The 107,701-nt window shown below is 41.2% G+C and overlaps 9 protein-coding genes across 12 annotated transcripts; 5 read left to right on the top strand and 4 right to left on the bottom strand.

The window, feature by feature from the left end:
- The first annotated feature begins 11,616 nt into the window (after positions 1 to 11,616).
- Positions 11,617 to 14,247, top strand: LOC128760386 (elastase-1-like). Its single transcript, XM_053867782.1, has 8 exons — positions 11,617 to 11,701; positions 11,795 to 11,892; positions 12,242 to 12,342; positions 12,765 to 12,890; positions 13,127 to 13,263; positions 13,339 to 13,481; positions 13,902 to 14,051; positions 14,146 to 14,247. The coding sequence occupies exons 1-8, from the start codon at positions 11,662 to 11,664 to the stop codon at positions 14,155 to 14,157; spliced, it is 807 nt and encodes a 268-aa protein (XP_053723757.1). The 5' UTR covers positions 11,617 to 11,661; the 3' UTR covers positions 14,158 to 14,247.
- Positions 14,248 to 21,038: 6,791 nt separating this feature from the next.
- LOC128760376 (elastase-1-like) lies at positions 21,039 to 24,012 on the top strand. Its single transcript, XM_053867764.1, has 8 exons — positions 21,039 to 21,139; positions 21,211 to 21,314; positions 22,032 to 22,132; positions 22,223 to 22,348; positions 22,981 to 23,117; positions 23,190 to 23,332; positions 23,687 to 23,836; positions 23,923 to 24,012. The coding sequence occupies exons 1-8, from the start codon at positions 21,100 to 21,102 to the stop codon at positions 23,932 to 23,934; spliced, it is 813 nt and encodes a 270-aa protein (XP_053723739.1). The 5' UTR covers positions 21,039 to 21,099; the 3' UTR covers positions 23,935 to 24,012.
- A 750-nt stretch (positions 24,013 to 24,762) lies between these two features.
- On the bottom strand, positions 24,763 to 35,105 carry gls2b (glutaminase 2b (liver, mitochondrial)). The gene is made up of 18 exons (XM_053868189.1): positions 34,960 to 35,105; positions 34,035 to 34,134; positions 33,840 to 33,961; positions 31,972 to 32,101; positions 31,827 to 31,906; positions 31,462 to 31,625; positions 31,051 to 31,109; positions 30,073 to 30,105; positions 29,595 to 29,653; positions 29,406 to 29,472; positions 28,657 to 28,746; positions 28,449 to 28,625; positions 28,238 to 28,369; positions 27,745 to 27,837; positions 27,143 to 27,204; positions 26,982 to 27,058; positions 25,709 to 25,772; positions 24,763 to 24,919 (listed from the first exon to the last, which is right to left on the bottom strand). The coding sequence occupies exons 1-18, from the start codon at positions 35,103 to 35,105 to the stop codon at positions 24,763 to 24,765; spliced, it is 1,812 nt and encodes a 603-aa protein (XP_053724164.1).
- Positions 35,106 to 36,405: 1,300 nt separating this feature from the next.
- rdh5 (retinol dehydrogenase 5 (11-cis/9-cis)) lies at positions 36,406 to 44,142 on the bottom strand. 2 transcript variants are annotated; one of them, XM_053869114.1, is made up of 6 exons: positions 43,780 to 44,142; positions 42,896 to 42,951; positions 42,497 to 42,819; positions 41,754 to 42,012; positions 41,471 to 41,634; positions 36,406 to 36,947 (listed from the first exon to the last, which is right to left on the bottom strand). In XM_053869114.1, exons 2-6 carry the CDS (start codon positions 42,925 to 42,927, stop codon positions 36,727 to 36,729), a joined length of 999 nt encoding a protein of 332 aa, XP_053725089.1. In that variant the 5' UTR covers positions 42,928 to 42,951; positions 43,780 to 44,142; the 3' UTR covers positions 36,406 to 36,726. The 2 variants fall into 2 exon arrangements, with proteins under 2 accessions (XP_053725089.1, XP_053725088.1); XM_053869113.1 differs by lacking the exon at positions 43,780 to 44,142 and adding an exon at positions 43,024 to 43,063.
- A 250-nt stretch (positions 44,143 to 44,392) lies between these two features.
- On the bottom strand, positions 44,393 to 46,876 carry bloc1s1 (biogenesis of lysosomal organelles complex-1, subunit 1). Its single transcript, XM_053868185.1, has 4 exons — positions 46,692 to 46,876; positions 46,444 to 46,516; positions 46,066 to 46,198; positions 44,393 to 44,846 (listed from the first exon to the last, which is right to left on the bottom strand). The coding sequence occupies exons 1-4, from the start codon at positions 46,750 to 46,752 to the stop codon at positions 44,736 to 44,738; spliced, it is 378 nt and encodes a 125-aa protein (XP_053724160.1). The 5' UTR covers positions 46,753 to 46,876; the 3' UTR covers positions 44,393 to 44,735.
- A 135-nt stretch (positions 46,877 to 47,011) lies between these two features.
- On the top strand, positions 47,012 to 61,040 carry itcha (itchy E3 ubiquitin protein ligase a). The gene is made up of 24 exons (XM_053868184.1): positions 47,012 to 47,145; positions 48,793 to 48,872; positions 49,103 to 49,244; positions 49,378 to 49,502; positions 50,083 to 50,214; positions 50,496 to 50,541; positions 50,712 to 50,887; positions 50,980 to 51,208; positions 51,290 to 51,385; positions 52,215 to 52,389; positions 52,476 to 52,545; positions 52,689 to 52,773; positions 53,178 to 53,306; positions 53,414 to 53,486; positions 53,584 to 53,655; positions 53,749 to 53,837; positions 53,984 to 54,143; positions 54,231 to 54,364; positions 55,172 to 55,312; positions 55,385 to 55,505; positions 55,579 to 55,683; positions 56,517 to 56,613; positions 56,690 to 56,762; positions 58,522 to 61,040. Exons 2-24 carry the CDS (start codon positions 48,848 to 48,850, stop codon positions 58,619 to 58,621), a joined length of 2,595 nt encoding a protein of 864 aa, XP_053724159.1. The 5' UTR covers positions 47,012 to 47,145; positions 48,793 to 48,847; the 3' UTR covers positions 58,622 to 61,040.
- A 502-nt stretch (positions 61,041 to 61,542) lies between these two features.
- pxmp4 (peroxisomal membrane protein 4) lies at positions 61,543 to 64,802 on the top strand. Its single transcript, XM_053868368.1, has 4 exons — positions 61,543 to 61,708; positions 61,840 to 61,902; positions 61,976 to 62,174; positions 62,532 to 64,802. Exons 1-4 carry the CDS (start codon positions 61,596 to 61,598, stop codon positions 62,799 to 62,801), a joined length of 645 nt encoding a protein of 214 aa, XP_053724343.1. The 5' UTR covers positions 61,543 to 61,595; the 3' UTR covers positions 62,802 to 64,802.
- Positions 64,803 to 66,276: 1,474 nt separating this feature from the next.
- On the top strand, positions 66,277 to 71,358 carry tgm5l (transglutaminase 5, like). Of its 2 annotated transcripts, none has more exons than XM_053868463.1 (14): positions 66,277 to 66,291; positions 66,384 to 66,566; positions 67,012 to 67,245; positions 68,525 to 68,643; positions 68,708 to 68,836; positions 68,952 to 69,129; positions 69,387 to 69,522; positions 69,691 to 69,794; positions 69,866 to 70,105; positions 70,177 to 70,260; positions 70,335 to 70,544; positions 70,608 to 70,765; positions 70,837 to 70,973; positions 71,052 to 71,358. In XM_053868463.1, the coding sequence occupies exons 1-14, from the start codon at positions 66,285 to 66,287 to the stop codon at positions 71,203 to 71,205; spliced, it is 2,073 nt and encodes a 690-aa protein (XP_053724438.1). In that variant the 5' UTR covers positions 66,277 to 66,284; the 3' UTR covers positions 71,206 to 71,358. The 2 variants fall into 2 exon arrangements, with proteins under 2 accessions (XP_053724438.1, XP_053724436.1); XM_053868461.1 differs by having other exon boundaries at positions 70,332 to 70,544.
- Positions 71,359 to 72,098: 740 nt separating this feature from the next.
- eya2 (EYA transcriptional coactivator and phosphatase 2) lies at positions 72,099 to 95,584 on the bottom strand. Of its 2 annotated transcripts, none has more exons than XM_053868937.1 (16): positions 95,077 to 95,584; positions 86,375 to 86,428; positions 86,182 to 86,220; positions 85,819 to 85,945; positions 84,673 to 84,789; positions 81,290 to 81,366; positions 81,018 to 81,201; positions 80,402 to 80,535; positions 80,178 to 80,261; positions 76,907 to 76,996; positions 75,440 to 75,498; positions 74,352 to 74,512; positions 74,149 to 74,263; positions 73,955 to 74,076; positions 73,789 to 73,889; positions 72,099 to 73,046 (listed from the first exon to the last, which is right to left on the bottom strand). In XM_053868937.1, exons 4-16 carry the CDS (start codon positions 85,919 to 85,921, stop codon positions 72,966 to 72,968), a joined length of 1,428 nt encoding a protein of 475 aa, XP_053724912.1. In that variant the 5' UTR covers positions 85,922 to 85,945; positions 86,182 to 86,220; positions 86,375 to 86,428; positions 95,077 to 95,584; the 3' UTR covers positions 72,099 to 72,965. The 2 variants fall into 2 exon arrangements, with proteins under 2 accessions (XP_053724912.1, XP_053724911.1); XM_053868936.1 differs by having other exon boundaries at positions 85,819 to 85,940; positions 95,077 to 95,583.
- Positions 95,585 to 107,701: the final 12,117 nt, after the last annotated feature.

Below are 107,701 nucleotides of genomic sequence, written 5' to 3'. Positions count from 1 at the left end.
AGCAACGCGAGTGCCAGAGTTTTGCACTGCTTATACTAATCCTGGTTTTGATTTTCCAAACACCTGAGGAAGGAGGCTCTTAGATTGATCAGTTCCAAAATCCTTCATCCATTTTCTTCCTTTTTTCCCTGTACTTCAGGATCGCAGGGTGTTGGAGTCGATCCCAGACTCATGAGGCAGATGACGGGGGGTGGAGGGGGCTGGGACAGGTTGCCAGTCTGTCGGTGAGCACAGAGACCGACAACCCGTCTCGCACAGACATTTAGATTGAAAGCTGCCAGTCCACATGACTCTGTATCTCGAGGAGCAACCAGCAGAAACACATGCTGGCACAGAGAGAACATAAGGAGGGTTACCTCAACCTGGAAACCTCTTGTAGTGAGGATTTAACATTCACCTTGGACAAAACTGTCCAATGAAACGGTGACATTTGACTTCCATATCAAAAATTTTGATAGGCCCTTGTGTAAGATTTTATGTTCACCTTTTTTACTTTTGGCAATAAGGAAAATAAGTAAAAATGGCTTTCATAATAATTCAATAAGATTTTCAAGATGAAATTATGGTGGTGATTTGGGCTACCATCCAGGTCATCGAGGTTTTGTTGCTGTGTTGAGAGCGAGCTGTGTTGCTTTCTTCTCTGCTCCTGCTGTGTGTGTTGTGCAAGCAAGGTCCAGAACAGAACGCTGGCACCTGCTGTATCACGCTATATAATCCCAATAAATGTCGGGAAATGATGTTACCATCATCTCTCTACTCTCCATTGTGACCTCTAGTTAATTAAAAGGAAAATAAATAAATAAAAGAATTAGCCTTAAAAGAAAACTAATTGCGACGCCCTCATTCCATTATCACCTTGTTAAATATGCAGATACATGCAGCAGCGCGTCCCGTCTCTCTCCAAGAACTTATCATCCCCTATATGACGTTCTTCTGCGCTTCATTCAGACAGAAAAGTACTGAGCTGGGAAGATAGTGACTCAGCTGCTCGGCCACCTCCTCCGTAGTAGGACATGAAAATAATTAGTTTTCATTGAAGACATAATTGAAAATTAAATTGCTGGCAATTATATTTTTTACAGCAGTCGGTGCACTTCGCTTATTATAACACCCATTGCCAACAATTTAAATTTAAAATGCAGGATTAGGTGCAGGATTGTGTTCAGACAATTCAATTGAGACACGCTTTAATGAGAGTAAACAATGGACTTGGGAATAAGTTATTTACTTTTTGTTTTTCCTGTCGCAGTTCTCCACGCATTTGTTTGTCGACCATGGAAACAACATGGTAAGAGAGAATAAAATTCATTTATGAGGTATTTTTCTCAATATTTGTCACATTTTAAGCCAGTTAAAATTTCACTTGAATGAGGGTTGGGAGAGTTTGGGCATTAATATTTTTCAATATTAAATCAATGTTTTTCAATACGTCCACTGTGGGTGCGCACTAGGGACCTGTCCTGAGTGTCTTATTTAAAATGTACATACTTTGCTTTCAGAATCCCCATAAGGAACCTTTCTGTTTCACAGCCTAATGCCCCCAACACAAAAGAGTTACACTCGCCTTTATGTTGCACAGCGCCATACTGAGACAAGACCGGTCAGTATGCAGCTGCACATAAGAACCTCATCCAACCTGCACCAGCGCACGGGCGAGGCAATCCAGGACCTCATCCCTCGCCATGCACTCCTGCATGAATTTCACTGACCTCTACTACTGAGTCACTGTCACAGTTACACCAAACAAGATATTCTTACTCAACAGGGAAACATGCCGGCACAATCGAGGGCATGATGGGAGAATCAGCATTCAAGTTTTTAGGTTTGTTTTCATTTTCATTTACTGCATCTTGTTTTGACACAGCGAACATCTTGATGGCACTGTGTTCTGGCCCAGTCTGGTGGTGGGGTGAGAACAAGACTTGATCTCCTGTCGCTCAGGCTAATGTCTCCCTGTCTTCTCCCTCAACATGGCCTTGGATCTGACTCTGGCAGGGGAGCGTCCACACTTGCGCATCCTGGTGTCCTTTTCTATATCTGTGTGAGGGCAAATGGAAAAATAAACTGTCCCATAGTGAATTGTGAATCAAATAGTGAACTCGAAAACTGACATTTTAAATTAAATTCACCCCCATCAATTCACAAATATTCACAAATGGGTTTGGTTTTATTTAGTAGTTGTATTTCATATTTGATTTTCTTTTCAATCGTGAATTTGTAATACTTTCCATTTCACTTGGATTCCCTGAATTTTGATTTTTTTTTTTTTTTTACTGCTCTATCAGAATCAACTTAATTGCCAATGTCAGTGAGGATCCCACCAACTAGGAAAGTGCTTTGGTACATTGTGCAACAATTAAGAAAATAAATAAATGAATAATAAAATATGAAATAATAAATGAATAAAAATAACAGTAGGAGTAACTAATAAATAAATAAACCACAAACAACAAGGGCTGTTCACGGCTTCATCAGACTGACAGTCGAGGGGGAAAAGCTGATCATGTGACAGGAGGTTCTGGTCTGGATTGACCTTAAGAGAGTTCATGACCAGGGTGGTCATGGTCCTAGAGACATACAGGTCAGAAAGAAGTGGCAGTCTATTCTAATTAGATTTTTTTTTTTAAGTTGATTTACTTTTAAAAGTTGAGATTAACAATTTGAAAAAGTAAAAATATTGAATATTTTCTTTTTTTTAATACATATATTTCCAAATTAGTAAGTTTTATAAGAATTGTTTTATTTTTAACACTTACATTTCAACATGAATATTTCTAAACTTTTTTCATGTTCTATAATTATGACATTTCATTGGTAAAATTATTTCAATAGTTAGAATAATAGTAGTAGAATAGTTTTTTTTATAACCCAAAGAGTTATATATACAGTAGAAAAGGGCATATTCCAATTATTGAAAATTGAAGTCTTATACAAATATACTGACGCAATATAATGTCAATGAAAAAGTGACTCCGGAATCAATCTAAACTATGTTCGATGCAATAGAGTAGAATGTGGCGGTTGAGGTTCAGAAGTCAGATATTTGCTTTATGTTTCTATTCTCCGATCGACTTGCTAACAATTTACAACCACAAAAGCAGGAAGACACCCGCCTGCAGTGGTCAGTAACAAGCAAAATTAGTCGCAGGAAGGAAATGGGTTGGTGTGTTGACGGCCCACCAGAGAGCATTGGTCAGTCCGTACAGTATCATGCATTAAGCATCGGCTTTTTAAACGACGTGTTTCACTGTGTTAAAAGGTTTGACTGAACCACTGAGACCAACTTCAACTAAAGAGAGAGAGCGATCTGATGGCTCATGCTCATGATGTAACTGAATACATCACCAAGCAGTGAGGACCAGAATAACAGCCTACGTCCATTTTGCTTTTATGCGAAAGAATAAAGAAAATGCCTTTAAAAAATACATCAAGTTTGAATATTATCACATTCATGTGAATTTAACTCATCTAGATATACAGTAGTTGGTGAAGCTCTAATAGTGCTCAGACCAGCGAAACCCCTGAGACTGCTTTTCCTCACTCTCTGTTCTTCCAAACGGCGGTGATAAAAATAATTGATGGGCAGAGAGCACAATGGATGTGCAAATAACAACTAGTGTCTGAGACGTTCCGTCAGAGTCCCATCTGTCGGGGGGACACATCTTTCATGTCCATTCATCAGAGTAATCATGTCGCGGAAACACATTTGAATGTTGCATTGGGTGTTTTCATACTTGGAGAAAGTAAAATGAAGGAAAACATCACAACATCCAGAACCAAATAACGCCGAGCTCATCTTAACTCTAGTAATTTATACTGGAATTCAGGGCGACTACAAATATTAGGAGGATATGATTATATCGTTTAATCATATTCTCCTCATATCCTTATATCTAGAGTTTAGAATTAAAGAATATATATATATATATATATATATATATATATATTGACACACAAGTTTTACACACTTTTGTCGCTGGTCTGAAGCCGATCAATTCAGTTCAAGTTCAAGTTATTGGTGTTATTAGAAGGCAGCTCGATGAGTTTTGAAATGGAATGTGTTATTCCATTCAAGAGGCTTGTTTGGAAACACATTTGAATGTTGAATTGGGTGTTTTCATACTTGGAGAAAGTAGAATGAAGGAAAGCATCAGAACACCCAGAACCAAATAACGCCGAGGTCATCTTAACTTTAGTAATTTATACCGGAATTCAGGGCAACTACAAATGTTAGTAGGATATGATTATATCCTCTTTTGATTATTAAAAAAATAATGTTGCCGATCTATTACAAGAGTTTAGAATTAAAGACAATGGAATTAAACTGAAATTATATATATATATATATATATATATATATATATATATATATATATATATATATATATATATATATATATATATATATATATATATATATATATATATATATATATATATATTACATTCACATACATTCATTGGCACCGGCAACTTTCAAGTTGAACACAGTTTTGTCACTGTTTTGAAGGCGATCGATTCAGTTCAAGTTCAAGTTATTGGAGTTATTAGAAGGCAGAGTTTTGAAGTGACGTGTTATTCCATTGAAGAGGCTTGTGTGCCAAAGTCCCAGGAGGCCCACTTGTTTAACATGAGTGATGCTCTCCCTGGTAAACTTGGCTAATTGACACATAGTTACAGTCCACCCCACAGTCACCAAATCCGCCGGTTCTGTTCCCACGGGGAGTCATTACGCTGACAGCCAGTGACAGGTATAAATGCTTAGAGCAATTAACACAGAGGCGCACAAGCTGCTGCTCTGGTCTGCACTTGTTTTTTAATTAGAGAGTGTTAGAGGACAGTGTGTGCCTGTCTCATATTCACTGGCCGAGATGTTACACAAGAACGAGTGAGTTTCTTCAGAACATGCATCCCTTATCGAGGAGTTAATGAGCTTTACTGTTAGATGTGGTTTTAACTAATAAAGTTCCCCTGGGATCAGACAGTTTAAGGTTATACTTCATTTGATCCTGTAATACTGAATCAGTACTTCATTGTTTCTTCTTCATCTCCTTCTTTCTCTTTCAGCATCTCCCTCCAGCGGATCATCTTCCTCCATCTCACCCTGTCCTCTGCTTCCTCTTCTCTCAAACCTACAAACCTTATGTCCTCCTTCACCACCTCCATAAATCTCCTCTTTGGCGTTCCTCTCCACCTTCTGCCTGGCAGTTCCAACCTCAACATCTTCCTACCAATGTACTGGCTATGTCTCCTCTGTACATGTCCAAACCATCTCCATCTAGCCTCTCTGACTTTGTCTCCTAAACACCTGACATGTGCTGTCCCTCTGATCTACTGCTTCCTGATCCTATCCATCCTGCTCACTCCCAGAGAGAACCTCAGCATCTTCATCTCTGCTACCTCCAGCTCTGCCTCCTGTCTCTTCCTCAGTGCCACTGTTTTCAAACCATACAACATTGCCCGACTAACTAAATTGCCAAGACAGAGATTAAATGGGATTTATTAATCTATAAAATACATTGAAGTAAGCCTTCTCTTTTGTGTAAAAGTACCGTGAAGTGTGAAGGAGTTAGCTTAACTAGAACCCACAGTCAGGGCCGCGAAGCCCTGCATCAGCTGAGTATGCGCTTCAGAAGGCGGAGACAGAAGAGTGAAGCAGCCAAAGGTGAAAGTAGCAGCAGTGGAGATGGATGACCACTACTCCGCGGAATCAATCAGGCACTTGTAGCCACGGAAGATCATCTTTCTCTAAGCCGCCATCGAGCAGCACATTACTGCGCTGTCCCTTCCCCCCGTGGAGCCCAACACCCACCTCTGTAGGGCAGCATGTGTGGCTTTATAGAGAAGGAGGGGAAGGAGGAACAATGGTGGAAGAAAGATGAGGGCGAAAGTTCAGTGACAAAACGCAGAAGTGAGATGATGCTGCTGCTGCTGCTGCTGCTGGGGCAAAATAGGAGGATGTATTGATTGTTTTCTCTGTTGTGTAATTCCAATTAAAGGTTGCAAACAGCCCAGTGGATCAGTTTCACTCCTGTCACCCGTCGGGATGCCTGGCAGTATTGATGCATCTGCGCACACATATCCAGGCCCAGCAGGGAGCGTGCTGTTCTTTGTCAGAGTCAACGTTAGTGTGGGAGTGCGGAGCTCAAACTCATCTGTATTTACATGAGGAATTTCATCTCTTTATGGAAAAGGGGCGTTTGAAACCAGGCAAGAAAAGAGAGTTTTGTGTCAGCGCTGCCATGTATTTTCATTCCAGGTGCAGGAAGTGGAGGCTGCAGTCTCAGTCACGTGTCAAGAGGCCAAGTTGTTTTATCTGGCCTGTGAAACGGTTGGCACAATGATCCGTTCCATACAGATTTATCTGTAGGTTGATCGCACGGCATATGAAGAGCCAATTGCTTAAGTTGAGCTAGCAAAAAAAAGAATGCCAACATTCACATACCGTGCGTGGAAACTTCCAAATAAACAGAAAGAAAACATGTAGAGGGAACTGAATTTGGTGACTGATACTCCCTAATCCGTATTTCCATTTAAAGGAGTACTCATTTAAATACATTTGGAATGCCTACATGGGTCTGTCCTGGAGTCTCAGAACCAAGAAGACATCCAGAATAAATATCCAACAGAGTCCCAATGTGGCCCGAGGAGGCCCCACATCATGACTACACTTACAGCAGACCGTGAGTATAGTCATGAAGTCCCTTTACGTCCATCACAAGTGGACTTCTGGAGCCATCTCCATCACATCCTCCAGAACCATGATCATCCCTGCAGATCTTGTTCCTGGATTTCAGCCAGGATTTCCCCTCGATCATCCCTGCCTCTGTTCCAGACTGTCCCAGCTCACTGGATCAATGCAAGTGGATCAGCCGCTTCCTGACCAACAGGAGCCAGCAGGTCAGACAGGAACAGTTCACCTCAGACACACCGGCAGCCCTCAGGGATGTGTCCACTCTCCACTCTCCCGCTACACCTCCACTGCTCTTCTGACGTTTGCTGATGACACCACCATCATTCAGGGTGGTGATGGGTGCAAGCGGAGCAGCCAAAACAATCTTGACCTGAACATACTTCAGATTAGATTGCCTTTGTTATATAAGTAAATATAGTATATAGTAATGCTAATTTGTTATTGTAGATAAGTATCTCTCATGTTGCATTCCTTATTTTCATGTGACTAGAGGTGTACTTCTCAAATCGTTGGGGAACCCCCTGGGTGAGGCGCATTTGACCTCAGAACATACTTTTTTGCTGTACTAGAATAAGGAGTAATTGCACATCCACTCATGATTTTTTTTTTTTTTTCAGGCAAATCAAGATGAGCTGTATGCCATTCTTTTTTTATTTTCTTTAATGTTAACAAGGATACAATGTTACACAGAGGTGTACTTTTATACACAAATGATACTACAAGTAACATCTAACTTATACGGAGCCCTGGAAGTGACATGTATGGTTTATTTTTTTTGGATGTGGCATGCATGACTTTATATTTTTTTTGCCCGAGGTAGCAGTTATCTCGAGATAATTTTTATCTCAAGATACAATGGTAACGGTCAACGTTGTCAGTCACAGTCTGCAAGTCTGTGCGCTTTTAACACTCTGATCAAGAGCCTTCTACTCAAAATAATACCATATGTGGCTAAGCTATATATAGCGTATTACGTGTCCCTGGAAGCGACATGCATGACTTCATTTTTTTATCCCGAGATAAAACTTATCTCGAGATACAAATTATTTCGAGATAACTGTTATCTCGGGAGAAAAAAAATAAAGTCATGCATGCCACGTGGTATTATTTTGAGTAGAAGGCACTTGATCAGAGTGTTAAAAGTGCACAGACTTTGCTGTCTGCAATATTCTGACTTGCCGACACCGAATGACAACGTTGACGAACAGTTACTAAGCCATGGGAGACATAGTGGTTACAGGAAGTCATCGTTTCTTGAGATAAAAATTATCTCCAGATATGAATTATCACAAGATATCTCGGGCTAAAAAAAACAAAGTCATGCACTTCACATCCAAAAAAATAAACACATGCATGTCACTTCCAGGGCTCCGTAAACTTACAACCACGGCCAGTTTATTTTTATTTTTTTTAATTAAATGCCTGGCACCGCAGCACGTAGCAACCCGACAACGCGTACGACAGTTACGGCAGCACAGTATCCCAGCAACTCACTCTCACACAGCCATCTACCACTACAGTAGTAACTATAACCCTCGCGTCCGCTATTTTGAATGGCATTCCACTTACGTCCAATCTGTCTTACGACCGGTTGGTCGGAACCGATCCCAGTCGTAAGTCAGATGTCACTTGTATTTACGCATGCAAAACGTTTACTCCTCCCTCCTTGAGAAGCACTGGACTTGAGAGACAACAAATCTGCAACCACAGAAATCCATGCATGTGTTGAAACTTGGCTTCACAGGTTTGATTCTGATCCTGATTTTCACATCTTAATTCATAGCCTCAAATGCCAACCTCAATTTTGCCCTCATTAAACACTGAACGCACTTTGGAAACAGCATCAACAGCATAAGTTCATGGGTCCTCAAGCATGGCAAACAATCCACATCTACTCCATGATAACCCTTGTTGTCTTCCTACCCCAGAGCCAAGCAGGGCATCTCAGCATTCTTTATTTATTTTCATTTCACAACCTCAATCTCCTCCATGAGAGTGAGACATTTTTATGGGAACCAAATCGACAGTTCATTAACGAAGGGAAGCGATATCGAGAGCAAACATCTTTAATTAACACAGCCACAGCTTTTCCTGTCTTTGATCTCTCGCTCTCTTGTCTTGGTGGGAGAAAAGAAAAAAGGGGTTTGGAGGAGTGCATGAGAACATGGTGGAATCAGGATGTCGTGCGGCAGCAGGACCTTCTTCTGCGCAAGTGCGTCATGGGGCCAGCTCAAGTCCAGCTATCACTCTAAGAGCCTGATAGTCCCAAATCTATGCTGTTTTAATGACTTTCTGTCCGACTAAAGGCAGCTTTAGACAAGATTTGATTGTCCACTAACCAATGGTTTAGATGATTCGAGGACTAGTGTCGATATAGCAGAGAAAAAATATTCAAGTCAGTTCTCACACTTTTTTCTGCAACAGAAATTGTTTTCTTTTTCCTTCTCTCTTCTACTGCAGCCCCGCATTAAAACAAAAACATGCCTTTCATACACATCTGAATCACAATGCGTTTAAATTCAAAGCGAGTAGTGAGTCTTTAGCATCACCTAGCGTTCAAAACTTACACTGATTCGACTCGCATCGATTTTGAGAAATACTACTGCTGTTACTGTATAATAATAATAATAACAACAACAACAATAATAATGATACTACTACTACTAATAATAATGCCCTGATTTTGTATACCTATTGAAATACAAATGTAACAGGTTAAACACCTATTTTTTTCATTATTGACAGACAATTAATGGTCGATTGTCCTGCAGCACAAATAAAACATCAATCCATCTACTTGGAAATTAAATGGTGACCATAAATTCTTGTCATTTCTCTCAAGTCATTTTTCATGGAAAGAGCATTTTGCATCTACTTGTAGCGTTTGACAATGCCTTATTTGTGAAACTGTGACCAAAGCACACTGAGCATCAAAGCCAGGTCAGCATCACTCGAGGTGACAGAAGTGGTGGGCAGCTCTTAAACGCAGCACATGAAACACCCCTGTGGCAGTTTTGATGAAAGCACTCTGTGGATCAAACTCTTGCTCTCGGTCTGGGTCATCCGTGGATGCCCTGCAGGAGAGCGTTTACCACCACAGTTGAGCACTTGAGTAATTCACTCCACTCGTCTCCCAGCAGTATCTTGCTATCTTTTTAATTCCTGTCCTGGGCTTGGCAAAATCCCTCTGCTGTGTCGCTGACCACAGTGCTGTCATGGACGTCTTGGCCGTGGCTGAGTGACCATGTTGCAAGGCTGTTTACTGGGGGCCACTTGATCCACTCTGTTAGGCAGGGACAGAAAACACTTCTATAAGAATCACATTTATTTGAATTATTTCTCATCTTCATTTTTATTTATATTTATTTATTTTCTTTTTCAGTTTGTAGAGTCACAGTAATGCAAAATGGTGTTGAAGACAGTTCATCTGACACAAGTCACTTGTATCCACTTGAAAAGAGGACAAATATAAACTCTAAAAAAATCTCATATTCACTTTCTATGTCCGTCATCCCTTACTTATAGTGAAAGTAGCAGACTGTAATCTTTCTGTGTGCGACTCTTCAAACATGAAATGTAATATATTCTCAATGACTGCAAACACCATGAAAAGAAGCGATATAAAGTATTAAAAGCGAGAGACGGCAGATGAGTAGTGCTGTTTTTTCTGAATCAAACGCTGTAGATCTCTGCCCTCTCAGAGGCAGGAGTCATCCTAAGAAAACATTTTCCTATGTTTACCTCATAATTCATTTAAATGAGCCTGGATGCTCGCCAAACTTGCATTCCCTTACATCAGACAATTCACGAGACATTTGAGTGCTAAGGGGACAGATTTTGCATAAATAGGACAGACCGTATCCAAGTTCAAAGGAATGGTGCGCATGTCTCCACCGCCCCAGCAGTGGCTGGTCCGTTTCCCTCCGACAAATCAACACACACACGGAGTTGAACACCAGACCCCACAAAAGCTGGGTTCACATTGTGGACTGAGAAACTGAACCAAACATACTTGTGTCAAGTGAATGCAAGTCACAGATTCCTCTCATCAAGATCAAATGATTTTTTTCTTTCTTTTTTTCAGGATTTTGTTTTGTACAGCAGGAAATTGTTCCAATTTGGCTGCTGGAATTCTTGGCTTGATCACTGTGTTTTTCAAACAAATTCTATTTTTCTTCAGTCTATCTCTATATACATATATAATGACTTCAGCCTATTCATAATTTATAGCGTATTTATCTATCTATATACTGTTTATATCTCTCTATATATACTGTATATATAGATATATATACTGTTGCACTGTTATCATAGTATCACACTTTTATCAGTAGAATTCATTAATATTAAAAACATTACTGCAAATACATTTTATGTCTTGTTTGTTTAGCTTTATGTTCCTCAGTTTTAAAAAACTATTGTTGTTAAAATATTGCTGTTTTTCACTGAGAAACATTTTCTCTCAATAATCGGATTTTTCCACTGCATTTGCAACATTTACTTTACTTATTATTATATATTGCAACAGCCTGTCAGAACAGGCCCGAATTTCACACCATGTAAGAGGAAAGTTAAGCGCGATGCAGGGACTAACTGATGGAAAAAGGGGTCATGTGGACCAACCCGATACTGAAGTACCCACATGGTCTGCTCCTCTGGTAATGTTGATCTCTCACGCTTACTGGAACTTCATCACAAATGTGTTTGCCAGAGATACACAATATTCAGTGACTTTCAATCAGACACATATTGAAAACGCTTCCCGTCAATTGAGTAATGCTTTATGTCATTTCATATTCTGAATCCATTTCCTGCCGTAACCATCTGGCAGTTGGCGATAACAGTGTGGGAAGCACAACAGGTGAGCAAGGAAGTGCAGTTTTCCACATGCACTGAAGGTTACACCGAGGTATAAAAGGAAAGAAAAGGAGTGCTTGGTCGTTGCAGAGACGTGACAGACTGCAGACATGCTGAGGTTTTTGTTGTTGACAACTCTGGCAGCCTTGGGTGAGAAAAACACAAAACTCTTACCGTGTTTCAGAAAAACATTTGCACTCCTTTCTTCTGTGACTGTTAAAGCAATTTCGTTTTTTCCCGCAGCGCTGGCTGAGGAGCAGCCTGAGCCCAGGTATCTGGAGGACAGTCCTGAAAGGGTTGTTGGAGGTGAGGTGGCTTCACCAAACTCCTGGCCCTGGCAGGTAAAATGCTGAAGCATTTATGGGATTAAAAAGTGCATCAATGATGAACAGACAAGAATGTTGTCCAAGGACCCCCGTATAATAATCCGGCTTATCAAAGAAATAAATTCCACCATCAGCGCCAGATGCCAGAGGCATCATTTATAGTTCAGTCTTCACTGATTTCAACTCAAACAAATGAAAATCGAACCCTTTCATACTTGTTCAAATTCTTCTGAGTTAAGTCCAAAAACATGAGAGTTATTGGTCCAGCAGACGGTTCCCATGTGGCTCATGGTTCCTATTTGAGCATGACTTATTTCATTATTAGTCATACAATTCTAACCGAAGCTCTCATTTTGCCCGACAGATTTCTCTTCAGTACAGATCAGGCAGCAACTACTACCACACCTGTGGAGGAACTCTGATCGAGAAGGGCTGGGTGATGACTGCTGCCCACTGCGTGGACAGGTACGAAGGTTACTTCAGACAAGCTTGGTCGAAAACCACTTATCATCTGTGCTGCTTCATTTCAAAATAATTGAGTTGTGAAATTATTATATTTCATAACTAAATAGAATAATTTCAATAGAATTATATTGTCCTGCTTCTATTAATTTTGTGGAGAGAGAGCTCAAGGGAGGCGAAGAGGAGAGTGCAAACAGGGTCGACCAGGTCTCAATATTTCAATCAACTTTCCAAACTTACTGACTGAACACATTTACAATGATCTCATGTGAATGTGCTCAAAGTGCTCTTATGATCAAAGAGAAACAACTTAATAATTTAGGTCACTTTTGGTGACAAAAACATAAATAAAATACACTTCTTTCTTCTGTTACTAACATGGTAAGTTGTTGATATGAAGTTGCTTTTATGCTAAAATATTGCAGCTCAAGGACCTGGCGTGTAGTTTTGGGCGAACACGCTCTGAACAGCAACAGCGGCCGCGAGCAGATCAAGTCCGTCAGCAAGGTTTACATCCACCCTGGATGGGATTCCAGCAGCGTCGCTAAAGGGTGAGAATAGCACTGATGCTGATGTCACGATGAGGTTTCATGAAACAATGTGAGCATTTTCAGATCGCTCACGGTTTCAAAATAAAGTGAGATTTAATGGAAAAAAAAACATTATGATGTGGGGAGTGCCATCTAGTGGCCACTGAAAATGAAGACACAGTTTCATGAAACCACATCAGCCGGCCACTACTACAGTATGTAGCCTATTGTCGCAAAATTCACCTGTAACTCTCCAGTTACGACATTGCCCTGCTGCGTCTGTCCTCTGACGCCACCCTGAACTCCTACGTCCAGCTGGGCTCCCTGCCTCCGTCTGGCCAGATCCTGCCTCACAACAACTTTTGCTACATCACCGGATGGGGTCGCACCTCCAGTGAGTTGGCACCACGCTGTCTGTGAATGTACAGTGTCTGCCAGGTCAAACATGAGTTCACTCCTCGACATGTAGCCGGCGGCAGCCTCTCCCAGCAGCTGAAACAGGCCTACCTTCCTGTGGTGGACCACAAGACCTGCACCAGCTCTGGCTGGTGGGGCAGCACCGTCAAGACCACCATGGTGTGTGCAGGTGGCGCTGCTGAGGCTGGTTGCAACGTAAGTGATTTAATACAACTTTCTGATGTATGTGAAATGCTCTTTTATACCACTCTTAAACAACAAAAGAACTATTCATTTGAATGAATCACTAGCCACTTTTCAAGAGTGAAAACCGAAGAAGTGTGTGTGATCTGCGTGCAGACTCTGAAGGCTTCACACCCCAGACAGAAATCCATTCTACTCATCACAAGAGAAAGTAATGAATGCATACATTAGAGTCTTTGGCCCTGGATTTGAGAGTGTCTCATCCTTTTCCTTAGATGACTTTCCATTTGCCAGCTGAGTCATCCAATGATTAGATGTCACCTAAAAAAAACACACAGAAGTCATTTGTGAGATTTAATCTGCCAATAAGGGAACTGTTCAATATTCATCAGTGAATAATTGCAACCCTGTGTTTTCCTTGATTCCTCTCAGGGCGACTCCGGCGGCCCTCTCAACTGCTTGGTGAATGGAAAGTACACAGTGCACGGCATCGCCAGCTTCGTCTCAGGCTTCGGCTGCAACGCTCGACAGAAGCCCACCGTCTTCACCCGCGTGTCTGCCTACATCAGCTGGATGGACTCGGTCAGTATGAGTCACGGAACTGAGCTTCCTACTGCATGATGCCAGTGTAGGTGATTGGTTGTTTCAATACTAAACCCGTCCTTCCCTTCGCTAGATCATGTCCTAAGGAGAAGATGGCATCTCATCACATCTCCATGAGACCAACTACAGCGCTAGCATCTGGCTTCATCTCAACACAATAAATGGGTCAAACCTTTGTCTGAAGCCCTGTTTTTTTAAATTAATACATTAGAACATTGTTCTATTGTCCACAAGAGGACTTTCCTGTCGGCTGATCTGTGTGGTGTCGATTTAAACAAGCTCTTCATCTTCGGTATCAGCCAGGATACTGGCAGCAAGTGTTCTAACTAGCCCAGAAAAAGTATGAGCCTGTCTTTCTTCCTAAAACAAGCACAGTGGCAGGAGAAAACAACTTTTCAGATGCCGTTCACATTTGACACAAAAACTGTTTGCCTGACAAATCTTAGGATAAACTACCATAACTAAATTCTTGACCATTTCTAATAGTGTCTGCATCATGGTCAACAAATCAAAGACAATATGCACAAAATGGTGCAAAAAATATATAAGTAAATAAAAGTAATATCTAGTAAAATGCAACGGGTGATCACAATGTTATTTCCACCACTGCAGATTAAATTAAAAAAAAAAAAAAAGATCTGAATCAACATAAGCACCAAATAGGAAGAGGTGTACACACTTAACATAAGAAAATCAGATCCACAAACTAACATATAGTTCTCTGACCAGGAATCGAATCCCAGCTATGGCAGTGAGAGCGCTGAGTCCTAAGTAAATTCTAACCTGGTTATAAATGATCTGGATCAGTGCCATAGTTGAATAATCTGTTCTGAATTCTAACAATGAGGGTTTGTTGTTCTCCGGGTTCGATTCCTGAGCCAGGTAAAATTAAGTTTTAGTTCTTCATCCCCGCCACCAAGGAGATTGTGTTTTCCACTGCGTTGGTTTGTCTGTTTATTTGTCTTTGTTAAAAAAAAAAAAAAAAAGTTATGGACGGATATTGGATGAAGTGGGACAACCAACAAATCATTCTGCAGAGGAAAATTCAGGGTTTCACATTTTTTGAAACTGTGGAGGAGCTTCACCCAAAATAAACAAATAAATAATCACAAAACGGAATGCAGCCAATAAAGAAGCGACAAAGAAAATAGGGATGCTCCAATGAGGGTTTTTGCTGCCGATCACCGATACTGATCAGCCAGAGTGAGAATCACCACCGATCACTGATACTGGTCACATGGATTGACAATGAATTTGTAATGAAAATGATGAGACCTTCTCTGTGCATGTGAAAACATGAAGCATTAAATCATTTTAATTCCAACACGTTTTAATATACCTCTTCAAGAAGGCAAAAAAAAAAAAAAAACGTGCAGAATGCAGCAACTATTCTGTCAAAAGGACAAGTGAAAAACATTTAATTTGATGTGAGACATCACAGTTTGGTGAGTCTGCAGAGACTTCGTCTATGTCGGTGAAATATAGCGGGACTCTGAGACAGAGAGCTCTGCATCTATCAAAGTTTCCACTCTGGACGTAAGTTTCAGATTCAGGTGGCTGACAAACGCTGCACCTGACTCCAAAACAGCGACGGATCCGGTCATTTCCGTTTCTGTCTCCGTATGAACGACACCTGCACACCATGCACTGTGAAACAGATTAGCATTCCGAATGTCATGCTAGGAACAGCGGGTGTTAACAGACTGCTACTGAGGAACCAGCGGTCTCACTTTCATGAGCCTGGAAAACTCTGTGCTCCGTCAATTGCTGGAGCTTTAAATGGCATATTTAATTTGAACTCAGTTGAATCAAATCAGCCGATCACGATTGGTGAGCGATCGATCGGTGCATCCCTAAAAGAGGAAGATGGAAAAGTTTTGAATTTGTGACATTAAAAATGCTAGTTTTTGTTCACGAAAAGCAAATCTTTCTCCAGTCAGCAGTGGTGCATCTCTTCGTACGTGTATGTCCTGAGATCGCAACTTGAGATCTGCAAGCAACAGGCTTCAGTCATTATGAGGTTTCTTCCAGGATTTTTCTGTTGATTTCCCTCATGTTCAATTTCACCACCATGACGTGTTTTCTGCTTGTTTTGATGTTTCAATACCACTTTGTTTAAATACGTCTGACCTCGTGAGAGATCATCTTGAAAAAGAGCTGTGGCAGCACGTCGCGTGCGTAGCGGAGATCCTAAAATTAGAGCGATGCAGCTGAGTAAAGCTGCATGTACTCACCAATGGAAAAGTGAGTCATGTGGACCAACTCGCCACACTGACTGGAACTTTATCACAAATGTGTTTCCCACAGATACAGTGACTTTCAATCATACACAGATTGAAAACACTTCCAGTCAATATACTAATGTGGGCCATGGCTGCTTTATGTCATTTCATATTCTGAATCCCTTTCCTGCCGTAACCATATGGTGGTCTGCGATAAGAACGTGGGAAGTACGACAGATGAGCATGGCAGTCAGGGATGTGCAGTTTTCCACATGCGTTGAAGGGTGAACAGAGATATAAAAGGACAGAAAGTGCTTGGTCATTGCCGAAACGTAACAGACTGCAGACATGCTAGGGTTTTTGCTGTTGTCAACTCTTGAGTGAGAGGACCGCGGAAGGGGTTTCGGACTGAAGCACAAAATCCTTCTTAATCACATTTGCACTTCTGTCAGCTGTGACTGATTTAAAAACAAAAAATGGTTTGTTTTTCCCGCAGTGCTGCCTGAGGAGCAAGCGAGCCTGTCAGGTGTGCCGTGAGAAATGATCCAGTTTCACCTCATTTGTCCGGAGATAGATGTGAGCGATATGACATGACATTAAGTCATGAACAATTAGAATGTGAGAACAATCTACCAATGTGAGGAGATCACATGGATTCGCTGACATTCTTTCTATCCACTGTACTGTAGAGCTACAGTGTGTTGATGCACTGATCCATCTGTCAAAGCAGTGCTGCTGTGGTGAAGAAGCCGCTCACATGCGCAACTTCCAGCTGTTTTTAAACCTGATGCCCCTCTAACTTGACCACACACTTTCACCACAGAACAATGGAGGGAAGGATCCTGGTCAGACCCGCGACGCCAAAGACTGTCTGCACCGCGAAGCTAACAGAGCTAACGTATAAAGTGACACCTCACTTGATACTCATAGACTGCCAAAATTTGGTTTGTGGTTTAAAAGTTGGCAAAAAACTAAATGCACGACAAAATAATAAGTGTGCTCCAAAATGTGAAGAGAGAAAGAATCATTGTTTTTATGAAGAAGTTCATGCAAAGAATGCTAAGGATTTGTCTGGGAATTGAAAACTACAATAAAACCATGCAAAAGAGAAGCACTAAAATCGAAAAAGTTACTTAAAGTAAGTAAATAAATAAATAAATATTGATATATTTTGCCATATTGCCCGCCCCTTTCTGGACACATTTGAAACAAATACCTTTTCTTGTTTTGTTTCTGCAAATAGCATGGCAAAATAAAAACCGAGTCACCGTGTTTTTCACAGTTGAATAGGGATTTTCTATAGGACTTTAAGCACAAGTGCACTTTGCCCAAGGTTCCTTTTGTGGTGTGCCTCTGGATTTTTTTAATGAACCGAGGGTTCCATGGCTTGAAAAAGGTTGAAAAACACTGAGGCAAAGGATGGGAAAGATTTGTCTGGAAACTTTCCAAACTAGAATAAAATAGTGCGAAAGAGACTGTGATAAAATGGAAAAGTTATTTTAAATAAATAAATCATGATATATATTTTGCCTTATTGCCCACCCCTTTCTAGAGACATTTTAAACAAACACATTTTCTGCCATTTGTTTCTGTAAATTGCTTGCCAAAACAGCCCAGTATCAGTAAAAGGGCTAAGCACAATTGTGTGTTGGTCAAGGTTCCTTCGGTAGTGAGCCTCTGGATTTTTCCAACGAAGAGTGCCGTGGCTTAAGAAGGGTTGATAAACACTCTCGATCATAAACACATAAAGTTGTCATGTCAACACCACTCCGTGAGAATACCAACTACAGCACTGGCATCTGGTTTCACCACAACACAGTAAATTGTGTCGAAGCTTTGTCTGAAGTTTTATTTTAGAAATTTATGATGAAATTAATAGATATGAAATATTTAATACAAGTAACATGGCATTCGTCTTACGTCCAATATGACTTACGACCGGTTGGTCGGAACCAATCCGTCGTAAATTGGATGTTACTTGCACTGACCCTCTACCCTTCCTGTCGCCTTGCCTTGCTTTACGTAGATGACGTAAAACAGCAGGCGCCAGTGTTTGACCCAGTTACAATGACCAACGGTTGTGCATCGACTGAAAATCGTATTCAATTTTTGTTTTTGTATACACAGAATGGAAACACGATTTCTTCTTTTGTCTTTTTTTCTTTTGTCTCAGTTGAATTCGGGTCAGGGACCCTTTAGTGTTACCCTTTCACACACTCTTCCCCCACATTCTGTTTATAAACATCAAGACCCAAAGGCTTTCACCACAAAGTCCCATGTGTGAGCCACAAGGTGGAGGTTCAAAATATAATTTGTTGAATTAGATGTATATTTAATGTGCATGTTATCTGTTCAGCCCACAACTGGACTGACAGACAGTCTGGGCTTATACATTCTTCCAGCCCCCACAGCACAAATCAGAGAGCAGCACACACCTGAACCCTCACCCCATACCCCCGGCGAAACCCAATGATCACTCAGAGAAGAAATTCTGAATGCACAGCTAATAACCACAACACAATTCTTCCAGCACTCGTTCCGTCTTCAAAGTGATACAAAGATTAAAAATACATTTCTGCAGCTCATAAACCTCAGGTAAGATATGCTCTCATTCTCTCCCACTTTTCTATTATTCACAGCAGATGGAGTTAACGCACTGTGAGTCTTGTTTAAATGATAATTTTGGAAAAGTTTCTTTGGAAACTTCCTGAGTTATTCCAGCGAGATGGAATCACATGAATTGAAGAGACAGGCTGCGATGTTAATGAGAAAAATAAATATTGAGGTTAATATTCAGGCGGAGACGCTCACTCTCTATCGCACGCAGCATCTCTAAACCTAGCAGAGGAAGCAGTTGCTCCACAATGAGCTGTTTGGTGACACCATCGAACAGACTCACCTTGTTACTGTCATCGCAACTGCTGGTGGAAGAAAGCTGTTCGTGTCAGGAGGGATGCAGCTGGAGGACTGACACCACCGCTGAAGCTGAAAATGAATAGTTGCGACTCTTAATTCACAAACTAGGTTAGCAATGGGAGAAAATAATAAATAAATAGGTTCAATAGTGTGCCTGCATCTGGAGTTCTATTACAAAGACTTCCACAATAAAATTCACACATTTACTCACACACAAAAAAATCATATTTCATTCTTCATATTTACTTAGTTGTTTATCGCCAGACAAAATTCCCATCTTAATACAATCTGTATTGGCATTTAAGAAAAGTACTACTGTACCAGGACAGTTGACCAGGAAGTGAGGCGAGACAATCAGCTGCCCACGAATTAGTAACTCAAGCTCACCTGGGCAGCGACCACTGCTGTTGCACACTGGAAGAATTTGAATTGAATTCTATCAGATGAGAGATTCGTAAATATGATATGAATTTTCTCTTTGTCGAACAGCAATATCATTGTGATCAATGAATATTGCATTTATTTACAAAACTTGGTGAGAATGAGAAGTAGTTCTTTTTCTTTTATTTAGGAGAATGTGTGCGCCCAAGGCGACATGGCCCCTGCCTCTCAACACACGTTCAAAAAGAGGGTCAGTCTGCAGGGGGCGGGTCTAAAGTTCATTATGAGTCAACATGGCGGATCGGAAAGGCACAATTGCAGATTGAAAATCGCTGAAGCTTCATCTTCATCGCCCCAAATTTGTGGAACTTGGCCTTACATGTAAATCTGTTGCTTTTGCCACGTAGATGGTGTTTGTTGTGACCGTAAAGTATGGTACAGATTTCCCCTTTAACCTCTAAAGGTGAGCACAAGTGGAAAATCTTTATAAACTTTGTAATATCATATTTGAAGGTTTTCTGATGCAGCCATCCCTGGACTGTCGACAGTGTGCTCCTGAACACTACTGTAGTCGAGCTGCTCTGAAGAGGTGGAATACTTAGAAGGACTCAAGAACGAGATTGTTTCGTTCTACACCGGCGTAGAACGCTGCCGCTCGCTTTATTGACAGTCCTCTCCAGAGCGCCACATTTCTGTTCCACCTTCAAAATAAAACAGAGCCACACCGTAGTAACACAAAGGAATATCAAATATAACTTCTTACACTACTGCCACCTGCTTTCCAACTGAGTGGTTGATACGTTTTAACACAAATTATACAGGAAAAATACATACAGAACGATAAGTTTTGTAGTTTTCTGAGGTATTTTCATTCTTTATTCATTTTTTTTAATTTCTTCTTTGGATCAAAACTATACAATCAAATTAAAACATAACACAATGGAATTGTGAGTTTGTTTATTCGAAGAATTTACGTAAGGTTTTTTTTTCTGAATGTGTTTCTTTCTATGCAAATGTATTCAAACTGGGTTTTATGCAATGTGTTTACTTTCCCTCCAGCTCTTCATCAATCATTGACCTATGTGGCATTCATGAGATTAAAAACATTGAGGCAAAATAATCCATGCAAATAGAAGCATTACACATCCAACTGGCTGAGAAATTGCCCAGAAGTGGGACATATACTGTACATGCACAGACAGATGGTTCAGACCTATAGTTGCTTTGTATTTATTTAGTTAGTGGCTCTTCCTGACTCACATAGACAGCTTCTGAAGCAACATTTCAACTTATCTGTTTACATTGGACAGTCTGTGAAGTCCACACCATTTACAGCAACACCATACAGATGGAAAAGCTGAGTAAGCTGCTCTGTGAATTCTGCTGCGATAACTGTGTGATGGACGCAGGTGGACGTCTGCTGGCCTTCTCACTCGGGCTTATCACTGTCTGACTATAAAAGAGCTGCAGGTGTTCAGGTCCAGCGCGGAGCGTTTGAGACAGCCGACATGTTCAGGTTCCTTGTGTTCACGATCCTCGCAGCCGTGGGTAAGGCCCGTCTGCTTCTCCTGCCTGGTGGTTTTTATGGTGTCTGACTTGTGTGGTTCTGTTGGGCTCAGTGCTGGCCGAGCTGGAGCCTCAGCCCAGGTACCTGGAGGAGGATGAGGCTGAGGAGAGAGTTGTCGGAGGAGAGGTGGCTAGAGCCAACTCTTGGCCCTGGCAGGTAGAGTCCTCCTATCACTCACTATCAGTAATGAAAATTATTAAAGTTTCTGGATCATGCAAATCATTTCTGTTGCTCATGTTAGTTTACTGGAAAATTAGGAGTAGTGGGAAACAAAAGGGATGTTTACTGAAAAGAAATATACATAAACACACTCGTATACCTTTTTAGATAAGGAAAAAACTTCAAAGTAGAATCCAATATTACCTTAAATTCAATGAAGTGATTTCAGAATAATGAGATAAAAATAAAATTAAAATTAAAATACTGAAAATATTGAATTAAAATTTAAAATAATTTTATGAAACAGTAAATGAAAGCCTCAGTAATTAAAATGGATAACTAATAAGATTTGCTTTTGAAATCATTATGACAATAATAGAACAGAAATTAACAACTGATGATATACACAAATTACATTTTATTTCCTTTCCCCCCTTTTAAAAAAATATGACTATTGAATGTAAAAAAAAATTCAATTTTTATCTTTTTTATAGAAATATGATGCGTGAAAGTAGGATATGACAGTAAACATAAGAGTAAGACATGTAAAGCAATGAGCAGGAATGAGAGGCAATAACGCAAAAAATGTACACACATAATTTGACAATAAACAACTTAAATTTAGCAAAGTTGAAAAGCATAATCAGTGCATTGTATTTATTTCTAAAGTCATTTATGCAATTCAGTTGAAATCATTTGCTTCCAAAATTCCAGATCTCACTTCAGTACAGATCAGGCAGCAGCTACTACCACACCTGTGGAGGGTCTCTGGTCAAGAGAGGATGGGTCATGACTGCTGCTCACTGTGTGGACAGGTGCGAGTTGGCATCCACCTAGATTTATTTCTGGCTGAAGTAAACAGCCTTGCTCTCAGGCATTGACTGGATCGAATCCTGCGTCCACAGCTCCAGGACTTGGCGTGTTGTTCTCGGAGATCACAACATCAACAGCAACGAGGGCAAAGAGCAGTACATGAGCGTCAGCCGCGTCTACATCCACCCCAACTGGAACTCCAACAATGTTGCTGGAGGGTGAGTGTTTTTGGTTTTTGAAACGCCCACACGCTCAAAACCGTAGTGACAATCAATGTATTTTTTGTTATTATATTGGAAAAAATTATTTATTACAGTATTTATGCGGATACGTTTGGGCAGTGTTATGACGGGGAGGTATGAGGCTACCATGTAGAGTTACTCCCAGCAGATGGAGTCAATTTTACGACTGAGCATCTTAAAAACACCACCACACGACGGCTGTTGAAAAAAGTTAACAATACAGCAACAAATTTTCACTGCTTTTTTCACTGGACAAGTTTGTGAGAGGGCTACCGATTAAACAACTCAACAAGAAAGCCGACCCAAGCAAAGACAATATGGTGAAAAAATGGTGACTTATATCACACCTGTGATAATGACTGAGGACAGTATGTACTGTTTCACAAAATGCTGGCCACTGACATATGAAGCCTCTCCAAAAGGGGAGAACCATTGTAAGAGGGAAGGACAAAACTGAGATTTTTTTTCTATTTAATATGTGAAATCTTTATTATATTCTAACATTTTCCTCTCTTTACTCATGAAAAATCAATGAGAAAAGGGAGGCCACCATTAGTTGTGTAAATCATCCATTTTTCCACACATTGACGGAATGATCTGGCCTTCAGCTGGGACATTGCTCTCCTGCGTCTGTCTTCTGAGGCCACCCTCAACAACTACGTCCAGCTGGCTGCTCTGCCCCCTGCCAACCAGGTCCTGCCCCACAAGAACCCCTGCTACATCACCGGATGGGGACGCACCCAGAGTCAGTTTACTATCACCCTGTAAACCAACAACCAGTGAAGAGTCTTCCTGAGGTTTTTCTCTCGACCCACAGCCGGAGGTCAGCTGTCCGCCCAGCTGAAGCAGGCTTCCCTTCCTCTTGTTGACCACAAGACCTGCACCAGCTACGGATGGTGGGGCAGCACTGTCAAGAGCTCCATGGTCTGCGCTGGGGGATACAGCGAGTCTGGTTGCCAGGTGAGTTCAGGACTTATCACAAGCATCAAGTAAAAGTAAATATTGAATAGCATGAAATATGAATAAGTTACTGAGTTACTTTTATAATAGAATAAAAAAAAGCAAGTGCTATAAGCACTGAAAAGGGATCAAATCAAAATGGTATAAAAATGTAAGTATTCAATAACATTAATGCACAACATAACAAATATAGCAAAAAGTGAATAGCTTCCAGCAAAATCGCTCTTTCTGCTCAGCAACTCTATTTTGGGAGAGATACTTGCTCAATTGTGACTGGGACTCTTGAGTTGAGTGTGAAAACAAGGTCACTTTTTCTGAAAAGCTTGTGACATGGCTAATATTTCCTCACTCCAGGGCGACTCTGGTGGCCCCCTGAACTGCAGCGTCGGCGGCCGCTGGGTCGTCCATGGCGTGACCAGCTTCGTGTCCTCCTCCGGATGCAACGCCTACCAGAAGCCAACTGTCTTCACCCGCGTGTCCGCTTACATCAGCTGGATGAACGGGGTCAGAACTCAGCATTGTTTGTCTTTAAGTTCATCTTGTTTATCCCATCACTCTAATTTCAATTTTATTTCTCTTTTATTTCACAGATCATGGGTTAGAAAACAGAGCTAAACCACATGAAGACAATGACACTCACAGGAGTTGTAGTTCATCCAACAGAATAAAGTGTCATAAAACACGCTCTTGCTGTGTGCCTTTTTAAGACTGCTGTCTTTGTATATTCAGAGGAAGAACATAAAACTACCATAGTTATGAGGTGGATCTGACATTTGATTTAACTTTGACTGAAGATGTGAATAAATTAAAATTAACTACATTTATACACACATTTCTTGGCATGTAAGGGTCAGTAGTAAAATACATATTAATGATTAATAGAAGTAGCGCATTGATATTTTTTGTTTTACTTAATTATTTATTTTGTGGCACAACATTAGTATTGTTCACTCCATAACCAAAACAGCTAATCAGTCCCAGAGAAATGAGGAGAACATGATGGAAATGATAGCGTTTTATTTCAGTAAAAACTTGTGGAGAAATATACCCAAGATCTTTAAAAAAATAATAATAAAAATAATAATAAGCAACTTAAACAAAAAAATCACAGCAGACAAAGTACAATTCATAAATCATTAATATTTAGTTGTTGTTTTTTTTAAGCCATAAAGTTTCACAGGGAACTTTTATTTGTACAACAAAAATATTTCTATTATATTATATACTTCAATTCTCTGAAATTATCTGCATCTGTATTCTGTAGAAAGCTCCTTGCAGTTCTCAGTCCTTTACTAGAGGTCAAAGGTGAAATCTCACCCTGGTTATAAACACATTCAACATCAGAGAAAAGGTCATTTTCCTTTACAGATATTGCCTTAAAATGACTCCAGCTCTGGAGCATGGTTCTTATTTTGGATGATGATGATGGATTACACCATGCCCTCGATGGTATCCAGCTTGACTGGTGCTTCTGCAGTCTTGCACTCTCCGTCCTGCTTCTTGAAGAGCTGCTGGTAGTCTTTCAGGACCCTCACCACCTCATCGTGTCCAAACTGCATCGCGTCGTCCACTGGGAGATTCCCCCACCTGTTTGGTGATTTCAGTGAAATACGTTTTCCTTAAAACCACTATACCCAGACTTTCAGTCACATCCCTTTCGCATTATATTTCATTAAATTTTAACATGCCATTGCACTCTGCTACATTAGCTTTCTTCATATACATCAAATCATCCCCACTAAATTCTGGCACTATTTTTTAAATATAATTGAATACATGTCACTTGCACATATTGTTCCTTTTCTTTCACTGCTCATTGTTTTTTTCCTATGAAATATAGAAGACTTTTTAATCATTTAATCTGTAGTAATGTGTTTAGGCTTTATCTTTTTAACCTTTAACCTTTGATTTATTATTCTTCTTGATAAAAAGTTGATTTGTGGTCACTTCAAACTGTATTCCCATATATTTCGTGTATTTTCCAAATATGAAATAACGATATAATATTTTTCTACATGTTGTATTGTCTTTCTATTGTTGTATGTAAGCTCAATAGAATTTTTGAAAATTTACCTGGTTCTTTTACTTCAGGCTTATTACACAACAACAACAACAAAAATAATAATAATAATAATAATAATAACAATAATAATAATAATAATAAAATATTGATTTTATGTTTTTTTTTACTTTATCTATACATGTTTTGGCATTTCATTTACGATGTCTTTTTTCCTCAATCCATTTATCATCTATTATAATCTGCCATACTGTCGAGAAAATAAATACTCTGAAACACTATTTAAAAAATCTGTTGAAAACTGCAGCATTCATAAAGAAAACACCGTTGCTGCTGACCGAAGCGATGAATCTCACCTGTCCGCCATGAACGGATCAACTTTACAGGACTCCGTAAGAAAATTCACCACAGCGATGTGACCTGAGAACAACAATTTATGATGTCATTTCAGTGAGAGGTCAGCTCTATGAATGCGATTCTATTCACAACCAAATAGCCGGAGACGAATATATGAAGCACATCAACTAAATATGCTGATGAATTGCTGCTTCATGAGATTTTGGGGCGAGAGGCGCATTATGAATTAGCACCAGTCCTTTTTATCTTATGAATTAGATAGACAGATAGACAAATACTTTATTAATCTCTGAAGAGAAATTCCCATTTCCAGCAGCATGACAGGTGGAAACATAAGAGCAAGTAAAAAACAATGTGCGTGCATGTGTGTCTATGGGGTGAGTGTGTAGTGAGTCCAGAGTGTATTTGTCCATTTTAACGTCCTCCCCGAAAGATGTTGAAGAGCCGAATGGCGCGAGGGAGGAACGTTCTCCTCAGTCTGTCTGTGGAGCAGGACAATGACAGCAGTCTGTCACTGAAACTGCTCCTCTGTCTGGAGATGGTGTTGTGCAGAGGATGACTAGGATTGTCGATGATGGACAGAAGCCTGTTCAATGTCCGTCATCTCTGCCACTGATGTTAGGCTGTCCAGCTCTGTGCCAACAACAGAGCCTGCCTTCCTCACCAGTTTGTCCAGGCGTGCAGCATCCTTCTTCTTCAAGCTGCTCCCCCAACACACTACTGCATACATGAGGGCGCTCGCCACCACAGACTGGTAGAACATCTGTAGCAGCTTCTTGCAGATGTTGAAGAACGCCATGTACAATCACAGAGCAGACGAAGAACTTACTAATAAAAACATGATGAAAATAAATGGCTATAGTATGTGGCTCCTTCACGATCTGAATCATCTTTTCCATCTTTGATCTCAACCCCTTTTTTTATGAGGAATTCATCCTGTTCATGTGGAATGTTGTGCAGTGAAGGTTCCTCCAGCATGCTAGACCTCATTACTTTGAGCAAGTTTGACATGGAAATGAGGCAAAATAGCCAGAGGAAAACTCACTGGAACCAGTTCAAAGGGACTAATGCAATTAAAGAGCATTAATGCTTCACAACAATTAGTGAAACAGCGCTTGATTGCTGGCCTGATTGCATGGGAAGATTGGGCAGGAAATAAAACTCAGTATATTGCCGATATGCAAATGAGACAGACGCTCCGTCCTCGCTGCTTCCCGTCTGGCTGAGACGATGTTGGGAGTGAGGCGATGTTGGAAGAGGCGTGTGACGCACCTTCTGCTGCAGCAACATGCAGAGCTGTTCGAGAGTCGTAGTCTTGAAGGTCCATGTCCATGGAAGACAGCGCGAACCTGAGTGTGTTTGACAGCAGGACAGGACACGTCTTCAGTTCCATAACCCATAGCACGAAGCCACCAAACAACACTATAAAGTACCTTCTCAGGGCCGACACATCTCCACTGTAAGCAGCAAACATCAGGTTGAAAACGGATTTATTCTGAAAAATGAGAACATTTATTCACATAAAAATGGAAATGTAAAGCCATGAATGTAATATTAATGTGACAACAATGCTATCGACTTTAAAATGTGGGATAAATCATGAGAGTGATTGGATACCTGAATTACACTTGCTGATTTCTATCACAGATAACAACGAGAAGAGTGACTTCAGTCGAATGACATGACTGAACATATAAGGCTGCTGCAGTATATTGACTGTCTAATCAAAATAAACAGCAGACTTTATTCAAATCCATCTTCTTTGATGATTACATTATTGCTTGAAAGCTGTGTTCATTCATACACTCGGAATAATTCATGTAAACATGCCCAGTTCATGAAGTAGCTATAAATAACCTCAGTTGAATCCCTTCATCTGGCGTGCGACTTTCTCAGCCGACAGGCAGCGCAATGGTGACACCTACTGGCGGTGCTTCATTTCGCTCTAAGGCAAGGCTGTCAAACTCAACACGAGTCCAGCCTCCATTTGAATTTTATTTTAACAGTGATGACAGAGTTAAAGACAACAACTAACCCTGTCATCGCCGGTCTGCCTGCGGGGGTCCTGCTTTTTCACAAAGTGCCTGAGGTTGTCGTAGTTGTGGAAGTTGAAGAGAGAGACAAGCTCCTGGGAATGAAAATGAGACGCAGATTCAAAAAGAAGAAAAAAGTTATTCGTAAGTTATAGAGTGTCTGTCTGCTACTATACGGCTGCCACCTGCTGCACCTATTACAGATGCTATTAAAAAAAAAGGTTGAGGATGACAGTTGAGGGTTTATTGAAATGCTGACTAACCTTCAAATGATCAGCATTTTGTTATTTTTGTTTTAGTCATTTAACATTTAACATCTTAATCTATTTTACACTACATTTATCCATTCATTTGCCTCAAATTTTTGATATTTGTTTTAGTTATTCAGACAGGAACTTAAACATCAATTACGGTTTCAGTAAATTAATAATAATAATAATAATAAACGGAACATTCAAAACGTCCTGTTCACAAACATAATCAATAAATACTCGCCTGACAAAAGTGAATTCCTCGAACACTGTTTCCAACTCGGTCCAATGGAGGAGACCAACACATGACTCCCATCACGTTGGGGATCACCAGAAGAATCGCACCTGACACTCCAGATTTGGCAGGCAACCCTACCTAATAGATGAGCGGATTCATTTTTTTTAGCAGAATTTAAATAACCAATTCGAAGTCACCATTTCCAGCATTCACTCACGTGAAAAGCCATCTGCCCAGAGAAGTCGTACATTCCACAGGAGTGCATGAGACTGAGAGTGTTCCTGACGGCCTCTGCTGTCAGCACCCGCTCGCCTGTGATGGGACAAATCCCGCCATTTGCCAGAGTGGCAGCCAGAATACTTCCTGATTCACAGGTCACTTCTATGGAGCAAAGCTGAGAGAGCAACGACACATTCAAATATAACCAGTGGTTCCTCATGGGAACTAGCGTGGAGAATCTGAACCTGGAAGTAGAAGTCGAGGGCGTCGATCATGTCTGCCCCTGGAGGAAAACACTGGCGGATGACAAAGTAGACATGAGTCTAAAGTGATAGAAGTTCAAACTGTAGGTTCAAATAAAGTTATCTGATGTGTCAAAAATAACTTTTGCACTCATTATTCCTTTTTGTTTTTCCACATTTATCCTGCTACAGAGAACAGATGTTTTCGTGGTTGTAAATGGGTGATTCTTTATTGCAGTTATCTTTTATTTGTCTAAACGTGTGAGATGAAAACAAGAGACTGATGATTCATTATTGTTTGTGATGTGTATTCCCATGTGGAAAATAAATGAGAACCAAAGTGGCCATTTGTGTCAGGAGGCAGCTTTGTTGTGCACAACATATTGGAAAATTGTGTAAATTACTCATGATATTTCCAACTATTATAAAGTGGGAAATGTGTGAGAAGCATTTTGGGTTGTTAAACTTTGGCGAACACAGGCAAAAAAAAGCCTGCTTTCAATGTGGATATTAGCAAACAGTCATATGTTTAAAACGTAGCCAGCACTGAATTTAGACACGTCAGGTAAAACACTTACCCTAACAAATCTTCATCCCATCAGTATAAATGTAACCATCGTTGCAATTGACAAACATTGAAACAATATTTTTTTGTCTTTTTCAGCAAGAAAATAGAATGAAATTCCACTTCTCAGCAGGAAAACAGCACTGACCTTCTTCTCCTTCATGTAGTATCCGATGGCAAAATTCCTGTCGCCTGTTTCTTTTTCAGACTGAAACCTGAGACAAAAGAGCAGAAGACGTCAATAGCAAACCATAAATTATGCACCAACAAATCTGGGCAGGCAGCTTCAACTCATCAGGATGGAATATCACCAGTTAATCACGCGACGACGGCTTACGTGGCATTGCTGAATCCGACATATTTGTGACCAGCCATCTTTTTCACAAATTCCATCACCTGTGGAGAATAAGAGCTCAAGTTAGTTTAGCAAAATGTGAGCAACAGTAGCTGCTTTTGTTATGAGGCATTTCATAAGCAGAATATTATTGTGTATATCCTGAAGCTAAACATCAGAATTCCTGATAGCGCCACATGAGAAGCTAAACTGTAACAGAAAAAAAGCAGTCACTATCATATAAATATTTTATATAAAATCCAAACTTATGAATAAATAAACAAGTGAAATTGCAATATCATGTAACTCTTAACTTAAAATACATCACTAAAGTACAATATTAAATGGAGCAACGGTGTTCAGTATGTGTTCATCCAATGTATTACACTGTAATACCTATTTCAGCCCCATTCATATGAGTGTATTTGCTTGACATAATCATATGAAGTGTGAGCTGCTTTGACGTAGGTTGACTACTCACATAGTCGAACTTCTCTGCCTTATTCGAGCGTGGCTGAAAACAAGGCAATAAAGTGGTTAATGAGTGATCAGAGCAGCCATGATCTTTACAAACCTGCGAAAAACAATTGCATAACCAGACATGTACGGCTCGTTCCACTGTTCAGATCAACTATCTCTGATCATAAGCTTCAAAGTAGATCTGGAGCGAGAGATACGTGTGAGTAGGCTGACTATTGTTTAACAAATCAACCTATTAAATCAAGTGTTCAAATGTTATACTTCAATATGACTAAAGAAAGCAGTAAAAGATTTACTAAAATTAAAAAATATATATAAAATAAAAAAGTAGGTATCATCTGAGTTCTTTAATTTATTGTGCTTTCATTGTTTGATTTAAATTAGATTTTTCAATAAAAATTGAAATACCTTCTAATATGGGAAAAGAAATGTAAGTTCTTGCGGTAATAGTGGCCGTGAAGTTGTAATACTTAACATTATATAAAAACTTAAAAAGATACTTAAAAATATATCAAATTTAAATATCTACAATAGTATTGATATTGGACAACATATTTTCTTGTAAAAAGAGATTCAACAAAAACTGGCTATTAACATTTTAAAATTTAAATAAAACATTTAAATGTAGTTTGACATATGATATAGCACAAATATTTTTTCAAATTAATGCCTCATACATTTACCATGAGAAACAAAATAGATACAAACAGCATGCCTTCTTTTTTGCATATTTTTTTTTTACTGCAACTACATGCTTAAGAAAATAACTTTTGGTAAATATATTTATACTTCCATCTGTCTATTTATATTTTTGATCAAATTATTTGAAATTAACATTTAAGACATTGAAAGAAATCTAAATTTAAAACTATTAATCTAAAAAGTTGATATTTCTAAAAACTTCTGAAACATAAAAAAAAAAACTCACTATGACAAGACTTCTGAGGCATGTGCCTATTTTTGAGCTGCTAAAGTTTACCTTGATAAGAGAACTGATGACGATGGCCCCAGCATTTACCATAGGGTTGTGAGGTTTATCTAGGAGAAAGAAAAACACGATAACAGTGTCAACTATGATCGACGTCAACAAATCGGTCACCTGAATTCTGAGGCGAAACGCAGACGCCGGAGGAGATAGAAAAAAAAGGAATGCTTCAAAGAAATACAGAAAACCAGGACTTGGAATTCAGGTGAAAAACATTCCAGAAGTGACAGTCTTATATCTGAAAAATACCAGAAATGATGATGATTTCATGAAGGAATGGTGAAGTGAACTGGAGCCAGATCTTATCAGCCCTCCAGCATGAGCCTCCCTGCTGCTCTAAACCCGGAGAGCTGATTGCAGAGTGATTTTCACAATGCAGCAGAACCCCGGCGAGGCCTTTCACACCTTCATCATCCAGAGACAGCATGTTGAACTTGAGTCCGCTGGGCTCCATTCCGACATATCTGTGGACCTGCTCTGTTCCCATCTCATGGACGGCGATGGCATATTGAAGGGGCTTCACGCACGACTGCAGGCAGAAGGGCAGCTTGGTGTCACCAACCGAGTGTCTGAGGAGACAACACTAGAGTCACTTATGATGCCTTCACTTCCGCCTTCCATAGTGCACTGCAACAGTTGTAGCTTGTCAGCATCTTCACCCTGAGAGTAGAAGGATGGTGTGTCTTTGCCTTAAAATATTTCTGGTTTGCCAATTTTCTCTGTTCAAGTCAGAAGTTCTTGACAAAATAATAAATGTGTTCTGTGCTCACCTTTGGCCGTCCACGGTGCACAAAGACACCCCCCACAGCTCCGGACTGAACTTGGCAAGCTGAGGAATGTAGTCCGCCACCTGATGCGGTGACAAGGTTACACAGGAAAACATTGCGTGACCAATAATCAGATGATCACGATTACCTTTCCTTCACTCTGCTTTTGCACTTTGCCGTAAATTGCATTGATTTCTTGAGCAAAGGCATCAAATTCCGGGATGATGAATTTCTTCCTGAAAGCTTGAATCAGCAGGACGATATTACCACCTACAAATCTGTCAGCAAAAAAAAAAAAATGTCAACAAAAAAACGACCTGCTGAGCGATGATGGGACGGAGCATAAAAATTCCCAGGCTCATTATCAGTGAAATGAATAGCGAGGCAGGCAGTGGGAGGTCAGACAGGTGGCGCAACAGCCAGAGACACTCAGGCCCACAAGTCACAGAAAACAAATCCTTCATTAAAACGGATTGTTGTTGGAAGGTCAGACTAAAAATACCTCCACCCGCCACGATGGGACCACTTCATGTGATTTGTGCTGCAGCTTTGCAGGGAGAGGGTCATCGGTTCAAATCCAGGTTGGGGCAACTCTTCCGTTGTTTCCCCCTCACAGCCAGTCCATGCACTCAGTGATCAGCGTGGGAGTGGTTGTGTCCCCATATGTCCCCTTGCAATGGACTGGTAACCTGTCCAAGGTGTGACTGGGCCCAAAACGCTGGGACAGTCCGCGACTTCCTGTGGCACTATAATGGGGCTAATGGTGTTTCTGTCGAGCAGCCTCATGAGCAGCTACCTGTAACAGCCAGAAGACGCTGAAGTACCCGACCTGGAGATCCTCTTGGGGTCCCAAAGGGGGCCCATAAAGGTACAGTACCAATCAGGCTTTTAGCTAGGAGGGTGTCTGGTTCGATATTTGTTTTTAAAAAGAAGTTATTTTTGCACATAAAGATGTTTACAGCTTGTTTTTTCACAAAGCAAGTCGTAAAGTCAGTCATTGACATGTCATGTCTGGAGGGGAATGGGCTGGGGTGGACCTCCTGTTTCAAAATCCTAGCTGAAAGTCTGGTACCAATACCTGCAGCACACCGACCAGTACCACTGACTGGACAGGAGAGAGTGGACGTAAAGACGTGACAGCAGCTATTGTTGTTAGTCAGCATAACTCAAAACAACAAAAATAAATCTTTTCTGTAGGGACAAATGAGGAAGTGCAAAAATGCTCATTTTAGTTTAACTAGATCGAGTCATGTATGTCGTGTGCTTTTTCTTCAGATCCATAAGAATATGTGCAGGAAGTGACTGAATTAAAAAGAATAAATACATTTTCATTCCCCTTTTGCTCTGATTCTCTTCAACCCTTCCCCCCCAGCACCCAAGACACCAACTCTTCATCCCCTCTTGGCACCCAGCCTCCTCATTTATTCCTCATTTTATTTCAAATCCTTTCAGATGCATCCTCCCAGACAAGTTGGCCTTGCATTCAGCTCAAGGCCGACTTGGATCTGAATTTTTAGGGTACATTAGGGAGCACCTTTGCAAAACATTGCCGCTAAGGAACAGTCTCTTGACTACAACCTTGATAAACTTAAGCAATAAAAAATAGCTGAATTCATTATTAGAAAAGGAAAATATTTTCATGAAATGGAAGGCTCTACATTCAAACCCTGCACTCATACACAAGTGCTGTTTCCATGGTAACTGCCAACACCTACACAGCATGGATACAAAAATATATACGTTATATTTCCTTACCAACATAATAACTCGCGATATTCTTGACATTGTAGCACGGTACAGTCTCACAATTCCAGAAATTCCTGAATATTTTAGAAGAAAAATAATCATTCACAAAGCCTCAGAGGTATCTGCCTCCTTATCAGGCATCACCTCAGAGCCATTAGTGTCATGAGCTCATTCTTAATAATGATTGTGGTCTGACACTATTTTCTGTTTTTTTTTTTATAAAATGCGGGCTGCTATAAATGAAGCTCATTATGCCATCATGTCCATCACCTGTGGAAAAGGTCACGGTCCATCATCACCTCTCCCACAGAGTCTTTCCCCGCCAGGCGGAGCTTCTCCATGGAGTCCCTGAGACGAGGGTCCGACGGGCGAAGGCCAGTCTTCTTCAACGACTAGTGCCAAACAAGACTTTACAAGTCCGATACAACACATTTTAGATTAAATTGGCTCTCAATGTGGTCTTACCGCGATGAAGTAGGACATGGGAATTTGTTCTTTTCCGTCTGTGATGGTGTAGAAAAGCATGTCTTCCACTCCAGAACTGGGAGACTTGGAATAGGTGTTCCTGGTGAGGTGAAAAGTCAAACATGTCTTCTTCAATTGGTGAATAATAAATGCACTTCCAATGATGACACACAGAAGTGAGCTAAGCTAAAAGGTGAAGTTCAAGATACATTCCAACCTATGACCACAAGCTTTGGATAGTGACCGAACAAACACGTTGGAGATACAATGGGGCTGCATTACAGTTCTATTGGGCTGACAGATAGACTGGCAGTATCTATTCTGGCTGACTCCCTCTTAGAGATAAGGTGAGGTGCTCAGTCATCCAGGAGAGATTCAGAGCAGAACTGCAGCCCAAACACATTAAGAATAAGCAGATACGGAGGACGAGAGTCTGGGGCAGACCCAGAACATGTTGGAGAGACTTTGGGTTCCTCAGTGTTCAACCAGTGTTCTTGTCTGGTGTGAGGGACGTCTGGACGTCAGCCCCCATGACACAACCTCCGACAAGAGGTGGGGAACAACACACCAGTATGAGATCAATTTTGAATTCGACTTCTGTGACAATACTTAGTCCTTTTTACTTTGGAGACAATTCTTACAGCTATAGATTGTTCAAAACGCACTCTTTTTGAACTGTGAATTTCATTTATTTCCAAAGCTTTCCATTAGCTGGACACACTGAAAAACAGGTTCTGCTGATAATAATCACTTCACCTCATCTAAATGACCACGTTAAAAAAGAGAGCTTTATTTCGGAAGTTTTATTACAATTTAAGGTGAAAATGAGTGATTATAGTGCGTCATTATTGCCCTCTCAGACAACTGTGTCGCTTCACAACAAACCTCCATCACCAACAGTTCATAGTGCTCCTGACAAACTTACATGATGTGAAAGTTGCTGTGGGACGCTGAGGTTGATCTCGCACGTGCAGTCTGGATGAAAGGGAACTTCTTCTTCTTCACATTTTCCTTGTGTTTGACCAGCAGCTGGACGCAGTTAGCGAGCCGCAGTGCCTTTACGCAGTGCATCTTGGAGAACAGTAGAGCCGTCTGTGACAGTGGAGCGCAGCAGGTGACGGCTGTCTGTCGTCCAGCCCACCGACGGAGTGATCCCCGACACGCGCGAAACTTCTGTCGCCTTCATGGAACGTCGGACGTTTTCAAAGTCTTTGTCGAGTCAATATTTGTAATAGTAATACTCGGAAGTAATAGTGCTTTCAGTAGTAGTAATAACTGTGTCAGTTATTGAAGAAACTCCAATTAATTTTGTACAAATAATGGCTTTGAGTTTATTAAGCGTATTCATCGGAAGTATTGCAGACCTCCTCCAAGCAGCTCATGTCCATCTATATTGTTATTTTCTGCTATTCATTCCCCACATTCATTTAGCTCGATGATCTAATTCTCCATTGGTTCCAAAATTTTATCCACAAGTCCCCCAAATTCTAGGCACCTGTTTGATTATCAGCACTTCCTCCGACTTTCTTTGAACTCCAGTCAAAACCTTTCAAGTTATTTTGCGAACAAACATCTCGAATAATGCTAATGCTTTAATTATTAGTCATAGAAGTGGAGGTACTTTTCAGCAACACACTGCAACCATACTTGGCAGCAATGAGCAGAGAAAAATAAACTCCACCCAGGAGTATCTTTTGACTCCAAAAAAGATCACGGTAATAAACCTTCAGATATGGTTGCCCTAAAACAGCGTAATCTCAATTTTTCCGAGGGTCACCTGAAAGCAGCAATCCTTATCCAGAAGGTGTCCCGCCTCCTTGTGGTGCGGAGGTTTTGATTGACAATCGCAGCAGCCAATGACGCATTATTTTGGAAACCACTCACGCGTTGGGACACGGACGCGCGGGTTATTATTAGAGTGTTGTCAGCAGGCACCATCATATTTTAAACAAAATAGGGATTTGAGAGATTATCGCTTTTGGAATGCTTTGGTCTTTGAACATGACGTATGGTTCTGCGGTTAAAACAGGTCACTTGTAATGAGTTCTGCCGACAGTTTCAGGCGAGGTGTCTCTACTCAGAGGTATCTTCATCTTCATGTATTCTGTCGCGCAGTTTGTTATTATTTGTCAATTGTGTTGGAGATGGAGCGAAGTGATGGAAAGCGACTCCTGTGGTAAATACCGTGCAACAGGGCCATCTATTGGACGATGACGTTTACTGTCAAGTTTCAAATATATTCATATTGATCAGGGTCCGAAAGCTGAAACAAATTACAAAAAAACAGTGTCTTGATGGAGAGTAGTGCAACATACTAAAAACAAAAACGCGAACTTTCTCAATAACAGACACACTTTTTTTCAGACTTTAATAGTTATAAGTCACGTTCTTAATGTTCTCATCTAGTTACCAAAAAGAACAGCATATAACACAAAAATGCATCTACTTTTTCTTACTGTAATGGGTTCCTGTCCTTAACACCTGACATTTCTGCTCTTTTATTATTTTCATGACATTATTAACTCAGAAAAAGACATACAAGGACATGGGAAAGTTGGTTGTTTTTTTGTGTTTACATGGCAGATTATGCTCATATAAATAACTGCATCCTTGCATAAGGCAACTATGCACGAGATGTGGAGTGTCTGCTGTGCATTGTAATAAACTGGAATGACAAAAGATGGTGAGGACTTTAAACACTCTTTGAAGGGCGTGGCAGCACCAGCTTCAGTCCGATATCAACCACGCAGGAAGGCATATATGAGAGAGGGATCCAGAGGAGCTTGGCATCCCAGCCAGCGCTATATCTGGTCCTGGGGTAGACGGCGGTGAGAGCATGCTCCATGCAGTTGGTCACCTTGGCAAGGTCAGTATCACAGACGGCGTTCATGATCAAGCGCTGGATCTTGATGTCTGATTGGTGGAGACAAAAAAAAGCTGGTTGACTCACTTCGTAATAACAGTCGACGAGTCCTCTGACTCACTTGTGTTTCAAAGCGTGATTCAAAAGTGATTCTTAACCACAGGGCCGGGGCCCATGGTTGGGTCACAAGCGCTAAAAGTGCTAAAAACCGCTAAAAGTTTTTTGTTTCACACCTGAGGTCCACGAGATGCTCAGCCTTAATACACAAATGGTGAGTCATTGAATTGACCTGACAGCTGGAAATTTGTGATAGTTACCAACAATGGAGGAGCTCTTGAAAAGAAAAAAATGATAAAGCGATCGCGCCCCTAACTGTAAATACTGTTCATGAAAGCAGTTTTGAAAACTAATTTGAACATTTGATGGCGATACTTTCATTTACTCTTTACTTATATCTTCTTTAGTTTCTATTTTGAAAGATAGATATATCATTCTTATTTCACAATATTCTTTTTTTTTCTTTAGTAAATTTCATGACTATGACTTGCACCTGCATCTGCAACTGGTTGGACTTTTGGTTAACAAATAATTATCTTTGTGATGATCACATGGTTTGTGGTTTGTTTATGTGTAAGTAGATTAAATATGGTTATTGATTCATAAATTAAATCAAGAGTAATGAATCAGTTTTATTTTTCCAATGGGCCCCACACCCATTTGCTTGAGGTTAAGAACCCCTGTTTTAAAGTAAACATCTGATCTGGAAACCACTTTGGGTTTGAGTTTACATTTAGAGGTTTGACACAGACTTGACTACGAAATAAATAATCAGAAGTAAAACCAAATAGTTAAATAAATCACCAAATGAGTGTGTTGAGGCTCTACTGTATATTGCAAAGTAAGCTCTTGTTGTCACTTGTCAGTCAACATCAACAATATGTTTTAATTTAACAATTAAATTATACATTTATTGTCATTTCAAATCGAATTGCATAGATGGCGCCGACGAAGGCTGGCCTGGAATTACCGTGCATGTTATTTTGTTTATTTTTGTGTTTTGGTGGAGCATCTGCGTGTTCTTACACACGAGATCAGTTGATGAACATCAGGGCTATGACTCCGTCTGACTTACTACCAGTATTTTTGGTGTCAGTCGCGGAGTTAGTTCATCTTTTGGCGGGGCGGAAGAAACTGAGGAGGAGAGGGAAACGTGCCGGTGCGCTCGTTCGCCTTCGTCGAAGAGGATCGCGCACTCCACTTCCCGGGATAATCCTCTCCAACGTCCGCTCGCTCAGCAATAAGATGGATGAACTGGCGCTGATGTTGAGACGGAACAGAGACTTCTCCTCCTCTTGTGTTTTGTGTTTCACGGAGACGTGGTTGAGCGATCTCATCCCGGACACTGCGCTTCATCTGGAGGGTTTCCAGCTTCACCGCGCGGACCGGGTTCCGGAGCTCACCGGCAAAACCAAAGGCGGAGGAGTGTGTTTCTACATCAACAATCGCTGGTGTACGGACGTGACGGTGATCTTCCAGCACTGCTCTCCCTCTCTGGAATGTCTGATCGTCAACTGTAAGCCGTTTTACTCCCCACGTGAGTTCGCTTCATTCATTCTGGCTGCCGTATATATCCCGCCCAGCGCGGATGTACGTGAGGCTCAGAGTGCGCTCGCGGATCAGGTCCTGCATGTGGAGCGAACTTTCCCGGACTCTCCTGTGATTGTGCTTGGTGACTTCAACAAGGCAAATCTGAGTGAGGAGCTTCCCAGGTACAGGCAGGTTGTAAAATGTCCCACCAGAGAGCAGAGCGTGCTGGATCACTGTTACTCAGCGCTCCGCAACTCTTATACCGCCCTCCCTCGAGCTGCACTGGGACTCTCTGACCACTTGATGGTTCATCTTGTTCCTACATACAAGCAGAAGCTGAAGCTGGCAAAGCCTGTTGTGAGGAGCATGAGGATCTGGACAAGTGAAGCTAAGGAGGAGCTGCAGGCTTGTATGGAGACCACAGACTGGGAGGTGTTCAGGACTGCGACCAATAATCTGGATGAGTACACAGACACTGTGACTTCATGGATCAACTACTGTGAAGAGTGCATAGTTCCAACGCGCACCAAGGTCAGTTATGCAAATGACAAACCTTGGTTCACAGCTAAACTCAGCCAGATCAGACGGGAGAAGGAGGCAGCTCGCAAGAGTGGGGACAGGAACTGCTACAAAGAGCTGAAGTATGGGTTTCAGAGGGAGCTGAAGAAAGCTAAGGCCGCATACTCTGACAAACTCACGCAGCAGTTCTCAGCCAATGACTCGGCTGCGGTGTGGAGAGGGCTCAAGGTGCTCACTGACTACAAGCCACGTGCCCCCCACACTCTGAACAACCTCGCTCTTGCACAGGACCTCAACAACTTTTATTGTCGCTTTGAGCAGCCATTTTGCACCAACACCTCTGTGGTCTCTCCAGCCCCAAGTTCCACTTTAAAACAAAGGACTGTGCTGTCTCTTAGTGACACAACTAAGAGCAATGATGTCACTGAGACAGCAAAGACCACAGTCACTTTTGATGAGCCACCCCCTCACCTCCCCCCTCTTTCTCTTGACATCATGGAGCAAGACGTGCGCACTCAGTTCAGGAAGCTGAACCTTCGGAAGGCGGCAGGTCCGGACAGAGTTTCCCCTGCCATCCTGAATCATTGTGCTGCTGAGCTGGCTCCAGTGTTCACGGACATCTTCAATGCTTCCTTGGTGTCCTGTCATGTACCTGCCTGCTTTAAGTCCACCACTATCATCCCTGTTCCCAAGAAGACCAGGATCACAGGACTGAATGACTACAGACCGGTGGCACTGACGTCTGTGGTCATGAAGTCCTTTGAGCGCCTGGTTCTCTCTCACCTGAAGTCCATCACTGTTTCTCACCTGGACTCATTGCAGTTTGCCTACAGAGCCAACAGATCTGTGGACGATGCAGTGAACCAGGCCCTTCATTTCGTTCTGGAGCATCTGGACTCCCCAGGAACCTATGCCAGGATCCTGTTTGTGGACTTCAGCTCTGCCTTTAATACAATTCTTCCAGCTCTGCTTGAAGACAAGCTTCGCCAGCTGGACGTGCCTGACTCCCTCTGCAGATGGATTACAGACTTCCTGACCAGCCGGAGTCAGCGTGTGCGGCTGGGGACGACTGTCTCTGACACTCGGACCCTCAACATCGGGTCTCCTCAGGGCTGTGTTCTCTCTCCATGGCTCTTCTCTCTGTACACTAACTGCTGCACCTCCAGCCACGAGTCCGTGAAGCTGATCAAGTTTGCGGACGACACCACCATCATCGGGCTCATCTCAGATGGAGATGAGTCGGCTTACAGGAGGGAGGTGGAGCGGCTGGTGTCTTGGTGCAGCCACAACAACCTGGAGCTCAACGCTCAGAAGACAGTGGAGATGGTCATGGACTTCAGAAGAGTAACAGCTCCTCTGTCCCCTCTCATTTTGGCTGGTTCACCTATACCTATTGTAGACTCCTTCTGCTTCCTGGGAACCACCATCACTGAGGACCTCAAATGGGAGCCAACCATCAGGTCCCTCATCAGGAAGGCCCAGCAGAGAATGTTCTTTCTGAGGCAGCTACGAAAACTACGACTGCCGACGAAGTTGCTGGTGGAGTTCTACACGGCCATCATCCAGTCCATCCTCACCTCCTCTATCACCGTCTGGTACAACAGTGCCACCTCCAGGGACAAGAGCAGACTGCAGCGCATCGTACGTTCTGCTGAGAAGGTGATCGGTTGCAGCCTGCCACCTCTTCAGGACCTGTATGTCTCTAGGACCCAGAGACGTGCAGGTCGGATCAGAGCCGACCCTTCTCACCCTGGACATGGACTGTTTGTTCCTCTTCCCTCTGGCAGGAGGCTACGGTCCATCCAGACCAGAACCTCCCGTCACAGGAACAGCTTCTTCCCCTCGGCCGTCAGATTGTTAAATTCGTGAACAGCCTTGTTGTTATGTTATTCTATTTATTTTATTTTATTTATTTATTTATTTTTTTTATTTTTATTTTTTTTTTTATTTTTTTATTTATTTTTATTTATTTATTTATTTATTTTTTTTTACTTATTTTTGTTGCACTTTATTCCAAGGCACTTTCCTAGTCAGTGGGCTCCCCACTGACCATGGCAATAAATTTGATTCTGATTCTGATTCTGATTCTGATTCTTATCTACGGAAGAGGATTAGGGCCAGTGAAGAATTTGAGAATTCTGACTTTAATCTCAGAAGACAGAATTATCACTTTAAAGTCAGAATTCTGAGATTAAAGTCAGAATTGTAAGAAAAAAAGTCAGAATTTGAGAAAAAAGTCAGAATTCTCACTTTAAAGTGAGAATCTCAGGGAATTCTCACTTTAAAGTCAGAATGCTGAGAAAAAAAGTTGCTCTCAAATGAAGAAAAAAAGATACATATAATAACCAACATATGTTTTTGTCTGAGGGCAATTTAATTAACTATTACACCTCTGTTAGTTTAGCTTTAATTGAACATTGCAGTGGAATCAACTTGTTAAGTTGTGGCTTAATACACTTGCACTTACACTTGTCCAAGTACTTGTCCCCGTAGCTGGCTTGGACTTCAGGACTCAGCTGGTTCCACAAGCGGCTGAGCTCCCTCTCGAGAGGATCAAGGCTTGTGACGGCAGTCTTGAAAAAGCCTGGCTCGATGATGCAAACATTGATTCCAAAGTAGTGGATATCTCTCCTGAGATCAGAAGATATGACACTCGTAGCCATTCACACATGTTCCTCCTTTAACAGCTATGCAACCTCAAATGCCAAATCACCAATTTAAAAATCTTCTCCACACTGAGTTGGTCTTACCTGAGACAATCCGAGAAAGACTCCACTGCGAATTTGGAGATACAATATCCACCTCCGTTGGCGGCCACCCGACCCAATACAGACGCCACGTTTACGATTCGTCCACGAGCCTTCTTGACAAGAGGCAGGAAGGCCATGGTCATGGCGATTGTTCCAGTCATGTTGACCTTAAGGGTGCTGTGGAAGTCCTCCACTCTCATCCACTCGGACGGTCCCATCGGCAATGAGCGACCGGCATTGTTCACAAGACCCCAGAGTCCTAGAAGAGAATACCTTAGTCATGCAACATGATGACATGAGTCTTGACTGTTTCACTGAGAAATTGTGCGTTTTTTTATGCTCTAAATAAAATGTAAAAAAATAAAAATAAAATTAGTAGACGGAAATTTCTTCAGTCATTTTCACACAATCTCAACAAACTGTAACAGGGAAAAATTAAATCAGTAGCTACTGGTCTTCATTCAAATGATAACAATATACTGCATGTCTGTTCAACTTCAAAACGTGCACGTTTCAATGAGCTAGTACAAGTACTCCTGGTACAAGGAAAGTCGTAGATACAGCCGAGCTGATAACAAGCAACGTGTGGATGAGAATTTTCAGCGCTCCATGTCTAAAAATGATCTGTAATGGTGTGTAAATCTCATCTCATTACTACATGACTATGACTCTTCACAAATGACCATTTGATGTTTAAACAGCCTCCTGTCCATACACTTCATTTCCTTCACCCAAAACTGTACCTTTATCGCCGACCTCTGTCCTGGTCCACTCCATAGCTTTCTGGATGCTGTCCAGACTCGTCACATCCAGCAGGACCGTCTTTAAATAGGGTCCAGCCGATCGTTTCAGATCATCAGCTCCTTTCTCAGAGTAACAACCCGCTATCACACGGAAGCCTTTGCGGTCAAGCTTCTTACAGAGCAGGTTTCCGAACCCGGAGTCGCAGCCGGTCACAAAGACATACTTGTCAGTGAGTTCTTCGATCTCCAGACTGTCCCTGTACAGCCACACGATGGCCCACACAACCACTGCTGTGGCAGAGATGTACAGCCAAGCGTTGTCTCTGGAAATGCAGACAAGGACTTGAGAAATTCATCACGGCCATCGAAAGTACAAAACCTGTGAGAAATATTTCTTACCCTAACAGATCGTAAACAAACTGTGTGTCCATCGTGCTGGTTTGCAAAAGTGCTTCCTATAGAATGAAGCAGGGTGAGCGATTAAAAGTCATCACTCATTGAAAAGGGCCTGGAGAAAGTATAGTCACCACAGTCACCATGCACCTCCTGCACTCTATTAGGCCTCTTTATGTGATGCGTTTGTGTGTACTTTGGGCACATGAAAACTCTTTGGATAAGACGCTTACGAAAGACAGAAAGGCATTTGTGAGCCGAAGGGAGGGTGAATTGTTTGGAGCATATACGGAACGTCCGTGACTGAGCTGCTTAGAACCGCAACCTGATTACACACCCTGCTTAGTGTGGGAAAAAGAAAAGTAATTGGCGAGAGAAATGGACTCACAAAACAAACTACCGCAACATAAGATTACACTGCTTTTGAGCCTGGTTAGTTTCATAGTGTCATAAGACTAGTTCAGTGAATTCGTGCATCCACGATATTGTTTTATTATTAATCTATTAATGAAATGTTACAACACATTTGGCAAATAGAAGAGAGAAAAGTTGCGCGGACTGGACTTGTATCTGCTCTTGTATGTCTACTTTTGCCCTCCTAATCCTGATACTCGAGGGGATGACAATCTACTCTCCCTCTTGCCAATGATCACGATGTGCCAAATAACCTTCATCTGTGCAGACAGAACATACGAACGAATAGTGTGCAGGCAGGATAAGTCAAGTCAAGCTTTCTCACCATTTGTGAAACCAACCTTTGTACAATTGCGTTTTCTAAAAATGACATTAAAGTATTTACTGCCAATATAACAGAATCAATAAACCAGATCAAGATGAGGAACAAAGATATAATTTAGTTTAAAAGAGAATAAACAGAAGTATTTGCCTACCTTTTCTCCCAGCGGTAAAAGTTATTTCTCCTGTGGCCTCTCTGTTTTCCTTCTCACCCAACAGAGAACACACCCATGGGGTAAACAGCTTTATCCCTCTGTGGTTTATCCCTTAAGACAAGTCCGCAATTTGTAATCCTAAATCCATAACCATTTGGTTTGTGTGGGGAAAAATGTAAAGGCAATTAAAGAACCATAGAGTGCAAGTACAAAGGCGCTGTTGCTACATATATTTGGCTGAAGACAAAATCTTTCATCAGAACTTCACATATTTTCGATCTAAGTATGAAGCCCCTTTCATCAGAGTGAAGTATTTTTAGACACACTAATACTCTTAACTATGAAATCTCTGAATTTCTGGCCAATCGAATGTTCAAGGGATAGAGATCAAAATATATAACAAGCTTTCTAATTGTGCTCGCACTGTATAAGCACCGTTTCCCTGCCATTTCAGCAGAAAGAGCACTTGACAATCCAAGTCCAGATGGAGGTGTCACTCCTGCAGCTGAGCTGTGACACCCTCCCAGGTGAACTAGCTATATAAGGTATCATGGTAGCAGCCTGACCAAGTCATTCTTTACATGGACAAGCAGTGTTTCTGCCAAGAAGAGAATTTAGTTTTTTTGAAAACATAACCATTTAATTTCACAAAAACTGACATTAACACACAGAATATTACATGCTGAAAAACATTGGGAGGTACAGCTATTAAGGTACTGCACAATGTGAAGTTACAGAAATAATTATATTCCAAATAAAACTACTTTGTTGGACATTTCATGACAAGACTGTAAAGTGGTTTATTAAACAAAACATTGTCGTGCAACGCAGTTCATCAGATCATTGGACGTGTTGCACCGGGGAAGTTCTTTCTGCTTTAATGCTATGCATCTTCACTGTCACAAGTTTAAAATATATATTCTGGATGTCTGGATTCCATCCATGTCTCTTCCAATTTATGATGGTGTCGATTGAAACTGTCCCTTGTGAACATATTCAAGAGCTGTAGCGATGGTCCTCATGTCCATCTCAATGCTGCGAGCCCAGTTCTCCACGTCCCCAATTTCCTATAGGAAAAGAAGAACACCAATGGTACGACACTGGTCAATTAAACCCTGATAGTTGTTAAAGAACCAACACTAGAGATACATTCAGAGAGTGTCAATATGAAAAACATCGAACCTGATGTCTGCCTTCACGGTAGTAAGAGAATCTCATGCAGTTTTCTGAATTCCAAAGAGACCTTAGTCTTGATATTCCACTGAGATCAGTCCTTCAAGTACTGTACAAGTTTACTGTATTGTGAGTACAGTGATACCTCAGTTCTCGACCACAATCTGTTCCAGACGGCCGTTCGAGAAGCCATTTGTTCGAAATCTGAATCGATTTTTCCCATCACAATGAATGGAAAAAGAAATAATGCGTTCCGAGCCTTAAAATAGTCTTTTGTAGGAGTGAATGTAGAGTGTCTGCTGCAGGTGCACTGTTCCTCTATGTGTGTGGCCTCTGCATGTGGGAGGGGTTGCCGAGTGAGTGACGTCTCTCCAGAAGTGAAGAGGTGCCCGGTGCGTGTCCAGCTCTGAATGTGTGCTTCTGTGCAGTTTGGCTGTGACAAAGTCATAAACCAAGTAACGCTCTGTCCCAGACTCGCCTCATCCCTGTCCCAGCTCCAGCCCACAACAGGACATCAAACCCTGGAGTGCGTGCTCCAGCCTCGGAGGTGTGGAGAGCACCTCCCCTGTGACACTCTACCACGGTCCAGTGCGGAGACAGGAAAGGTTTTACACCTCAATATGAAGAACAAAACAGTCAGTAAATGTAGCTAACGGGACACATCTGCATACAGAGACTGTGTTATACACAATAACAAAGCGCGTCGTGGGTCAGCTGATCGGTCCGCGCACGTAATGTTTTTTCCGGCTTTTTTCGGGGGCGTTCGAGTTCTGGATTTTCGTTCGAAATCCGAAGAAAAAAAAATCTTGAAATTTTTGTTCTAACTTTGATTTGCTTTGTTTGAAGTCTGAGACGTTAGAAAACCGAGGTACCACTGTATATGAAATGGTCACTGACATACACCGGAGCAGTCTAGTCAGCTGAAGTCATGGACAGTCGAAGAGAGATACAGAACAGCGACCGCTGAGTATTTAAACACAGGACACAGATTCCGGTTACTCAGAGAACATAAACACTGCGGTCACCTGTGCACTACTATACGCTTGTTGTGTGTTGAAGGACGTCACACATTAATAACAAGAACAATCATCATGATAATGTAGTCATTCTTACCTTCAATGCCTGGTTGAAACCCTCCACCATATTAATCCACTGTGCCGTTTGCTTGGAAAACTGACTTGCTTGGACTTGCAAAGTTTTCACTTCATGATCAAGTTTACGCTGGTTCACATACGCCTGAGCAACTCTGAAACGTAAAGCAAAAAACTGATGACATATATTACTGAAAGCAATGATATATCAAAAATGTTGGCAATGGAAAATAAATGCTAAATAAATAAATGCATCTTAGAACATTTGTGGGTGTTTTAAATGTGATGTGCCACAGTTATGCATGTTGCAATGTCAAAAGACGAATAACAACTTATACTTCTTCAGATCTGGCCAAATCTCAGCTGAATGAAGAAAGGCATTCAGCCGTAGTAATCTTACCCAACATTGAGGTGGTCCACAAGGGCTTCGGTGAGACATGTGGCAGCTGCAATAGCTTCACGCCTCCGCTTCTCTGCATGAAACAGCCAAGAGAATCCATCTTTTAAAATATCATCTGAGTTCGTCCAGACTCACCAACCCTCCCAAATATGCCATTCAAGTGTCAATTCCGCAAACGCACAGTAACGACCGTCTTTGTTTTTAGCATTAGTTAGCTCAACGGCTAATAATACAAACACTCAACTCACCCTGAAGCTCCTTTCGTTCATTTTGCTTCACTTGGTGCTCTTTCAACAAACGAGACAACATCCTGCTGCGATATCATGCGATATAAATATTACCTTTTCACCATAAATGTCACCGATAGTTCACGACCCACTGATCAGCTGACTACATTACGGTATAGTCTGGTCACGGGATCAGACGTCATGCGTCAGGGCGTGACGCTCATACAAACACACACGCTGCATACATTGATTGATCCATGGACAAATGTATACATGCATTGTAGATATATGTTGCGTGATACGCAAACGAATTGGAAAAATAAAGCAAATGATGTGCAAAATAGAAACCGGAAATGTTTTTGTTTTATTTTGACACCGGAAATTGACTGTGTGGCGATGACAGGCACCGACCTGGGCACCACGGCGTCAGGAAAAACCGGAGTCCTTCAACCTTCACTTTTCTTGGCGGTGCCAGGTACGATTCATTCTTGCTACGGTGACCAGCGATTTACGCTTCTGCCGTATTTACTTGTTATACGTTCTCAGAGAACCGGCGTATTGCTGTAGTTCTTGAGGATTCAAAGAGGCTAGCTGCCAGTCACTGTGGTTCGGACGTCAGGGTGCTAAGTTACAACTTTGGGATTATTTTTTAGTCGTTCTCCCATGTCTACATCAGGTATAGCAGTCGATTTATTTAGCGTTTAACGACAAAATCGCGTTTGAAGACTCCCCGGCGCCGTGTCAACAACTAGTGATGGCTAACTCTGCTGCTATTGAAGCTAACATAGCTTCTTATCATGTCACTGTTGGTGCTGCCAAGACAGACGTTTCATTTGCTGACGTCTTGTTGCGACTTTATGTACGATATTATTGTTGGATAAAACCACTGATTCGATCATACACATTTAAGATCCCTCAGGGGTCTGTAAAAGATTAACATACCGGCTTGCCATGTCTTAAGTTGGCCGCCTAAATGGGATATAGATTATCGTACGTTAACCCAGTTGGTTAGTTGGTAAACATTTGCTAACTGAAAAACAGCCGGCTGATCATTGTGGGGTTGTTTGTTTTAATTCCAATTGGTCAATAATTGACACAGAAATAAATGAATCACACAAGCAATAAAAACTTTATGGGTCCTATAAAATATATTTTTTATGACGGCTAGTCTGTATCATTCTGTATGATCAGCTGGTTTAGAATGTTTTTTTTTTTATATATATATATAGAGCATTAGTAATGTTGTCAGATGGCAATCGCATATGACATTTTGAATGCATGTTTATACCAGTCTCCTCCATTACATTGTAAATGCATTACCTGACAAATGGTATTGCATTAGAGATCCTTTATGGTTCCCACAGTGAGGAAATTCGACAGTAAAAGTATTGCACTGCCCGATGGGGAATCAAATCCTGCTCTTTCACATGACAGGCGGAGATGCTCTCAACCACACTACGCATACTATTCATTCATTTAACATACAATACATAACAATTATATGACATTAGTGTGACTATTTAACAACATGGCTTCATAATTGTTGCTAATTCAGTCAATATTTCTTCCCCCGTTATGCAAAGAACCACTTTTCCCCTTTTTGTGGAACGGTGGTTGTGTGTACACTTGTGTCTACGTGAGATCCTTTGTGTTGTGTGTTACTTTCTTTTTTTGTTTTGTTTTGTTTTGTCTTGTCAGTTTAGTGTAAGTGTGTGTGTTGTTACAGTCTGTCATTTCTGTCCTACTAGTTAGTTACTGATTTTTGAAGTCTGCACTCTTGAATAATCTCTTTGTGAGATACATGAAATCCTGAAATCCCTCATATTGCTAAGGTTTTTTTTTTTTTTTTTTAGATTTCCCTTGTCTACGAGTACCATATTTTCCCACTACTGCAGTGTACATTGTCTCTGTGTGGTTCCAGCATATGGGTGCTCCTCCTCATCAGGAGTTAATGTAAACTGTCTTTGTAGATGATTCAGTGTCAGCCCAATTCTGGTTCGAAACATGACTAGCACCATTTGCTCTTGTAACTTCTGTAACCATGCTTCGGTGGACAGTTCATTTGCTCTGTAATCTAGCTTGTATACTATTCTGTTTTCATGTCTGACATCATTCATTGCAGTTTTGGCACGCCCTTTGAGTGTTGCAGTGTAATGTTGCCATATTATGGGTGAACCATGAAGGCACAATTACAAGTCACAGGTGAGTCTTTATTTTTCACCTGATGGATTGTACTATGTTATAAGACACAATTTCACACACTATACAGTTACTGCTTATCACTATAGATTTCATTTAACCTGCTGGCTCTTGCATACAGGTCTGTGGGTATCTTTGTTTTTACGTTTTCATTTCTGTGCCTCTGTTTTTCGAATTTCCTTTCATGTATTTTTTTCCAAGAAGGTTGCTGACACATTCTGTCTCTCCCTAAGTGCTCTCTGCCAGGTTAAAGGAAAACAAAAAGAACTGGTTTGGTCCCAGTCCTTATGTGGAGGTCGCAGTGGATGGCCAGTCAAAGAAGACCGAGAAGTGTAACAACACCCATAGCCCAAAATGGAAACAGGCTCTTACTGTGTAAGTACAAGTGCTTTCATTTTTTTAACTATTTAAAATAGAATAATAGTCTAAGCAAAACATTTTGTATGATGACTTTCATCTGCGTTTTATTCGATTGACAGGATTTAACATTTTCCGTCTGCCTTCACAGAATTGTTACTCCGGTCAGTAAGCTGATATTTCGTGTTTGGAGCCATCAAACACTGAAAGCAGACATTCTGTTGGGAATCGCCACACTGGAGATCTGTGAGACACTTAAGGCTAATGACCTGAAATGTGAGTTGACACAATTTTCATTTTTGTGTTTACTTTTCTTTTTTTTTTCCCTCTCCCTTGTTATGATCATTCGTGTTGTTCTGCATACTAAAGACTTTTTAGTATTTGAAATCATTGTACCCATACCTGTCGTCTCACTCCTGTGCATTCTGTTTGCCATTCTAAATCCAACGGACACACTGTTATAGTTAGTTGTCTTATCAAAAAAATGGAGCGAGCTGGGTGTCCTTCCATTCTCAAAAAAAGCTTGACAATAGATAAATGTTAACGGAAAAGTTTAACCAGAGAAGTGTACACATAGTTTAACAGCTCACTCAACGGTTTAATTTGTAACGTGTAACGTGTCTGTCAGACTTGCAGTCCTTCCAGGGTGCATTTATTTTGTGTAGCCCGCTTCAATGAATTAAAAAAACAACAATGAATAGTTTAGACCTTCAGTGCATTTTAGATGTGTTTGATCTTGACTCTCTTATAGAATAGTTCATTTTATTTTTACTGCTCAAAAGGCATAGTTGTTTGTCAGGTTGTTTGGATTCCAGTACATAATTTTTTTTTTATTTTTTATCATCTTCTGCTGCAGTATCCGAAGTAGTCCAGAGTCTGCAGCTGTGCTCTGACAAAGACTCTCGGGAGAATGTTGGAGACCTGTCAGTCTGTCTCGATGGCTTGAATGTGACACCAGAAGCTCTCGCTGAGGCAGAAAAAGAGCAAGGTGCGTGAGAAACTGACACATTATTGAAGTTCTTATAGTGCAGATCATTGTTGTATTACTTCCGAAACATGTCTGAACCTTTTGTGCATTGAAGCCAGAGTTATTAACCAGTGATGGGATAATTACATGTAATGCTTCATGAAATGAAGGACTGCTACACATCATAAGATCAATGATGAAATTACTCATTATGCACCGTCTTTGATTTGATATCATCATTTGTGATGATTGTTTTAACATGACTGAAAATATAGGTTAATGCCTATCTTTTGTGTTTTCAGTTGTTCCTAATGGGACTTCCAAACCAAATGGCAGCACTAGAAACAGGTAACCTTCAAGAGGGTCCCACATTTCTGACATAACAACAGTATGTTTTCAAATGCTGAATCGATTTACATGATGTGTGAATCCGACTGTTGCTTAATATACATTTTACAGTGTATGTCAGATCGTCTGTTCTGGGTCAATTATTCTAAGTTTGTATCTTCTTTCTAAAGGGCAAGCAGAGACACATCACCCTCAAGTGATTCAGAGGAGTGGGTCATTGTTCCCAAGGGTCAAACTGTCAGTGGTTCAAATTCACCCTCTCGATCTCCAAGGGGCTCCAATACTTCCCGTCTCCCAAGACCAGCTATGCCTCCTGCTGCCCCAAACCGACCTGGTGCTTCACCAAGTACGTAAATCGATCGATCGCTCAATCGATGATTTTAAGAAAAACTTTGTTATTTTAGCTCAGGATCTGACACTGCTGCCTTTTATTCTTAGGTTCTTCTAGCAGTTCATCTCCAAGTGAGCTCAGTGAAGGCCCTGCATCCGATGGCTCTTCTCAGGCATCGGCAAGTGGGACCTCAGATCCACGAGACGACTCTGCTGTAGGAGGCGCCATGGCGAGCACTTCACAGGCAGCAACTGTACCCAAACCTGTGACCACTTTGGCGCCTGCCACGGCTCCTCCGAGGATCGCCCACATGAACACTGGTCCTTTGCCTCCTGGGTAGAGAGAAGACACTCAGATTTACCAAATGAATGCTTCAGCCACTGGAGTTGATATTCATGAAACACTATCTCACTGCAGGTGGGAGCAACGAGTGGACCAGAATGGACGTTTGTACTATGTTGATCACATTGAGAAAAGGACAACCTGGGAAAGGCCGGAGGCTCTGCCAACAGGGTATTTCAGCATTTTTTTGACATTGTTTTTTGAGATTTACTTTGAAATGTTACTGACTCACTATATTGTGTAAATATATATTGTTTTTATTCTAATTTTACCTGGAGTTTACCCGGACTGGAACCTGGTACCTGACTTTTTGCTGGGGATGTGTATAGTCAAGCAGTTTTTTAAAATATTATGTAAATTGGTTGTCGCTTGGGAAGCAAACATTGTGGTTTGTGATAAAAAGGGTTTGGGGAATAGATTATGTAAAACACCTTGCTGCATGTTGGATAGTTTGAGCTGTCAGTTGGAAGCATACTGCAGTTACACCCATTCTTGTTTGATGAAGCTTCCAGTGAAGGGATATTTGCTGTGACCTGCTCATGAACTGTGGTTAAAGTGACAGTGCGGTCAGGGAGGGCAACGCCATTGGTTCAGTGCCAGATGTTTGTTCCTCAGGGCTGGCTGACAGGCACCATCAGAAGTAAAGAATTCCAGTGTGATGAATCCTGGCCTGCCAGGTCTTTGTATGCAGAGCAGCGAGGTTTTGTGATGATGCTAGAGCAAGTATTCATATACCATTTTTTGAGCATCTTACTTGGATATATATATATATATGAGCTGTGTAACTCATTTATAGTTGAGATTGGTTTGAAAGGTTTCACCACAGCTTGTTTATATAATTTACACTCCTTAATTTCAATCCCCTTTAAAACCTTTTTTTCCTTCTTCTTCTTCTCCTTCTTCTCCTCCTTCTCCTTCTCCTTCTTCTGCTTCTTCTCCTTCTGCTTCTTCGTCTTCTCCTTCTCCTCCTCCTCCTCCTCATCTCTTTCTGTCCGGTCAGATGGGAGCGCCGGTGTGACACGATGGGTCGGGTGTACTATGTAGACCACATAACCAGAACGACCACTTGGCAAAGGCCAACACAGGAGTCGGTTCGCAACTATGAGGAGTGGCAGCATCAGCGCAGCCAGCGGCAGGGTGCAATGCAGCAGTTTAACCAGAGGTTCATTTACGGGGTATGAGGCACAAGTGAAGCTATTAATAGACCTTTGAAATTTAAAGATAGTTCTTGATGGTCTATTTTTTTTCTTTTACTGCACAGCTTCAAGACCAGTTGGCAGCCACATCCAATAAAGAGTTTGATCCTCTCGGACCTCTGCCACATGGTTGGGGTAATTAGTCGTAAATGTTATTGATAATCCGTTAAGTTAGTCGCATTGTTTTCTGTTTTCTGTTTTATCTTGTTGTTCCATTAGTGTATACACATGTGGATTGGTTTGATTAACACCCTGTTTATTTCTTTTTTTTTCGACAGAAAAAAGAACGGACACTAATGGCAGAGTATACTTTGTTCATCACCCGACTCGGACAACGCAGTGGGAGGATCCAAGGACACAAGGGTGAGTGCCAATGTCAATTTGTTGTGAAAAAAATGAATTAGACTGTGTCAAAATAACTGATAGATTTGTTGCCCATTGCGGTTTCTGTGGACAGAAGTCACATTATTGGAAGTTTCTTTTTTCTAAGTAAGACAGTTGTACAGTCGTGTATGAGCTATGCGCAGACTCTGCCTGTAGGTGGTGCTATTGTTCATAATTCTCCATTTTATTCCCTCTTCGTGTTTTTTATATATATAATTATTCATACATTTTCACGCATTTTCTGTTTAAATTATAATGCATTGATAGTGTAACTACAAGTCTCTGCTACAGTATGTGATTGGTTTTATTATTTATTTTTTGTTTAAATGTTTTTACATTTTTACATTACATAAAAAAATTAATAAACTTTAAAATCTTCCCAGACTCTTGAACGATAAGCCTCTTCCGGAAGGCTGGGAGATGCGCTTCACAGTGGATGGGATTCCGTACTTTGTGGACCACAACAGACGAACTACAACCTACATTGACCCTCGCACAGGGAAATCTTCTCTGTGAGTGAAATCATTCCACTTCGTCATCATCATCATCACCATCATCATCATCATCATCCACCATCATGAAGGTTTAAATGAGCAATTGTTTTTTGTCTTTTCGACAGGGAAAATGGACCTCAGATAACATACGTCAGGGATTTTAAAGCCAAAGTGCAGTACTTCAGGTTCTGGTGTCAGGTATGCCTATAGACAAAGACTGAACGTGGCAGGTTTGCCTTTTTGAGGTTGCATCTGATTGAACCTGTATTTGTTAAAACTTGATCTCAACCAACAGCAACTGTCAATGCCTCAACATATCAAGATTACAGTATCAAGGAAAACTCTGTTTGAGGATTCGTTCCAGCAGGTAATCACAAAAACATGCCTTACACCTCATTGTTTTGCAACATCCTGCTGTTGGCACTTGTCAGATGTCAGATTTACCTGCATTTCTTCCAAGATTATGAGTTTCCACCCTCAAGATCTGAGAAGAAGACTGTGGATTATTTTCCCTGGCGAAGAGGGTTTGGATTATGGTGGCGTGGCAAGGTATATTTCCCTAGGAACATCTTTCACAAATGTCTTGCCCATTGAAATATACATACATACATACATACACACATACATACATACATTCAGACGATGGACTCAATGAAATCATTGAAATGGTTTTTGTTTTTTACATTTTCTTTCAGGGAGTGGTTTTTCTTGCTCTCTCACGAAGTCCTGAATCCGATGTACTGCTTATTTGAGTATGCTGGCAAAGACAACTACTGTCTTCAGATCAACCCTGCCTCCTACATCAACCCCGATCACCTCAAATACTTCAAATTCATCGGCCGCTTCATTGCTATGGTAGCAGCTCTGTTATTTGATAGTTGCCTCATGCGTCAACTTGTAGTATTACCCAACTGTCACTGTCCCACTTTGTCACTTTTCCAGGCATTATTCCACGGAAAGTTCATCGACACAGGTTTCTCCTTGCCCTTCTACAAACGCATCCTCAACAAACCCCTGGCTCTCAAAGACCTGGAGTCCATCGATCCTGAGTTTTATAACTCTCTCATTTGGATCAAGTAGGTTTTAGTGCACTCATGCTTTTTCTTAAATGACTGTAATTTCTGGACAATAAGATACAACCTTATTTTTCTCGCACTCCGATACCTGCGTCTTATAGAACGGCATGGATAGTAAATGGATTTTTTACAGGCTAAAGAGCGTCGTGCTGCCAAAATATTGAGCTTTGTCACATCAAACCGATTAAATCACAGGAGTTTTATTGACCTTAGAGCACTCAAAATGTGTTGTTTTTGCCCGCATGTTCGCAGCTCCACTACCAGAGCTGGTCTCCTGTAGGACCAGAGACAAGAAGCTGCAGCTGAGATCGGCTGTGGTTTCTGAACTTCAGACACGCAGCCAAAAACATTTTGAGCGCTTTAATGTCAACAAAAGTTCATGATTCAAGTTCAGAACATTGCCCAGTTTGTTTCATGAGTCAGTCTCGATGCTGGACACCGTTTTCAAAACTAGTTCAGAAGTGATCCTCATGCGTTGTTAAGCGGGGTCCACAACAGACCTTTCTATGGCACATACAGCACCACTGCACCCGCGGCTTATAGACCGCTGCATCTTATGTATGAACAAGATGTGTTTTCCGTCTTAAATTTAGTGGGTGTGGCAAATATTCTGGTGTGCTCTATAGTCCGTAATTTATGGTAGATACAACTCATATCTCGATACTTTCAGTGTGCACTTGAGAGCGTTTAGTCACCTGTATGACTGACTGAATCATGAATACAATGTGAACAATTGAAATGAAAAGGTCTTCCATGATATCACTGTAACATGGATGTAAATAAGAAGTGTATTCATCTCACCCACAGGGATAACAACATAGAGGAATGTGGTCTAGAAATGTTCTTCTCTGTGGACAATGAGATTTTGGGAGCGGTGACCACTCATGAGCTGAAACCTGATGGAGGCAACATTCAAGTAACGGAAGAAAATAAAGAGGAGTACATCAGGTGCTGCTGTTGTATCCACCTGCTTTAACTGACTGCTAAAGGTATGATGGTTCAACTTATCTGTTTGTCCAGACTGGTGGCGGAGTGGCGACTCTCCAGAGGAGTGGAGGAGCAGACCCAAGCTTTCTTTGAGGGCTTCAATGAAGTCCTGCCTCAGCAATACCTTCAGTACTTCGATGCGAAAGAGTTGGAGGTGCCACAGTTGTTTGATGACAAAATAGCGTTTGTCTGTAGTAGAGCAACAGGATTCCGTTTCTCTCCTGAAGGTGATGCTGTGTGGGATGCAGGAGATTGACCTGGCTGACTGGCAGAGAAACACTATCTACAGACATTATGCCAAGAGTAGCAAACAGATCATGTGGTTCTGGCAGGTTTGTACCAACTGTAAACTGACTGAGCTGAGCGCTCATGATGACTGTTATTGTTTTGTTTGAGTAAATCAATTTAGCTACTCTGAAAATTCCAGTCATTTTAATTGCTGCTAAAATGAATTGGTCATTCTCAGACACAGACTTGTTTGGCTCGTCGGAGCAGACTTCGGTGTTGAATAAAGATGCAACTGTTAATCCTGTGAAAGTGTGAGCACATAATCCCATTATGTGCACAGCGGCACGTTATGTCACTCTGCGTTTTTAAGACCTGATGCACAACTGCTCTTCTGATCCCCTTAATTATGTCACCTTTAAGCCCTCATGCTTTTGGACTGGTTTTTAATCTCGCTTGCTGCTTAGTAATAATATTATCCTCCCCAACAATCCCTTGTGAAGATGTTATGTCTGACCACAGGCAGATTATGATCCGACGTCTTGGAGTGGATCTGCGACATTCACTAGAGTCTTTTTCTAGTATTTAATTTCATGGAAATCATCCGCCTCTTTGAAACTTCAAATGAAAATTCTATGGAATAAATTGTGTGTGTGTTGTCTATATACAATGATGTATTTAACATAGTCCCATTAAAAAAAACCTTCAGATTGTTTGCTGTGACCGACTACATACCACTCCTCTTTCAATTTTTGTCCTAAAACTCATGACAGGAAGACAGTACATGGAGATTTACGTTCACGTTAGTAAAAAAAAAGGTATTTTCTTGCGATGTGAAATAAGTATTAGATTCTAGTTTAACACCACCTTCAATGTTTGGAGTCACCGCCATTCTACTGCTTCTCAGCATTGATTGTTTGAAAAATAATGTGTTTTTCAGTTTGTCAAAGAGATGGACAACGAGAAGCGAATGAGGCTGCTGCAGTTTGTCACCGGAACCTGTCGCCTTCCTGTCGGGGGCTTCACCGATCTGATGGGTACGACCCCCCCACCCCCCAACTATCATTTGTTTTGCTTTTGCTTTGACCTAATGCAACGTGTATCTTCCATCAGGGAGCAACGGTCCCCAAAAGTTCTGCATCGAGAAAGTTGGTAAAGAGAACTGGCTTCCAAGAAGCCACACATGGTGAGACCTTTATTTTGTGATTCGATTTTGCGAATCCCTGGATTTAAAACCAAACCCACTTAGTCATTCCTGTCTCAACCAGCCACACGCCTAGCATAATTACGAATGGCTTTTTTTGGCAACTTTAGTTACATAATATTAGTTGAGCAACGAAGTTATGTCACTGAGTTACTGTGGATTTCAAGGAAAAAATATGTGCCAAAAATGTGTGCTGCTTTAAACAGATTAATTTAACTGAAAGGAAGTGTGTACTCAGAATGAAACCTTTGTTGGTCAGTATAGTATAAATGTCTGATCATTAATGAGTTTATTATTTTACTTATGATTTATTTACATCTATTCATATCATATTCACAAGTATACCCGTGCGTGAACAGTGACTCATATTTTAGCAGAAATATCTGGGTTTTCTGTAGATATTTTTGTTAGCTATGATCATTAGATGATTTGAAGGTTAAAGTTGTTCAACAATATCCTCCATGGATTCCATCACACTCAAGTGTGAACTGGATTATCACCCATTTCGCTCCGTCGGTAAAAAGATGCGTAATTCCTACTCCAAAGTGGCAGTCTCGCCCTGACTGACCGTCATCAAACAGGCATGCAGAGCGTTGCTGTTCCACCAAAGGTTCAGCTTAGAGATGGTCTTGGTGAATCAGACCAGAGTTGCACATCCAGAAGAAGGTGGTGGCACATGAGTGTTATGTAAGGAATTGATCTCACAGATTCTGATAGTCATGGACATTTTTAATTGTGACACAATGCTTTTGTCACAGTTCACTTGACACTATGAAACATTATGTGGACCACTAGCAACAACAGTCTTCACACTTCCAAGATTTATCTTTATTTATGGCAAGGAAAGTGCTATTAATCATTTTCCTTATGATTTTATTCAGACGTATGAATGTTATATTCTCAAGTCTGTGCTGAATCTATGCCTTTTAAAAGTGATTCAATCAAGGAGTGGCATAACTTGGTCTGTTTTTTTATTGTTATTTAGTCAGAAAATGTTTCGATAGTTTTTACAAGTCCGCACATCATTTTTTTTTATTCAATAGGAATCAATGCATTTGGAATATAGAGCATCCTTATCGCTGACATTAGCTTTTTGTTTAACAGAATTTCACACATTCAACATTTGAAAAATCTGCAGCTATGAGAAGACAGCGTGGTTTTATAAAATACTCACAATACTGAATTGTGCTGTTGTAGTAGTGTGTTTGGTTCTACATAAAAAGTGTCACTTTTCCAATAGCACTTAAATAAGAGTCATGATGACAAGCATAGTGCTCTGTTCGTTTAAAACTTAACTTTCGTGACTGATTATACAGTATATAATCTAAACCAGATCACTTTGGAAAACTGTTTAATCTTTGTATGTCTTGTTACACCGTTGATTTACTTATAGAATTAGAGGCCAATGCTCCAAATCCACTGTTGGATTACAGTTTTGTTTGCTTATCAGCTCATGACTGTGTTTTAAAATCATTTGAATATCTATCTGAATGTTTACCGTCGATGTGGATTTCTATTTTTTTTTATAATTTCACATTCTTAACCTCTTATAAGTAGCGGTTAAAAGCTCGTGTGAATTTGTGGGCAGATTTAAAATTAATGCTACTCTTTGTCCACAACTTATTTGAAGTGAACATCATATCCTTTTCAAACCAGAGGTTTCTTGTGTGCTTTCCGACATTGCAAATCCCAGTTGTGTCGTGTTGAATCTGACTGCTTTGGTTCTCTCTTTCCCATCCAGTTTTAATCGTCTGGACCTCCCTCCTTACAAGAGCTATGAGCAGCTGAAAGAGAAACTCATGTTTGCCATCGAGGAGACGGAAGGATTTGGCCAGGAGTGAACAGCCAAAACCGGAGCCTTGCTTGATACTGACAAGGGTTCTCCACCAACCGAGAGGTCACAGTGCAACATTAAAGTTGCTCCGTTCTCTGGTACATATCTATGGAATGACTCCAGAATATTCCTTTTGTTGTTGCACCTCGCACCCGTTTGATCAGTTTCGCTCCAATTGAGCCGGTGACCTCACCCTGCTGAGCCCACTACAGGAGTGGACAGATTGAGGAACGCCTCTTTCACCTGCCTTGCCCAAACTCGCAGAGGGTTACGCAACTGCAGTTTCTAGACTTTCTTTCGTGTATGGCTGCAGATATGGGGGGTGGTGGGGTGGGCCTTTCTGTTCCATGAACGTTTAATGTCGTTTAATGATCTGATTTTAACTGCTGACTCAGTTCGATTCTGTAGCACACATTTCTTTTGATGACAATTGTGTGTAAAATCAAGGACTTTGTGATGCATTCATTGGAGCTTAAATGACTTACTGGTGTGCACAGCCTACTGTGAAAAGAAAGACAGTGACATTGTTGAGGAGAGGTTGGACATCGATGTGCAATAGTTTGTTCTATTTTTTTTTTTTAAACGCCCCCCTCATGCTTGGCCTCTAATACACAGGGATATGAGGTACCTAGAATTCTGTTTAATAGGTACTTGCAGGACTTACTGGGGTTTCTATGGACATTTTCCCCTGTTTAACTGTGATCATTTCATATAAAGGCTCAACGATGTCCTCCATGGATTCTGTCATGTGCATGTGATCTGGATTATCACCCATTTTGCTCTGTCAGCAAAAACATGTGTAATTCTGACTCCAAAGTGACAGTCTCGCCCTGACTGACTGTCATCGAACAGGCACGCAGACCGTTGCTGTTCCACCAAAGGTGCAGGTACAAGATGGTCTTGGTGAATCAGACCAAATGTAGCAGGTGAGCTGAAAAGCAGATGAATCGCTTGTGTCATGGCCCCGTGGCTGAATCTGTCAACACAGGGAGGAGATAGTTGTTGAGAAAGTTATGTAACAGATTGGACTTGTAAAAAAGTTTTATAGCAATGACAGCAGAAGCACATTCCCTTGTAAAACTTTTTACGATCGTACAACACTGATCTGACAGATTCTGATAATCATGGACATTTTTCGTCGTGGGAAAATGTCTTCATCACAGTTCAGTTGTTATTGTCACTTGGCGACTTTATACAAGGGGAGCACTGAATTAATGGCATCCATTGTTAATTATGTTGTGCATAAAAGCCTGGGACTTGTGTAAAATGGGGGACCTTTTGTGGAACAGGAGCGACTTCATGGTCTTCACTCTTCCAAGAGTTGTTTTTGTTTATTCATGGCAATGAAATAATGCTCAAAGTCAGGCAACAGACCCCTATGTATACGTGAGCCAAGTCATGGTGCCCTCCTTTTGCGCTCCAAGTTACAAAGGTGAAAGTCTTCCCTCCAAACTGAGGAATTCGATGAGTAAAAAGGGAACTGGGAGCCCAAATGGAACGCAACATGAATCATTTAGGGTGTTCGTATTTTCTGTGTTGGAAATATCTACAGAATCGGGTTAAAAAAAAAAAAAGAAAAAAAAGAAGAGCGTCCTGTATATATAATATAGTTCACCAAGGATAACTATTATCTCTAGTCAGTTTCAGATATAAATTGGTCTTTAAAGCAGTCATTTTCTACTTATGATGTGGGAGTGCTTGGATTCTTGGGAATATTGGGAAATTATTAGTGGTCCCGCTGACAGGTAGCCACGTCTCTGATTCATTTCTCAAAGTATTACCTCAAGATAAACTACAAAAAAAGCTTAATCCTAGCTGTACAATGTGTTCAGTGACTTATGCAGTTGATGTAAATAATTTACATTGATGACTGTTTGTTTGCAAACTGTTTTAAATAATTCACCCAGACCATGAGCTCTGTTGTGTTGCAGGCTTGAGCTGAGAGTGTCACCCTAGTTTTATAGGGTGTGTGGTGACCCTGATCTGTGCAGCCATGGTTCAGATCCTGCAAGCAGAAGCAGGATTTGGCTCTTAAGATATTCAGTGTTTACTTGGCAGTTATTGATGAAGTCACCCAAAGCAATGTTTTCTCACCTTGAATCATTTTTAACCAGTTATTGTCCTCTCCTTCTTTAAACATGGGTGTGTGCACATGAATTTATACGAACCACTGTGACTTTCATGAGCCAACAGCATGTTTACTAAAAGGTCATTTCAAAAACACGGTTTTATGGGATTGATTCTTTTCTTCTTATTGGGATCTGTTAACCTTGATATGTGCTTAAATGATTCGTCTTCATTTATCCCGTCCTATCCGTTCGATCTTCACTTGCAAAATTGTTGTAAATGTATCCAAAACATTAACAAGTAGCCACTGGTATGCAGAATTTGTGCAGATATTATTAAAATCATTGCTGTAAAATGGACTTATTGTGTTACTGGCAGCTCTTTGGTTGTGCCTTGTGTTTCTCTTCAGCAGTTTACTCTTTGTTTTTTTTTTTGTTTGGGACTACTCCAATTTTCTTCTGCTGTTTTAACATCTGTAACATCACTATGTTACACTGCACCTTTAAAAAAACAAATTGAAATTATACATTTGAACAATTTATTTTTTATGAATATTTTGTCCTTTTGAAACATCCCAACTTATGAATAAATGGAAATTCACCTAATGCTTTGAAAAATTAGGTGAATTTCTTTTTTTTAAACAATTACTAATTGAGTAAATGAACTGCATCTTCAATGGCGATCAAAACAACAATCGACAAAAATATGGAAACAAAAGATGCTTTTTTTAAAATGTATTTGTTCCCGTCTGTAAATATTAACTGCATGATTTACATTTCGATTTGCAGAACGGCTTTGAATTAACGAGGAACCGAAGTTATGTCACCTGACTGACGGACGGATTTAAATGTGACGCACGTTTCCGGTATCGGCGTCCCTCCAGTATTTTTATCCGGCTGAACTTGTTGAAAGACATGGCAAGTTCAGAGCTTACGAAAACATTGTTGTACACCGTCAATAATATTTTACTGCAAGACAAGTACAAGGCAGCACTCGCCGTTTTAAAGGGACTCAGAAATGGCGTCGTGTGAGTTGAAACCATTTGTAGAACATGTACATTTGTGTACTTGACAACCGCTGTTGCAGAACTTCTTATGTGCTACTTCAGAGCTTTTAACCTGCAGGTTGCACGTTTTATTATTTATGCTTATGCCACAGATATGGAGCTAAAATCCGAGCACCGCACGCCCTGGTCATGACATTCCTCTTCAAAAGTGGGAGGTAGGCACTGAACTGAACTTCGCACCTGCCGCAGAGTTTGAGGTTGCTGTTGCTTTTCAACTCATCGTTGCAGCCTGCAGGACAAACTTCGAGCCATTCTCCAGGCCACGTACACACATGCACGCAACCTGGGCTGCTTTGTCTTCACCTACAAGGGACTTCAAGCTCTCCAGGAGAGGATGCAGGGGAAGAGCCTCCAGTCGCACTCCTTCCTGGCCGCATGTGTCGGAGGCTGGTTGGTCTTTGGAGACAATAACAACATCAACAGCCAGGTAAAGGACGGCACCATACTTATTATTATCATCCTGAAAATGTAGGTTCACTGTTTTAGTAGCAAATTTAGTTTTAGTAATGAAGTTGGAACAAAAGGAAAATTATAGAAGTAGGATTTAGTTTTGCATTTCTCTGCACCCTGTAGTGGTCTCTAGAAATACATTGGTCTATTGTAGTGTATTCTCCAATCTATGTAAAAAAAAAAAAAAAAAAGGAGGTAAAAATAGGTAGGAAAACAATTTATGACAAAAAGCATCTTTGTTCGAAAACAGCCTCCCCTGCATGGTTTACTCATTCATCCACTGCATGAAACATTCCAGCCGAGTTAATGGTGACGCCTCTCCTCGTTCCTGCAGATAAACATGTACCTGCTCTCCAGAATCCTTTTTGCTTTGTCTCGGCTGGCCGTAGAGAAGGGAATCATCCCGCAGCCCAAACAAGACCCGTTCCCTCTCTTCGCCACTCTGGTTTGGGGCATTGCCCTCTGGCTTTTTGAGTATCACCCACACACCCTGCAGTCGTCTCTGCAGTCATCCATGACCTACCTCTACCACGACAGCAACGTGTGGCACGACATCTCCGACTTCCTCGTGTTTAATAAACCCAGGACTGCGGCTTCCAAATAAGTCGTTAATTTTCTTTCTTTTTCTTTTAAACGGTGAACGGACCATTAATATGTTATTCCTTAAATTATTCATGTGGACTTCTCAATCTTCAGTGGAGGAGTTGACATTATTCAATATGGGCACTTTAATTTATGCTTGTTGAGATTGCGGTTATGACCAGTGCTCCTGTTGTTCTTTGGGTTCCCATCCTGTCTGCGGTTCCTGTTCAGGGTCTGCAGTGCGTGTGTGATCCACATCGCTGGATCTCAACTGGTGGGTCAGGACCCAGGGGTGCATGGTGAACCAAATGCTAGCACAAATTATCTGACCTTTGAACTCATCAGAAGGAGACACATTGACACGTGTAATATTACAGCAAAAAAAACCAAACCCATCGGTGTGTAAAAAAAAAAAAATGAAATCTTCTCTTAAATAAATAAAATTAATTCAGAAATGAATAAACGTAAATTGTCTGTCTTGATTTGGGTCCCTGGTTCTCATTAAGGGGTGGTGGTGGTGGTCGCAAAGCAGCAATGTCTCGAAACCGCTGATCGAAATTATGTTTTTGTAGCTCGTATTGTTGAAATATCAACATCATTTGTGTCAAAACAGCAGCGCTTCATTCTTGAATCCAAATATGGCAAAGGCTGTCACACAATTTGCACTTGGTTCTGCTGGTGTCTTCTTTTTGGCTGAACAATGGTGTCTTTACAGCAGAGGTGGGCAGTTGAATTTCCTAAAGGGCCACTTTATAAACTGTGACTGTTGTGAGGGGCCATCATGCCAAGAGAAAGGCGCAGATGACTGCGACATGTGACGGAAAAAAATCTTAAGGAATGAGGTCGAAATGAACCATAAAAGGTTCAATGGAAGCCAGGATATTAAGAAGTGTAAATATGACATTGAACCCTGTCATATTAAAAATAATTTTATATACATTTTAGTTTAATTGAAATCATAATAAAATGATGAAATGGCAATTTATTTCAAAATACATTTTGAATTTTGAGAAAATTTTGAGAAAAATACTAAAATGAACGAAAAGAAGAAACAAACGTTTAGTGAGGCATGTGTTATATTTAAATGTTATAATGAATACGGGATAAAAAAAAAAAAAAGACAAGTTATAGTTGTATAGTTTTAGTCTGACCTCATGAGGGCCGCAAACACACAGACAAAGGGCCGCACTTTGCCCAGGTCTGCATTACGGTGTGTGAGGGAACATGGTTGCCGGTATCTAAAATGAATTAAAAGGGGGAGAAAATGGTGGTGTGAATACATCTTACAACCCTATTCACTGTGTTTTCTTTATTATCTCACCCAAAATTAAATAAAAAAATCCCATTTGACCGATGCAATATTGTTTGAATGCATCATTGCATAATATGGTGACAAAAAGTGTTTTTTTCAAATATCTGTTAACATATGCTGGATATATATTTACATACATGGAATATGACAAAGAAGATCAAGAACTGTAATAATACAATGAGCATTGTAATTACTGTATTATGCATTGTTTTTTTTTTTGTGGCATACTATCAATTACAACAACATTTTGAATAATTTAATTTAATGTACAAATAATTGAGTGTCCTAGACAACTGACAACCGTGCTGCAGTAAACAATCCTTTAAATTGTTCTGTAGAATTATGATTCACTGGTGATGCAGACAGACAGGATGTGCTCGTTCTGACGTTTGAGTTCTGAAGTCCTTGGAGTGTTTCATCACAGACTCTACTGTGGAACTGCAGAACCGTTCCCAGGCCTGCTCTTCTGCCCCGTGTCATGCTCAATAGTCCTCAGAGATGTAATCTGACAGCACCACATTTACCCGTGTTTTGATGTTTTAGACTAAATGGTATAGTGTCTGAAATATTTGTACGTTTCATTTTTTCAGTGAACCTGCACAGAACCGACGTCTGGTTAACTTGATTTTATGAAGTATAAATACACATTAACTGTACTAACAGTAGGGAACCGACTGTAAATTGACCGACAATAAATGCATGAAGCCCTTTACTTTTTCCTCTGTCTTTTCCAGTCATTGTCTTCTTTACAAGTTGAAGTTGGAGTGTTAGAAAGCATCATTCAATTTGGAATGTCTAATGTGAAAAATTATCTTACCACAAATTGCCTTATTCTGCAAAAAATAAAAATCAGAAGTATGACTCAATATACTGCTCCAGAAAAAGCGGTCACCTGAAGGAGTCCTACACGATGTTTGGCCCACTGCCATGATGTCACCACCCTCCTCTTTCAGTTCACGTTTATCACTTTCAGTTGCGAAATCGTGAACCCTGGATGCCAAGTGCAGTCACCGAAAGCGCGACCACGCCTAGTGTGCGCAGCATACCTGTCATTAGTCCCTGGTGACTGCGCATTTGGTTGTACGTCATACATGTCGTGAATGTTCTTGGCACATGGAAACGTGCGCAAACACAAACAATGTAAACTAAAGTGCGATCAAGCGCAAAAGCAGTTATTGGGTCAAAGGTTGTGGGCCGATAGAGCATGGGTCTGGTGGAAGTGATGATCCCGTGTTTGCAGTTTAGGGAGGGAATATTGTCGTTCCAGCAGGTTGTTGTGCCAGCTCCAGCTCAGACCTCAAACATAAATTACTAGTTTGCAAATAAAATAATATTATAGGAGAGGTCAGGGGGAAATGTCCCAAAACTATTATTCAGATGTAAATGGTGTTGTTTGTTGTTTTTTTCAGTCATTAATTTATGATCAAAACCTTGTTGGAGTTGTAAAAGACAAGTATTAAACTAAAATGGAAAGAAATGTTATATTAAAATGGTGTTTGCCACTTGATATAAAAATGTGTAATACTTTCAACCTGTAATAAACGATGAATGTAATGTGTATGTTAAGGAAAACATGCGAAATATACCATTTCTTTGAGAAGATATTTCAAAACTCTGGGAAAAATGTCAAAATAATAAAACAAAACTGGTAAAAGAGGCCACTTTTGAGGCAAATTTAATTATAATGGAATTAATGTGTAATTATTATCAAGTTAATGATGTTTTGTCATACTGAAAATGTAAACTTCTGACTTTATTATCATATTATTATTGCTATTATTTCCACAAATGAGATTATAACGACAAAAAAAAGTTAATTGTGTGGGGAAAAACTCATGTGAAGTAAGACAAACGATAATCTTTCTGTAATTCAAGTAATAATTATTCAACAGCATCTCACCCTCAACCTCACCATCCAAAACAAATGGCTGAACTTAAACTTGTTGTTTTGAAGACTTCATCCTCAACTTGAGGCTTAACCTTACGCTTAAGCACATGCACACCTACCTGGTGATGAGGTGTGTCCCCAGCTATGTGGGTGGCAAACATGAACACCCTGACTCACACCACAAGAGATTCTGGTTCACTTTCTCACCGCCCACATGAGATGGGCCGTCAGGGTGGGGTGGAGAAGAGTATATAGGCGACGTGCAATGGCAGGTCCTCAGTTCACCGCTGAGAGAAGCAAAGCAAATGGAAGGTGAGATGCGGCTCCGCTCCACCCATTTTTCTTTGAATGCATTCTGGAAACTGACTTTCAGTCGGTCTCTCTGTCTCTCTTTCTCCTTGCAGATCTTTTAATACAAAATGTCAACCTGGAAAAGCCTGAAAACCACCTGCAGCACCGCACCGATGGCTTCGACGGTGCCAAGTCTCTGGTGGTCCGAAGAGGAGCTCCGTTCAAGGTCACTGTCCAGCTGAAAGGGCGACCCTTTAACCCCAACACGGACCACATACGGATCAAAGTCATGCTGGGTAAGAACCTCCAAAACTGCGTTCACCGACCGCTCTCCTCTGAATGAACGTTACTAGATTTTATTATTCTTTTTTTTTATCACTTTTCGTCCTCAGCACAATTTTCTTGGTCATTTTGGAATCAAAATGACGCTTAATGTTTTTTTTTTTGGAGCTTGACAGTGACTCAAATGAATCCATTAATGTATTATACTCAACAAGATGGTTTTTTATTGAAAATTTGAACTGAAAATAATATTTTCAGTTGATATTCATTACCTGAAATGTTGAAAATATTGTGAATAAAATAAAATAATATTACGTGTCCTTGTCATTTTCAGTCTCTGAAAACACATTTAAATGTACCTGATTAGATTTGTTCACTGAAGAATTTATTAGTGTTTAAGGGGCCGCACTTCCTGCTCCATAAAGATGGAATTGTGACTGTGCTGCCTGTGCTCCACAGGCCGCCTGTACGTGGTGATGCCGGTCACCTTCCACAAGGAAGCCTCGGCCACTCGCTGGAGAGCCTACATGGACCCGGAGGGTCTGAATCTGAAGCGACCCTCCATCTACATCTCCCCCCCAGCCGTGGCCTCGGTGGGCAGCTACAGGTTCCAGCTGTGCGTCTTCACTCCGATCGGGAAACAGTCCGGCAAGTTTGGAAAGTTCGTCCTCCTGTGCAACCCGTGGTGCAGCGGTGAGTCAAGCATGTTTGATGAGAAAGTACTGCTGAAAAACTGAATTATTTTCCATCCTTCTGGACCAGTGAATCTCCTCCGAGGAGGATCAATTTTTCCAGCATTTTCTAATACAACTAACAGACTGTGAATTATACAGGATGATTTTGGCGACATCTAGTGGCGTCCCGTATAAACGTTTCACCGTCAATAAGTGTAGATTAGGGATGCGACTTTAACGCGTTCATTTGGATTTATTCATTGCAAAAAAAAAAAGAAAGAATATTAATAATAGGCAAAGATATGGATTAGTTCGATCTAAACCTAATTTCTAATATTTCTTATTTTCTAACATTTTTTCTCCATGTTACCTACCAAAACGTCCATGATGAAGGAGATTGCGCTGAAGTAAAACTCTGTGATGTTCAAGCTTCCATGAATATTTCAATTTAATTCATAATTTCTTTTTAAATGACATTTACATTTTTGAAAATGGTGAACAAACCGAATTTGAATTGAATTGCCATCGATAAATATAAAGAAAAAATAACTGATAATACTATATTGTATACTTTTTATAGAAATAAATTATTCTATTATTATATATATTATTATTGTATCATTTTTTTAATCATTTTGTTCAATGCCCATCTATTTTTACTTTGTTTGTTAACCTTTATTAATACTAACGCTTCTCTTAAAATTTTGTTTTAAATTATTTAACAGGTATTTTCTCCCTCCTTCTTCCAGAAAAAAAAAAGAAATTGTGCCACTGAACTTCAACTGCCAGATTAGGATAGTACTTTTCTTTATATTATTGGATTATTACTTCCATGGATAGATTCGTCTGACTCAATTATTCACAAATTAATCTCAATTTTTCTTCTCAAATCAAGTCCCACTCCTTCCAATTTTATGAAACAACATACTGATAAATGATGTGTGAAACATGGCGAAACTATTCACCTCCCTCACTGTGGGAACTGGAGTGTGACGGATGAGTCATAACTTCACCAGCAGTGAAGTGAAGTGCCAGGACAATTGCACCAATGTTCTGACAAGGTGTTCACAAAACACAAAATTATTGGTGGCCTTCTGGAATGTGCACGAGCAGGCTGAGGCCAACACACCTGCCAAACAGTCTGAACTCTACCAAGCAAAAACATTCTTTTCCAGCCAAACAAAAGAGCTGCGGTGCCGGTAACTGCCAGTGTATGATGGGCAATAATAATGGTGTTGACAGAGTGTCTGGTGAGAACAACTTGAAGGGTTTTCTGACTCATGTTTGGTTATTGGCAGATGACACGGTGTATATCCCGTTCGAGGACCAGAGAGAAGAGTACATCCTGAACGACTCCTGCTTGCTGTTCATGGGCTCCTGCAAGAACGTGGTGTCCAGGCCGTGGTCCTACGATCAGGTACGACCCATGTGAGGCGGAGGGTGCGAGCAAACGTGTGACGCAAAACTTGTCTCCACTCCAGTTTGAACCCGGGGTCCTGGAAGCCTGTCTGAATCTGCTGCAGGTCAGTCCGGAGCACCAGAAGAACCGGCGGCGGGACTATCTTCACCGGAACAACCCCGTCTACATCAGCAGAGTGGTGTCCGCCATGGTGAGGGGATCCAAGCCAAAAGCTGACGCTCGTGATTTGGCCTGAAACACAATGCGTCACGTGAAGCTGTGTGTTCTGGGAACTGAGTGGGAGTTAACCCTTCCTTCCCCTGCAGATCAACTCTGAGGACGACCGCGGAGTTCTGAAGGGAAAGTGGTCCGGCACCTTCAAGGATGGGGTCAATCCGGCCTTGTGGACCGGCAGTGGGGACATTCTGACAAAGTGGGCCCAGTCCGGCTACCAAGCGGTCAAGTACGGCCAGTGCTGGGTGTTCGCTGCTGTTATGTGCACAGGTCAGTCCCCGCTGAGAGGGTAGGAGCCACTACTAGGTGTGGCTCAGGGCCCAAGGGCAGGTTTCCATTCCCTCTGAGATCATTCTGATATTAGAATCCTCTGAAGGCAGAGGACGGATGAATGCGTTTCTTAATCCCCAGTTGATGTGTCTGAACCTGCTGTGGTTCATCTCACGAAATGTTCCTGCAACAGCAGAGAGAAAAGTATTAAAAAAAGGTTTTAAAGCCGTGCCCTGATCTGTCTTCCATTCCCACAGTGATGAGAGTCCTGGGCATTCCCTGCCGCGTTGTCACCAACTTCAACTCCGCTCACGACACCAACGGAAACCTGGTGATCGAGGAGTACTACAGTGAGACGGGCCAGAAGCTGAGGCACAGCAAAGACAGCATATGGTTGGTGTTTGCTTTCAGAGGCAGGAAAAAAGATTGTGAACATGAACATTTGCATACGTTTTTTTTTTTTGTCTTATCTGGTAGTTGTGTTCTTTCTGCTTGAAATGTCCCGCTGATATAGTTATTCAGTGAAAGAGGGACGCTAACATGGCTGACTTTTCAAACCAGGAACTTCCACGTGTGGGTGGAGTGTTGGATGGCGCGCGGCGATCTTGGTTCCGGCATGGACGGATGGCAGGTCCTGGATCCGACGCCTCAGGAGCGGAGCGGAGGTGAGAGATGGTGTCTTCGGGCTTCATGTTAAAGGTGTGGACCGATGTGGTAAACCTCTCATCTGGATCAGGTGTGTTCTGCTGCGGCCCGGCTCCGGTCAGAGCCATCAAGGAGCGGCGCATCGACCTGCTCTACGACGTGCCTTTTGTCTACGCCGAGGTCAACGCTGACGTGCACACGATGATCGTGAGTCAGGGCCAGGTGGTCAGCCACAGCATGGACACGGAGAGAGTCGGGTCTCTCATCTGCACCAAAGTCGTCGGCTTCCCCCGAGTCCAGAACATCACCGGAGACTACAAGTTTGTCAAAGGTGCGGAGTTGAACTGTTCGAGAGATGAAGTGATTCATTTTTGCTGACTCATGCCTTGTGTTCCACCGAAGGTTGGACCTCCCCGATGTCGTCCAGGAGCTCCACTCTGTCGTCCAGGAGCTCTGGGTATTCCGAGGACTCGACTCTGACAAGAGGTAAGCGAAAGATCCGGAGAGCGGACTCGTGACCGAAGGGACGGTTTTCTCACGCTCCCTCTGTGATCCAGCAGGTTCCTCCTCCGGCGCCACTGTCTCCCTGGATCTGGATAAAGCTCCAATTGCAGGAGAACCCATCAACTTCACCATCAAGGTCATGAACCTGCAGAAGGTCAGCAAGATGATGAAGCTTCACCTGAATGCTCAGGCCAAAGAGTACAACAACAGTCCCTCCGACACCTTCTGGGAGGTCCATGGCGTTCTCCACCTGGGTCCCATGGAAGGTATTGGACCTCTTGGACCAGTTCGGCTCGGATCGTGTGTCTAAATCACCTCTGTTCTCGCAGTGAAGACCATAAAGAAGCAGATCTTTCCAGCCGAGTACGAGGACGTGGTGGGTGACGACCTCATCAACCTGGCTGTGGTTGTGGAGGACACGTCCAGTGAGGACCGGCTCCTGGCCTCCGAGGAGTTCAACATCGCCAGCCCGGAGCTCATCATTCAGGTAGCGTCTCACTGAGCTCCTCTCAAAACTCTGCTCAGTTCAGGGACCAGACTGAGGAATTTGTCGTTCAGATTCCAGATGAAAAATCCGTCCGCGTGAACCAGGAGCAGGTGGCCACAGTGACCTTCAAGAACCCCTTTTCCCACCCGGTCAGCGGAGCTCTGACTCTGGTCGGCTCCGGCTTGATCCGCGGAAAACTTAATTTCAGGTGAGAACAAGTCGTTGGAGATGCAGGTTGTGATGTTTTCAGAGAGTCCAGACCAACAACTTCTCTTGGTTCCGGCAGACTGTCTGCGCTGAGAGCCGGAGGAACCGTGGAGCAGAGCTTCAGCTTCACCCCCTTCATGCTGGGGACCAAAATGCTGCAGGCCAGTCTGTCGCTCTTCAACACCAACTCCACCATCCGAGGATTCAAGATGATCTACGTCAACAGGTCCTGAACACCACTGAACAACGGCGGAAGTGTGACAATGAGAGAAACTACGACCGGTAAAAATGTAAATTCTATTTATTTATTTATTTATTTGTGAGCTTGGAGCTGTGCCTGAACTGCCGGCTGAAAACGTTCTGTGTCTGGAAGCCGTTTCCCGCTTTGCTCGTTTGATAATAATAAAACGTTTTTTACATCGAATTGTGCCGAGTCCTGTACTTCCATATCCGTCCTGCAGAGAGCGCCACTGCAGCTAAAAAGGATATTAAACCGTTGACTTGGTAAAAGCATCAACGTACTTTTCTCTTTGGACTTTCTTTCCTTTCTGAATATTACACGCTCGAACGACAGCTGGTGACGCAAGCGCATTCGAGGCTGGTTTTGTGACGTCACTGAACTACAATTGCGGTGATTCTACTGCAAATAAAAATAGTTTATGGAATTTATCTTAACCATTTAAAATTCTGTTATGTCTTAGAAAAGAAAAATAGACGAATGGCATAAAATGAATTTCATATAGTTATTTATTATTTCCCATTTTACATTTTATAGTTGTTCAGTACTAATTTAAGTATTTATTTTTGTATTTATTTGTTCACTTTAAGAAAAAAAAAAGTTATATTCATGAATATAACATATTTCAAAACATAAAAATGATGAATATATATATATATATATATATATATATATATATATATATATATATATATATATATAAACAAAGGGAGGCGTCCTCGTGAGATGCTGAACCACCTCGACTAACTCCTCTCAAGCGAAGAAGTGGCTCTTCCTCTACTCTTCCTTATCATTTGCTGCCCCCTTATGACAGTGTTCATATATGACAATATTCATTGCATCGAGCCCCAACACAAACAAACAACACAAGACAAATGTTCTCCCACAATGCACTTAATTTATCTTTATTCATCTATTAAAACTGTCAAAAGACATGGACAATAAAGCTTTATATACAAATCAGAGCTACACTGACAGTCACATGCACAACCACAACATCTATGTTACAAACATGATACCAGGAAATGAACGACAAATCAGAATCATACACAGGATCCACATTTCTGCTCTTTCAATGGGTTCAACTTCACCTCAGCTAATAAATATTGACATGGGAAAACACAATCTGTTTTTTTAATAACCAATATAGACTGATGTTAGCGTTGAATATACAGAAATATTTGGGATTTTATGGAGCATTTGTTGCAGGGAAAGAAAATTAAGACTTCAGATGAAAATTAAGACCTTTCTAGTATCTCTTTTTGAAAAAAAAACAAACAAATGACTATCCAGTTATTTCCCTCCAAAATAGTGCTAATATTTAAAATAAATATTTTAAGTAGAAAATAAAATAAAGGGTGTTTTTTTTTTAACTTCAGGATAATGACCAACTAAATTTGGCCAATGAATGAAAAACAAAAAAACATTATTTCAGATTCAACATCTTTTCTCACTATTTCTGATGAGATGATGAACAGAAGAACAAGAAACACAACACAGAAACAGTTCCTGATTTCGTTTCGCTGTTGCATCTTGGTGTGAATGGAGAAGTATTTGCAGTATTACTCAGAGTCCCTGGGGTTAGTGAGGAGTATCAAACTTTGGTCCTTTTCTGAACTCGGGATCCTCACAGTGTCCTGGAGCCAACATCTCCATGTGAACTGACTCCCCGATCGGCCTCGCGCCGCCGTAGCTGCAGCCAAAAGTCCCGCAGCTTTTCATTCGTTTGGTAATGGAGGAATGGACTGGTGCCCACTAGAGGTAGTCCAGCTCCAGTGCGTGGCTCAGAGCCTCCAGGTCAGCCCGACAGGAAACCCTCCAGAACGGCATGTTCTTCTGAAAAACACAGAATCAGGGTCCAGTTAGGGACACGGAGGCTCAAAACAAGAAAGGGAACCAAGATTTGTGGGTTCGTAGAAATGCATTACAGAAGATAAAATCATCAGCGAATGTCATCAGAGCAGATAAAGCCAGTGATTTAGAAGCTCAGTGACCTCATTAAATGGATCTAAAACAGGACCAAAATGTTCACATCAGTCCAACAAACAATGGTGACAACACTGGATCAAAGACACTCCTCAGAAGAGGAGTCCTTTGTCGCCACTGGCTCGGAACAGACTCTGGTTTTCCTCCCTGAAGTCTGCTGTCATCTGCATCAGTGTTTGGACGCGTCTGGCAAATGGCTGACTTCTCAATAACCCGCGCTGCTACGGTGACAACAGTCAGTCCATTTACAAAAGCCACATTTCATTTTCAAGCTCTCACTCTCACGTCCGATTTGACCCCTGGGTCTTGTGTTTGAAACAAACCAAGGTTTGCTTTTTTTGTTGGTCACACCTCAAATATTATTTTTTTATTATATTATATATTGTTTTCAGCGCTCAGCAGGCGGCGCTCCTGGTTCATTATTTCACTGAAATCGTTTTTCAAAGACAAAAATGATGAACAGCAAAGCGCCATCTAGTGGCCTCTACAGACACTGCTTCACAAAACTGTTGAGAAATGCTTTCTGCTTTAGCTCCACAGTTGTGCGAGAGGCTTGTCTGCAGCTGAAGTCACCAGAGCTCTTCTCACCCACCTTCTTGGCGACTGTCTCTTCTTCGGCTCCGTCTCCGATCACCACGTACACAGCTCTCCGGCCGAAGCGCTGAGACACTCGCTCGAAACAACTCTCTTTGCCTTTGAAGACAGAAGAGACTGGTTGGCCTTGCGCTTGTGTCATCATTTTCATGTCATTCCCTCACCTGTCTTGGTGGCGCTGTAGATGTTCTCAATGGGAAACGCCGCTCCAAGTCCGTACAGCAGAACTTTGGAGAGCGCCGGGATGAGCTGCGTGGTGGTCACCAGCACGTTCACGCAGTTGGGCCTGAGAGAGAGAAGTTGTTGAGGAAACCAAGTCGGACGGAGCTGCAGCGTCTGGTTCGGCTGGGCGTCTCACCTGGAGTTGATGAGAGCCAGGGCCTTCAGCGCTTGAGTGAGCCACAGGTCCGTCAGAACCTCCATCTCCCGCCTCAGCTGGAGCCACTCCTCACGTTTGGGGCTCCCTAACAATCCTGGGGATTTAGACATGAAAAAAAATGTCAATATCACATGATGGAAATATGAGCGGCTGATTCGTTGCTCAACGTTCACCGCTCTTACCGCCGACGTTGTTCTTGTAGGTGTTGTAAATCTCCTTGACTCTTCGGTAGCGGAAAGCCAGCTTCCTCATCCAGTCGACCCCACCGTGGACCCCCGAGCCCAGACACAGGCTGCCAGCCCCGGCTGGACTCTGGAAGCCGTCCGTCCCGAAGTTGTAAGTGCTGCACCCAAAGAAGTCCAGATACATGACTCACAAAACTGTGCACAACTACTGCATTTTGAGGGGAAAAAAACTACATATATTCACAGATACTTTGCTATAGTTCAGATTAAATGCAAGACCTTTACAGAATGTCAAACCGGACCTTTGTGAAGAAAGCTTCACTTGTTGCAGGGCATTATGTGACTTGTCGTAGTGATGAGCTGCTGCTCATTTTGGGAGCTCAGTAGGTGGCGCTAGTATAGTTGCATCACACGCAGAGAGTGCCATGAAATTGAAATAACTGGTCAAAACCAAATACTATAAAGTAGAGGGCGCCATCTAGTGGCTTCTGAAAATGAAGACAGTGTTTCATGAAACCTCATGAAGCCCATCCTTTAATTCTACATTATAACTGAGCTTCAGCTTCAAACCAGGGGATACATGTATATTTGACCTGCAGTCTGGACTTTAGAAGTCCCACGGTCAAAGACTGTGGCCTTCAGTTGTGTTTCCAAACTACAATTCACCTACCAGACAACAACAATGAAAGGCCACAATGATTCATCAAAACCATCTCAACTTACCCGGTCAACCACAAAGATGGCCGAAGCATTAAAAGAAAAGTAAATATAAAAACACATTTGAAGAGAGACCGAGCCCAAAGTTAAGACTCTCTGGCTCTGAGTCAAATCCTGAAAGTGTCTTAAAGCACTCTGACCATATAACCTAATAAAACATCTGGCCAGAGAGAGACAGCGGGGGGATGATAGAGAAATGTTGCGATGACAATTGAAAGCGTCGGATAATCCAGTGACATGCAATATGGCAGAGGAAGCGCAGACACACACGCAGTCTGCTCCCACTCTCTTCCCCCCCGACACTAAAAGCAAGAGGGCAAGTCTGGTTCATCAAAGCTGTCAGTTTCACAGCAGAGAAGAAACTTTACCTCAGGTCTTGCCCGTTGTCATCCGACGCCACGTCATCAATATGAACCTGGTCGCATTCCTGGGAAATGAAAAAGGAAGGAGAGCGGATGTAGTGAGAGATCGGTTTCAGAGCGGAGCCGTGCTCAGGCACATCCCGCAAGTCTCCACGGTTTCACTCAGAAAATTCAACAGAATCCCCTGTCTCTACTGGACCTCCTGAGAGGGTTAACAATGTTTGTGTCTACAGCACAACATTGATCTGTGGTGCTCCTCAAGGCTCGGTTTTAGCCATTCAATGAAACGCCTCTGGACTGGAACCTGGCGATGGGAAGAGTTGATATGACACCACTCTGGACCACACTAGCGCTACGATGTCCTATCATGAGTGCAGATGTGTTTCTCCCTCCCATTTTTGTGAGGCCCTTGGTGTGTTAAATCACTTCAGCTCCATCTTATTGAATAAACATAAACAATAGATTTTTGTGACACGCTCACGCAAACATGGTGATTTTTACGATTTGTGTTTTTTTCCCCGACCTAAAAATAAATATCTCTTAAACTGTGCGGGTGATAACTGCATGTTTAATCCAGAGTCACTGGATGTGTGGCATCCAACTGTTTGCAATTTCATCACATTATATTTAAAAAAACATTTAATTTCCTATCAAAACATGAATGACCTGCAAGTAACCTCCAACGCCATCCACATATATTTCGAGCATTAAAACGAAGGAAACCTAGTGAGTGACATGTTTATAACACCGCCACCTGTGATTTACTGTTAGTGTACATGACGGCAGCTTGAATCTGGCTCTGCAGTCGGCCAGTAACAATCTGCGATGGACGTCCTGACAGAAGTGATAAACACTCCTTTTGTGCAGCGACTGACAAACGCTGGGACGAGATAATTGTAGCTTAAGATTTTAAGCCTCAGCAGCGGCGCGCTTAGGTGATTTACTGTGGACAACAAAAGGCAAGCAAAGGCAAAAAAAAAACTTTTGCAAATGGCCTTGTTGGCCCGGTTCCCTCTGTGCAGCGGTTCCTCCCCACACAGGACTAATTTTTCTCTAATACTCAGACACACACCTGTAATCGCAGCACAAAGTGTTCTGCTCTACTTTCATTATGAGAACAAGGCAGAGGGATTCAGGTTCACACCCGGCGCCAACAAACTAAACCTGACTGACATACAAGGAAAACAACACACGATTATCTACCATTCAGTTCAAAACTTTGTACTAAAAGTTCTAGCAAAAAGTTCATGACTCCGTGTTTTAACAACGCTGTTATCAGGCAACGGAAAACTGAAAGACAAAATATTTACCTTAAAGTAAAAAACTGAATCACGCAGACAGTGATGAAATATTAATTTAAATGTTCAATAATAATAATACTAATAATAAAGGCAATATAACCATATAATAATACATAATAATAATTTTAGAGCAAAAAAGCTCCCTGATATTGAAGTCATATTGGCGACTCACCTCCAGGTCATTGAAGAACAGCCTGGAGTCAGCCAGATTGAAGATCATTTCCTCCATCCACAAGCCCAAAGACACAGCTTTTGAGGAGTCCTGACAAACACACACACACAGGTTAGAATAAAGTACATGATACGCTCAGTGACTGGAATGAATAATGTAGCACCATAAAGTCTCCTCTAGCCATTTCATGTCAGTCAAACTGTCATTATTCTGCAGGGAGGCATTCAACATGCTGCGGCAACAGCTCAGGCCTGCAGGACGGCAAATGCTTGTTTCACTGAAACGCACTTAATCCCGTCAAGTTAAAAACAACTCTGGCATTTAAGAGATTCGCTAAGAAATGATTCAGTGAAAAGACTGGTGTGCTTTGGACTGAGGCTTTATCGTGGATTCGCAGTTGGTGCCTTCCTTCTTCCTCATTGCTCTTGTCTTGTCGTCATGGCCTCGGCGTCCAAACACTCTTTCGCTTGCTCTGCAAAAGTCATCAACTGGATTTGACAGAAACCGGTTGGAGCGTCAGCAGCCAGAAATGACGTCTCCAAAGCTGATTCTTAACCCTCCAATTTTCTGATCTGTTCCAGAGCGAGCCGCACGTCACTTCAACTTTGTGTCCAACTTGTGCCTCACTCATCTTGGTGGGATGCTGCAGTTACCTTCCCATTGTTTTTCTTGCAATATTGACAATGATTTTCTGAAACTTCTGGACGGTGCTTCATCAGCCTGACATTGATACGCGGCACATTTTCTTCTTCTTGCACGGAAAGAAACCGGCTATTTCGGCAGTGTTGTATTTCACCCGCCTCATACTTGTTTCTCCTAAACAAATCATGAACCTTGGGGCCGACATGAATCACAACTGTATGGGCAAAACTGCGTGGGCATGTCGTCGACCACAAAAGCAGGTGTGTTCGCATGTGTGTGAGGATTATTGTCGTGATGGCAGCGCCGGCTCGTCGTTGGCAGCCGCAGAGAAGGAGCCACCGGGGTGTCAGCCAAAGGTGAACATGAGATTAGAGCATCTTGAATGACAAGCGGAGCTGAGAGTAGTGTGGTAGATGATGAACACCCCCCTCAGAAGAAAGGTGCGAAGAGGGAACTGAGGACGGGAGGTTGGGAAAAGTTCACCGGGTGGAGTTGGCCGGGTGAGGGGAGGATTGGTCGCCATGAATAGAGCTAATAAGTGAGGAGGAGTTAAGACTTAAGAGACGCTCTTGTGAAATAGATTAAATAATTATCTATAATTACCTTTATTGTTCAGAGGAACAGTTTAAAGTCTGTCTTTGTTTAAGCCCAGACAAGAAAAGGGTTCCCACGCAAAAGACAGAGAGAGAGAGACAGACACGCGTCCCCAAAGAAATACCGTCTGGACAAATACCCTTTTATTTATACTTCTTATGTTTTTCTGTAAATGGTAAAAACACACATGCTGATTTACTATGTGATCAGTCCATGCAATTACAATATAATATATACAAAATATAATCTCAATTGATGGCACTACAACTTTGTTAGGTCGCAGTTGATGGCAAATTTATCGCACATTTCTTCTCTGTTTTAAGTTGAAAACAAGAGTGAACAATAACGTGTTCCCCGTACAAACATACAACTTAACAGATACCGTCAAGAACTCTCTTTAGAATGACCTCAGAGGCTCTGAGAAGGCTTGAAAACATGGTAAAAGCACATTGTAAATATTACAAGCCACTGTTGCGTTTTTTAAATCCTTGTAAACGTGTGATTAATTTGCCTTTAAATGCGAGTTAACTTAGCTTTAGTGTGACTAACTGGGATTAAACATTGTAATCTATTGACATTTACTTTTTCCCCACCTTTTATGGCTGTTAATGTTAACGTTAATGTTATGTTATCCCGTCTGGATTTATGCAAGGATTTACCCTCCACCCCCCCGCCGCAAATGAAATGACAACTAGAAAAAATATTTTTCATGGTCATTATCTGAACTATATTATGAAAATGAGGAGCCTAAATTAGCAGGAACAATGGCAAATCTGCTGGATATAAAAAATGAAAAAAATAAATAAATAAACAAATAAAAAACTATGAGCAACTTCCAGTCACAAAAATAGGTTGCACAATTGACCTTCAATTGTTGATTTATCATCTTCCTTGTTCCTGTCAGTGTGTCAACAACTTCATTAGTTAGTTTCCACCACATATATACGAGAGTGGTGCTCCGCCACTGCTTAAACAAGGGCTGCCACGCCTTCAGAAATACGATCTCTTTGTAAGATGGAACCTCACGTGCTCAACTGTATTTAAACGGAGTGGAAACATGTAAACATTATGAATGACACATCCGTTTTTGCCATGTTTTTCACAGAAAAATCCCATTAGAAAGATGGTAAAGACTGAAGTCGCACATTCCGGCTGGATATATGAAGAGACGGACTGCTCCTACCCAAACTTCAAACCACTAGTTTGCTCTTTATGTGAACAACACCCTGCTTCTATCGAAGAATCGAAGATGAAAATTTGATACAGGCCATTAGATGGCAAAGATGTTTTGCAGAGGGAGGAAGACAAATAACTCTGAAAAGGTCGTCCTGACTCAACGGATTGTTACTCAGTCCCTCTGAAGTCATACATCCCATTTCTCTGGGGATTGAGGAAGTTTGGTGTGGGACTTCGTCCAAAGCATCTCACACGGGTGGTGGGAGGAATTCTTTGGCTCACCAGTAACATCGCTTCACTCTTCTCTATCTCTTGTCACTGTTTTCAACTCTTCTTAGAATGTAGAGAAAAGAAACAAGCTCACTCCACCTTGAGGGGGGGGTGGTGTAAAGTCGAGAGAGACGCTGCTCTCAAACTCCCCATCAGCCCTGTGTCGACCCGCAGGGGGACCATGGGAATTCAAAACACAGATCTGCTGCCAAAAACAAGAAACGCACCACGGCCCGCCCCGCGTCAGCAGCTGGACTGTTGTCTGAAGGTCCCGCTTGCTGTCAATCATGCGGTGGGACGTCGGGGTAGCTAAACAACCCTCGCGCTTTATGAAAAGAAACATCGGGGCAGAGAGGCAAAACAGCCAGCGTGTGAAAAAGCTCAGAACTAAAGGTCGTGGACTCAACTCGGGCAGTTAAACCTGCAACTGTTACTCAAATAAGCATGCGATGCCGGGGCTGGGGTGATGTGACACGGGAAGATGAGGCTGTTGAGGTGGTTTCGCATCAAACCTGGCCTATAATTGGTGTAATCATCTCTTGTCAGCGTGAACAACTCACTGACAGTGACGGAGCAGGCCTCTACGTACCTTGCCAAATCGTGACGAGAAGGTTCCCGTGAGGAGCGAGTGGAAAATGATGATGGTTTCATCCAGATCCCAGATAAACACTCGCTGCAGCGAAACAGCAGATATGAAATGTTAAACTTTGGAAAGTTTGTGTTTGATGTGAGTGTGTGTGAGGCAGAGGGAGGTGGAAATAAATATTGTAAAGAATCATGAAGTTCTTCAAAACTGTGAGCCGGTGTGTTTACCTCTATATCGGAGTCCAAAGGCGGCGCGGGGTCACTCACTCGCTTTCTCCCTCGCAACTTCCCATCAGAGCCCCGTCGTGCTGGGACCTCTTCTTTACCTGGTGTGGGGGGGCTGGGCGGTGGATGGTACTCTCCTGCAACACAAATACAAATTCATATGTGTATATTGTGTTTCCCCATGAATAAGGCAATCTAATCTCATCTTAGTTTTCAGTGCTTCAGGAGACTTCAACAACGTCCAGTTGAACTCCATCACTTAGTGGGTCATTTTTTGTGGCACCACGTCTTCTAAGCAGTCAGCAGTTCAGTTCCAGGCTTTTCCATCTGCTTGCTGATGTCCAGCATGTCTTCATGATGCCTGCCTCCTATCTTCTCGACACCTTCCATCATCTCCAAACCTGTCATTGTTCCTTCACTTCCACATTCTCACCCCTGCTGCCTGCACCTCAAGCCAGTCTTCTAACATGAGCCCACTGACATTCTATTTGTGTTGTGTTGAGAAGCTGCCCTTCACACAAAGACAAACCTACAAGCATGGTCTAAACTTCCTTCATTTCCTTCCTACTTCATGGCATCATGCTTCGTTTTGTGAACCATAAACTCAAACCAAACTCACCTGTGTGTGACTCTGGACTGTGACTGGGTAGCATTATGGGATGCTCCGTGTGTTGATAGGCTAATGGCGCCGTGATGGCAGCAGGGCTGATGTTGCTACTTGTTAAATATGGACTGTTGTAGTGATGTGAGTTATAATAGGGTGAGTACTGGCTCTGGCTGTAGCTGGAGTAGGTGGAAAATTCCTGTGAACGACATGACGGTGATTAAACACGATCGGGGCTTAACAAGAAGCGACAGTTGCTGCAGTCGCCGGTTGTCGACATCACTCACTTGTTGCGCGGGGTTGAAAGGGGTTGAACTCGAAATCGCATGGGTTCCTTGAAAAATTCCAGATGGAATGCCACCACCTGAGAAATGAGGTCAAATGTCAGAACCTTGGGTCAAGATGGCGGATGAAATAATCACAAGTAATAAATTGTGTTCAAAGTTGACAAAATCATGACGTTTACACACAGAAACGGTGAATATGACTTGACTGATTCACGCTTGACATAAGGCCTCATGTGTGCGTGTAAAAGTTTGTTACTGCACTGGATATGTAACTACTTATTCCGCTGATCAGCTTGATGTGTCATGCAGGATCAGCTGTTTTCTTGAAATGACTCGCAGGTTGTTTACTGTAACTCAATGAATTCCTATGCATAAGACCTGGCCTGAAACCAAGGAATTTCGAATGAACTTTTGACACAGCTGGGGTGAACGAGTGTATTGTGTGTAGCTTATTATGAAGAACTCCACATCCAGGCAGCGCAAAGATTCTAGACTGATAAAATGGTCCAATCAGACATGACTAAATTCATAAAAGTCTATCACACCCTCTGCTACACTAAAACCATACATTTGATAATAATGCGACAAATAAACCACAATAAACCAAATGAATACACAAAACATGTACTTGGCCCTTGGTGCTGCGCTGGAATTCACTCAAGCATGAATATTGTGTCAAAGACTTAAGACGCTGCTTGTACTGCAAGTTTTGTAAAGATATCTGTCAAGTTTGCTGACATTTGCAGCAACAAAATGTTCTTTGAGAAAAATGCAAACTATCCAAGGAGAACACATTTTTAAAGGCAACAGCCTTTCATAGTCTCACATTCAAATTATTCCTTTATCGAGGCTCATAAAACTCAGTGTACAGATACATTGAATGCATCAAGCTCCTAGCCTTCATCAGTCAGTGGGAAACAAAATATTCTGTCAAAATCGGCACTGCTTTGAACGTTTTTTTTTCTTGTTCAGTTTTCTGAGCAGAATCTACAAACAAGTGTGAAGATGACCTTATCTGACTGGACAAATTAGATGCCTACATAGATCATCCCTCTTTAAGAAAGAGGAGCGTGGGCAACATTCAAGCTACAGACACATTTGAATTGTTTGAAAAATGAAGATGAGTTTACCGAAATGGCAACAAGGAAATTGTCAACTCATAAAAAGCCAAAATCTTGCTGAACTTTGCAGCATCTGTCAAAACACCAGAGGTATCAAACATAATGGAGGGATCAATGGAGAATAACAGGGACAATCCCAATTCAAATATATTCTTTTTTTTACAAACTGATTCATCAACAATGGAAAAATAATATACTTGGCTCTTCAAGCTGCAACACATTGTTGGACTGGTCTATTTCTACTCTACTCTACGACAAAATGTCTCGCTCCTTCTGTTTTCACTGCGATCTACATTCTGAGAAAAGAGAATTATGACTCAATGGAAGAACCACAACAATCCGCAAAGATCCCCACAAAAGTTGCAGGAGGTCTGTAAGAGTAAACAAAAATTCTCATGTTGTCGCCATTTGGTTTCAGTTGAGCATACAGCTTTGTGGTGTGTGTCCCTCAGTGTGTATTGTATGGAGAAAAATGGATACATGGAAACTTTCTGAAATCCAACAAACATTCGGTTGCTGTGGCGGTTTATTACTTTTTGAAGTTTGCAGCTAATGTTTTGTGCATTAAAACGATTCCAACTGAATTATTTTGTTTGGGAAGAGTCTGTTTTAAACTCAGACTGCACTTTCAAAGCACTGAGACATTGGAAGGCCTTGAGTTTTCATCAGAGGTTTCATCAAACATGTGTTTACAAGAATATTTACATTCCTGCGTAATATCTGACATCTGAATTTATTTCAGAGAGATGAAAGGACATGTGTGTTAAGGGATGAGAATTGATTGAGCAGAACATAGACATTTACATTCGCGACCAAACACCATCTGCGTTTATGAGCCTACGCTTAAAGGACTTCCATTGTTTGGCTGAACTTTTGTTTGTGCTTCCTGAGTTCATCGTGACATCCGTGTCTTTATGATGACGCATCACTGAAACAAAGTTACTTGGCACATTAACCTTGTCTTATAATACTTTGTAAGCACTTCAGTCCTCAACGCCAACTAACAAATCTGACTACATACGCACAAGACGCCAAAGGTTTTTAGATTTCAATGCTGGATCTTTTCCTCTCGGCACCAATGACCGCTGCATGTCTGAATACTCATCTGTATTGTGTCCCAATCTTATATTCTGACTCAGCTACAGCTCTATCGTGACACATTTTTTAAATGACGTGCTCTCTTTTTGAGACCTAAAAAAATGTCCCAAAAAATACAGAGACCGGGTCTGGGATTTTCATCTTTTTAGTCGATTGAATTTGCATAACATCTCGTCCTCCTCCAGAAAAATCACCAAATGACCAGTTCCGACTTAAGTCCACTTCTTTGTTTGAGCATTTTACTGGACAGCACCCAGCAAATGATGCCCCAGAAAGTCGATGGCCAAGCTTTGAAAATGTAGGATTAGGACCTCTTAAGATCCTTGCTGTTCACACCAAAACCCATACTTGCAGTACTATGGAATTGTATGAACATATACACAGAGTCAGAAGTGTCTTCGACCACCTGTCCCACAAAGTCTAATTCCACTGCCAAACAATAAGCATTTTTTCTGATCTACAGATTTAAGAATCCAGTTAAAGACACCCATGGAAGGAACAGGTCAGGCTTACCTCCTTTCATGCTTCAATAAGTGGTCATGTTGCCACGTTTCATTTTGTCACTTATGAGCAGAAAAACTTTTCCCAATGATGACTAAACTTCCAGGTCTTCTTCGCCCTAGAGTCGAAACAAAACCTCACCTCCCCTTGTCACACACAAGGTCAATTACATGCCGATTTCAAAGCCATAAAACTGTGCTGACCAAGTCATGCTTTGGGGCCAGGGGAATGTCTCCCACTCAGACAGAGGGTGGGCAAAATGTAGTCAGATATGCACCCAATTATATCACCGACGCAGATCTCAAGACTTTCCAAGTTCTTTCCCATCCTCAAAATCCTGTCCTCTGTCTCTCTGTTTGCTGTCTCTCGTTCCCCACAATTCTCCCTCAGACACATGCTTATGCCCGCTGAGTTGTTGGTCTGAGTGGAGAAAGGGGGCCTGACCCTGAGAAAAGAGGAGGGGTGGGGAGACTTTTGACGCCAGGAGTCCAGACCGCAGCTAATGGAGAACAGGTGTGACGGAGAAAAGAAGAGGGAGAGAAAAACGAGGATGGATGCTCATTCCAGTGAGGTCGAAATCAAAGCTCCTGTGTATGAAGCGTGCATGCACGTGTGTGTGTGTGTTGGTGAGTTGGATGTTCGCACACAGCGTTTCAGACGTACCATGTGTGTGAGAGTAGCTGTAGAGGCTCTGGCTGGGGGGAGGGCTGCTGAAGTTGGAGTAGCCCAAAAGTCCCGTCTGTCCCGGAGAATGACTCAGACCATCCTCAGTTTTTATGTCTGCGGATACGACAGAGTTGTCAGAAGAATGAAGGAGGATGAACCCATTATTTTTTAAGATTGTTTTTCTCATTTTAAACTTTAGTTTTTCTGATAAACGTTGGCAGGATCATTATTGCAAAAAGCATGTTTTCATCACTGCTGTTATCGTCTTTGCAATAACAATCATTTGTCATGTTAAGGTTGGACTCTTCCAATAATGAGCAAAAACTAGTTTCAATATTTCTGCGTACCACAAGGGAAGGTACAGATGGTAAAATATAGGACTTTATGGTTCCATTAGGTAAACCTCTTCTGTGGACAAGCCAACGGGCTGCACCTCATTCCTTCATGAATCAAAATTTACAATAAATATACTTCATTTCTAAGCTCAAATTCAAATTTATTTTAACTATCAGAATGAGACAACATGTAACATACATTGTTTCCCCAATGTGGGACTGATAAGGGACATGTCAATATCAGGATACTTGTCACTTTAGGATGGAATAGTCATTTAAGTATTTGATTTCATCTTGGAATATTGAATTACATTTGAAGTGTTTTTCCACAATTGTTTGGAATTAACTGAAATAATTCTGATAGTTAAGAGTTAGCGTTTGTGTGCATGATGACTGTGAGCTTACATAAAAATAAAACGCTCTTTATCTCCATCTTTTTTCTATTTATATCGCAACACCACAATGCATTGTAATTCAATTTCTTATGTAAAATTGTTTTTTTTAACCTAATAAAGTGCACCACATCAGAGCATTCCTTTATATTTTACACCAGAAAGAAAACACCATTAAGGCTGTGTTGTGGCATTTAAGGGTCCAATCCAATAAAGAGGAAGAAAACCTTAAATGACGAGGACTTTTCTCCAAGTTTATTAAGGAACATGTAATCAGCCAAGAAAGTCTTTGTCGGTGCACGTTCAGTTAACCACGCCAATCAAGTTTGATTCTATAATAACATGTTTATGAGGCTCCAAATGTCTGCGCTAGCCACAGAAAAGGAGAGTGTGTGTGTTTGGGAATGTGTACTCACTGTAAGAGGACATGCTGTATCCTTGCGTGTGGTGTGTGTATGGAGTGTACGGCCCCGCAGGCTGAAGGGAGGGGCTGTACTGAGTCTGTCCGTACGCAGCCATGACACCTTTCCCTTGTCAGCTGATCTTAAAAAAGATAAGATATCAATGAGGAACCAAACCATTTTCACGGAATTAATTGTTCCTGGAACTGTCCAGCCAAAGAAACAACTGTCTATAATCTGAAAAGGGAAATGGGTTATTTCCTTATTCATTCTTCATTGTAAAAGACTGAAGTGCAAACATGGGTTTTCAAAGTACAACAATATTCTCCTTGCAACACAGATTTACCATGAGTTAGGGAGAAGTTACAGAAGTCTTACCTGCTGTCGGGTTATCGTTGGAAAAATTAAAAAAATATCCTGGAAGAAAGATACATTACAAGTGAGAAGACTGTTAAACTCATTGTTTGTTGTAATATTGCAATAAAAATACGATGGACTGAAAAAGAAAGCTCGGAATTCGCCTTTCAAAATCCACCTCGCTGTGGATGGTGGAAAAGAAAAGCCAACTCACCTCTCTTTTGTCACCACTGCTGTTATTCAGGTTCCGCCTCACTTGTTAATTCTCCTGAGGAAACAAAAGCAGAAAGCGCCATTAGGACACAGGTATGTGGGTGACTGACAGGTGCTAATTTGCCTCAGGCATTTTGTTCCAGCAGAAAGAAGATAACAAGTTGTGAGCTCACAACTTTATTGAGAGAACTCTTCAAGAGGACCAAGGCAAAGATCCAACAACTTTTATATTTTGACTGGGTGTTAGAAAAACATTACAAAGCGATCATGGTTCACAGGTGTCAAAGGTCGATGCCATTAGAATAGAATGAGGAAACGGCTGTTTTTTCTATGGCGGGTCCTTTGGCTGTCCTTATAGAAGTAGCATCTTCTAAATTTTTTTATTTCAAACCCACTTCAAACATGAAAACAATAACTCTTTCACCGTCATCATCAACCTTCCACCTCATTATGAAATCAAGAATGTGACCATTTGCCAATATGATAAAAGCACAGCAGTGTTCCGTCAGATAATAGAATTTCTCACATTTCCAAAGATTTAAATTACAGCAACTGGCACGGAAGATTAACTGCAACCAACTGGCTGGCATGTTCACTGAGAAACACTTTCTGCAACACCTGAGAAAGTGGTCTTTTTAGCTCTCTGTAAAAACGAAGTAACTGTTTAATGTTGAATATAAATTTCATCCCGAAAAAACATCTTCAAACCCTGTAATTAATACAATCGCTCCTGCTCCCTCCTTCTGTCTCAATCGCTCTTTGCCTCCGGACATTTAAGCTGCAGCTGACTCGCTGACCTCTGGCCTTGCTGACAACATCGCGACAGAGACAGATGATGGTCTTGAAATATGATGGCAAAAAAAAAACTTTAAAAAGTGGCGAGATTTATGGCAGTACCAGAAAAAAATAAATGCTGACAAAGACATTAACGCTGAAAAATGACATGCATCATTTGAGGTTTCAGTTGTCCCATCAGTGGCCATGAAGAGAAGCGAAACATACAATTATATTATCGACATTTGCTTTAAATAGAAAACAACATATTCTTCAATAATAATATTTTCGGTATCACCAATAACATCGCTGAACATAGGGAGAAAACAGAATAAATTACTTTAAAAATTATGAATAATTTGATTGTATTTTCAATTTCCGTGCTACAATAGTGCACAAGAAAAGTACAAAGGTTTAGGACATAAAGCTACGTGTAGCTATGGTGGACAGTACATTTTCGATATGATCATTTTCAATGAAATCACCAAAAAACACAGTGTCTATTTGACCTCCATGAAGAAAGGAAACGCTCGCCCAGAGCAGGAAGCCGAAGGTCTTGTAACTATCCAAACTGTCTCTGGACTTCGGCTGCGTCCTCGTGACACGCACAAACCTACTAAAATGATTCTGAGATCTCAAAAATCACTTCCTGGTTGAGGGTGAGGCTTGGGTGGAGGGCGCACAAGGCCATGGGAACTGCAGGACACCGGAGGGAAGACGAGGGGAGCTCAGGAGAGAAGGGGAGGGCTGAGGGCTGAAATCGAAGCTAAAACAAACCCAGCCGGGCCACGGGCGGGCCATGGGGCCACAGAGCCAGTCCCACCAGCTTCACCTGGGTCTCAGGGTTTTGCTAGCCCACCAATTATTTCACGGATATCGAGTTCTCGTCCTATGTGCTGATGGATTACTTCACAGGATGGGGCATTGTGCTCGAAGATGGAATGACATTTGACATAGTTCCACGCAGCTTGAGAAATATACCGACGTAAATACCGTGTATTTTTTATACATGGAAGTTAGTTGCTTAAAGTCAAACAGTCCCGGGCGGAATCTAAAAAATGTCTTAAAATCTGCTCATATTGTTTGACGGTCAGAACACTTCTGCTTTCTGGCTTGAGTTAACAATAATATTTAACAGTGGTGTGAACAGTGGCTGCAGCCTGTGGTGACCCTCAGATAGTTTGACCTTTGATTGAAACATTTAGGTTTTTAACCAGCAGCTTGTCAGGATGCTTCGCTGCCATATGGGGCTCCACCTGGAGCCCTCAATTTCAACAGACTCTCTAAGTGCCTCGGGGTGGGGGGCAATGGAGTGAGTGGGGTGGGGGGTCAACTGGCTGCTGTGCAGTCACTGATAAGAGACATAGAACAAGGGACCACACTATGCAACAGTATCAGGGGGCACACACTTGAAATGTGCACCATCTGCCAGCCAATACTTAAAAGTCTGCGAACAAGCTGTGATGCCACTTCGCAGATACACAGGTTCTATCAAAGAGAAGAGCTTCAAAAAGCTTCTGCCCAGCTCACAGTCTCAACCAAGAACCCTTCGTTTGGAAAGAGAAGCTGATTCCGTGGGAGCTCTCATGTTTGCCAGCACTAGTCCAGGTTTAATTATAATGCTCTGAATAGCAGGCTGTGTTTAAAATACAGTATTCAAAGACAGCGACTTCCTGGCTCAATCAATGAAAAACAGTCGCTGTAAGCAAGAATCCTGTTTTCTTCTGAATCTGTTCCGATAGATCAAGCAAACCTTAAATCAACTGGGAGCGGAACTTGATTATGGGAGTGGAGGGATTTGGAGGACGCAAATATTACGCACCCACAAAAGGAAACGAATAAATAGTTTCCTTACAATTGTTTGTGGTTTGAACTTTTTTTTTTCTACTAATCATAAAAATATGAGCGGTGGAATAAACTGTGATTTTAATTTCAAATAACAATAAAAAATGTTCAAGGTCAGAGGAGAAATTAGTTCAAACTCAATTCAGCCTGTCATTATTCATCTTCACATTGAGAACAGATCTCCCTCATGTTCTGGACTACATGCACACACAACGTTGTGTTACACAATGTTCGCCTGTCTTTAATATGTTCCAAGTAGACAAAATGTTTTGTTTTTACAGACAAAAGAAGGTCCATATAGACACTCAAACAGTTATCGTAGATTCAGTTTAAGGGTTCTGTATTTTGGCCGCCAAGGAAATTGTCAAGGCTGCTACCCATCGTCCAATTATTCTATTATGTGTACAAGCCTGTTTACCCACAATGCACTCGGGTGCTGTTGCCAGACTGAATCAATGACAGAATATTCCCATTTGTCTTCTGAGTGACATCCAACAACAAACTTAAAAGAATGCTTCTGAGAAGATGGCAGAAGCAGCTTGTTGAGCCTTTGTTTGCGCCAGAAGTTGACATTTTGCTGAGAGGGCACAAACCCGGGTTGAGAATGATTCCAGTCGGCAGATTTTAATGAAATGAAACGCTAAACACATTTGGATCGAAGGTACAAAAGTGGCCCCCCATTTAATTGATGACATATATATATTTATTTATTTATTTTTTATTTTTATTTTTATTTTTTTTCCAAAACCATAAATTAACTGAAGTAAAATCATACAGCAGTGAACAAAAATGCAAAATGTCAATACTGCATTGGAAATATGACAGCCTTTTGGGATGCCTCCAGACAAAAGTTGGGGTCTGGGAACATTTAGAAGCAAGACATTTGGTTTAGGTTAGGACAGAACATTTACAAATACACTGGCAGTAGACTGTGGGTAAGAGTAGCCACTGGCCAACTATTTTGAGTGGCATTATCATTTTCTTCCACCATCATTATGTTATGCTTTTAAAGCATCACTATGGAAAACAACAAAAACAAGCTAGCTAGCAACCCACATGCTGGATGTGTGCGTTGTCTTCGCTGTCTGATTTAGCTTCATGTAGAATTAGTGCACATCACTCCAGGACAGAAGGGAACATAGTTTCAAATGAGACTGACTTCACAATTGAAGAAGATTGAGTAGTTTCTACCAAATGTATTATTGCTTCAGACAGTTTTTTTTTTCTTTGGTAATTTGGTTACATTGTGTTGACATGACATGACTTTATGACGGTACACAACTCTGCACTTCCCAAAGTCTGTTTGCTCAAATTAAATCTTTTTTTTCGAAAAAAACAAAGTTGCTTTTCTTTCATGTATGGGTTCAAACAAGTGCATTTAAATCTGGATCAGTCCAGTTCTATCATCCTGCTTTCTTTCGGTAAATGACTGAGAGGCTATAACCCATCTATATCAATCAGAATGAAGAGTACGACACTGCATGTTACACAACTGTAGCATTGTTATGGAGTACTACATTTATGTTGGTATATTTGAGCAGCATTGAAAGACATATTTATTCCTTCTTCATATCAGGCAAAGGAAACACCCCTTCGCCTTTTGCAACCTGCTGCATCTTATTATAGGTGAGCAGTGAAGTAAGATGACTCCATCAAAAACAACATGAGCCTGGCTGGAGATTAACTACCAAAACCATGGGCCCAAATGGACCACAACTCACCTGTAAATAAGACTCCATAGGTTGTTATTGATGGCAAAGTTGATAAATGTACTGTATTAACCCCAAATCTATATCATCATAGAATCAAAGTGTAAGCAGCATGAATATAGTTCCATCTGAAAAGAGTGAATCAAAAAACAAGAGTGCTTTTACACGTCTTGTGAGCTTGTGTTTAGATAATAAACCATTGAACTTGCGCAACCAGTTCAGCATCTACGCAACTAATTTGCCGCCCGATCAGCAGTTTGCATGTGCAAGTCAGTGTCTTGTATCGAGCAAAGGAGTTGTTTTACCAAACTTGAGAGGAATTTTGAACCAAATCTCCAGCACAATGAACGACACACGGTGCAAAATAATTCAGGAAAGCAACTGGTATCAGAAGTCGAGATTAGCTTTATTATAATAAAGTAAGGGTTTTCAAAGCTGGCATGAAACTCAAGGATTTGTCATTGACTCTAAGTCTCCAGATGACCTGTGTCTGGTCTGACCCAATATAAAAACGTATAAAAAAAGGTATAAAGAAGTATTGTCTCGCATATGATCCAAAATCTTTTATGTTTTTAGTGTGAAGAACAGAGAAGAAAGTGTCTGGATTTAAATTTCAACTTTAAACTAAATTTTAACACAGAGCCTTCACCCTAACTTTCCTACAAACGGTTATGATGGATACTACACATCGATGAGTCCGGCATATCACTTTAGGGATGTCAATAAACTCCTCCAGCAGTGAACCTGTTGGTCAGCCTGTCGGCACAATGTAACCTGAACCCCCCAATCTTAGTGGCCTCCCCTTTCCACTTGACTGACTCACCACTTTAATGACAGAAGTGTCCCCCTTTCCCATCCCAAGGTAATTCAAACCTTTTTACTCAACAATGCCAGTGTTTTGTTCACCACTTTACCTCTCCTTCCTCAATGACTTCTTTTGCTTTCCTCTCAGATGCTCCACTATACATGGTTCTTTCCTCACTTATCTCAAGCGCATTTATCAAGATATTCATTATAACAGACCACCTACCCCAAGGCACAGACTCTGTCGCCCCTAAATCAGTGCCCCGGCGCGGGGGTCAGAATGAGGGACAGCTGGCAGACCTCCCAGCAGCCCTGAAAAAAGGGTGCTGGATCGGAGAACTGGACTGACCCCAGTCAGATGGTGGTCTGGCTCCCAGGTGAAAAACATCTGGTCCAGTGATGAGAGGGTGGTCGCGCACGCTCCGCTTACTCAAAACCGACACACGCCACACTGCGTGAGTGCCCCTTCCTTCCCTGCGCTCGCAGAAACACACACTCTCCGACTTTATTAGTCATTAGGACAAAAGCGCTTCACCCTGGATCCATCTCCACGACTGGCCGCCCTAGTTGCTAACAGCTGGCCTGACTGAGCTTGCTAGTAGCTTACAGGCATTACAGACAGACCCAGGTCCAATTACTCCTTTACTGCAGGATTTACTACGTGTGAGAGTGTGGGACGGAGAAAGTGAGTGAAAAAATAAGACTAATATAGAGATTTATGCTCGTCTGCTGAGATAAGAGTGAGAGGCCAATGAGATTTTATCAGAGTGGAAGAGAAGGAAGAACAGAAAAGTAATACCATAGAAAAATTCTGACACCTAAAAATACAAGCTTGAGCAGCCACGGGGAGCTATTAGTTTCCCCCTTTTCACTGGAAAGTTATTAGCGGTGGAAAAATGAAATATGGTTACTGTAGTCTCGATGTGTGTGGCTCCGTTCATGCTCTTGATGAGCTAAGGAGGGAGGAGATAACCGGAGAGACAGCTGTCGTTTGCTGACTGACCAGCGTTTGATACGCTCACATATGCAGGCGCACAACTATATAGATTTCAGCTAGGGGCTCCCCAGGAGCTTTCAGGGCCATGGGGAATTAAAAAATTGGAATGGGAGGTGGGAGGAGAAAGTATTTAGGGAGCATTGAAATAACTGCAGAAGCTCATATAATGCAAAACCACTGAAGAAGAAAACTGTGGGTAACATTAGTTTAATATTGATTTAAACATAAGAATAACCTGTGTGTATTAATAAAAAAGGGTGTGTTGTAATAAACAAATGTGGCAAATTCACAATTTCCTTTTTTAATTTTACATGTTCATACTGTAGAAGTAATTAAGGAGCTTTTCATTTTAGATTAAATTGAGCTAAATATAAATTAAGTCAAGCATTCACTAATTATTAAGGAATCTATTATAGTATGTAGGTTTAATATAATTTTTCTGCATTTAAAATTGAGCAATCAAAAACTTAATTTTCAAGCAATAAAATGGCGAAAATGATGAACATCAGCTACTTTGTTTTTGGGCTCTCGATAAAAGCGGCGTACAATTAAGTTCGGTACGTCTTTGTTGGATGACAAATATTCGGAAATGTCACACTCCTGATCCGCCTCGATTTGAAGTGTTTGGATCAACATTATTTGGGTTATCATCATAAGGAATTGTTGTTTATACGTTTGCGTTTTGTTTGGAATTTCAACAAAGAAACATTTTCAGTAGCCTGAGGATTAACATCAAATGTGATGAGAAATGCTCAAGAAGCACAGAAGCTGCATAGATTCGTGGACGAAGGAGACGGAATATAATGAAGCTGATGCAGATAAAGTCAGGAAGAGAAAGCTTCCTAAGAAAATATTTATCATTCCATGAACGTTTGGATAGGGAGAGCTTTTGGAAATAATTTGTGTTTTCTTAAGAGGGGCTGCCTTGCGCTACAGGATGGGGAATTCTCCTGCAGTCCGGGACTTTTTGGGCCACTGCTTATTCACAATTTATTAGAGCAAGTAATAAGAACCGTGAAAACGGGTTGGGGGCTGGGGATGAGGTTGTGTCGCAGGTCCTGGAGCTGCCGTGAAGGGGGAAATGAGGCCTTATGTTATTATGAGATGAACCGCAGTGTTAAATCAAACACGCCTGGGCATACACTTTTGGTTTAGTAGGAGCATAGCAGTAGAAGATATATGCAAAGATAAGATTAAAATCACCTGAGGCTGTGAATCCGACGCAGGAAATACTATAAACAAAAATTCTCACAAAACACTTCAGTTCTGTTTTGGATTTTAATTCTACATTCAAAATAGTTTTACACTCTCAAATAAAATCAGAATGATCATCTACTATTTAAATGATCAATTGTTCTGTTTTTAAAATATGCATAGACGTGAGAAATGTTGAAATGGTGCTGGCAAAACATCGGTCTGGATTCATGAAGGGGGTCCTTGAAAAATATGAATACGGGCCTTTGAAAATGGTTAGCGAGGCTCCCCTAATTTAGTTAGTGAGGGTCTCTATGTGAATGTGAGGGGTGTCACTCATTCCAGTGCAATCTCCTGTATTTAAGTCAAGCAGCAAGTATTGAGTGGACTCAAGCAGCACTAAGACAAACCAAGCTAGTCAATATAGGGGAACAGCATTCACACATGTATCTGTGAGGAACAGCTGAGGAACAAACTGATTTAAAAACGTCAAGGTCAGTTTAAAAAAAAAAGCATTTTATGGCTCAGCTATATGAAATTCAAAAAGTATGTCACTGCTGAAATAAATTCAATTTTTGACAAAGAAATACAACAACTTTAAAGACGTCTCTGGCATACATATTAATTGAATAATATTCAAGCAATTGAGAGATATACGGAACATTAAAACACATTACTTCTGAATCTTAGCTTCAAAATGAAGGTCAGTACAACATTTATTTGTCTCAATTAAAAAAAGAGTACTACATTTAAAAAAAATATATTATACTATATATATTCATTAATATTCATTAATTGTATTCATGTCAAAAATAAAAATAGCTGTTTTTACAGGTTTACAGCTGGTTTTATCAAGAAAAACATTCTATTTCGACGACGTGTGACGCCAAACTAACTTAGTGTAAAAAGCCAATATTGCTTTGACAGTGTAGTCAGTATATGAATATATAATACTTAAATGAAAATGTATCAACAAATCCTCACCAAAGTTGAAATGCTGTTTGGGATACAGAAACGGTCAAAGCTAGGTGCTAAACCAAATACGATAAATGTACTTCGAAGCTGGATATAAAGTGGCTGTTTATGCTGCACCACACGTGATTTAAACTGTGTTTTCTACTGCATTGATACAGTTTCGTAGCCCGATAAGTCATTAATGTGGAGAATATCTTTAATAAAATTATCATATTCAACTTGTTTAAATGTAGACGCTGTCCGCAAAGCTAAATGCTAATTGTGCTAATAAAATAGTCTGTCGTTCTTTGTTATTTTATTTCAGTTCTATGGTATTTAGAATTTAAACTGTCAAATTGATTCTTTAATGAAAATATAAATCAAGTCAACATCATAAAGAACACATCTGTGATATAGGAGTCTTACCATTATTCAGTGATGAGTACCCGCAGGAAAACAAATCCGATTAGAAGGGAGAAGAGTTGCCTCCATGCCCCAAAGAGACACCGATGACTGGAGAGAAGTTCCCCCTCTCGAGTGCTCCGGAGGCGCGGTCCAGCAGACGCGGAGCTTCCCGGACACAGGCAGCAGCGGCGGGGTCGATGAGCTCCAGCAGACACTGGTGACTTTTCCTCCGCCGCTTGACGAGTGTGTTTGCTTTCCCGACGGCGTGGAAGTGATGTTAAGTAAATGAACACTCACATCTGTCCCTCCTCCTCCTCTCCCTCCTCCACAGACCGTGCAATCATCAACTGCGCCCCTTATCTCCGGACCCCTCCTCTCCTCCTCTGCGAGCGCCCAACAACACGCTCCTCTGCTCGGCCTCGTCTTCTTCACTATCTCCGCTGCGAATCTTTGTTTAGTCAAGAGCTTCTTCTCCTCGTCTGTTTACACAACGGCTCCTGCTATTCAGTCTCCCCCTGTGAAGCTGAAGCTGCACTTCACATTTGAGGATTTGTTAGTTTGAGGTAAACATCTGCGGGCTGTTGACAGCTTTATCATGCTTGTTTGTTATCTTTACCTCTGTGTGTGTGTGTGTGTGTGTGTGTGTGCGTGTGCATTTTCATCCACCACACAGCTTTAAACCACATCCATTGAGCCGTGACTTAGAAGTTAGTTTCCCCTCTTTTTAGGGGTTAAACTCAGAAATCACTTTGAGTCACATAAAAATGTTAAATATAATTCAAGAAATGTTATTGAAATATTATTACTGACCGTCAATGTTGACACATTCTGTTTGTATTTATCTTTAAAATCAACCAGTAATGCCTTAAAGAGCGCTGCATTTCATTCATTCATTTATTCACTCCGTTTACTCAGATGCTGAAGCCACTTCCAGCTTCATAATCAAAAACATGTTAAGATTAATTTAATTTGATCAAAACTGTTGATCTTGAATTGGTTCAAGTCAATTGTCCGACATGTATTTCTAAATATAGCGACAGATTTGAAGTGGAAACCCCAGGCCTATTAATGACTGAAGAAAAGTGTATGTGCAAATAAACATGCAACAACTTCCCAGTCCCTGCAGTCTGTGAGAGTCACACACTTCCTGTAAAGCAAGGATGTGCGGTGCAGGTGTCTCATCGGTCGATGACATTCCAGTGTATGCGTGCCTGCCGCACATTTTTGCCCAACATGAGTGCCATTGTCTCGGTGTATACTCTGTAACACGAGTAAGTCTGTGTCGGAGCTCAGAAGGAAACAGGTTGGCGACAACAGGATGCTCCGTCCAACACCACCTCAACGCCCACAGACCTGATAACGTGATGGAACATGTTCAAACTCTTTGTCTGGAAGTTTCATATAGTGATTCTCATTCATATATATATATATATATATATATTTCGATTTAGACCACACGTCTGTCCCAAAGCTGGCATCTGGAGTCCAAATAAGTCTACAGACTGGTCAAAATGTCAAGCAAAGAGAGGACTGTGTCTGTGGAAAAACTGGTTAATCATCTTGAAATCACAAATGCAACATAACAAGAAGTTTCACAAGCTTTTACCAGGAAGAACAAGGCAGCTGCAAATTAAAAAGGTTTTGTTTCCTGTGACATCACAGCCGCAGACCGACATTTGGGAGTTAACCCTGAGAGATACACACGTTTAAATGTATCGAGTTTTGAGTAGTGTAAGGCAAAACAAGCTTTTATCACTTCCTTCGCAAGTAAAATCATCATGAGACTATGTTCTCAGTAGGACACTGATGGAATGTATATTTGCCGAAAGTGAAAATGGGACTTTGTTATCGGGTTTCTGGAATGTAACGTGAGGTCGAGTGAAAAATGGCCAGTAATTTCATACCTTTTCCTGCATTAATAGGGAGGATGTTCATGACTCTAGCACCTGTTTAGAATCACAAGGAGCCAAAAGAATTCCTACGGTTGCCTGCCCTCCATTTAAAGAGTGTCAGGATTTATTTTACCATCGAACCTCACAAAGGTGGCTTCAAACCATCCTCCATCTGAATGAATGGAGATTCTTGTATGAACATTCTGTTGGTATTCCGTCGCATAAACACAGGTCTGATGACATCAGGATGTGGTCAACATGAGGACAACCATGCTTCACTCCTTAGTTATAAAAGTGAGCCCATGTGATACAGAATAGTAACTTGAAATGCACCTCCTCAAGTCAACATGTTGACTGACAATGAAAATTTATTGTGACATCACAGCTCATGAGTACAAAACGACAAGTACCGGGGAAGTACCGTGACCCAGACACAGTGAACCAGTCTGCCTCTGGTTCAAACAGCAGGCGGCCTCTCTTCCACTGGAATGTGTGGCGAAGAAATAAAAGCTGCTATTGTTTTGCGTTGCCCCTATGGCCTTCAGCTTGCAGCATCCGCTGACAGACAAGCGTGTCACTGGCGTGTGTCCAGTTGCGATTCATGACAGTAGTGTTTCTCTTTTTATTTTTATCCAGCATCGAAATCATGTGTCATGCTACATTAATGTGAGGAGAAGCTGATGGCTCTGTCAAATCTTCACATTGTTGGAGCAGGGACGAAGGAACTAAAGCAGTGATCGCAAGAGGCGAGTGTAATGTTATGCTTTACTGAGTTTTAAACCACAGATAAGTAAACAAACCATTTTTTATTCAACTCATCTGTGCTCCACATCCTTGCTACTAGCAGGCCTGCATGGGTTTTGAATTCCGCTTTCTCCAGATTTTCTACCTCACGTGCCCCATTTGAATTTAGCACATGCAATTGTGTGAAGTCTTTCATACTCGTACCCTTAAAATATATATATTAGATGCCCCACCAATGAAGCGGTCGCCGTGGTAAGAAGGAAACTCAGCATAGAAGAACAAGAACATACACAAATGACAAAGAAAAATAACAAAGACAGTTTGGATAAAAATGGCAATGAAAATCCAAAAGTCGTCTTCATGGGTCGTACCCTTAAAATATATATATATATATATATATATATATATATTAGATGCCCCACCAACGAAGTAAAGGAAAAAACGGTCAAGACATATTTTCAAGTTCTTCAAATCAAAAATTAGGAAGGTAAAAATGTGCTGAAATGCCTCATCTCCGAACTGCAAACCTTCTGTCTCCAATCAACACACCCAGCATCACTCCAACGCTCCCCACCGGGACCAGTGATGGAGCAGCCGTCCCACCCAGTGAGACAGCTCTCACCCTGGCTGGATGTCTGCTGCGCATGTTATTTAACGGACCCTGGCCTCCGACCACGCTGAGGCCCCTCGCAAACGCATGCATGTGTCAAAATGGGAGACGTTATTTAAAAGATGGAATCCCTGCTGTATTCATTGATCAATCCAGTTCAGTGGTACTGCTTGATCCATTTACTACTTAAATACAGTTGTGCAACCAGCTAATGCCTTTTGTTTGAGGAATTTTGTGCGTTAAGTTATGGAATTTGTTTTGCGACTCATTGTCAAGTGTGGTTGAGGACGGTGTTGTGCGATTTCTGGTCAGTAAATGTGTGGAACTGCTCAATGTGCATGATTTGTTTACATACAATATCAAAGAAGCCCTCTCTGGTTCCCAATTTCCTAAAATCCAACTGAAGCCTTCTTGTCTTCTTCAGTGCTCACACCTGCTTTTCTAATATTTTTACAATTTTCTTGAAAAATATTTAATAACTTCCAGGTCTGGAGTTGTACTCAACTGAGGTTTGATTGTAGTTATTCTGTCGTGTATACGCTGGTTTAATGGCTGCTCGCTCTCGCAGCATATTTGCTTCAGTGGAGTTCACGCAAACGTGAACCCAGACAAATAAACACAATCTTCCTGGCACGGAGAATCATTGACTCATAACACTCTATTTATAGGAGTAAAAAAATTCTGAAATGAATAGCCTTGGTGCAATTCTTTCCTAGTTGAGCATATAAATGTAGACATGAAGTAAATGAATCACTCCCACGCACACACACGCACACAAATACCCCTACCCCCTTTTCACCCCCCTACGTGCCCCCCATGTCTCAGGAATGTGGGAATGATTGCTTTAATTTTATAAAGCGCACGGCTTCCTTTGGTTCAATTTTCACCAACACCATAAAAAAGAAGCAGTTGTAAGGTCAGCAAGAACCCATCTGGTTTTGCCATCGCCGCAGCTTTAATGACCAGGTAATAAAAGTTCAATTTGACAGAAATTACAACAGATGTTTGAGGCTGTAAGCCTCAGACAAAGTCAGGATGAAACTCCAGCCGGCAGCAGCTCCCTGCTGGTTTTGATGTATTGTATTGAATGACTTATGTTTGGACAGCATGAGTAGCAAGAAAGGTAGAATATACTCTACTGTGGGAGGCTCTGAGGATATAGGGCGGAGTTACGCTGGCAGCCATTAGGAAAAACACGTGGTATGATTTTGTTCTGTAAAGATTCATCATCATACTTCTTGTTTATTCCAAAATATGATTGTATTTTTCCACTAAATCCGCAGATCAGTTTGTGCAGTGGCCTGTGACTAAGAAGGGTTCAGTCCTAGAGGGTTTGCTGCTCTCCATACAGTCCAGCTCAACTATCGAGGTTGGCAATAATATTATTTTATGAGCAGCTTGCATGGCACACTCACTATCAACAATAGACATGTGATAGCTACACTATCGCTCCGCCTCCACAGCCAGTTAGCTGAAGTGTAGGGACAACTAGCAGAGACCCGCCTGAAGATCTGGGGGTCCTGGCTGGTTGTAAGGGTCAGAATTTCTACTATGTGTAGTCAGTCCTACTATGTGTAGTCAGTTATTGTTGTCCAGGAGGGAGAATATGAATGCGTGAATTGGTTTTTCTAACTCGGCCTGCAATTTTAGAGATCATTTTCAACGGTGGGGAACAAGACTGGACCTTTTTGTTATTATTGCAAGAGTCAAAACAAAGTAAAGAGGCAAATAGGATGCAGAGGGCCATAAGAGTTTTGTATTTGGACAAGGGGCAGAGGCTGCTTTCAGGGAAGCTCGGAGAGTTTGGTGGGGAAACAGTAATATTTCTGTTTTTGGCTGGTTTAGCTGAAAACAATATGCCATCCACTTGGTGACATTATCAGAGTTCTATATGGTAAGTAAATCTGTGTCATCTGCACAGGAGTGGAATGACACGTGGTGGAGCAGGATGATTTGACCAAGAGGAAGCATGTAGATTCAAAATAGAGTGGGAGCTCAAATGGTGCCTTGTACCTGGTGATCAACTGGACTGCGGCGAATGGACTGCAGAGCATCATGGGAGGTGACCATAGTTATTAGTCACACTATTGTGGCTAAACTCAATTGTTTCCTCAATTTCCTCATTCCATGATTATTTAAATTAAATATGAAGCTGACTTGAACCAAGGTCTTCATGATTTTTTTCCACAAATTTGAACATTTATGTTGCTATCTAGACACTTGTGGCTGGATTTTTGATCATTTATAGGTGGCTACAAGTCAAAATTTGGTTCATAAAGTGCATATTTTTGACATATATTCAGTGTCTTTCTATGCCTGCACAATAACAAAGGTGCTGATAGGTTAACTGTCATTTGAATATCTTCACTGGCATTATTATTTGTAAGTACTCCAAGTTCAAATCCAGGTCTCATGATTGTATTTTACTGCTGTGTGCATGATCACTTGATCTGGAACATTGTCACCTACTTGATTTACAGCAACTCATTCAACAAAAGCCAAACACCCACGCTCCAACGGAAACTAGTGATTACTTCATTGGCTTTCGCATGTCAATGAGTCATTGGCGGGTTTATATCACACACTCTTAGATAATGATACTGTAATGTATATGTTTATAATTTAGAGAATTGGAAAATAATCTCAATGGTGTAAAATAAAAGCAGACAATAACAGATATGAGAGATAAACAAGAAAATAAATCAACTGTTGATAGTGACGCAAGAAAAAAAAAAGGTTTTGAAAAAAGATAATGTCAAAAACATATTCTCTAAAATACGAAAAATCAAAAAGAATAAATAAAACGTATTGAGAAAAGAATGTATTTGCATGAACAAACAGAACAATAAATCATGCAGCAGGACTCATATCACCTGTCAAGTTGATCTTTTATTATTGTTTTGTTCCCACTACACCTGGATATGTCATTGCAGGGTTCACCACTGAACCGTGAGAAAATGTTTGGTTTGCTGACACGTTTCTCACCAAACAGGGACCAGTAGCACATTAAACTTTTGAAAGGATGCTTCAGCGGAAATGTCAAATTGAACGCCCTGAGGGCAGGAATTCATAAGACAAGTGGGTATGTTTTCCCATGATCACAAACTTCTCTGCGCTAGGCTGTGAGAGCCATCGCTTGCTCTGTTCTGCTCTCTGAAATACACAAGTCAAAACAAGATTCTGTCCGGATGGAGCTTTCATTGCGTGGAGTATTAAAAGTGCTGAAAGGAACCAAAATCCATTTGTTTTATGTGATTTCTCAAGTTAGTCACAGAGCCTTTGGCGGGATCAGAATGTTCATGCCTCTTTTAATAGTGACCAGATAACTTCTGTCAAACCTTAAATTTTCATTCGGACCCCTATAATTCTACGATTGAGGAAATTAGGCAGTGACAGCGCAGGATGTACTGAATGAATGTGAGGTGTGGTGGAGTTGTGCAGATAAGATTTCATGGAGTTCAAGCGAGGTGGACATATTGTTGTGCAGATCACCCAAAGTTGCTGGTGCAAAGTCTAAGTTTTCCTCAACCAGAGGTTTGAAACCTGCTCACTCTTCACATGGAGACACAGGACAAGTGCATCCTAGTCATCATCATCATCATCCTTGTCATCACCATCATAATGACAATGACAAATTCCCCTTTGTTTTATTTTTATATTCAGATTCAGTATTGAAACATTTCTATCTCTGTTGATCCGGCCAAGCTCTCTCGGCTTACCACCTCCAGACATAGGAGAACAGTTTAATATCAAGAACAAATGCTGAAGCAGGCGAGGGGAACAAAGTTGACACATTTTCTCACTCATTGTGATTTATAATTCCCTTGTGAATTAGAACAGAGCAAAACCTCAGCCAGAATCCTTCACCCCTATGATGGATGACGTCCTGGGAGAATTCGAAGACTTTTGAAGGATCTACCTGAACCGGCTAATATGACACACTTTCTCGCTGGAGGTGTGAGAGCAGCGTCCACATCAAGTTCCACCAGTTCCCACGAGCAACAGTAAGCATCCAGCATGTACATTCTCTGGCTGTGACAAAGATGAGGTGTGTCAGGGGTTTTGAATTTCTCCTCAGTTCGTGTGAGAAGTTTCACAACAACATACTATTGTTGTGTTGACAATGTATGTGGGGATTTTACAGAGATTTTGTGTTGTTAGTGGTGACACTGCTCTTCAATGCCGATACCACGCTGAATGGGTTCCCCTTCGGGAAGGTTTTTCAAGAATGTTTGAGGCAAACAGAAAGAGCCTCGAGACAAAAATGTGATGACTCTACCTTTAAATGGTCGAAAAAAAAAGAGGTAAAGTAAACATCATGCCATGAAAGCTAATTTCATGTATTTATTTATTTTTCAGTGAGTAACAAGCATGTATTAATAGTACTACCAATTATAATTTGATTTAAAAATCCTTTTTCCAAAAATGTATAGTCTTCGAAAATATTTATAACCAAAATTGTAATAAAATGAGCAGAAGTTTGAGCTCGAATAAAGAGGAAAAATAACATAAAATAAAGAAATACCTCCTTAAATGTAAATTTGTTTAGCAATTATCAATATACATATCTTTTATTATTCAACTATATTGAATGATAAACATAGCAATAGAAGCTAATAATAATATAAAAAAATAAGAATTGAATAATCATATAAGATATTTTATTTCTTTTTTTATATATATATTACAATTTTATAATTAATAATATGTGTACAATAATTCCAGTTATCACCGACCAAACGTTTTTTTCAATTTTTACTGCGACTGATGTATGATTATAATAATAATTTCTCCGACGATGGTTGTTCAAAAAAGATGGCCTGTTGTTTCTTTAATTGTATTTGCCCTTTTTTAAAAAAGCATATTCAGATGCACAGAATTGGATTTTCATGCCACATATTTCAATACCAATGACAGTCTGAACTTTTGAACCTTCAGCAATAACAACAGGGATTGTTCTGATCATAACGGTGCTTGATTTTGTTTGACTTCTCTCCCATGATTGAAGTCCTCATCCTTGTGACATGTGCGTCTCACAAGTATTCTATTTCAGAACATATCATTTTATGGCAATTAAATTATTGGAACTGCCTTTTGGCCATTACTGCATGCCTGATACAGGAAACCACATTCAGCTCTCCTCCTCGGGCTTATCTTTAGGTGGACACTTAAGTCGAAACTTTTATTTTATATTTGCTAAAATATCTCGCGACCAACAATTTTTTTTATGGAGGTTGGATTTATTTCATCACATTATGAAGATGGATGAGCGTTAAAAACAAGCGGGTTAACTCAAACGTCTGAGAGTAAGATGACATAGCATTATTCCTCACCTGTGGGGGGACCTCATGATGTCATTCCTGCTGATGTTCGATTCCCACGGCTGTGGCGCTGATGCGAATGAGGGGGTTTATGACATGACCTGTGTGTGCTTGTCTGTCTATGCCAAGATGTATTGGAGGGCGAGAGGAGTTTTAATCACCACCAGCCGCAGGAAGTAAGTCGAGGATATAAAGTTTTAAGATCAGAGTGAAATGGATGAAAGATTGAAGGTGGGTTCAAGCAATGAATCTTCATCTGATTATAGCTTTGGATTTAGGAAACTTGATAGTGATTAAGGGAGGGATAAAATGGTACAAACAGAAAACGCATATGTTCAGCAGTTTTGGAGGGTTTTAGTTATTTATTAAGCAAATTTGAGTTTCTTGAAGGCAATGTTTTATGGCATAGTAATACTCTATCTGAAGCATTCCTGCACTCTCATTCATTTGATAGTTGAGGTTCCAAAATGTGTCACTGTCATCATCAATGAAATCGATAATATAAACAAAAAAACTAGGTTGTTCGCACAGTCCTATCAATTCTCATAGTGATACTTCCACTTGTGAAACAGCCTCCCCAATCTCCAGTTCTGGCCATCGCTGCTGTCTCTGACTGGCTCCCTTCCAAATGGACTGTGGGCGTATTGATTCATGTAGAATGAAAAGTGTCCTTGACCTTTGACATGAGCCCTCCCGATCAGAAATGGCATGAATATGTTCAGTAAATCCCTTTCGATCAATAATTCAGTACTAACGAAATGTAATATCTGCGCAGAATGGAGAGATTTGTTAAGGTCAGTTGTGCGTTTAAACTTCTGTTTACTGTTATCTGTGTGGAGTCAATATGTTATTTGGTTTTATGGTAAAACATAAGGCAGAAATCATTCTGTTTTGATGGTCATTGTGGCCTCATTTTAGTTTTCAAGATGTTTCTGCTCAGTTCAAGAGTGTTGTGGATCCAAGACCATAAATATTTCTGGCGCATTTTTGCAATGAATATATCTCTATGTGATCTCACATGGCCTGGTGGTTGGTGGTGGAGTCAGAACTGCAGACTGTTGATCTTTGTTTTCTAGCATCATGACGAGTTAGGGTTAGTACATATACTCACCTATTAGGTTAGTACATGAGTGTTGACACAGGTTTTTTTTATGTGGACTGACCAGACTTCATGTGGCATTTGGATAAAATCACACTGCCAAAATATGAGGTCAGCACATGGCTGTCTCGCCACACTCTCAAATGTCATTGGTCTGGGATTGTCACCATTAAAAGTTGTATATAACCTGGCGCTTTGTGTGCGGACGCTAGCAGCTCCTGCATAGTCATGATGGATTTTGTAAACAGTGTCGACGTATGAATGGTTACGTGATCATTTTGTCAAGCTACGCCTACAAAAGATTGCAAATGCTATCTGCAAAACATGACACTGATGGATGAAATGGGATCCCAGACCCTCACTGACTGTTCTATTTTACCTTAGTGAAAAGTTTATTGAACTTTACTTTAAGGACAGAATGGTTCTGGCGACTGACCACACAATGGCCAGACATATTTAGCTGTAGGTGTGATCTTCGAACAAACATTCTTTTAATGTCTATGTAGATCAGGGGTCTTAAACTAGTTTTTGTTCCAATTGTTTTGTACCAATCACTTTTTCACCATACAGGTCTCATATGACTCCTGATTTTTGACCTACATATATATATATATATATATATATATATATATACACTCCTTGGATGGATATTATGTTTTACTACCTGCCTTCAGTGGTCAGAAATGAAACTCCCTCTGGGCTATTTTCTGTTTTTTGTTATTTGTAAAAGGCGGGAGGGGCGAGAGCAGTCCACAGGTGACCTTTGAGGATTATCAACTTCGATGCCCGAGGTGAATGTGAGAGAGAGGAGGAGAGGAGGGAGTGAGAGCTGAGGACTTTTGGTGGAGGCAAAGGTGTGAAGAAAGGGAGCGACGTGTTCATTTCCTCTTCGCTTTGCTTGGTGGCTTCGGGCAGTGTATTTTCACCGAGGGTTCACCTTGTTGCACATTGTCTTGTCAGTGCAAAGTGTGTGAAAACTCCGCCCACGTGAGCTGTGAGGGATGAGAATGAGAGCCAGAAGAGAAGGAAGGAAATCTAGATTAGAAAACTGATTCAGATGTGAAAATGTTAAGAATTTCAGTTCGCAAAAGGTCACTTTTATTTCTAAGAAAGGCCTGGATTTTAAGCCATCACTTACTCATCCATGACGATTTCTCCATGAGTGTCAAAGCGTTTATGGCTCTTCTCCCAATAGAGTCTCATTAATTATGAACAACCCCTGGAGCACGCCTGAGGATTCCATCGGCTTATCAATAATTCAACACTGTGATCAGGAACACGTCTCTATTTGCTGATTTAATTAGCCGACAAGTAAGGGAGCTTTTAAAAGCCCCCTATTAAGACCTCATTGATAAATCGCAGGATGGAAAGCGTCTGGGGAGCGTGATGGATCGAAGCGGAGTGTTTTCTAAATTGTTGCCACCCCCTTCGGTCTTCCACAAAGTCCTGCTATAACTGAGCTGAAATCTTCCCCGGTCCAGAGAAACATTCTTGGCACACGGTTCTGCGCAGAAAAGTCCAAAATGTGCAGCCACATGCTTGTTTTGGCAGGCGTGTAAATCTCCCTGGGATGTCTATATTCAGCAGTATTAAGGTTATGGAGCTGGATTTTGTGAGCCGATAACACAATTTTTCAGTGGTGCGCGGCCTCTTCCCAAAAGATCATTTGCTGTACGTGTCATTTAGTTTTGCTGCCCCGATTCATCACCCCTTATCTCACGTTTATCTCTTTTATCTGCTGTAAGTAAACCCGATACTTTTCTTCCAAGTGTGGGATGGTGGAGGAAATCAGGAAAACCACACAAGGATTTTGACAAGTCTGAGCTTTTTTTTTGTGATGGAAAGAAGCCAGCGCTGACTGACTGGCTGGGCTCATTGACAAAAAACTCTAGCGTATATGTGCCTGTTTCAAACCTTAACCTGAAGATAATGGGACTGTTGGGATTCATAAACGCTGACGGCTGCTGGGGTATTAGCATGTCTCAATGTGAGAATCGTGTTTTCTGCTTCTGAACGCTTTTATAAAGATGACATGTTTCTGGATACTGCACTATTTACCTCACTGTTGGTAGAAACACTGCGGTGGCATGGTGGTTAGTGCTGCTCCTTCACAGCGAATATTTCTCTGCTGTCATTAGTTTCAGTTTGGCATTTCCATATAGCAGATAATCAACTTCTTTTTTTCTGTTTTTCCGCCTCTGCTGCCTGAATTTTCATTAATAGCATCTCTAAAAATCAGCCTTAATTATTAAGTGTAACCAGAATCTTTGTTATTGTTTTTCAATGAGAGAGAAAAAAAAGGTTAACCTTTCAAAATGTCCTCTTCTGTCACGTTAACAAAGAGTCCATATGTTCCGGGTCACTTACACGTGGTTCAATTCTTCTTGGGGCTCGACCCTTCACTTGAAGATTGAAGGTCCAAACAGCTGCTGCCGTAGCGCCAGCACTTTCTCTCAGTGATGCAGCTGATGGAGAAACCTGAGCTCATCTATTGATCACCTTCCAGCAGGTTATTAGCTCCCTGATGTCTCCACATTATCCTCACCTTCTGAGAGACAGAGAGGCAGTGGGTGAGCGTGTGTTTGTGTGCAGGAGATGAATGAAAATATAGTCTGTTAATCTTCCCAGTAGGACTTGAGCATTTTTGTTGAAGTGTGTTTAATCAGAGAGGAGTCCATACCACCCATGGGCCTTCATAGACCTGAGCTGGCCCTGGTTTTTATACCAACAAAGATTGACAAAGATGTCTACTGATGTATATATATGTATGTATATATATATATATATATATATATATATATATATATATATATATATATATATATATATATATATATATATATATATATATATATATATATATATATATATATATATATATATATATGTATATATCTTGTACATTCAACAACTCTTAGGGTAGCAGGCAGCATGATGTGGGGCGAGCACTGCAGCATCACATATTTGAGTTCACTTTGAG

This window comes from Synchiropus splendidus, chromosome 6 (genome assembly GCF_027744825.2).
Source record: "Synchiropus splendidus isolate RoL2022-P1 chromosome 6, RoL_Sspl_1.0, whole genome shotgun sequence".
Lineage (NCBI taxonomy): Eukaryota > Metazoa > Chordata > Actinopteri > Syngnathiformes > Callionymidae > Synchiropus > Synchiropus splendidus.
The sequence above is the reverse complement of the archived record's forward strand: the minus strand, read 5'-3'. Positions and strand labels throughout refer to the sequence as shown.

Coding starts and splice junctions, on each gene's coding strand:
- LOC128760386 (XM_053867782.1), top strand. CDS start 11,662: ATGCTGAGGTTTTTGTTGTTGACAACTCTGGCAGCCTTGG. Junction 11,702..11,794: donor GACAACTCTGGCAGCCTTGG/GTGAGAAAAACA, acceptor TTTTTCCCGCAG/CGCTGGCTGAGGAGCAGCCT. Junction 13,482..13,901: donor CTGCTGAGGCTGGTTGCAAC/GTAAGTGATTTA, acceptor GATTCCTCTCAG/GGCGACTCCGGCGGCCCTCT.
- LOC128760376 (XM_053867764.1), top strand. CDS start 21,100: ATGTTCAGGTTCCTTGTGTTCACGATCCTCGCAGCCGTGG. Junction 22,349..22,980: donor TCCAACAATGTTGCTGGAGG/GTGAGTGTTTTT, acceptor TCTGGCCTTCAG/CTGGGACATTGCTCTCCTGC. Junction 23,118..23,189: donor CGGATGGGGACGCACCCAGA/GTCAGTTTACTA, acceptor CTCGACCCACAG/CCGGAGGTCAGCTGTCCGCC.
- gls2b (XM_053868189.1), bottom strand. CDS start 35,105: ATGCACTGCGTAAAGGCACTGCGGCTCGCTAACTGCGTCCAGCTGCTG. Junction 28,370..28,448: donor CTGGGCAGATGGCTTTTCAC/GTGAGTGAATGC, acceptor CTCATCTATTAG/GTAGGGTTGCCTGCCAAATC. Junction 25,773..26,981: donor GCATGTTGCTGCAGCAGAAG/GTGCGTCACACG, acceptor TGTTGTTCTCAG/GTCACATCGCTGTGGTGAAT.
- rdh5 (XM_053869113.1), bottom strand. Junction 41,635..41,753: donor TCTTTCTCGGATTGTCTCAG/GTAAGACCAACT, acceptor TTCTGATCTCAG/GAGAGATATCCACTACTTTG. Junction 36,948..41,470: donor GGACAAGTACTTGGACAAGT/GTAAGTGCAAGT, acceptor TCCACCAATCAG/ACATCAAGATCCAGCGCTTG.
- bloc1s1 (XM_053868185.1), bottom strand. CDS start 46,752: ATGTTGTCTCGTTTGTTGAAAGAGCACCAAGTGAAGCAAAATGAACGA. Junction 46,517..46,691: donor TGAACGAAAGGAGCTTCAGG/GTGAGTTGAGTG, acceptor TGTTTCATGCAG/AGAAGCGGAGGCGTGAAGCT. Junction 46,199..46,443: donor GTGGACCACCTCAATGTTGG/GTAAGATTACTA, acceptor TTTACGTTTCAG/AGTTGCTCAGGCGTATGTGA.
- itcha (XM_053868184.1), top strand. CDS start 48,848: ATGAAGGCACAATTACAAGTCACAG. Junction 53,487..53,583: donor ACTTCAGGTTCTGGTGTCAG/GTATGCCTATAG, acceptor CTCAACCAACAG/CAACTGTCAATGCCTCAACA. Junction 54,365..55,171: donor AACTCTCTCATTTGGATCAA/GTAGGTTTTAGT, acceptor TCTCACCCACAG/GGATAACAACATAGAGGAAT.
- pxmp4 (XM_053868368.1), top strand. CDS start 61,596: ATGGCAAGTTCAGAGCTTACGAAAACATTGTTGTACACCGTCAATAAT. Junction 61,903..61,975: donor TTCCTCTTCAAAAGTGGGAG/GTAGGCACTGAA, acceptor TCATCGTTGCAG/CCTGCAGGACAAACTTCGAG. Junction 62,175..62,531: donor ATAACAACATCAACAGCCAG/GTAAAGGACGGC, acceptor TCGTTCCTGCAG/ATAAACATGTACCTGCTCTC.
- tgm5l (XM_053868461.1), top strand. Junction 68,644..68,707: donor GGCCGTGGTCCTACGATCAG/GTACGACCCATG, acceptor TCTCCACTCCAG/TTTGAACCCGGGGTCCTGGA. Junction 70,261..70,331: donor GGACTCGACTCTGACAAGAG/GTAAGCGAAAGA, acceptor TCTGTGATCCAG/CAGGTTCCTCCTCCGGCGCC.
- eya2 (XM_053868937.1), bottom strand. CDS start 85,921: ATGGCTGCGTACGGACAGACTCAGTACAGCCCCTCCCTTCAGCCTGCG. Junction 80,536..81,017: donor CAGTCCAGAGTCACACACAG/GTGAGTTTGGTT, acceptor TTTGTGTTGCAG/GAGAGTACCATCCACCGCCC. Junction 74,513..75,439: donor GACAACGGGCAAGACCTGAG/GTAAAGTTTCTT, acceptor CTTTGGGTGCAG/CACTTACAACTTCGGGACGG.